This window comes from Melospiza melodia, chromosome 19 (genome assembly GCF_035770615.1).
Source record: "Melospiza melodia melodia isolate bMelMel2 chromosome 19, bMelMel2.pri, whole genome shotgun sequence".
Lineage (NCBI taxonomy): Eukaryota > Metazoa > Chordata > Aves > Passeriformes > Passerellidae > Melospiza > Melospiza melodia.
In genome coordinates this window covers 10,013,076-10,152,348 of record NC_086212.1, presented here as the reverse complement: position 1 = coordinate 10,152,348, position 139,273 = coordinate 10,013,076, and the positions used below count along the sequence as shown (strand labels likewise).

At 46.7% G+C, this 139,273-nt stretch overlaps 2 protein-coding genes across 11 annotated transcripts; both read right to left on the bottom strand.

Moving 5' to 3' along the window:
* Nucleotides 1-2,972: 2,972 nt before the first annotated feature.
* Nucleotides 2,973-23,934, bottom strand: CHRNA4 (cholinergic receptor nicotinic alpha 4 subunit). Its single transcript, XM_063172487.1, has 6 exons — nt 23,424-23,934; nt 22,140-22,291; nt 18,687-18,731; nt 18,487-18,596; nt 8,706-10,086; nt 2,973-3,557 (listed from the first exon to the last, which is right to left on the bottom strand). The coding sequence occupies exons 1-6, from the start codon at nt 23,482-23,484 to the stop codon at nt 3,432-3,434; spliced, it is 1,875 nt and encodes a 624-aa protein (XP_063028557.1). The 5' UTR covers nt 23,485-23,934; the 3' UTR covers nt 2,973-3,431.
* A 47,634-nt stretch (nt 23,935-71,568) lies between these two features.
* KCNQ2 (potassium voltage-gated channel subfamily Q member 2) lies at nt 71,569-136,629 on the bottom strand. Of its 10 annotated transcripts, none has more exons than XM_063172476.1 (18): nt 136,328-136,629; nt 113,730-113,820; nt 112,765-112,891; nt 110,847-111,022; nt 109,862-109,987; nt 107,596-107,706; nt 106,624-106,719; nt 105,845-105,939; nt 102,516-102,545; nt 98,620-98,688; nt 96,764-96,793; nt 91,291-91,344; nt 83,987-84,210; nt 82,924-83,032; nt 82,265-82,396; nt 79,384-79,491; nt 73,684-73,807; nt 71,569-72,985 (listed from the first exon to the last, which is right to left on the bottom strand). In XM_063172476.1, the coding sequence occupies exons 1-18, from the start codon at nt 136,621-136,623 to the stop codon at nt 72,278-72,280; spliced, it is 2,706 nt and encodes a 901-aa protein (XP_063028546.1). In that variant the 5' UTR covers nt 136,624-136,629; the 3' UTR covers nt 71,569-72,277. The 10 variants fall into 10 exon arrangements, with proteins under 10 accessions (XP_063028546.1, XP_063028547.1, XP_063028553.1 ...); XM_063172477.1 differs by having other exon boundaries at nt 82,924-83,029; XM_063172483.1 differs by lacking the exon at nt 79,384-79,491.
* Between the last annotated feature and the right edge of the window lie 2,644 nt (nt 136,630-139,273).

The window sequence follows — 139,273 nt, the reverse complement described above, 5'->3', positions numbered from 1 at the left end:
CAGAAGAAGATCAACATCCATATCTGCTGTCTTTGATGCCTTTGGGGTCTCTGAGCTTAGTTTTGCCCTCCTGGAAGCTGAAAACCATTTACTTAGCTCTGAATCTCTTCCAAGACATTTTAGAGCTCTTGTTGTGTCCCACCCTTGCTTCCTCACTCTTTTTCTGATGTCAGCTTGTTCACTCAAGTCCTGGGAATCAATTCTGAGCTGGGAGCATTACAAATGCCAACAGTCTGGCTGCATGCATTTTCCTGGAGTCTTTCATATGCTAAAACCTTTCTTTGTGTTCCATGGGTTTGAAATAGCACAATTATTCATTATTCTACAGTTATAGTCTGGTTCGTGTCCCAGTTTTATTCCAGTTTCTGATCACTGAATCCTATGGAGGGAGATCATCCTCCTAAACAACCTCTAAGATGGAATAACCTGCCTGAGAAAGAACAGTAAATGTTGTTTCCTAATTTCTCCCCTTAGACTTTAAAAGGAGGCACGTCAGAGGCAAAACCAAAAATTTATTTGAACTTTTACCTGGGAAACTACTTATGCAACATGTGAAGAAAGGTAGTTATCAGTGTATGAAAACTGCTGTGACATTAAAGTAGAGGATGCAGGGACCTGCCCTATGCCAGCTTCTCCCCAGACACCAGGAACACCTCTGGAAATGGTTTCAGCTGTCACTCCTCATCTTGTCCCTCCAAACCTGGTGATCCTGCAGTGGCACTGACTCCTCAAGGACACAACCACACCCTGAGCCCTCCTGATCAAACCTGGTACCTCTGATGTGCTAATGCAGCTCTTTCCTGCTCCCCCTCCTGCATGGCAGGGCCATTCTGCCCTGGGTTTCACGTTCTGCTCTGCTGCAGTTGAAGTGCCACACTCCCCTTGAGACACTGCCCCACACACAATGTGCACTGGCCACGACTTTGGGCAGAAAAGGTGAAAATTGGAGATGAGCCCTTTGCTGTGAGCAAAGCACAGCCTGTGCCTGTCCCTGCTGAACTCCCCTGTATGTCACCTTGAACATTTGGCTCTTATTCAGTCCTTAAACCTTTATCAGCTCTCCTGGTGCCTCCAAGCCATTCCCTCCTGCCCCTAGGGCCCAGCACAGCCCTGGCAGCCCGGACACCCTGGCTTGGCTTTGGCTCCTGTGTGTGCTGGGAGATGTGAGCAGACATGTGAGCAGAGACTGGAGCTGCTGCTGCCTCCATCCCAGCTGGAAACTGCTGCTTTTACTGCTGAAAATGTGCATGCCCAGCCAAGCCTCCCACCTGCCCTGCTGCTAGTGATTCCCATGTGTTCAGGAGGAGGAGGAGGAGGCAGAGAGCTCTGAGCAGCTGCTCTGGGCATTGCTGTGATACCATGCCCCTAACCCAGCAGTGCCCAGGGTCAGAAATCTTCCACCTTCACGATCCTTTTGTCAGAAGGTGCAGAGGTGCTGGAGAGGGCCCAGCCTGTGCCCCCGTGGGGCTGTGACAGCAATAGGCAGCCCTGCTGTGTCACAGCCCTGCACACACACCGCAGCTGTGCTGGTACATTTATGCACTAGACCTTGAAGATGTTCGACTGTTTGTTTTCCTTTCATTGCCATAAGCAAACTCACTGACTGTGAAAAGGGATAAATTAGCATCTCCAAAGGCTGGGTCTCTCTTCATTCTGAAAACAAGCAGCAGCTCGGCTCCCTCATCTCCCTCCCTGCCTCCCACCCCGTGCTGTGCCAGCACAGCTCTTTGTGGAGCTGGCCCAAACCACGGCTGCTCTGCTTTCTTGGTGAGCCAAACAGATTTTAAGCACTTGGCTGAATCTGTGAACACAGAGGTCACTTGTAGTTTCTTAGATGAGGCCTCACAGGCCGATCACTGCATTGATTTTTAACCTGTGCTGTTCTGGCTGAGTGCAGTAACTTGTATTTCGAAGAAGTCTCTAAAGCCCATTGTTTGTGTTCCAGCATTGCTGTCACAGTTCTGAGCAGCTCTGTGCTGCTCACTGAGCCGTGTGGCAGCAACGAGCCTCATGTGCCAGGCCACCACACACAGGGGTGACATACATCCCACCTGGGCCCTCACCTGGGCTCTGGCTTCTGCAGGACCCTCTGTGCTGCTCCCCAGGCAGCTCCCTGCCTCTCCTGGTGTGTATTGCCCTGAATTCAGGGCAGGGTAAACTTCCCAGTGCCCAGAGAGTCTCATGGGTGCTGATCCCAGCTGTGGGTGTGAAGGAGGTGCTGGGCAAAGCTCAGATCCCAGAGCTGCCAGCCTGGTCTTTGAGTTGTGCTCTCACAGCAGGTCCTGAGGCAGCTTTTAGAGGGTTTTTAGACCACGTCTGCCTCTGCCTGCACACGCTGGTAAAATGTTCATGAGCCCTTCTGCCTCTGAGAGCTCTGGGCTGTGGGCTGTTCCCAGCATTGAGGCTGGGGACGGTAAGCCAGGCCAAACGGAGCTGGACAGACTGAAACACAATAAGTTTCACCTCAACATGAGGAAAAACTGCTTTACATTGAGGGTGGCAGAGCACTGAGGCTGCCCTGGGAGGTCATGGAGCATCTCTCTCTGGCACCTAAATAATCTGCCCTAGGTGACCCTGGCACATTTCTTTATTATCCTGACATCATCCTGGATTTGTGTTCTGGTTTCCCTATGCCTTAGGTATCTCCCCCAACTACACCAAGGGTTTTACAGCTCAGGGTGACCCTCTGCTGTTTTGCAGAAGCCATAACTTGGATCCAGGAGATTTCCTCTGAAAGTATCCTAAAGAGTTACCAATGTGGTCCCAATCTTAACCCCAAATCCTCCCTCCATTTGCCTGATTCTCATTCAGCCCAAGTCTCCACAGTTCCTGGAGGACTCTGGTCAAAGTAAAATCTGTATAAAATCTGCATCTTCTGTGCTAATGATCACTGTTGGTCCCAAGCAGCCATTTCAGCCTTTGCAGACTCTCTGCCTTTACCAGCTGAACACAGACCACATCCTGCACAGGTATCCCAAATTTGGAACTTTATTTATAAAATGACTCATACAGGGACACAGTCCTGAAAGACTTGAGCCTGACAGGGCAAAATCACTGGTCAGGGCACAGTGAGGCTGCTGAGGGTGACTGGAACTATTGCCAGGGGCTGCTTTGTGGATGCAGAGCCCCTTTCTGTGCTGCTTTAGGGACAAGCTCGTGTTCTTACACTGCTGAGTATATGCCAATGAATGCCACCATGCTATGTACAGACTTTGATAAGAACTTTTCCCTTAAATTAGATGGAGGAGATGAAAATGGCTTGGCAAAACAATGTGACCTCAGAAAGGATTCCCCTCAGGAGCAGCTCAGGTGAGGACACGCAGTGAATTATTCAAAGGGCTGCCTCCATTTCTCTGTTCTCTCCTTCCAGGTGAACTAAAATCCATACAGTGGGATAGTGGGACAATAATTTCTTCCCTTTGGTGCTATATTTAGATCATTCCTGCCAGCCAGGGTGGGAGAAAGAGCCCAACAGTTCCCAGCAAGCACACAATGATGAACATCCAGAGGAAGATCCTGTCGATGACCATTGCAACGTACTTCCAGTCTTCCTTCACCTGGAACACAGAGGGGACAGGCCAATTATTAACAGTTACTGGAGGCTAAAATTTGTGAAAACTCTTAGAGTTTTACTCCAAACAGGATATTTTGATATAATTCCAGAGATAGGAGGGGGAGGTCTTACTCACGCTTAGTGGAACTATAAAATGGCAAAGCTTTATTCATCAATCACCTGAGGGATGCCCAGACTGCAGGGGAGTGCATGTGAAGCCACAAATCCCATGGATAACACACCCCTGTGCATAATGAAGGCCATCTGCACACTCACTCTCCCGTTTTCCATCATCAGCAGCTGTAACTGGGTGTGTAAATGAGGCTGTGATTCAGGCTGGGGTGGTGGGGGGTAAGAAATGACTCGTTTCCCCGTGCTCATAAAAAGATTTGCTTACAGATTAACAAAGCCAAACTCTTCCTGTGAAGGGATTTACAGCTTTGGGTGAATAAGCAGTGAAAACTAGCCAGCAAATAAAAGTACCCTCACCCTCCTTTTCCCCCATTTTTGCCTTGCTGTGGGAAGATTTTCCAGCAATTCCTCTCTGGGAAGTTCTAGTACCATGAGGCAGAAATGGTAAATCTCTGCTTCATTAAGAAACGATATATTTATGAAAACCTCTTTTATTACATTGCTGTTAGTAATTCTTTCCCAGGAAGAGGCCTGATGAGATGGTAAAGTTCTATTTTGTATGACTGTACCCATTGTGATTTCCTACAATTTCCCACTTGGTGATTAACAGACCCGAGGGCAGAAATTTGGCACGCTGCCTTGTTCTTTGGGGAAAACATCTCAGCAGGAGCCCACTCAAACCTCCCCAGGGGCTGTGAGTGGTGAAAGGAGAAAGGGACAGCAAAGCTGAAAAATGCATTTTGGTAAAGGAAGCAATCCAACTATCAGTGCAGTGCCATTTGCAGCAGAGGACGTTTCCACAGGTACAGTATTGCTGAGCTCCTTGGCTCAGTGAGCAGCTTTGTGAGCTGGGAAATAAGACACGCACTGGAGACCATATTATATTTTCTCTGAACAAAGCATTTTCAATTTCAGGAATACCTGAATGTTGTCAAAAGCGTAAGAATGGGTTCAGTGTTTTCATTCAATGGATAGATTTATTCCTTTTAAAAGCAGCATTCAGTTAAGCCAGTGTTTACTACTGAATAGGCAGAGAAAACAACCAGGTCTATCCTGCATTTTGTCACCTTCTTGGGAAAAATCATGGTATCTTATGATTGTACAGCCCTCTGCACAACCATCTGAATTAAGGTAAGTAAAATAAAAATATTGACCCTTGAAACCAAAAGGAATTCTCTTATCCCAAGATTCTATAATTTCCTTGGTTTGTGAACCATAATTTATTCGAATTTATAAAATCATGTAGTGACAGGACAGAGGGGACTGACTTCAAAGTGAAATGTAGTGAAATGTAGTATTTTAGATCAGAAATTAGGAAGAAATCCTTTACAGTGGGGGTGCTGAGGCCCTGGCACAGCTGCCCAGAGAAGCAAAGTTCCAGGGCAGGTTGGATGGGGCTCTGCTCATGGCAGGTGGAATGAGATGAGCTTTAAGATCCCTTCCAACCCAAACCATTCTGTTACTCTACAATTCTGCGATAAGAGCTCAGTGGATAACTCCCTTTTGCTGCGCTTATTTTCTGACCTATTCATCGCTTGCTGAGAGTTGGAGCCTCTGATGCTTAAAATTCCCCATGAGAAAGGCATCTAAGCAAGCCCTGGATGATTGTTTTTATGGGATTAATGTCTTATGATGTAACCAATGTGTAAAGCAAATCTGAAATTTCCCATCTGATGTTCAGCTGGAAAGCTGGATTGAGTAAATAATGCCTCATTCTGGTGTAATAACTTCCTTTGAATATTTATGCTAGTAAAAATAAGTGCTAGATCACAGAAAGAAAAGAAACTTGATGAGTTTTTCTCTGAGTAAAGAAAAGGAAAGTGAGGGAAGAACAACTTGGACAGGAATTTGCTTCCTAATGTAATGGTGTATGCAGAAATACTGAGCCCATTTTGAAAATGATGGCTGGGACTGCATCAGATGTTTGTAAAATCAATATCCACCTTCAGACTGGGAGCACAGAGGGTGAAATTGGAAATTATGGGGAGATAATAATAATTAAAAAAAAAAAAAGAGGATGAGGGAGAGAAAATTATTTGGAGTTTTTATGATTTGGATTTTTTATTTTGTATTCTGCCACCATTGTAGCATTTCCTTGTGGTCCAGCAGCCCACGTGGAGTCTGATCCACAGACATCCCTCTGACATCCATGCAGCTGCCAACATCTGCCACCACAACTCCTGACCTCTATTCTGATTAGTTTTTAAGAAGCTCACTCAAAATTATTTTAGGGAAACGATCAGGGCAAGAACCAGCTGAATCCCCCACTCTAAAGTTCCCAAAAAATGTGGAATCTGCAGCTCTGCCCTGGTGCAGCTCCTTGTGGGTCTGAGCCTCAGGATTTGAGTGGAGGATTGAGGGGCCTTGGTGACATCTGATCCCCAGGACCCAGAGTCTGCAACACAGATTAGAGCAGTCCCAGGCGGTTTTATTGTACTTTGTTAAAAATAACCCAGTGAGATTATCCTGTTTCCTCCCCCTCAGCTTTATTCCTTCCCATTTTATTTTTAAATATCTTCATATCAGAGCATTCTGGAGATGCACACAGCCACGGACAGAACGATTCCCAGATGGTGCTGGTGCTGTCTGGTTGTTTTGGCTGATGTGTGACATGGAACTTGTTTTGCCTTTCAGTCTGTAATTAATTTCTAATGGCATTTCCATCTTCTGCTGGGACAATTCCACCATGTGTTTTCCCCAGTGCCCCATTGTGCCTGTATTGTTTGCAGATATCTTTCTGTAACAAACAACTGCCTCTTGCATTTCCCATTTTCTCTTCGCTGGAGCACTTAATTAAATGAGCTATTTACTTTTAATTTAGAAGCACTGCCCCTGTGGCAATGGAGCTTTAGAGAAAAAAAAATAATAAAAAAAAAAAGACAGGAACTTAAAAGAAGCTCTGGGAAGGTGAATGTCTCTGGAAATATTGCCCACAAGACAGCAAGATGTGTCTCAGCAGCTGCAGCAGAGGTGCCTGGTGATAGATTTATTGAAGACTTCCATGAAGAAATGCCACAATTTGATTTTAAGATGAAAGCAAATTCCTGAGCACTGATTTTTTTCCCCAATAAATTCTCATTTTATTAGATCCGTTCTGCTCCTCACAGTATATTTCAGTTCCAGAAGATCGTTTTCCTTCTTCTTTTTCATTTCCACTGGGAGAAAAAAACTGTGCTTTCCTACTTTATGTTACTTGGGTCCAGAGAGGGAAAATAGTACAGGCCCACAATGGAGTCAGCATTATCCCCTCAATCTGAAAACTCAAACTCTGCCTTCTGTGCCAACCACAGCTGCTGTGGAGCAGTGGAGAAAGGTCACCCCAATACCCAGGGGAGCCCAAAACGCTGCCCACAGCTCATTGCTGGATATTTTCCTGGTGCCTTTCCTCACAGCCTGGGCTGGCAAGAGCTTGGGTCAGAAACCAAAGGCTCAGAGCTGCTCCTTTTCTTCTGCTTTTGATGTTTAGCACTGTAAATAGCTTCCTCCTCAGGATGATCACTTAATTTCAAGCAGTAGAAGATATCAGAAGAAAATGTGTGGCTTTTGAACACTGCTTCATTAAAAAAAAATTAAGAGGAAGGAACCCGAAATATTAATTGAGTCCATTCTTGTTAACACCAACCAGCTCAGCAGGGAGAATCATTTGAAATGGGAAGTATTATTGGTGTAATATTTTTTCATTTGCACCATGGGGAAAAAATTGAGCTAAACTCAACTGACATCCAAGGGTTTACTTGTGATTATTGCCAGAGGGAGAGAGCAGGCTTTAATTCCTGCACTCCTAATGTGCTTCTGAAGTGCTTTACCCTGGCAAGGAGTTTTGGACTAGCAACTAATGAAGATGAGGATTCACAGCCCATCTCTGCCACAGATTTGTTCTGTGACCTTGAACAGAAAGTTTGTGTTTTGGCTGTAACTCCTCAATATAAGGAATTAACGGGTCCTTCCTCAAAGGGATGCTGTGGAGCGAAATCCATTGAAGAACAGAGGCCCTTAACTATGATACCAAAGAGTATAGAAATGGACAGTAGTATTTAAGCTTTTCTTGCTGCTGCTCACTGCTGTGAAAAATGCAAATAAAAGACACTCTCCATGCTCAGGAAGTCTTGTATAAACACACTATGACTTGCACTGATTCTAAATCTTAAGAAATTTAAATTGTAGACAAAGCGAAAAAGCAGCTTATAGATATGGATCTGCCCAGGAAAAGGTAGATATGGCTTTTCTTTAATAAGGTGACTAACTTCAGGTTATCTTGTGCCACCTTTCATTATGGCCATAATTACTGGCACACAATATCCATAGTCCTGCAGCAAAGAGCTACAAGAGCTGTGAAAGGATGTGGTATTTGTTATGTGCATCAGTGTCTCCATGAAAAAACATCCTTTCAGCCTCTACTCCCTTTATTTGTAGCCATGTTTACCCCCACAGAATAAACAGGAAATTTGTTGTCCCACATCCCTGCACAGAGCCAACTGCTCCAGTGGAAGCCCACTAATAAATAATCACATCATGATGCATGAGCAGAGCTGAACAGACCCTGCAGAATCCCCAGTCTACTACAGCTTCCCACAGCCTGCTTAGACAATTTGCTTTCCTGGGCTCTACAGTCACAGTCAGTGATTAATAAAAAGCAGAGAGTGTGAATTCCCCATTTGTCAGAGGTTTAAATAAGGAATAAGTCTCTGCCCCTGTGAGATGGCTGCACTTTGGGTGTCTCACAAACCTAATTGCTTCTTTGCTGCCTAACAACAACTTATTCCTATTTTCTGCTGGAGAGCAACCCTGAGCATGACCTGGCTGTGCTGCCCCCTTGGCAGCACATTCCAAGGCCCCAAGGACATCTTTACCCTCATTCCAAGACCCCAAGGGCACCTACAGTGGCCAAAACCCACACTAGAGATAAGGCTGAGCTTGCCTCAGCACGTACACACTCTGCACAGCTCAAGGCTTGCTGTGGCTCCCTTAGCAGCTCATTTCTGACTCTCTGAAGGAGAGCAGGCTCCGTTGGGATACTCACCGAGAAATCCGCGTCCTCCGCGCGCAGGTGATCCGCGATGTAGTGAACCCCTTCCACTGCCAGCTTCAGGGCTGGGGACATCAGCACCAGGTGCTGCTCCTTGGAGCCGTGGCTCTTGCTCCCCTGGGCTGCCGTGCTGGCCACCTCACCCTTTTTGCACCTGCACTTGCACTGAGGGGGCCTGTGCTGGGGCTGCTCCCCGTTGAGGTGGCAGCGCTGGGATGCTGGAGAGCCACTGGAGTGGCCGTTGGTCTGGGAGGAGTCCTCCTGCAGGTAGCAGTACTGGATGCTCCTGGACCTGCAGCGGATTGTCCCCTCCTCTCCCTTGCTGGGGCTGTACATCTGCTGCACGCTCAGTGACCTGCCTTTCAAGGCAGAGGTGGCCTGGCTGTTGCTCAGGTGGCGGCAGGAGGGCTGTGGAGAGGAGCAGCTCACCTGTACGGGCTCGGGGTGCAGCACAGAGTACTGCCCAGAGGGGGACTTGCACATGGGCTGAGGCTTGGCTGGCTCCTCGAGGTGGGCACAGAAGGAGGAGGTGGGGGATGGCTCGTTGCTCTGGGGGCTGGGGGAGGATGAGGTAGTGAAGTTGGGTTCCACGTCCATCTCGGACCAAAGCCTCGGCGCGTTGGTGATTTTGTGCATGGACTCGATGAGCTTCTTGCAGTTGTCCTTCACTGTGGAGGGACGTTTCATGAAAAGGATCCGTGGGACCACGTCGAGGAAGACCCTCCTCACCCAGTCTGGCATGGTGTGGGTGCGGGGGGAGCGGTGGTGCACGTTGAGCACGAAGACAGTGATGATGATGGACAAGGTGACGAAAATCATGGTGAAGAGCAGGTACTCCCCAATGAGAGGGATGACCAAGGAGGTGGAGGGGATGATCTCCGTGATGAGCAGCAGGAACACAGTGAGGGACAGCAGCACGGAGATGCACAGGGTGATCTTCTCCCCACACTCAGAGGGCAGGTAAAAGACCAGGACGGTCAGGCAGGAGATCAGCAGGCAGGGGATGATCAGGTTGATGGTGTAGAAGAGCGGCAGCCTCCGGATAATGAAGGAATAGGTTATATCAGGGTAGATCTCTGTGCAGCACTCATATTTCTTACTGTTGTAATTGCCCACAGCATTGATGATGACCCACTCCCCACTCTCCCAGTAGTCCAGCTGGTCCACATGGCTGTGCATGCTCACCAAGTCTATCTTGGCTTTGTCGTAGGTCCAGGAGCCAAACTTCATCGTGCAGTTCTGCTGGTCAAAGGGGAAGAAAGTGACATCGATGCTGCAGGAGCTTTTATAGATAGCAGGGGGCATCCATTTAATTCTCCCGTCGTAGAAGAGGTGAGCCTTGGTCAGGTGGGTGACTGCAAAGTCACCATCAGCACTGGGGACAGATGGAAGACAAAAAAGGGCTCAGACTTCTCTAGTACATGTCAGCTCTGGTAAGAAAATAGGATATTTAGTGCCTGGTTTCCAAATGACCTGAGAGGTGCAAGAGGCACATCATGTCCAAACACTGGATCCATCTACTCTGTCCAGTGGATTTTGAGCTCTTGGCTTACACAAGCCCTGGAATTCATGCACATGTCAGCCTTTCCCTGGCATAAGTCAGTTCCTTGATGTGACTGTACACAGGTTTTCCCCAAAGATGTCCCAGATGTGCTCTGGAATGGATTTGGTTTGTTTTAGAAGTGGGAGGAAGTACCATTAGATAGCTCTGGGCTGGGCAGAATTATTTGTGACAGCTGCTAAAAATGAGAATGTTGGGTAATCACCCAGTCTCTTATGTGAAAAACAGCAAGAACATCCTATTAGTAGGAATAATGTACGTTAATCTTTTGATTTCCCAGTCAGGAAGAGAACTGGCTTTTGTGGTGTCTTCTCACAGGAACACTCGATTGGGGGTTATTAGATAAACAGATAACAGCTCAGGAGTTTGTATTGGAATTGTAAGAATAAATTGTGTTTTCCAGACTTTTGGAGGAAGAACCTGAGTTACAAACAGCAGCACTGCCAGACAAAGGAAGGGCTGTGCAGGGTAAGAGAGCTTCTGCTAAAAACTTGAGATGAATTATTCAGGCTGATACAGATAGAAAGCTCTCTGCTCCTGCTTCTGGCTGGAGCCAGCCCAGCCTGCAATTGCCAAAATCCCTGGGCCCTGCTCTGCTGCTTCAGTGCCCAGATGTGCCCTGACAGCAGCCAGGCAGTGACAGGGGACACACCTCTCCTCCTCCCTTCAGCAGCAAGATCATCAGCACACGGGTGATGCAGCAGGGCTCCTCGAGCTGCAGAAGGCACAGGAACTTCCTAAATTCATTTCTTTAGGAGACCATTCATTTACAAGCATTTTTTTTTTTAAAGGACTTTTTATAATTTCATAGGATCATGGAATGGTTTGGGTCGAAAAGGACCTTAAAGACAATCCGATTTCAACTCCCTGCCATGGAATTTTCTTTTTTTCCCCCCTTCCATTAGACCAGATTGCACCAATCTCCATCCAGTCTGGCCAGGAGCAATTCCAGGGATGAGACAGCCACAGCTTCTCTGGGCAGCCTGTGCCAGGGCCTCACAACTCACATCACATATTTCCACTTGCCCTGGGAAACATCCTAAAAATGAGACTGGTGTAGTATAAGGAAATAGTGGCAGGATCTGGCACTTGCTGAGAACCAGGTTTCACTAAACTCTTCTTTGTTCTTTGTGTTCTTTGTGGGGCAGATTTTAGGAAAACCAAAAGAACACAAAAGGACATAGTGTCTTTTGACTTCTAAACTGGATTTTTTTCTAAAGATTTAAAACACTTTGAAATAAAAAAAAAGTGGAAACTACATACAAAACTCTCACAAAGGTATTAAGACAAAATCAGCATGGTGATCTACTCTGAAGCAAACAAACCTGGGCCATTGTACAATCCATCCAGCTCCTGTCTTACCTCTTCTTTCTTAAATCTAATTTACACTTCAGAATATGTGATTTGGATAAAAAATCACTTTTTTTTTTTTTCTCCTGGGTTTTGCCAGGAGCACAGTAAAGCCAGACTGAGACATGAAACATGCACAGCAAGTGGCAGTCCAGTGCTTGCTGTTCTTGGTGGTTTTCTTTTTAAATCTCAATAGGAATAGAGAATCCAATTCTGCATTTAATGATATCTCTGAGGCATGATTAAATAGCTCATTAATGGAGCAATATTTCTAATTGAATCTTATTAAAGAAAAGGGATTATGAGCATCCACTATGAGTGTTTCCCTCCTTAGGTAGAGCAGAGTGTAAGTGGCTGAATAAACAACACAGGTGTCCATTTTTCCTTTGAAAACTCTTGGAAAAAAAAGGCTAAGGTCTTGCTAAAATGGCATCCAGGAATGATAATAATTCATGTAACTGGGTTTCATTCCCAGAAATGCCTTTCCTGGCAGTTTTTCAGTTTCTGTGTGATCACCACACTCCTCTTCTGCAAGCATAGATGGAACCATTATGATGCTGCAGACCTTGTGTGTCACCTGTTTCTGTAAATTATCTGCTTTTTAATCAGGAACATATTTTTTTTATTTTTTAATTGCTCACCTAACAAACCCAGCTTCATCCTGGGTCCTCTTTGGCTCACATTTTTACAAATAACACTGGCACTGCCTTCCAGGCTGGATTTTGCCTGCAGGGCCATGGCAGGAGTGAAACCAGCTGCAGAACATCTCCTTGGATTCAGTCAGTTATTGACTCTGAGGAGCCACAAAACACCCTGGGATGCTCCTGCCTCACCAGCCCATCAGGACTATGAAAGAATTCCTGACTTTACTGAGTGTGTTTGGATTTCTCATTGCAGTTCAATGCAGAGGAATTTGTAAGCAGGGTAAATCAGCCATGCTGTGTACACAGACTATACCCCAGCCAGCCACATCGTGCAAAGGCAGTATTCCCACTTGTCTCACCCTTCATGCATCCATGTATTTCTGCCTCCTTCCCCAAGATTTCCACCCACAAGCATATGTGGACCTTCAAGCATATGTTTAGCGGATTGGGAGCTGTGCCTGCTGGCACCCTGCCCATGCAGGGCAGCCTGCAGAGATTCTCCCTCCCCTCCTGTGTGAGGCTTTGATTCTGCTCCTCTCCACATGAGAGAGGGAGAAAACAGGGTCACCTGGCTGTGGAGTGCCTTCCAAAGTCCTTCCCCACTCTCCAAGGGATGAAGGTGAGACAGCCAACTGCAAACACATCCTGCAGTTGGGAGACTGGGGAAACCCTGTGTTCTTTTGGACAGCTTTGCTGTGGGGAAACCCATTGCTGTTCCTGCAGCCCCGAGTGCACCACGTGAATGTTGCCTTAGACAGGAAGGTGGGAGGCCTGATGGAGTGGGGCAGAGAAAATGTGCAGACATTCCTCTGGAGCAGAGGCACGTTCCCATCCCACCCAGTGGAGATCACTCTGTTGTGACAGTTGTCATGAAAATCCAGCTGGAAGAAGGCGTGAGTGCAAGGTAAACATCACAAGAACTGCAGAATTCAGATAGTCAGGCTCTTATGGTTACTCTCACCTGGCAGCTTTAGAAATATGTCCATAATAAAGAACAGGAGCTCTTATATTTTTATGTCAAACACAGCAGTGTACACCAAGAAAGAGAGAAGACAACTACTTATTTTTCCCCCTCTCAAAAGCTGCTGTGTGCTGCAGCCTTTGATTTCTCATTTTGAGAAGAAAGGCTGCTCTACTAAATCTCCTAACTTTATAAGGGTTTAAGGATGCCATTGCATTACTGACATCTACCAGCTATATTCAACTAAAAAGCTCTGCTGACAGAGAATTTCTATTTTCTTTTGACACTTTCTATTTTCCTGCAGTTGCGAGATACACCATCTCACAAAATTAAGTGTTTTCAGAGTGCATCTAAATGAGGCACACATTTATTTTAATTTCTGATGACGCAATTTAAATCCAAACAGACCTTTAAAAGCCTGAAAATTATCTATACACACATGTGGATACAGTAGAGTGTCCTCACTTAAAGCACTTTTCATCAAAGAGCAGTAATAAAGAAAAATTGTGGTATTAGGAGCCTGCACCCTTTTGGTACACATAACAGAGATGCTTCTGGAATGTTCAGATTAAAATTCTCTTCAAAGGAAAACCAGAAAATATTTACTGGAAAATGTATACTGATTTGTGCTACCAAATAACTCGGATGCACTGCTTGGAGGGCACCTCTGAAACTGTCTCCTGCCCAAAACTCCCTGCACAAAGCAGGTCAGCTACAAGAGGATCAGGATCTTACGTAGCTGGGTTTTAAATAGCTCCAGGATCTTGGCAACTTGGGTACAAAAGTTCCCAGGTGCCCAGGGGGGAGATGTTTGTGCATTGATGGGGCTTCCTTCAGTCACCTCCCAGCTTTTGCTTGGTTTGGTGTTTAGGAGCCAGCAGTACCTAATGATGTTTTGGCTGTTGCTCAGCAAAGCAGGCACCGTTCTCAGCAAAGGCTGTGGAATGGCAATTCCACAGCAAAGGCTGTGCCACACCAGTGGAATGAGCACGGCTGTCTCAGGAGGCTCTGACTCTGCTGGGTTGGTGCATTTTGCTCCAATTCTCCCCCTTGCCAAGGATCCTTGCCAGCACTTTGAAGGCAAAGCTTCAGTTCTGTCCTTAGAAGGGCAGGAGCATCCCTTGGGTGTGAACAGAGCAGCAGCCCAGGGGAGGGATCCCTCCTGAATATTTCCTTCTATCAGCTCCTGCATCATTTGATTTTTCCTGCATTGCTGGGTAGAGCTTGGCAGCAAACCTCAAAGCATCTGAAGATGTCCCTCTCCAGAAAAACAACCACTGAACCTGCCAGAAGAATCAGGAGAACTGAAGGGTGAATTAGTGATTTCTTTTTTTTTTTTTTTTTTTGGCCTATTATAAATATAGCTGGTGCAGAATGATGAGATGTGTGCCAATGCACATAAAGAAAAATGTCAAGTATGTTTCCAATTTTAAAGGTTACACAGGGGCATCTTTTGGTATTTCTCCTCCAAAGAGCTTTGGGATGAGTCATAAAACCAGTGTTACTCCATAAATCTAACTGGTTGCAAACATCACAGTAAAGCTCATGAGAACAAGCTGCTACAGTACTTTTCAAAAAAACTCTTTGCTTTTCCATGATTTTCAAAAGCTGCCTGACAGATGATCTTCTTACCCCATCCAGTAATCCCTTTGTGTCCATTTTATCTCTGGATGAATTCCTCGAGATATTTCCTACCCCTAATTACAGAAATTTGTATTTGATTTTCCTTCACATCTGATCTTGTCTTTTTTCTTTCTTTTTTTTTTTGTAACTGTGGAGTCTAAGGCAGGGATTTCTTTCTGGAACAGTTAATCCCAGAAAATACCAAGAAAAGAGAAACTTCTGAATTCTCAATATTCCCAGTAGCTTTTTCCCAGGTTTTACAACCACCAAGCTGGAGAGGATAAATTCTGTGATAATACCATGACTATCCAGCTGAAAACCAGCATTAGGCTCAAGGACATGGGCTTGGATTGCCCTGGGCAGCCTTTAGCAGCTGGACTTTCAGGGGTTTCTCTGTGCTTTCAGGGGTTTGTCCTCTAGAGGTCCTATGTTAAACAAGGGACTCAACACAGTGGTGGAGAAACAAAAAAAAAAAAAAAAAAAATCCAAAAACAAAAAATGCAACCCCCAAGAGCTTATTCCCTCATTAGAGAAAAAAATACAATTCATGTTTTGTACTTCAAATATACAAAGAAAAACTAAAATGCGCTTCAAAGCCATTAATGAATGGAGAAACAAATCAATGCAGAGGATTAGATAATTCATTTAGAAATTATTTGGTGGTGCCTGAAGAGACTTTACAACCTCAGATAAGGAACAACATGGTTTTTTGGCAAAGAGGAGGCTTTGTCACTTCACTATGAGGAACTCATATTCCTCTGTTGTACATGTGTTATGTCACATCCAGTAGAAACTGTTTGCAGAGTCTTGGAACTTATCATGCCTGAAAATTCAACAGCATATTAATTTCCCTGTAGGATATTAATTTCTTTTCAGATTCCTTATGAATGTTGACAACTACATTTAGTCTCTAGGCCAAACCAGCTGAATTTACTGATTTAATTTGGGTCTCTAGAGTGGGTAAATGGAATGTTTTTTACAATAATGCGCCAAGATATGAGAGTAACCTCACAACAAAGGGTTAGGTTTCCTTAAAGATGTAAATCTGAAATCAATTGAAATTTTACCATTTCTGCAATATATAGCCCAAGATGAAAACAGGAGGGGTATTTGTATAATCTTTCCTAAAGGAGTCCATCACAAACAGAAATACCATATTTCAATAATATTACAAGCAATAATTAGCTCATACTAAACAGCCTGAAGACAGCAAAAGGTCAGTGTGGCCTCTTGCTCTCTTCCACCAAGGTTTCTTTGCACATTCTCTTCCTCTCAGAGACCCAGAATCATTTGCAGCTATGTTATACTCCCTCTAAACTATGCATATAATGTGTAAAATATGAGATGGACTCCTTGTTAGCATCACCACGGCTAATCACTGCCATTTTCAGCTGAGATGCCCAGCAGGAGAAGCCCTAGCTGGGAATGCAGTTGGTGAAATGCTGTGCAGAAAAGTCTCACCTGGGTGTCCCCTCACTCTGCAGGTTTTGCTTTGCATTTGCCCTGCAATCCCTAAAATATGTGAAACCTGATGAAGATGTTGACTGCAGCTCCAGATTTATTTGGTAGGAAGAGAGAAATACATCTCAGGGCAGAAAACATTCTGCATAAGAACAAAGGGAAATACAGTAGTGAAGACACATGGAATTACTGGAAACCCACTGATGTCTGGTGCCTAACCCACATCCATGTTTAATTCATGGATAAAGTAACCAATTAAAAATGCATGATAGACTCATGACAACCAACAGACAAATGCATGATTATTAATGCTGAGTGTGGATCAAGGGAGGGAAGCAGCCTGGATGTGAGGAGCTGGGGCACGAGGTCTCCCTGTGCCAGCAGGTCCCAGGAAAATCAGATTTGTTACTGCAAGTCAGAGCAGTAAGGTGGGCAGGACTGAAAGACATGAATTGTCTTCTCACTGGCCAGAAGAGGTTGAGAAGGACATTCTGGAGCAGCTGCTGTGGCCAGGAGATCAGACCTGGAGTCTCTGTAGAGACTCCAGTGACAGCAGCAGTGAACTACAACAACAGGGCAGAGGGGCAGAGGGTGTGAGGGGCAGGGTGCCCTGGACATCTGGGGGATGTCTTCAGCATGAAACCCCAAAATACTCAGAGACCTAAAGGATACCAAGATCTCCTGGAGTGTTCCTCATCTCTGGAAATGTTCAAAGCAAGGTTGAGCAGGGCTTTGAGCATCCTGGTCTAGTGGAAAGTGTCCCTGCCACTGGGATGAGATCATGTTTAAGATCTTTTTCATCCCAAACCATTCTGTCATTCTGTGGTTCCTTATTTCCATCCTCATCAGCCCTATTGAGCCAAGGGAGAGGAAGCAGAGGTGAGATGTCAGGTTGTTCTGTGCCAGTAGCTCCAGCACAAAGGTGGCACGGGGATTTGTGCCACGTCATTTCCTTTGGCACCACAGCTCACCACAACAACCACCAGAAGCTCCAAAAATAATAATCCTTGCCATTGTCATTAATTAAACAAGAATGACAAGGACATTATTTTTTCTTTGCAGTGGAAGCTGTGAACACCTTTCTTGGCTGTGAGGCACTTTTGATGCACTATTCATGTTCAGAGTGTGTCCCTGGAGGGCAGGAAGGTCCAAGTGCCTCTGAATGAATCATTTCCACTGGGCTAATCTCTGAAAGGTGCTTAGTGAGGATGCGGTGATTTCCGAGAGGTTTGCAATCACTCCACACCACCGAGGATCCAGAATGAGCTAATGGGAAAGATAACAGCCCCTGTAGTCTCCAAAGCTCACAGTCCCCTGGGCAGATTCCAGCTTCAGCCATTTATTTTGGTTTTTAAACAGAAGCAAAATCATATCAAGCTAGAACCAGGCAACTGTTTATTAAAACAGAGCCTGGCTGCTGCTGTGAGGGTTTTCTCTGAGTGCCAGCCACATGCAAAGATGCTTTTCTTTGATGCCTGCAGCAAGTGTTGTCTCTGGGGCCTGTGCTGGGCTGGGGACTGGGATATCTGACATCCTGGGAGAGACTGGAGAGCTGTGGTGGAAGCCCCAGGGAGAAAACAGCCTTGGCACTTGGGCAGAATTTCTATGAATATCAACAGGCTCCAAAGGAAAGAAAGAAAACCACAAGCTGCTCCCTAGGAAGTGTCCTTACTAAGAGCAGATTCCAAGTATCTGCAAAGAGGAACAAATATCTACTTAGAAATCATTTCAGAATGGTATTTAGCTGACCTGAAACCCCTGTTTGTAGATGCACAAGCCTGACATGTTTCAGCATATTTTCCTTATTTAAGCCCATCATCAGTAATTGGCTTTTCCAGCTGATGGTGATGAATTAGGGGAGAGCTCCTGGGTGAAATGAAATTGAAGAGGACTGAAAGCTCATATCCAGCTTAATTGTGCATCTGACATGTGAAGAGAAAACAATACCTGGCATCCCCCAACAAAACTGGCTGCCCAGAGGAAGGATCACCAGGAGAGCAAAGCCCCTGTGATGGATGTCAGTCATGTCATTTAAGGCATGTTATAGAATCCACATGAACTCCAACCACATAAAATAAAATAAAGTGGAATTATTGCAGGAAACATTTTTAACCTCATGAACAGAGAAAACTTGCAAGGATGGGTTTGCTCTCTGGTCGCAGTGCTCACACTCACTTGTTGTAAAGGACAATGTCTGGCCTCCAGATGAGCTCCGAGGGGATTCGGATGGAAGTGACATTTTCATACTCCTGGGGGTCCCAGCGCAGCTTGTAGTCGTGCCACTCCTGCCAAAAATGAGGTGGTTACAAAGCTGGGAGAGTTCAGCAGAAAAACTGAAAAGAAACATGGAAAAACAGATATTTGGGGGCACCCACCTGCTTCACCCACACATTCGTGGTCATCATTTGATTTTTCTCATCCTGAAATGCAAGATCAGATGTTGGTTACAGGAGCAGATTAAGAGGCCCAAAGAACCCTCTTAATTTCCCTTAATTGTATTTCATTTACGTAATTGCAGATCACCTCTGCAATAAATGTAAGTTCTGTCTTGGAAATAAAAAGCAGATGTTTCTGTCATTTGACATGGGACAGGGCACAGCTGTCTGATGCCACTGAGCAGCTGAGCCTGCACCTAAGCAATCCTGTGAGCAGATGGACTGGAATTTATTGGGATTTTACTCAGTGTTGATGGATTCAGCCTGGGATGATGATACCAGGTAGAGGAAAAGCTCCCCAGCCTGCCTTTGACCTGAGCACTGCAGGAGGGGAGTGATGGGTATATAAACCCTGACTCACACACATGTGCTGGATTCCAGTGCTCAGCTTCACCTGCAAGGCTGTTCTCCAGTCAAACATTACCCATGGACACAGTTCTGGAAACAAGAAACTCAGCAGCATTTCTCCTTCTACCAAATACATGAGCTTGTGGCACTGTGGGTTGGGTTTTCTGAACAAACCCCAGCTGCTCTGCTGACATGGAATTCTTGGGCAGCCTGGTGTATTTCCATCAATGGGATACTTTCTATGCACAAATAGCATGGGAAAGTAGGACTGTATATACATATTTAAATAATGTCCGGCATTTATAATGCTGGTATCACTGCAGTAGAGTTAATTACTGTTTGCTGCTTGCCTTTTGTGCCCTCTCTAAGAGACTCAGATGAATTACGTGGGGCAGAGCCTAGTGCTGGTCTGACTGAGGTGTCCCACCAGAGCTCAGGGTTTATTTGCTTTTTATTTCTTGCTTTGGTTGGCACCAAACCCAGCTGAGCTGGCAGAGCTCAGCTGACAGCAAACTGCTCATCATTAACCTTGCTCTTGTGGCAGTTCAGGATTGATTGTGAGCATTAAAACCCAGGAGCTTTGGGGGGAGCTCTGCCTCCTCCTCCTCCCTGAGCCTCCTCATTGCTGTTGTGGCACCAGGTGTGACACCTGAGCAGAGACGCTCTGCCCTGGGGTTAGGGACCAGGAGCACATGTAAGAAGGAGGAATACAAAAACAGAGGGAGAGAAAACATCCAGCTGCTTCTTTGGGTGCTGATGGGAGATGAAGAATGCCATCACCTGGACCAGTCCTTGAGAACCTGCTTCTCCTACCACTTTGCAATTCAAAGAGAGTCTCCACCACAACCCCGGCATGGAGCATCCTGGCATAGCAGGTGCTGCCTTTTCCTGGAATTCTCCTCCCTGGAACCACCCACCCTTGGTGGAAGTTGCTGCCCATCACCACACCATCCTCCTGACCTGAGTGAAGCACAGCTCCAGTCCCAGGGGATCATCTGAGAGGGGTTTGCAATGTGATAATGGCCCAGAGGGCAGCAGTGACTGCACAGCCACGGGCACTGCCTGGCCCCTTCTCTCAAGGTGAGCACAGCATGTGAGCTCCTGCAGACACACAGCCACAGGAATCCAAGAGGGTCTCTTGGTGGCTGCTCCTGGGCACGTGTTTGACTTCTCCTCCCTTATTCCCGGTCTAAGAAAACCCTCAGCAATCCAGGGGGAGGTAAGGACATGCAGGAATGCAGAGTACCCCATTGATTTCTGCTCCCCTGCCCCCAGCTTTTGTCAGCAGGAGCTGGGGTTTGAATACAGCTCTGATTTCCCTTTCAGACTCCTTGTCGTTGGGAGCTGAGCCTTGTGTCTAACAACTGCAGCAGGGTCTGCACCAAAACTGTCACTGTGGGGAAGGGGGAGAGGAGCTGAAGAGCCACAGTGGTGGCAGGGGTGTCCCCAGCCACAGACTGGGGCAGCAGGGGTGACAGCTCTCGTCCAGCCATGCCCACAGGTCCCAGCACAGCTCTGCCTGCAAGCTGCACTCCTGACCACTGACATGGTTTTAAGAAGATTAATTTTTCTTAAGTAGACTGGGGAAGCTCTGTGGAGCAGGTGTATCGATCCCCCCTCTCCCACGATTCAGCAGCTGCATAATGGAAATGTCTCTCATGCCTCCACAGTCACTAATGTCTTATCTTTAGTCTTATCAATTATTCAGATGAGAACCATGCAACTTCAACATTAGCAACTGCCAACAGCCCTGGAAGCCTCAGCTGATGTAAGAGTGAGGAGGGGAATGGGAGACCATTGCTGTGCTGCAAAGCTGGAAGTGGATGCCTTCTCCAGCAACTGGTGTCTTTGATTCCCCACCCCTGAACTATCTCAGCTGTTTGCTTTTCATCTCAAAAATCTGATTTCAAAATATATAACTGTGGAGAGTCATCTGTTAGGATTGTCCCACACCAGTAATGTCTTTGGGTTGGCATTATTATTTCCATTGTCACAAGAATCACTGAATGGTTTGTATAGGAAGAGGCTTCAAAGCTCATCCAGTTCCAACCCTCTCCAACACCTTCCTCTAGACCAGGCTGATCCAGCCTGGCCTTGAACACTTCCAGGGCTGGGGCATTGTCATCTCTTTCATTCTGCCTCATGACTACAGTAAAAAATGACAGGGAGTCCCCTCTTCTGAAAAGTAAGGTGTTTGGACAAGGTGGCCTTTAAAGGTCCCTTCCAACCCCATCCATTCCATGACAGCCAGTCCAATACCTGCTCAAATAATGTGCAACTGCACAGACATTGTCCTGGTAAGTGCCACATGCAAATAGGGACAGGAAGGAGAAAAACGCAGGAGGAAGATCTGCACAAGCTGTAAAGCCTGTGAGTGTATCTGGCATCTGCAGCCCTGCAGGGACCTCCTTTGTCCAGCACTTGACCCCAACACACTGTGCCAGATAATCCCATAAATATTATTTCAGTGCACATCAGTCTGCGTGCAGATCACTCTGTTTTGTACAGGGCATGTACAGTTTGCACGTGTGACTTCTACCTGAGCAAACACTCAGAATTTTCTTGTTAATATCTGCTAGATTAGCTAAAAACCCTCAAAGCTTTCATTTGCAGAAAATTCCTCAGGCAATTTCTCTTCCCAAGGCGTGCAAAGCACTGTCCCTATTAGCTTGTGTAAATTAGTATTAATGATTATGGCTCAAATTCCAAATTAGGTATTTGATTTATCATTTTGCCAGAATTCTCTGTCATTTATGCCAGCAGCTCCAGTGCGCTGCTGTGATCAGCCCCATGGGTTTTGATAAGGAATTTGGGATTTTGCCTGTAGTAAATGAAGAGTAAAGGATCTACTTTGATGCCCAGCTACTCACATGAGTCCCCCCGTGTTCCACCAGCTCTGTCTGCATGATTGTTGCTCTCTGCTGAGGGCAGAGCCTTCCCAACCCACCCCTGGGTCAGCCAGTAAAGCCCCCACACACCAGGAGCCTCTCCCTGTGCCCAGCCTGGCTAATTTTGGCCTTTGTTGCTCAAAGAGGCTGCACTTACGACATCGATGAGCTGCGCGATGGAGAGGCCGAAGCGCACCAGGACTACGTCCGAGATGTTGGCCACGGGACGGGACCACTTGTTATAGCCAGAGAAAAGTTTCTTCAGGAGCCTCTCCTCTGCATGGGCTCGCGTCTCCACCTGGCCAAAGGCTGTGGGGAAGGAATGGAACACCTACAGGTCCATGGGCTGGCACAGCTGGAGCCTGCTCCAGAGGGAAACTCCAGCAAGCCACAGCTTGGGGATGCACAGGAGGGTGATGCTGCCCAGGTGATTTGTCTCCCCTCACTCTATTCACTCACTATTACACAGCAGGGTTGGTCTGAAGAAAGTGGGAGCACCAGTAATACCATCTAGAAAACACTTTGTGAGCCATTCTTCCCTGAATCTGGTCTAATTTTTACGGTCACTTTGTGGCAAGTTTCTAGCACTGGAGTCTGCAAGCAGGGAAGAGGGATGCTAGAAGGGCAAGCCAAAAAGGAAAAAGCAGCCTCCTGCTGGGAAATAGGGATTTTGGATCAGATTTACACATAAAAAACTGGCATTACATCTAGTGCAAAAAAAAGGCAGACTGAAATTCAGCTCTTTAACCTACCTAGTGGATATTTCACAAAAACAATGGGAGAAAGAAGAGGATGACGGACAGCACAAGTTGGATAACAAGATCCCGGTTTTGCTCAGGCATAACTTTAAAAGTTGGAGGCTGCAAGGAGCAACTCTGACCCTGCACGTAGGCTACAGGAGCTGTCAGAGGTGCCTGGCGGTTGTTAAAAATTAAAGCCACGTTTCACCCAGGGGCTGCTGGAGGAGCTGTACCAGACAGAGGGGAGAGGGAGCCGGGGGCTGTCCCCACGTCCCTCCTGGAATATGGCTTCTACTTAGGCTGCAGCTGCCCTGGATTATACAAAGGGAAGCAAGCATTAGCTGAGCGCTGGCTGTGCTCTCCCCAGCCGCAGCTGTAGCCCCGAGACACATTAACACACTTCACCCAGGGAAGAAAAGCCCGGGCAAGAAGCAGGATGCTGAGCCCCCGACTGTCCCCTTCCCACCGTGGCTTTAACCCTTTCTCCATCACATCAGACAAAAGGAGAACAGAATAAAGGCAAAGCGTTGCCCAGCAGAGGCTGGTGCCCAGGGGACCAGAAATGGTGGGGCAGAAGGGTGGAGGACTCGGGGAAATTCCCTGTTGAACAGGGGCTGGTCCCTGCAGCGTGTCTTTGAGAGGGATAAGGGAGGAGAGAGCTAAAGAGCAGAGCAAGGGGAGAAGAGCTTTCTCAAACTTACCGGGGAAAATGCTGGCACACAGCAGCAGGAGGAGGTTTCTCTTCGGCACGAGAAATCCCATGGTGGAGCAGAGCTTCAGTGTGCAGAGCCTCCCGTCAGGGCAACTTTTCCGCTCTGAGTCTCTGGGTCCTCCAGGTTCATTCCCTTAAACTCCTATCGCTCTCTCTCCCTCTGGGAAGGGATAGCAGCTGGTGCTTTGTTTTTGTTGGTTTTTTTCTTCTCTCTTCTGTGTGATCTCCAGCTCTTGCTCCTCGAAGGATGCTCTTTGCTGGGACGCTGCTCTCGTTTACTCACAGCGATGTGCCAGGGCTGCAGAGAGCATGGGGTGCCCAACCTCGCTGGGCTCTCCTCTGCACCACTCCGCTTTCATTCAGGGCTCTTGGTGCTGGTTTGTTTGCTGCTGCTGCTGCTTCCAGCCTTCCCCAGCCCTTGGGGCAGCCTTAGCTCGGGCTCTGCTGCTGACGGGCCACGGATGATGCCTCTGGAGCGGAGAGTGAGCACAGCGTGTTTGTATATTTAATGTAGTCAGTCCTGCCCGCCTCCTGCTTAGCAGGAGCAGGAGGAGGAGGAGGAGGAGGAGGAGGAGAGAATGCCTGCGCTCCAGCAAACAGGCTGCAGGGAGGAAAACTTTTGCAGGAGAAATAAAGGGGGAGATGCAGAGCCCAGCTGCGGCCAGAGGTGCATATGGGGCCAGCTGGGATCTCCATAGCACCGGAAGCCCAAACAGATCTTAATTAACGAAAGCTGTCTCTTTAATCTCGTCCAACTGCTTTTCAAAATCACTCCATGTAATTAGACTGAGATATTTCTGGCTTGGGCACGTATCTTTGCTGTCAATAATTGCTGGGATGATGAACCTGCCCAGGAGAACAGGGCTCTGCTGTCCTTGGTGCTGTACAAACATGTAGTACAAATACAAATATTAGTGTCTGCCCACAGGCAATATTGCAAATCAGGGGTGAGACTGAGACAAGGGCACTCGGATTTATCTATATGTTTTAATGTACATTAGATACATCACAAAAACTCTATTAAGTCTTGCAAATTTGGTGGAGGAAAGGATAACTCCTTGTGTTGGCAAGGAATTATTACTCCAGCCCTTCATCTCACATCCCTGATTCCTTTCATGGGAGACATGGAGTGGAACTCTCCCTGTTTCATTTCCAAACTAGCTTTGATATTAACACAATTACTTCCACACGGATAGCAAATGGATTTAATTTTCAGGCAGGGGTAATGTTGCCAGCTGCAAAATTAATCAGAGTCTCTTCTAATAATATTAGCTACATATTTTATGTATAATACTTTCCCTACTCCCAAAGCATCTCAAATATCTTCCCATATAATAGATTGCTCACTGCAAATGGGGAGGATTAAAGTCACAAGAGAAAATAGGTCTGTAGTGAGATTATAAATAACATTCCTGTAGTACGAAACTCAACTTGTCTTGTTTTTCTTATCTCATCTCTTCCTCAACAATTGTCAGCCTTTCCAGTGACAAATCACACCCTATTTTCCCATTTTATGGATTCCTGTACTGCTTTGCTTTCGGAGTCCTGACCCTCACTGCAGCGCCTGAGCACCTGTGATAAGCTATAAAAATCTATAGTGCTCATTCCAGGGAACCATGAAGCATTAATTTAATAAGCAGCAGATGTGAGATCAAATTAACTCGGAGCTGAAGCGTGGGATGCATCCTGAGAGTCGGGTCCTGTGCAGCTATGGGCACCTCCAGCAAGAAGGGGCAGAGGGGCAATCACTCCTCACCAGGGTTAGAACAGCATCACTCTGTCTCCTACTGCAGCCACACATTCCCAAAAAAACAATACTAAAAAACTCCTAGAATTTGTTAAACACCTTTCCTCTGCGGAATCTGAATTCTGCAGGTTCTTGTACCCCTTGTCATGTCCAGCCCTGCTCAGTTCTGACCCAGCAGCATTCAGTGAGGGAATCCTGGGTTTCTGTCCACCTCCATCCAGCCACGAGCACCAAACAAAGGAAATAGTGGGGAATAGGATTTCCAAAGGCCATTTTTCAGTGAGGCTGGTGCTCTGCACAGGTCCCACACTGAGCAGCCAAACCCAAGGGATGCAAGATCAACTATTCCCTTCTGAAAACCCTGGCCATAAATAATACAGGTATCCTTGACTACAGCCCCTCCTGTGCAGAGCTGATTCAAATCCCATGGACAAACCCCATCCATCTTCACCTTGCCTGGCTTTCCATGCTGGCGAACAAACCCTGCCTTTAGATTAACCCTATAAATTATTTTGATTAAAAAAGGATTTCCTTCTTTCGGAAATTAATCATAAATCACCATTTCCTGTGAATGAAATGTTTATCCCTCACCTCGCTGGCCATGTGTGGAATGAGCATATTTTACAGTGGTTTCTGTGCCTTGGAGTGACCTTGTTAAATCTCACTGCCAGTTTCTTTCTGCATCGTTGGGCCATAACAAAATTTCCATCAGCTCCTGTGTGAATTTGGAAGGCGATGACTTCCACTGGTACATGTGCTAGAGACTCTGACTGGAACAAAAGATGCCATTTAAAGGTCTTAATTATTTTTTTTATTGTGGCAGAAAGCTGCAACTCCAGCCTGATTTCCAGGGACCCAGCTCTGAGTCTCTTCATTATTATTATCTTCCTTTGTCTGAAAAAGACGTGGATAATTTGGGTGATCCAGATGTTCACAAAAGCTGATTCAAACATTCTAGTTATTGAAGATTCTAGACTGAACAAAACAGAAACAAGGCAGTGTTTCCCCAAGGTTTCCAGTGAAATCTCAGACTTGTCCTTGGAAAAAGTGCAAGCCAGTAACAAGCTCAGTTTTGAGCCATTTAGTAGAATACCATGATTTTGCAAGGATCTGGTAAGTCTTGGCTGTGCCTTCTTGCATTCTGCACTCCTGTAAATCTCTTGTCTACTTTAAACCTTTCTCAAATAATTTTTATTCTATAAAAGACACTGGCAGAAGCAGATTGAAGGTCCTAGAGAGGTGGGTGCCTGCACATGAACTGTGCCTAAGCCCCCTCTCCTGCCTCATTCAATATTGAAAATACTCAGCTGCTCAAGGAGGCAGAAGCTGCTGCACTGCCAGGGAATCCTAGGACTGCACATTTCCTTTGAATTTGCTCTCTCTCCCTGATCTTGTCTTGGATGTCACAGCCAGCTCTCCAGGGCAAGCCCTTGACCTCTGTTTATTTTGTAAAACGTCACTGGGATGTTTAAATCTGCAAGAGTGAGACATTATAATGATAATATCTCCTTACTAGTGTCCCATTTGGGCTTGGCACGGGGAACAGCTCAGGTTAATGGAATGCTTGAGAAACACCAGCTTTGCATTCAAAAGGGATTTTTTTTCCCTTGTCTCTTCATTACTGTGAAGAAGATTTCCCTCTCCTGTTCCTAACTGCTTTGTCATCAACAGGGGCTTCAGGTGGGGCAAAAGCAAAAGGAGAAAAACCAACAGTGAAAGGGGAGAGGTCTCCTTTCAGTGAAAAGTGCACTGGAACGAGCAGAGCAGAGCAGAGGGACGTGCAGGGCTGATTCTGAGCAGAGCAGGCTCCATCTGCCCCTGGGGAAACCTGCGAGCTACTGCTGGCCTCTCAAGAGTGACTCTGATTTATTCATCATTTCAGCTTGTTTCTGAAGTGAAAGAATGCTTCAAAAGACATTTTTAACTAAATCAAAGAGTTTTTACTGTGTGAGAGGCTTCTGGCCATGCAGGGGAGCTGAGACACCTGCATGGGAGTGAGAACAGCAGTAAAACAACACTGCAGGAATGTAAAAGGATTCAAATCCTAATGAGCACACAGGGAGGAGGGAGAGATGCTGCCTGTAAATGTAGGAATGATTATTTCCAAAGCAGTGGATATAATTATGGAGCCCAGGCTTTTCCAAGGCTTCTCCTCTTCTTGGAAGTTGGCTATGGAGTGGATTTGTTTCAGCCAAGAGCCCTCTGCATTAACCTTTTGGGTAGCCTTGGAATTCTCACACATTGCCAGGCTGGGAGCTACAGGAGCTCAGAACCTTGCAGGATTAGCTCCATAATGAAGCTCTAGGTAGAATCTAGTTGTACTTATTTTGAACAGCCTGTGCTGATTGAGAGCAGGGGGTATTCTCTCATTCCTTCTGTCTCCAGACTTGTTCCCACCTCTGTCCTCCACAGCAAGACACTGATTCTCTTTTTGTCTGACCAATGACTCACCATGCCAACAAAACACAATAATCCACACATTTCTTCCTCTCTGGATTTCTCCTCTTCCTGTAGCTCACTCAGGCATATCCTGGGAATTTCTGAATAAAGCTCTTTATTAATGAAGCAACAGGAGGATTTGTGGTTCTGGCTGTACTTAAACAAAGCAACAAACAAAGTGAGCCAAGCATTGAAAGAGGAAATGAAGCAAAGCAGAAAGTCATGGCCTCATTAAGACTTCCAGCTCTACAACTATTAAAGGGCTCATGTTACAGATCAGATGAACCTCTACATCTTATTTGTAAATGCCAGACTCCATTGTAAAGAGCCCATAAAGAGCAAGGAGGCAGCTTTCACTTCTCTTAAGATCCACAAAGATGGATTTTTAAATTAGAGAACTGAAGCATGTTTCTCCAGACAAGTTTGTTCTCCAAGGATAGCTTTGGTTTCACTGCTCAGCTTTGCGGATCTAAATTAGGCTCTTGTCCTTCCTCACCAGAGGGCAAACACTGCCCAATTTACTCACTGTGGAAACCTGGAGCTGAGTGACTGACAAATCCTTTCCTCTCCCCAGTCAGCTCCAGCAACACATCACAACTTCCCAGCCAGTGCGAACCTGTCTGGGGGTGCTGCAGGCTACAGGCAAAGCCAGGGCTCCTGAGAGCAGGCTGTAATTAGCTAGATGAGGTGACCGAGCAGGTCACAAGCTCCCCTGAGCTCCTGGCCTGCTGATGGGAAGTGTCACAAACCTGCTGAGCAGCCCAGGCTGCGAGGGTCAGGTGCAGGACCTGCCCATCCAGCTGGAGAGCAGGAGCTGGGAGCTTCTCCAGCCACCCCTGCTGGCATCAGAGGAGCTCAGGAGGTCCCTGATTTAAATCTCTTGATGCCACTGCACAGACATGGCCTGGAACAGCTCCCATGCCAGGCCTCAGCTCCCTGCACAGAGGATATTTTAGCCAGGCATGGAGAGAAGAATGATGTGAGCCTGAAATACCTCAAGTGCCCTCACCAAGGCTGCTGTGAAGACAGAGATGAGCTTTGCCAGAGGTAAACTCTACTCCAGGCTCTGTCTGGATGACTTCAGCCTTCATTTTCATGCCCACACCAGTGTGAATGTGATCTGTGTCCTCTGTGCAAAAATCAGCATTTAAAAAATGCAGCCAGTGGTAGAAACTTGGTCATAAATATTGTGCTTGGCACAAAGTTTTGGCCATAAATATTTCCTTGGTTAACCAATAGGAAATGATAGCTCTTAAATCTCAATTATAGTTGAGTAGTAACTGGCTCACACTCATTGGCACCAGGGTCCTGCCTTGCTTGTGTGGCAAATAAGGGCAGCTTTCCCATAGCTTTGGAAGCAACCCTGGAACTCTGATTTCTGATTTCCAGAGTTCAACAGCATTTGTTTTCTTTCTTAATTTAGAAAGAGCTGGGATGGAAAAAACTCTCATGTTTAGACTTCCTTAAGCACTGTCCAAAAGCTTCCTGTTATAGTGGCAGTTCTTTTCCAGCTTTTTCATTTTTCCATCAATTCCTTATTTACTGGATTCATTCATATGTAGCTCACAGACATTCTTAGGATGTGAATCGTCAGAAGTGCTGCGCTTTCTGCAGGAAAGGAAAGGTGGTGTTTCTTAGAGAATTTTTGGAACTGGAAGTTGCTGAGGTGCTACCAGCCATCCTGTCTGGTAGTTTAGCTATGAGCAAGCCAGCTGAGATACTTTTCATACCTACTATAAAGTCTATGTTCAAAGTTAAAAAAAAAAAATTAATGAAGAGGATTCAAAGCATCATCTTTTATGGCTGCAGACAAGCTGTGGCCACACTCACCATATATTGGTACATGCTGGCAGTGTTGCCTCTCCCTAGTGTGCACCTGGGAAGGTGGAGAGGGGACAATCCAACTCCAGCTCCAGAAAAAGGTCCTTAGTCTGGATTAGGGCCAAAGATCTTTTTCCCCTTCACATCTCTTTTTGTGCAACAGATGAGGAAGGTTTTGGGTAACCAGGAAGGCAGAGCCTGATTTGTCTGCACCCTCCTCCCATGTTTCTGGTACCTTCAGGCTCCCATCTTCTCTCTGCTCATTAAGACACGGGCTTCTATTATTTTCCTGCTGACTGGCCCACACAAAAAGAAACATCAGCCATCTGTTACTCCCACAGTTTCTGGATCACAAGAGTGTTGTTGATTAAGGAGGATGTTTTTTCCAAAAGGCACCCATTTCCCACTGATTTCCCCAAAAACATAGTGTCTTCATCTAAAATTACAGCTTTTTTGTACTGCATGCTAACAACACACTGGTCTTTCCTTCAGATCCATGTACAACTCTTGTATTTGCACAGCAGTTATTTACAGCACTACTCACTGCTCAGTCAGGGTAGAGGAACACAAACACTTGATTTCAAGTGCCTGGATATCTTTGGAAATCTGGACCGTGCCCACCACAGTATTGTCAGACAACCACAGCAGTCTCATGCTATTCAGGAACTCAGTTATTTTTTGCACTTTTCTACTAAAACAATTTATCATTATGTCTTTAGGCCTCATCCTGCCCCTCCAAACATCCAAAAGTTCAGGGATATTTATACCTGGACTGCTTCTAATTTTGCCAAGCAAGATGATTGGGCTGGCATGGCTACAGCAACTCCCCTCATGATGACTGTAGAGCTTGGAATTAGCATGAAGATACTTTGACATATTTTATTCCAGATTCTATTCTTCTTCTTTTGGCACAGGCTGGTGTCCCATATGGCCCATTGTTGGACCCTGCACCAGCTGAAGGAAAAGCATCTTTGATTGACACTTGAAAATACCAAGTTGTGCCTTTGGGCTGGCTCAGGCTGAAAATGCTCTTGGCAAATGGAAACAGTCGTGTCATTTTTATTTCACTGTTCAACAGGAAGAAGATATTTTATACACTGAGCAATATACGTAAAAGTTTATTCTCTAAGGGGAAGAAATATTCCTCTTTTGATCTCCTGTAGGATGTTTCAAACTGGAAATGGGTTTCGGATCACACATTCGGCTCTGAGTGGAACTTGGAGGAATAAAAACCCATTCCCTGGCCTCTGGGTTTAGAAATCAAATGGCTCCTTCCCTTGGGGAACACAGCAATTGGCCTGAGCAATCTCCTGCTCCACAGGTTTGAAACTCTCACCTGGGATTGCCCACACCCAAGGTACACCCAAAGAACAAGATCAACCAGCTCCTTTCATCTGTGAGGAAGGAAATGCAACAAAACCACACAGAATGACCTGGGGGTAGAAATCTGGAAACATGGACTCTGGGATATTTAATTTTGTGACCCATCTCCCAAACCACAGCGTGTCTTGACTGACTTTCCTTGAAGTCTTCTGGACTATCCACACCATCAGGAGTAAAAGCTATTTGTTCTTTCAAATTTTACCATTATGGAATAGGAGAGAAATTAAAAACTTAATAGTTTTAAATTAAATTTGTTAATTAATTACATTTTTTAAAATTAATTTTAGTTTTGAAATAGCCTGGATTCCCAAGACTATTTTACACAAAAAACAAGTGTGGATAAATGAGCAGGAATAACAAAACCCCCTGTTAGTAGCAAGGCTGGTAGTAACATTATTTTCTAACAAACTGAAAAATTTTATTGCAGTCAGAGGAGCTGACTAATTTGTGGGTTGCAGCAAGAAATTAAATTTGTGTAAAGAAAGAAAGGATGGGCATGGAAAAATTATTCCCTCTGCCTATCCAGAAAGTGCTTATAATAGAATATTTGCAACCTTCAAATATTCTTAGTCATGATCCTGTTACTGGCAGGGGAATCAATCCAGGTTCTTGGAACAGGACAACACTGAAATCATTGATTATTTCCATTTTGTGGGGTGAAAATTTTGGTGGATAAAGGGCTCTTCCTATGTGGCGGCAGTTGAGTTTGATCCTGTGGCTTTGGATATATATCATATAGCATACAGCATATGTCCTGTAACCCATAAATTCCTTGAGCAGTGGAGATTGTAAATGGAAATCAGACAGACAGCTCCACGCAGCACAGAGTGAAAAATCAATCAACTATAATAGCAAATACAAAGGCTGTGCTGCGGGGCTGAAGAGCCATTTTGCTCCATGTATTCAAACACCTGCAGCAGAAGAGGCTCCTGTGAGGCATCTCTTTTCTGATGGAGAGAGATTTTTCATCCCAGCCCTTAATGAACACTCAAATCACTGAGCTGAGCCTTGCTTTGTTCAAGGAAGAAAGTGCTGACCACTTAACATAAAAAAGCGCCCACAAACATGAGTCATAGTCCAAACAGAAGGAGCTTTTCTTCAAAATCACAAGATTAAACATGTGTATGAGGTTTTTTGCAACCCTTACTACCCCAATACTACAGACACCATACACTTCACTTCCTGACTAATATTTTTTTATGGCTATAAGAGAAAAAAACAGAGGTTGTCAGACATTTATTTCCCTTCAGCATATGAGGCTGTTGGTGAGACATCACAAGCCCTGTGGTGTAACCCCAAGACCTGGCAGCCCTGAACATCAACCATTCCCCCAGCATCAGCTTCCAGCCTCTGCTGCAGAATTCCAGTGGGAAACAAGCTGAGAAAGCCCAAACTCTGGCCCCATCTCATCATGGCCTGTTCTCCTCTGGAATATGCTGTTTTCTGGAAGTGTGAAAAATTTTCTAGTTTTGGCAACCCACACAAGAATAAGTATATTTTTATTGTTGGGGTTTGCTGTTTTTCCTCCCGCAAGTGAAGGTGCTTTGGAAGTCATGAAAGTGTTTCATTGAGGGATATTTGCTTCGATGCACTGCCATTGCTTGGTCCTCTATTCACAGAAGGAAAATGCAAATGTATAAATTATGCAGGCAGAAATCAATGAGGCTTTTGAGGGGGAATTCACTGGCAGTGGTTTGGAGTTGTGGCCGGTAAGCTCCGATCACAACACAATTATTAAAAATCCAGTCAGGTCCCACACAGAAGTGATGTTATTCTAATGCCCCAGTCACTTCAGCAAGGTGTAAATTGCTGTGTTGCAAGGAATGACGTTGCCTGAGGCAAGGTACCAGATTTGTGGAGCGGGGCAGGAGGTCAGGCATGAAAGAGATGGCACAAGGGAAGGCAGGGAGCTGAGAGTCAGAATATTTCCATCAGGATCCCAAAGGTAGCAGCCAAAGCTTCGGTGAGAGACAATCATTGCTAGGATACAGGGAAACGTGTCCAGAGTCATAGCAACAACTGATTACAAGCAATTCCCCAAACGTTTGAGGAGATGGTTCACTCTAGTCAGCACTTCAATTTCTTGGTGATTATCCAAGATGTAAACATCTTTACCCAAATAATCCAGCTGTCAGCTGTGAAAATCGATTAAATGGGAAAGTGGATGTCTGCAAAATGGTCCCTGCAAGGATTTCTGTGCAGGTGGAATTCAAGGGGGGGTCAGCAGTTCTGGTCCCAAAGTGGGAGCTCAGAGCCATGCACATCCTTTTCCTTATCCACATCACCTTGTCCAGCCCTGCCAAGGCTCGCCTTGCCCCTCACATGCCACAGTTAGGAAAACACAGCACCAAAAATTTAAATTTAATTTTATACCCCCATCTCCCATGAAGATGCAGAGCATTTAAGGCTAGAGATGGCCCTTGACTGGCTACAGGCATTCCTTGCAGGGTGGATGAGGAAAAGTTGGGAAGAATTGGGCTGGCAGCTCCTCCTGGAGAGCTGGGCTGCTGCTGCCACCAAATCACCAATAAATCAAAGAGTGGCCACCATCACTCCTGGGACATTTAATTTCTGGGAAAACATGATTTTATCCCAAGCAGGGCAACGATTTCCACAAGGATTCATGTTTTCATGCTGTGCTCTGCACCCAGAAGGTGTGCCAGCCACGCTCTCCCTACTGCTTGAAGAAGCTGGATTTCCCTGCATTTCCCAGGTTTGGCAGATTTGGAAGAAGCTGGATTTCCCTGCATTTCCCAGGTTTGGCAGATTTGGAAGAAGCTGGATTTCCCTGCATTTCCCATGTTTGGCACCTCCAGCAGGACAGCCCCTTTTTGAAGTCTCCTATTTTAATTTCCCACCTCCTTTCCCTGGATCCCTCCTCCTAGCTGTGTGTGACAATGCCAGGTGTGAGCAGAGCCCAGAGCTGCCCTTCAGGGGAGGAAAGAACTGAAAACAAGAAAAGTCTGAACTAAAGTGTGCACAAGGGAGGCTTTGTAAGCCCAATTAGAGGTAATTAGAAGTTCTCCAAAGCCATCCACCAAAGCCCTGATGAATATTTATTGCACTATTATGGACTGCTCCCAGGTATTCTCCAAGAGCATTGGAATTTTTCAGGGAAGACAGTGATGTAAGTACTTTTAAAGCAATTCTTTTCCAGAATTGCAGTGGTCTGTGCAACTTACATGACTTTTAATACTTTTTTTAATACTTTTAAAAATATTAAAATGGGGAGCACAATGACTTTTCTCAGGATATGTATGAAAGGTGACCTGACCTTAATGGACATGCACCAGCAATTCAAGCACTGGGAGTGACTGACACACCTCATGGTGCAACTCAGTTTAAAATTATGGCATTTGTGTCTCTGAAAACACTCAGGGACCTTGAATATTCAGGCTCCATGTAAAAAAAAAAAAAAAGAATTAACCATTGATCCTCCACCACCCCACACCCAGCATTGCAGGAAGATGAACTGAAGAGCTTATGCACACTGGTGGTTACACAACCCACAAATCAACCTCCCTCTCAACACACATCTCTGCAAGACACACAAGATAAATATAGAGAAGGCATTATCTCAGCTAATTAAGCTCTCACAAAGGTGAACTGCTGCAAGTTTAATTAGCTTGCCGATGTTCCTCCTGCAAGGGTGTTTAAATCAAAGTCAGCTTCATCTGGATCTAATTTGTGGCGCACAGGGATGCGGAGGGGTGAGCAGACTTTCACCTTTTGCTGGAGGCAGCACATCATCTCAGGCACAGGGGAAATGAGGTAAATGACATCACCACGCTCCCCTGGGCAATGTGTTACATTCTTCTGTTGAAATTATTCATCTGTTATTTAGCTTTGCATTGCCCCTGTTTCTACTGAAGATGCTCGGCTCAAAAATCCAATTGCACAATTCACCACAGTGCTCCTGGTTTAATGGGAAAATGCTCACGGAAGGGCTGTGAGGGGCACAGGGCCTTGGGTGACCCTTTCCTACTGAATCCCACCATGGCCATCCAACTGGAGCTTACCAGAGCTTCCCCAGGGACTGAGCTTCTCTTTACAGCATTTATACAGGAGATAAATCAGTGTTTTCCAAGCAAGGTCGAAATGTGAGGGAGGGGAGGGGGGCTGTAAATAATCACTCCTGAGTGTCCATTTCACCCTGTAGCCACAACCAGAGCTGCTGATCCAAGCCAGGCCTCTTCCCAAAGCTGGAGCAGCACCATTTCCCCTACAGCAGTGGTTTGGTGTGAGTACCTCCCTGTGCAATGGAGGCCACTTCTTAAATCATTACAAGTGCTACTTTTAATTAAATCTTGAAATCACCAGCTTTTCTAAACTAAAGTGAAAATCCTACCCATTAGCTGAAGACTCTCCAGAGCTAGAGAGAAGTTATCAAAAGCAGATGGAGAAGAAATAAACACATGGCAACCATTACAATTTTCAAATTGTGTTCTTTACCAGCTGTGTCCAAAACTTCATTGTCTCAGAAGCACAAATCTTCCTTTGAGTGCAGTATAAACTGGGAGCAAAATTTCTGGCAGCTTCCAAACCCTGCCTTATATCTCTGAAAGGGAAAAGTCCACCACAGGCCACCACCAGCCTGGCTTTCCATCTCCATGGTCGCTGCAGTGGGGCGGCTTTGCTGGAAAAGCATCACCTGCATCTGAGATTCCTCCAGCACTCACACAATTCCAGGGCAGTAAAAGCATGGAGAGTGTCAGAGAGGTTTCCAAACCTTCCCCTGAGTCTGGCCTCTCTCTGCCTCTCCAGTAGAATCCCCTGTGGTTCTTCCCTCTGGCACCAGGTGCCTTTTCCTCTGTCACTGCTTGTCCCACAGGGCTCCGAGCCAGACAAGGGGAAGCTCATCAGGAGCATCCAAGGAGAAGGGAAGGTCAAACACCGTCACCACACTTTTTGTTTGAGCCAAAAACTGATGAACAGGTCCTCCGGTTCAAAATTAACAACGGTTTGCCATGTGTAGAAAATCGGCATTTTTCTACTTACTCTTATACAGAGTGGACAGACAGCGGATTTAAATGGATGTAAATGGTTTAATTTAAATATACAGCAGTAAAACCATCTCTTCTCTTCCTTCCTTCTTAGATTTAAAATCAAAAGGGAATCTTAATTCTGTCTCTGTCTGAACACATCAGCTGTTCTGGTCTGCCCATGTGCCATCTCTTATCCCAGAGTGTGTGAGAGCTGATTGGAAATGGTTTGCCACGGGTGATTTAAAATATTTTTCCCAAAAGCAAATCTTGTGAGTCTGAGGCTATCCCAGACATGAGAAATTATACGAATGTTTGTCTCCTCTAATTTAGAATAATCCACAGACCTTTGATTCCACATCTTTCCAGCAGTATCAACAAACAATTAGTACTTTTGCTGAAACTTGTTTATGCTTTCCTCACTTTCAAGTGAACAGAAGGTATGGCTTCCTAAAATAAAATTATAAAAAAGGGAGAAAACCAGAATATGTCAGTAGGAAGGAATTACATAGTGCCTGGAAGAGAACAATTAATGGCCTCTGAGAAGTTGAGTAAGAGCTACAAAATTTATTTGTATCCTAACAGGATTTTCTTTTGTAAAGGAAAACATGAAATATAAATCAGCGATTGACATTTCTCCTTGGGGAAAAAGAGAGAAAAAGTGATGGATGACAGATGGCAGAGAAGTGACAGTACACTCTGCAGAGATGCTCAAATCATTTGTTGACAAGGAGAGCTTAAAAGCTTGAACAAAATGATATTTCTGCTCACGCATTTAGTCAGATAGTGCTTAACTGGTTTTGTGATGAAGGCAGAAAATGCTATTTAAAGTTTCTGAAGATCTGAAAAAAAATAGCTCAGGGATGATCATTTTCTTTAAAGTCCAAGTTGTGAAAATATGATAAAGCACTGGCAAAGCATTTTCTTCAGGATAAGACTTGAAAGCCAGCACAGGAAATAGGTTAAATAAACATAACTTTACTGTCACAAGAAATTATAATTTTGCATTTTTCCTAAACATCTTTTGATTTTCAGGCAGGCAGTAGGAACTCTTTAAAGCCTTACTTAAAATACCCATATATTTATATATAAATACATATTTTATATACAAATATATAGATAAATACACATATAAGTTAATATAAACCCCTCATGTATAATTTTATATTTTTACATATTGTTTTTTTATTGTCAGCTGCTGATCAATGAGGAATAATGAGAGGAAACTTCAAAAGGAACCAAATGGGATTGGGGACAAACAAAGTGGAGCCAAACTTCAAAGCCAAGTCTGATTCTTCCAGAGTTTTCTCAGGAGCTCAAGAAGCGAATGCAATCCCTTGTTTTGTTTGTGTGGAGCAGCTTTGCAAAGCCCAGCCTGTCAATAACAGATTTGGATCATCCCAGACCAGAAGAAATCAATGCCATGAGGTCTTCCAGGACTGTGTTAAATTTGGTTCTTGTACATCAGAAGAATGATTCCTATCTGGTGCTGGTTACACATTGTGGCAAATGATGGATGGAAACTGCTTCATCTGCTCCCTTCCTCATGACATTTAAAATTGCAAATGACCCGGAAAAGACTCCAAAAAGAGCATTTTTCAGCTTTCAACAGAGACCATCAGCTCTTTCCACATAGTAGAGGAAAAAAATCTTTTATCTTGGTACTTTTAAATACAATACAATGTGCTGGGAGGCAGAAGTGCTCAGACAGGGCAGGGATGGCAGGATGTGCACAAGGCCCCAGCCATGGGTTGTTTCTCACTTCACAGCCCTGTGACCAGCCCACCTGAATTTTGCAGCATGATACAAATTCAAAACCAACACTTCATAAATAATGGAAACAATTAGCAGGGCTACTTGACAGCCTCTGCCTGGATAAACCCACATCCACGCTTAGTCTGGAGTGGATTTAAAGTCTTGAGAAATGTGGGACCTTCTTCCTAAGAGGATCACCTCTGCACAGGATGTGCTGCAGAACAGTCTGAGGGTAACTCTCCGCCTCTTAAAAGACAAGAAAGGTTTTAACGAGAGGGAATTCACTGAGTCTATGCAAATTGTGATGATTAGGGTTAACAAAGCTTTGTTAGCACAGAGACATGCACATGGAGAGGAGTTTTTTAGGGTTATTAACTCTCATACCCTGTTGGTTGGAGTTGTCATGAAGCAGAGCAATGTGAATTCTGTATGTTGCATTTGTTTGCAAAGCCTGGGGCGTTTCAGAGAGAGGACCACCCTAGGATTTGAGCTGTTTGCTCGGGCTGAGCAGAAGAGGATTCCTAATTCCTCCTCCTGCTCAGTGGAGCAGTTGGTTGTCTTCAGCAGGGGAATTCACTGAGGGTCGAGCAGCAGGGAGATAACCTTGCCCTGCAGGGATGGGCCATTTTATGTATTCATCAGCCATTCCTTGGCATGCAACAACAGCATAGCAATGAGCTGCTCCCACCCTTTCCTCCCCTCTCAACACGTTAGGAGTCAGGCAGGAGATCAAGCTAAGCTTCCTGATAAATCCAGCTCTATTCTCTTCCTCTTCACTCCTCAGTTGAAAGACAAAACAAAACAAAAAACAAGAGAGAAAGGAAGAGACTGGAAAATGGAAATTTCATGGGGAACAACAGCTTAAAGGTCATGAAGTGAAGACAGGAAAAAGCTGCAAAGACAAAACCTAACACTGTGGATCTTCCAAGTTCCTCATTGATAGTACTTAGATGATTCTCTCTTTTCTTTTCTTTTTTTCCCCCTTAGAACCTGTGTTTCCAATTTGTTGTTTGCTCCAAATGAAACAAGAGGAAGCTGATTCACAGAGATGCAGGTGCCTCTGTTCTGGTGGGTCAGGACAACCTGAAGCCTCAGAGGTGAGGCAGAAGAAAGCACCGAGGTTTCCAGGAATGCATGAAAGAAAGATAGGTGAACCAAGATGATAAATAATTATCCTTTTGGTGTGTACTTCAAAGAAATGGGTGAATACCATCCTGTCTGTGGCAGGAAAGAGCAGTCTGGACCTCTGTCCTTGTGGCTCAGCAGGAATTGAGTACTGGGGGGTTGTTAACACATACGGAAAATTTCATGGAAGTGCCAAACATCAGCTTCAGCAGCACCAGCAGAGGAATAAAGCTGGGAGCAGCCTGCTGCACTCCCTGCCTGTGTTTACTGCAGGGAGAATGACTCCTTGTCAGGACTAATTCCATAATGGGAGTGACAACCATTTAGGGGCTGAGTGGTGTCATTAGATGTGGCTCGCCTGCTCTGCAGCCACTTTTTCTGGCAATTTGTGCCGTGTTGTCTTTCAAGATGTGCAGGAGGGGACGAGGGGAGGAGGGAGTGCAAAGGGTTATCTATTTCCAAACCTTTCTAACAGGAAATAGCAGGATCCTGCAGGATGAAGGGGTCACTTGGGCGAGGCATGGAGAAGAGGAGGGAGTGCATGGGGAGTGGGGAAGCAACCCCAAATCTGCTCTTCATCACAATGTGTGGATCCCTGATGTTGCCCCTGTTCCCCTGAGCATTTTCAGGTGTCAGTGAACAGGCACCAGCTCCCAGTGGGATGAGAGCCCTTTTCCTGCACAGCAACACTTGGGATTTCTCACACACCCAGAGGACTGCTGGATCCTTATTTTCATATCACTCTCGTGTCACATTTTCAGACATAACAGTGCACATTCATCCAGGGTTTCCCTCTTGGAATTGCTGAGGAAGGAAGTGTTAAGCCCATTACAAATATGCTTTTTGACTGACAGCTTAAAAAATTTCAGATTGTGAAGCAAGTAGTCCCATGGTCAAATATTAATTACTTACCATTAGTCATTGTGGAAAATAAAAGTTGTGGTAGCTCTCAGACACTCTTGTCAGCTCTTAACAAAGGCTTGACTTTGATCAAGGGCAAACAAAATAGGGAAGGAGAGCAAGGTGCTGTTTGAGCTGGAAATGCGGTTGAGGTTTTCATTTTTTGGGATCTCACCCTGAACCACAAACCAGCATGGGCTTTGCTGGAACAACACTCTTCCCAAGGCACCTGGAAAGTAAATTCCGCTCTTCCTTTGGACAGAAAGAAACCAATATGATGAGAGATGTGGAGAGGATAAAACTCAACCAAACCCTGAAGGAGCCTGAACAGGACCACCTTGGCCTTGCTCCATCTGCTCGCCAGGCTGGCATTGCCCTCTCTAACTCTCCATGAGCAGAGGAATCCCCTTGGTCCCAGCAGCTGGAGAGATGGCTGTGTCCCTCTGCAGGTGCCCAGCTGAGCCCTGGCCGTGTGCTGGGCAGCAAATCTGTTCTGGCAGCAAATGAAGATGTTTCCCCTCTTCCCCTGGACAGCCATTCCTTGCAACAACTTGTTTTTCTTCAAGGCTCACACTGAAGAGCAGCAGAGATGCGTTGAAATGATTGAATTGACTCCGGGAAGATGGTTAATCACATTTAGCTAGAGCCTCACTGCAGTGATACAGTTTTATGAATCGTGTTCTATGGCATTCACATTCTCTGAAAAAAGTCCCTTCACCCAGGATTTTTCTCCTGGGAAGCTGAGAAGCCTCAGAGAAAAGAAAAACAATTCTTATCTCATTTGCTTCTCCTGTGTTGTGCTCATGTGTGGAATGTGTTTGGGGATTGTTTACCCACAGGTGATTGTTTCATTGGATTCTGCTGTGAGTTGTTTTCACTCATTGGCCATTCAGGGCCAAGCTGTGTTGAGACTCTGGAAAGAGTCACCAGTTTTCATTATGATCGTTTTAGCATTCCGTATCCTTTCTGTATTCTTTAGTTTAGTATAGTATTCTTTAATATAATAGAGTATTTTAAAATAATAAAGTATCTTAAATACTTTAAAAATAAAGTATCTTATAGTATCTTAAATAATAATTAGCCTTCTGAGACCATGGGGTCAGATGCATCATTCCTCCCTGCCAATACAATAGTGTTCCCATGGGGCATGAAGGAGTTGCACAGTTTTATGTAACTACATACACTTGGGTGATAAATCCCCCCATGTATTTTACCTGGATGGCTCCACAGATCCCCACAAACACTGTACCTGCTGATTTTTATATATTTGGGGGCGATTTTTGGGTCCATTTGCGCATACAATTAGCAGGGTTGACAGCAGCTATTCTTAGGAGAGAGCAGGCAGGTTGGGATTTAAAATAAATACAGATGTTAGACAGAATTCATATTGATAAAATACTTCAACTCTAATCCTGGTATAAACCAAAAGGCAGTGGTGGGTTATTATTTTTCCAGTTGTCAGGTGAAAGTTAGATTTACACAGTGCTGAAGGAAGAGGGTGGAAGAGAGAGCTGCTGGGCTCTCTCAGCAGCCCCAAGCTCTCACTTGGAAATAATAATTTATGGAGCTGACATTCTGTGGACAGAAACCTGAGGGCAAGTGAGCCCTGCGAGGGGAAGGACACATCTGAGGGATGTGAAGTGTGAGGTCCACATTGCCGTGCGTGCTGGCGTGTGTGATGGATGGGCAAGAAGTTCAAGCAAGTGCAATAATGGATTATGAAAGCTGTCCTCACTCTGGGAAGAAGAATTGCCCAGGTGCTGAAAGCAGCAGCAGCAGGAGTGGTGCCACAGGGGATGAAACCCTTTATTTCTGTCACTGGAGCCATGCCAGAAGGCTGTGCTTGGGATCTGCATGTCACAGAGATTCTGCATTGTCTGATTTCTCTCCTGTCCCCTGGATGGTGATTGATTTACTGACCTTGAGTCTGACACCTTGCCCTGAGAGCAGCCTGTCCCTGCTCTTCACCCAGGCTCTTCCCCTTTAGTTATCTCTCCATGCATAATCCAGGAATCTCATTTCAATTCAGTACAAAATAACAGTTTTATGCTGCTGCATAATGTAACATGGGCTGAGCCTATTGCAGGGACTGGAGAACATGCAGGTGAGGGAAAACACCTCTGTTATTTAGCCATGCCTCAGAGGCTGAAAGACAGGGAATGTGTCCTGGGAAATGTGGAAACTTGATGGGGAAAGGTTCCTTTGTAAAACGAGCCTCCTGACACTTCTGAGGGCAGAGGAGGCTCAACCACCCCAAGGGTTTCCTTCCATCCCCCTGTGTGCCTGGACAGGGAGGGTGTCCTGCTCTATCCCTGCTTTGGAAGGAGGTGGGACCTGTGCTCAGCCCTGGAGCAGCACCTCCCTGAACCCAGCACATCACTGAACCCTGGTTTTACCTGCGGACCAGCTGGGCTGAGCCTCCAGGGAGCTCGGACCTGTCCAGCTGAGCTCTGTGTCCTGCTGCCTCCCCGCACAGCCCTCCTCATAACCACTCCGCAATCTCTTTTTCTCCCGCCTTCCCTTCCCTCCCCTTTCTTTTATTTCCACCTTTCCCCACATTTGCCCTCCTCCTTCCCTCTCCCCACCTCGCATTGTCCTTCCTTTCATTCCCCATCACTCCAAACCCTTTCTGGCGCCTGAGCTTTTGTTCTGCTCCCTCTCGGCCCCTGCTGGGACCTGCTCTGCCTTTCTGTTTACACGCATGTCTGTACGAGTGCTGTGTGTGATACAGCATGGAAAAGTGCCCCTCTGAGACCCGTTTTGCTTTTGCAGAGCAGATCCTTTGTGCCAAAATAATGACTCAGCACCGCCGCGGGAGAGGGGCCGTGTCTGTGTCTGCTCCTCCACAAACAGGGATGCAGATGAGCTGCCCAGGCTTTGGGCTGAATCTCTGCCTCCAAGGTGGTGCCTTCAAGTGAAAACGCTGAGATGAGAAGGAGGAGGAATTATCCAACAACATAAAATTAACTTTTAGCTTTTTTTCCTTCTGTGTGATGAGCCAGAGGCCAGACAAAAAGCAGCTCCTCTCTTGCTCTTGCCTAGCACGTGCATGCAAAGATTTCCCAGGGGTTTGCCCATTCCCTTATAATCATATTATAAACAGAGATTGCAGCATTTTGAGCTTTCAGCTAAGTGTTCTTGAATGGGCACTTGTCAGTTCGACTCCAGCATCCTTTATCAGTCACTTTATGCCATGGCATTTCAGCTTGAAGACAGCCAGCTGCATCTTTCAGCATTGCCCACTTGATCTGGCTGCCAGTTTCTCTCTGACTCACAGCATTTTATTTTAAGCAAAAGGAGTAATGAAATATTTATTCTTTTTCTTGGGAAACTTGAAACTGGAGGCAAAATGTAGCTTTTTTGCTTTTTCTCTTCCACCTTCATGTCTCTGAACTGCGCCATTCTCTCTGGGATGAGAGAGCTCAGGAGTGACCAGAGCCTCACTTTACAGATATTGGGATTTCTTTGTGGGACAAGGCATGAGAGTCTCAGTAACACAAAACCCCTTTCACCTTCTGCCTGGCCCCACAAATTCACCCTGCACAGCTCTGTCTCCAAACCTGCTTTCCTGGTTCTGCTGGGGGTTTCCAGCATTACTTCTAGGGACAGGTAATTGCACACTTTCTCCATGGGTTTCTTATTTTATCCTAAAGGAAGCAGCAGAACCCAGTGTGATCATAAATTTGAAAATCACAAACCAACCTACTGATTATCCTTGTGTACTTTCTGCGCTCTTAGCATCCTTTAGAGATGGATTGCCCTCATCTATCACCAGTGGGAAAAGGGGAAAGGCTGGGATATAGTGGGACCAAGCTGACTTTACCCCACGAGATAATAATAATAATAATAAGCCCATGGGAGGAGGTGATTAGTGGAACAGATTCCACAGGCGCCCTGCTGGCTCTAATCTGTCTGTTGTCATTCTGCTGCTGCTGTTATGCCCAAACAGCCAGGCAGGGTGAAAGCCACGTATTTCTGAGGGGTTTATGTCAATCTTCTGACTTTTCATTTGACTGGGGTGGTATTTTTATTTATGGAAGGTACGGCGTTGGGCCTGCCTTGGGGTTGTGGATAATCTCCGCTTAGAGCTTTTTGATCCATTTTCCAAAAAGATTATTTTAATCTCTTCCTCCCTTCCCCCAGTGCATCTCGCTGCACCAAGGGATAATTATTTATCCTCTTGGCTCACCTCACTCCCACTGGCCACTGTTTGATGCTGGCCAGATGCCTGGAGCAGAGGAGACAGGGTGAGTTTTTGTGCAGGGGATGTGATGTGACACCGTGTCAGTGATTTCAGACAGCGGCACAAAAGGACTAAATCCATACTTAAGTAAACTATCACAAACAATGGTTTTGTTGCTTGTCTGTGCCCTGGGCCAGGCAGAGGGCAGGCTGACCCTAGTTTGAGCAGTCCCAGGGATGCTCTGCTCTGCTGGGGCAAGTTGTTCTGCTAAGCAAGAAGAGAGCAAACACAAAAACCCTTCAGGCAGAGCCAGGCAGGTCCCCAGCACCCAACACTGTCTCTATTTTGCCAGCAAAAAAAAAAAGGCAGCAGCTGAGACCTTCTGCCTGTCCAGCTGCTCAGTGTTAACAGCATTGAGGAAGAAATTATCATATTCATGTTCAGAGCCCCTAAACCCTCCCAAAATGAGTCTGTCATTTCCTTCAAAGTCTGCTCCAAAGCCACACTCTGGGAATGGCTGGGTTTGGTCTTCAGGATGATAATTTGGGAGAATGTCACCAGTCTCAGGCTGCATAGAGCTGGACTGCATGTACAGGCTGATAAAGGGAATTAGAAATTCACTCATAAATATTATTCAGAACGTGTATTTTCCCCTTTCTCTTCCTCCTGCTTTTGTCTTTAGCAAGCCCCTCTTCCTACTCACCCAGTCCTGGAGGGTAATTTGTCTCTTCATGGCTTGTGGAGCCTACTTGAAAAGGTTCAATTAGTGAATAAAGGTTCTGGCTCTGTATTTGCAGCATTTCCATTCCCTGGTTTTGCTGAACCTCTGTCTTCATGGAGATTACACACTCATCTTAATTAGGAAGTGGAAGAGGAAAAGAGAAGCTTTTTAGCCTGCGTTATTCAACTTTGATCTGACTTATTCCCTTTCATTCTGGAAGAAAAACATTTCAAAGACTTCCAGGAGCCTGAGTCTAATGGCATTGACCAGAGGCACTGTCAGTCTTGCTGGAGAAGAATGCCCTGATATCTCAGTTTCTCACAGAGTGTAATAATGCCCTCCTTAGAAACCAGCTTTCATTAGACAAATTTCTAAATTTAAGGTCATATTCTTTTCCTTGGGTGATTCTCATTTAATAGTCTATAATGCAGATGCATCTTATATCTTGGTTAGCTTTAGCCAGGGAGAGAAAATGATTCTTTGTCTTTACTTCAGGTTTCACAGGCAGTTATTAAACACATTTAAATAAACTGAATATTTTAAAGAAACTTCATGGGCTTTACCCTGAAAAAGGAGTATGAACTCTAAATTCAACTTTCCTCCCTCCTGGTGTAGAATTGAAACATCGAGAGAAATTATTTACAAACTGAGCTCACTAATATTTGTTTAACAAATATCACAAACACAATGAACATCTAAGGCTTTTTTGGAGAGGGTTGGAGGGTTTTGCCATCTTTTCAGGTGATATTTACTTTAAACATTTAAATGTAGACATGGAGTTGGCAATGTTTTGCTTGGTACCCCCAGAGATGTCAAATTCTGTAAGGGAAATTCACATAACAGAAGAGATGATGGCACCTCCACTAAATTGTAGCACAGATCTTCCCAGCCTGTGTCATTATTGTGGTTTGAAGAGCAAATGGCACAGTGGAAATGTCCTGGGAGATGTCTCTGGCTCTGGAGCTCACACTTGTGCCTCTCTGCTTTAGTTGTCGCCCTGCTGTCGTCCTGCCCAGGCTGTGCAGAACCTTCAGCAACAATGCATTATTAACATCCTCCTCCTGATCAGAAATCAAACATGAATAGACTCATACAAAGTGCTCCAGTTCAGATTACTCCTTTCTTCCTCCTTTCTTTTGCTAACAGGAGATGTCAATACGAATCTCCCTCTGAGCTGGGGGTTGGCTCAGGGTGGAATTTCACCACAAAGTTACTGTCAGAAAAAGAGGAGGTTTGGTGAAGCTTGGGTTCATTTAGTCACAGCTTAATACCTGCTGCAAGATGGAAAATCCAGGTTTTGCTAATGAGGAAAACATGGAGCTTCACTGAGGTTTAATAATTAAAGCAAGCAAGCAACCACTCCCCACAGAACACACCCACCCTTCCCCTGTCCTTTTTGTTCAGCAGCCCAGACAGTTTCTCACTGGGATCTCACACTACCTTTATTTAAAATAATAACAATAAATAATTTTTTTTAAAGTGTATGTGATTTTCAAGACCAGGCAATCTTTTCCCCCATTCAGTGCTAACAATTCCTCTTGATTTCAGCAGAGGAAGACCCAGGGTGACTCTAAACCTGTGTCTGAGCCTTCACGCTGTCTTCAGCAAGGAAAAACAGTGAGGCAAATTTCTCAGTCTCTCAGCTGCCTTTCACTTTTCACAGAACACAGACTTCTCCTCCTTTCAAATGCCAAAAGGCTCTTTTTGGGCTAAATAACCCAGGCCATAGTGGCAAGATTTGTCAGATTGTTCTTTGAAAAGACTATGGGAAGATGGGCAATGGAATGGAAGTCACTTTGCAACATTGATGCCCTATTTAAAATACAAATAATAGAGCATTAAAAATATAATCATGTCTGAAAAATAGATTAGAGCGAGGAGACCTGCTTCCCAGCTGTCCAAAATGTGGAAGATCTTATAACTTCAACCCTAAATTTTCTATCCTGGCAAAACTGACCTGACAACGTCCTTCAGGGACAGGGCATTACCAATTCCTGACCTAGAGATGTTCTGTCAGATACAGAGGCTGGGAAAGAGTCCAGGATCTGCCATGTAAGGGTTAGCCAAGGATCCTAATTATCAACTGTTCTGGTGACAGCTGAAATGTGAACCTGCCTGGCCAGGAGGGGCTGAGCAAAACCAAACTGAGCAAAACCAAATTGAGGAAAACCAAACTGAGCTGAGCAAAACCAAATTGAGCAAAACCAAACTGAGCTGAGCAAAACCAAACTGAGCAAAACCAAACTGAGCTGAGCAAAACCAAATTGAGCAAAACCAAACTGAGCTGTGCCCCCTCCCACCCTCCGAGCTTGCTGTGCTATCAGCTCTGCCTCAGCACAGCCAGGTATGAATAAAATATCACAGGAATACATCCATCCCACCTGGAGAGCTTGTCTGACACACAGAGAAACCAGACAGCTCTGTTTAATAAAGAGCTTCCTTGGGTGCTTCAAAGGACTTGGTTACACCAGTCAATTGTATCTTTCAAAAGCAGCTTGAACTGGACTTTTAATCCTATTTTTAATTATTATTTATTTATTTTAACAAGACCCAACAAGGGGACAGATAGAAGGAATCCTCAGGTGGTGTCAAATTTTAGATTAGTTCCTGTAATATGGGAAAATCAAATTAATTTCAAGCTATAGCAGGAGTGATTTTATATTTAGAAAAAGGCAGCAAGGAGTGATTCCAAATGCAGCCTGGCTGAAGATGGACAATTGGGCAATAAATGGATTTCCAAGCTGTAATGAGGAGGAAGTAACTGGTAAGGGGAAGTGTTTGCCCTTGCAGTGTTGCCCCCAGAAAGAACTTGCCTGGTCCCTCACACAGCACTGTCATGCTGGAACAACCAGTGGAGTAGCAGAGACTGGGAAAAATCCACAGGACCTGAGCACACATTCAGTGACCTCTGGAACATGAAGTAATCCAAAATAACAGTGGGGTGGAGAAGAAAAGACAAATCAATGAGGAAAAAAGGAGGAATATTTTTTTCTATTTCCCTTCCCAAAATGAATACAGCAGAAAGCCATTACCAGAGGGCTCACTCTGAGTTTAATTTCAATGGCACATTTGGGAGAACTCCTGCTCATCACAGAGGTGTCAGAGCCATGTGTCCAGTGGTACTCCAAACATTGAGCAAGTTTCTATAATTTATTTTAATGCAATGACTTTTCCCCTGTTGGCTGAATCACATCCAAACCAGGTTTATATCTGGCTCTGTAATTCAGCTCCTTTGCGGCCTTTCATGATGGAATTCTCTCCCTCTTCACTGCCTCCCTAAATGTGTCATTAGCTTCTCATTTTATTTTGGAGTTTTTACCTGCTTTCCAGCTTTCTTAAGGTATTGTTTTGATCACCTCAACTGTTCCAGCCCCTTTCTGTGTCATGCCTGGCATAGGTAGGGCCAGATCATCAGAGGGGATACAAATCCCCATAATTCCAGTGAAAATCTTGGAATTCAGCTGGTTTTTTTGCAACCTCTGGATGTGACTGACAGGTCTTGCAGGAGCCAAATGAGGTTTTGTTACACCCTGGATTGTGCATGTCAGAGTGACTCAGATCCTGTGGAGGTGGGCATAGTGCCTGGGCACAAATGACATTTTACTTTTTTTTCTTGATTTTGTTGTTTTCTCTGCTTAAGGTAAAATAATTAGCTCAATTAATTTTCAGCATATTTTCCCTTCACATTCTAACTCTCCTTCCCATAATAGTTTTTCCTCCAAGGTGTCAAAAGGAGCATCCTTCTCTACAAAATACCCAAACAAGAGGATTCAAGTTAATTGCTTCCTGCAAACCCTTATAAGCCAAACAAGCCAATCCACTGTTCTTTAATTCCCTCTTGCTTTCTGTTATTATGGCTTGGTCAGTGCTTAGGGATGCTGCTGATAAGCTAATGGTGATTAGGACTCTAATCACGTGCCATCTGGAGTGAAAAGATGACTCCAGGGAGAGGCAGAACACAGATTTAGTGTTTCTGAAGGAGAGAGCTGCTTGTAGTGTGGCCAAGGGAGAGCTGGCAGGGATGGGGACAGGGATGGGGACAGTGCCTGTGTGCCTTTGGCAGAGGCAAATCCCCTGTGCCCTCCCCTGGCTGGATGCTCAGGAAAGGCAGGGCTGGGTTTGCTGCATGGAGCTGTTGCCATTGCTCTTTGAAGTGCTCAGGGAATATAATCTTGTTTTTCCAGACTCTCATCTACCTCATATAAACTAAGGGCTGGCAATCACTTCAGTCCTGCTTGGGAAGGTGTGAGAAGAACATTCATATGTCTGTCCTTTACCCCAAAGATGGGTTCTGCCTCACTTTTCCCAGACAGGGTCTGGGTCTTTGTGCTACAAAACACTTCTCAGCTCAGTGAGGGCCTGTAACCTGTGAGTATCTGAAAGTCTGACCCCACCAGCTCAGGAGGGGCTTCCTTTGGGTCAGCTTGGGTGGTCAGGACCTGAGTGCCATGACTTGAATGCAAGGAGCACGCCCCATCTTCCCTCCCTGTGCCTGAGATGGTAACAGGAATCTGGGATGTGCAGCCCAAATCCACAAAGGAACATCTGCACAGCCAGGCTCTGCTGCCCAGAGCCTGGGGAAAACAGGAAACCTCTTTTATGGTGTGTAACCTCAGTTAGACAGAGAGCAGGCAAAGGAAACCAAAGGCATTGTCTGGACAGAGTCCTGTGAGCTCCTTTCTGAGGGCACAGACCAAATGACAGCTCATTATCCAGAGGAAAAGCTGTGTCCTCCATCACCCCAGCTAAACACTGTGAGCAGGCAGATCCTGCCCCTCAGAGGATGGAGCTGCTCTGGGCCAGGCCAGAGTGCAGCCAGGCTTTCACCTTGCCCTTGGACCGGTTTACAAGGTGATGGTGATCTTTACCTTTCCATGGTCTCTGGCACTGTAAAAATGGCTGTGAGTTAAAGAAAATCGTACTTAGTTTGGGTATTTTTTTTCAGTGTGTGTTTAAAGAAAATATTCGAGGTGCTGCCAGCACCCAGTGGGGCACTGTGGGATGGAGAAGCAGCAGCTCCAGCTGGAGCCAGAGATAGAGGAGCCCCACTTGGGACTGCTGCTGATGGGAGCTGTCAGTGACCAGGGGCTTGAGGAGGGAGATCAGCATTGCTCCTCCAAAGAGAGAGAGGGAGGGCACAAAGCCCTGGGGCCGTGCAGAGCTGCTGCCTGCCCCAGGTAAACTCTGCTGGGCTGGGCTGTGTGAGCAGACACAGGGCTCACAGCACAGGGGCTTTGTGTTCAGGGAACTCAGGGCACAGCCAGGAACAGAGCAGGGGCACCTCAGCCAGGGACTGTCCCCAAGCCCTCAGTGCAGGCAGGTTTTCTCTTCCATCAGTGTGCATTTTACTGGATGAAAGAGGGTGTCTGTGCTTTTTTTGGTGGGATTTTTTTACCACTCAAATAAACACTTGGTATTTGAACAGTTTATTCAAGCAACTCTGCTGCCTATTTCCTCCACCCCCTCCTGCTCAGAAGGTCTCAGCGTCTCACCTGAAGGGTGGATGGTGGAAACTGCCATTTTCATTTTACAGGCAACTCAGGGAATGGAGAAGCAAGGTGATTGATCAAGATTAATCTGTGGTAAAGCAGAGCCCCCCATCCCAAATCCTACCTCCTGTGTAATCCTTGCTCTGTATGCCTTTAGTAAGAACAGATTTGGTCCTAGAAATCAGCCTCCATTCATGCTCAATGCTGCGTGAAATCCTCCAGTCTTTACTACATCTCTGGGGACTTGGGTTGCTTGTATGTGAGATCTGGCTTTCAGCTCAGGCTCCTGATTTTAATTTCCATCATCTACAGGTGCTTGGCTCGAGAGCCTGCCCTGCTGCTGCTCCTGAGTGCTAATTCCAGCCACGCTGCACGGGAGAGCTGCTGGAAATGTGATAAGGAAGCACTGGGAGCTAGTGCCAGAGTCTCAGCTGATTGCAAACTGATACTGCTGCCTTGTTTAAGTGGAAAATTAGATGGAAAAAAAAAAATCATTAAAATATGGTAGACATTTTCTTCGGGCTCTTTTGAGGGCTGCTGTTTCTTGATGCATTCCAATAAGATCTCTATTCCCTGTGCCCTTGTAATACAGAGCAACTGCAACTGCCTGTCAGAAGGTACATGACTAAGTGCTGTCTTTTCTCTGTTCTATTGTCATTAAGGCACCAGGAATGTTTATGGGATTTGGGCCCTTGCTTTTAATGAGAGGTTGGACTCGTGCCCCCATTTTAATCAAGTATAGGACCAGTTATTATTAATGTAGGACTTTGGATGCACATGACTGCTTCCAGAGCTAATGAAGATGGATTCCTTTCCCAGAATAGATTACAGGCCCAGGTCCTGCAACCTCTGATTGTGAGGTGTTCTTGGGGAGTAAATCATGAGCTGCTGCAGGATGACAGAGCTCTGAAGATCAGCAAGAACTGACCCTCCTGAGGATGCTCTTGTGGTGGAAATTGATTAGGGATTTTCTTGCATTGGATAAAATTTGGGCTGGGGTCTATAAAATGAAAAACAGCAAGAAATGAGTCTTGGAATACCCCATCTCTGGAAGTGTTTGAGTCCAGGTTGCTTGGGGCTTGGAGCAATCTGGGACAGTGGAAGGTGTCCCTGCCCATGGCAAGGGGGTGGAATGACATGAGCTTTAAGATCCCTTCAAACCCAAGCCATTCTGTGATTTTGATCTCTGAAAAGCCAGTTTGTTCCAGGCATCAGGTCACTGAGTTCCTGACACTTTGCTGCTCTCACTCCCCCTCCATCAGACCCACCAGCCTGTCTGTGTCTGCACCCTGAGACACAAGCTCAGGCCTCCCTTGTCACAATATTCCTTCTTCTTGTGTCCCTCCTGCCCTTCACGTGCCCTAAGGCACATCTGCACCTCTGTGTGTCTCCAACTGCAGAATAAAGAAACTGCTGTTTCTTGCTTAGTTCAACAGTTTTCAGACAAATCACATCCATTTTGTATCTGTGCATCTTTGTGCACAGTGGTGCATGATGGCAGTTGGATGTTCTTGGAGACAGAATAATGGAAATACTGACTGAGTGAGAAAAATAGGGAAAAATAGGGCAGTGTGAAGGGCAGGGATAAAATCCACAAGGTCAGGAATTTCTGGCCATGTCTGGCCTGATCAAGTGCTGGCATTAGTCCTGCTCCAAGCTGGAGGTTGGATTAGAGGCTTCCAGGAGCACTGTCCAGCCAACACTGCTCTGATCTGGAGATTACTCATGAAGTCAGCACGTCAGTTCATGATGAATTTCACCAGTTTTAAAGCAGGGAAGTTGGGTAAATAAACTTATGTCCCCTGAGATTCATGTCTGAATCCCATTGGAAGAAACATCCTTGGTGTTTAATCTCCTGTGAGGCAACTTGATTGTGCAGAGAGGAAAAGGGAAGGACAGAGGGGAGGTCCCCAATTTGTTTCCATAATCCACATCAGCATGGACTGATGCCAGCTAATATGGCCAAGTTAGATTGATTTATGAGGAATTTTAAGCAAATACATTTCACCATCCAAAGGGATGAAAGCATGGACAAGGTTTTCTTGTCTCCTCTGCTGAGCTGACACTTGTCATGCCATGACTTGATTTCATTTGATTATGTGCTTACATGATTTGGCAGAGAAGCTGCACAAGTGTAGCACTTGTCTGTGTGTCTGTTGAGTTTAGATAACTGAGTGCTGTCTCTATTTTGATAAGGACTCTATTTTGATATGAGCAGCCCACCGCTGGGCCATCAGCAGAGTCAAAATTGTACCAACCCTTCTGCTGTTCAGCTTCAGGCTCCCTGGGCAGGTTTCTTGTGGAGGCTGTGAAGTGTCCATCCGTTCAAAAATGGATTGAAAATGGCCTGAGCAGACTGGTCTGGCTTCAAAGCTGGGTCTAACACCAATGTCTGCCCTGCCTGGGGATGGAGCAGGAGGCACCCAGGGGTTCACAGCCATTCATGGTGTCAGAGGGGGAAAATGAGCTGAGATTTCCTCAGGAAAAACACTCAGATCAGCACTTTTACACAGGCAGGGCCCATATGAATTACACCGTCAGGAAAAGTTACCAAAGCATGAAATTCCTTCCCCCTGAGTGTATTGGAATTGATTCACTCTCCTGAGAAATGTGCTCACGCTTGGCACTCAATCCTTTCACTTCTCTTTCAGTCTGCTCTGAACTCCCACATTGAAAACTTGGTGTTGATCCCAGCGTTTTTTACGTGAGGTTCTGTGCAGGTTTGTAGATCTGATGGCTGGAATGAGTGACTGCAGTGAACACCCCTTAAAAGGAGAGTGATGAAATACCCCTTTAACTTTCAGTCTTTCTAATCTGTCATCATATTAGAGCAAGCATGGTAGGCTCTGTGCAATCAGATCCTTCCACATTTAAGCAGAATTCTGCTTTCAAGCAATTGCTGGTGTACAAAATTCCAGAGATTTGCTGTCCCTTTTGAAAATTTCACAGCCCAGTATATTCCCACATTGAAGTCTGTGTGAGTCCATATTTTTCTAGCTAGATTTAACTAATCTTAACCTCAGCTGCCAAAAGCTATGAGAGTTTTCAGCATAAATACATTTTTACCTGGCAGTAGCACCCACCCTCCTTTACCTGTAAATAATTTGATTAGAATTTCAAATTTAAAAAAAAATTTAGGTAACACTTGATATGAAGAAGACCCAGTGTATCATCTTTCATTTCTGCTTTATATTCAGGGCGTTCTGCTTCTAGGAAAAGGAGATTTTAACTGTTTTATCATCCACACTACATCGTATTCTTCCTGTAGGATATAATGCTCCACAGAAGCTGATCCATGCTGAATGACTAGCTGTTCTAAAATGCCTTTGAGAAAACAAAATGGTTTGATTACATCTTTTAAGTCATGAAATCACGAAGAAAAAAAAGAGAGATTGGAATAGAGAATGTGCCAGAACTGGTTTGTGAGGACTGGGATTTTCCTGTTAGGGTGACTCCTGGCAGTGCCAAGGGCAGCAGCATCATTTCAGTGGGGTGTTTCCAGGTCTGCACATCTTGGGGACATGAGGAAAGGTGTCAGGGACAAGCTGGTGCCTCAGATGCTCCTGTAAAACCACAGAGGGGGTGGCACCAGAGTTAAGGAAATGCAAACCCATTTCAAATGCAAATACCAAGGCAACAGTTTACATTAAAAAATAGCAGCTCTGAATGTCAGGGAAAGAGTTCTAGAGGCTTCCTCTGCCTCATACCAGCCAAGGTGTCCAAATGTGGGGAGGCTGCTATTTCCAGAAGTCTGGGCTGGAAAGGGAGAAGTTGTGTGGACAGGTTCTGTAATCATTCCCATGGCAGCAGTGAGCTGGGAGAGCTCTGAGCTGCTGTGAGGGACCTTTGTGGGAAGCCGGGGAGGATGGGGGGTCCCCAGGTGGGATTGGAACAGCAGAATGGGGGAGAAGATGGTCCAAGCTTCAGTGAGAGGATGATTTGAGAACATGATGCCAACTTGCTGAACAGCAGCAGCAGAACTGGAGATGTCCGGCAATGCCAAAGGCTGGAGTCTGAAAAGCAGGAGGAGAAGCACCAGGGATGGGCCAGGATTGACATTGTTCTGGATTCAAAGGTCTTCTCTCAGCCTGTGACCTGATACTTCTCTCTCATGTGCTGTAAAATCTGTTTAGCTCACATTATTATTTTTTTTTTTCCAACAGGATTTCACGTTAAAAAAAATTTTCACTGAGCTTTCCAAGGAAACAGAAGCTGATGTTACCTCAACAGCTTCAGCCACCCCTTGCCAAGTTCTGCTCTGGCACAAACAGGTCTCCTCCATCTGCTGTGTATTTCTGTCTCTCCAAATTGGTGTTCTGTGCATGTGATCCATTCTCTGTAAGAGAAAGCTTTGTGGGCCATTTCTAGCAGCTCACTCTGTCTCTCTGTCCTGGCTCTGCAGGCTGTGAGGGTTTTGTGCCAGCACAGCTCAGGGGCAGGCAGCTGTACAGCTCCTGGGCTGGGACCCCCCAAAAATGTCTCTGAGTCACTTTAAAATGCACAACCCCAGGTGGAACAGCATCTCTAGCATCTGAAGAAACTGTGGTTTGCAAGATGGCTCCTCCAGGGCATTGTGCTCAGATCTAGAGGGTGGAAATTAATCCTTTTGAAAACACTACCCAGTTTCACTTTTTAAAAATTTTGTGCTCTGGCCACCATTACAGTTAAGGATAGCAGTAACTGCTGTTATTACAGACTGTTTTACCCACACACATTTCTTTACAGAGAGGCAAACTTTTACTGAACTCTTCTTTAAAAAGAAATTATTTTGTTGAAGGAAGACCAGAGGCACTGGATAGCATTTTCTTTAAATTGTCCAATTAAAACCAAAGTGTCCAAGAGCTAATAATCAAAGCAGATGTTAGCTCAAAATCTAAACCAATTATTTTTTTTTTAAATCTGTTCTTGATGGACTTATGCTAATGAACTATTTTATTATCATGAGAAATTGTAGCTTGTGCCGTGGTTTTAACAGTCTAATTACAGAGATAACACTTGTTTTGTGTGCCCGTGATAAGCACAGACTTTTAATTCACTCAGCAAATAGTGGCATGACAGGAATGGGCCAGGACTCTGCATCTGCTGCTCTACAGAAGGCAAAAACCAGGGGCTCTCAACTTCTGAAGAAGATTTCAGAGCTTCTGTGTGTCTTCTCTCCATGGGGGATTAATGAGCATTTCTTTATGTTCAGCAGAGCATTTCTTTCAGTGGCTGTCCCTGTGCAGACCCCAAGGAAAGCTGACTTGACTGTGCATAAAACTGATGACTGGAGGTTTTAGGAATATTGAAGATATTTATTTATTTTCTATGCCTGCCTTTGCTGCTCCCGAGAGGCAGAAAACACTGGAGATGTTGAAGAGCGGACTGTGGTGCTGCTATGTCAGCTTTTGATTTCCAAACAGGGAGCTGATCAAATGCTGTTTAAAATCCTTGAGAAGGGAGCAGATCCTGATAGCAACCCCCAGGCAAGGGGAGGTCTCTGCCCAGGAGGGAGAGGTGAGGGTCAGTTTGGAGCTTTCCTCACAAGCTCTCTGGCTCTCTGTCCATATGTCCATGAAAAACAAAACCTGGTTTTTCCTTTTATTTTGCCAACATTACTGCAGATACTTTAGCCAAAGGCAAGAGAACAGAACCTCTCTTTTCCTCTCTAGATTTGCTCTTTTTTTATTCTTCTTTTTTCTTAGCATAAATCATACCTTGCACAGAAATGAAAAGTGCAGTGCAAGGACCCACAAGAGCAAGGATTTCCAGAAATTTGGCATCAATCCCATCTGCCACCTCATCTATGAGAATCCTGGAAATTTCCCTGACCTCATACTAATGTAGCATCTGTAAACAGAAAAGTTTTAAGTCTTTTTCCAAAATTCTTAGAAAAAGAATTGAGCAAAGCTCAGTGTGCTGCCTTCAGTAGGGTCTGGCTTTATCAGATGCCTTCACTGTAGGAATCCCAAACTCTGTTTATGCTCAGTCATGGCCACTGAAGTTCCAGTCCCTGCCCTTGTGCTGTGATTCCCTGCAGGCCCCACTGCTCAAGAAGGATGTGTGTGATTTATTAGGGGGATGTGAGCAGTGCTTGGGAGCACCCACAAGTCCCATGTGACACTGGAGCCCAGGTGTGTGGCTCCTGGGAAGGGTGCTAGTGTGAAAAATGCATGTATTTTATGATTGGCTTTTCGCAAATATTAAAATGAATATTATATGTGTTGTGTTAGAAAGTAATGCTGTATTAATTCTCTTAAGTACTGTGTTAAATATAGTTTTAGGTTATAAAAATTGTTAAAATAGAAACTGTGCTATGTAGGATACATTTTTTAAAGAAAGGGCTTGCAGCGAGATAGCAGCCACAGGACACCTGAATCTTTCAGAGAAAAAGAATTTATCGCCCTCTTATCAGAAGAAATGAACTTCTTCCCACCTCGAAGGCGCTGTTAGGATTGGAGGAAGAAGTTGAGGATGACCAGACAGAATCCTGTGTTTGAATGGAATTTGTGCATCATGTATGAGGTGTATGAATATGCAACAGGCCATTGCTTTTAAGGGTTAATCCTTTGTTAACTGTGTCCTTTTTAGGGCTCGTGCTGCCCAGAAATGGTACCCGGACATCTGTAACTCTTTGTCTCTATTGTCTCATATTGTCCTAATTCAAATTGTCCAAATTATTATTACTCTAATTGTATTACTATTTTTATAACCATTTTATTACTATTAAACTTTAAAAATTTTAAAAACAACTGATTGGCGTTTGTTCACACAGGGAATCCCACGGGGTGTGGATGAGAGGAGCACATCTGGGTGGGGGTGTTGAGGCCCTCACCAGCTCTCTCATAAATGCAAACAGCTCTGGTGGAGCTGCACCCATTGACCAGCAGCAAAAGAGAAGAGTGTTCACAAAACCACTTACCTGGAGTCTGCTTCAAAAGGGCTGAATTGGACAAAATCCCCAGTGGAATAAATCTTTGTTCAGAGTAGAGAGGCAAATTCTGCTGCCTGTGGCACTCTCCTGCCTACATCAGCTGCCCAGCCTGAGAAAATTGCCAGGCTATAATCAAGAGATATTTTTCAAGTGACTCTGACTGCTGAAAGAATGTGGAGGTCATGGGGCTGTTTTCTCCCTCCTTCTTCTAAAATCCATTTTCATACAGATCAATATCTGTGAAGACTGAAGGAGAAAACAGGCTTTGGGAATCAAACCCTTTCTGCTTGGAAGCAGGGCAGGAACAAGAGGCTCTGCAGCAGTGCTGTATTAAGGAGCAGGATTTATCATTGCCAGCCAAGGTTGGCTTCTCTTTCATTCTTCAGCTGGATCCTTCCTTTCAGTGACTCTCATTTCTTCCTTGTACAGCAAGAGGGTGAATGCTGAATAAAGATCAGCACCTGGCACATCCATGCACTGACATTTTAAAGGAATTGTCTCTTTTCACAGCACAGGGCTGAGTTTTCATCCCATCCATAGGTACTGGTGGTTCCTGGGAACTGGAAATCTTGTAAATTAAAGGATTTGAACAGTTTCTTACTTGCTTTTTTGTTTTTCCGGGTCCTCATTCAACTGGGATGATTGTAGCTTTGAGATTCAATGACTTTGATCAAAATTCCTATTTTGCAGGCAATGTGGTGAAAAGCCTATTTAAGATTTACTCCTACACAACCCCACAGTGTGGCAGATAATATTCTCAAATGCTGCTCAACTTTGTGTTGGTGATATTGGTTTTTTGGTGCCTCCTCTGAGTTAATCCTCAGCCACTGGACAGCAGCAGGAGCCTTCACTCTGTCCCCGTGTGTCCCAAACCTCCATGTGAGTGCACAGGTTGCTCTGTCAAACATTTTGGGATGCTGTGGGGAAATGGGATTCCTGAAAGGCTCATATTTCTGCAGAACCAGTGGTGTTTATCCCACATTTGCTAAACTGCAGCCCATGAAAACAGCTTTTTCTGCACTTTGTGTAATGCCACCTCACCCACTTCATAGCTGCAGAAATTTGATTTTCAGACCTTTATTCTGCCTTCATTCCTCCCTCAGCCACCCCCTTTCTCTATTGAACACTCTCCCTATCAATATCCATCACAGAGCATCTCCTCCAAAGGCCAGCTTCAGCCTCCCAACCCTCTCCTCATTAGGAAAGGATGAAGTAAATCAGCTCTTCAGCTGGTCCCAAAGGCTGTGGTGGAAGACGAATTGCACCTTTGCCTTTTATGAGTAATGCAGAGCAATCACAGCAGGGCTTTACAAAGGGCCATACATCTTCCAAGAGCCCTGGGTGCATTAGCTAAATAGCTCTGCTGCACACAGGACAGCTGCAATTGTGCAGGATGGGGGGAAATAGTGCAGCTGGAACACACAACCCACGTGGGAGCTCCTTCCCTTCTCACAGGACAAACTGTGGATTTGGATGTGGATGAGATGAGCACAGTCTGTGTAATCTGCAGGACACAATGCAGGTGAAAGAACTCAGGGTCAGCTTACCAACACTGCATTAACAAATCAAACTGCAGCTCCAATTAAACGTGCGAGGATTAAACACCACTCTGGAAATAAAGCTCCTGCACCCTCTGCTGGGGAGAGACTCGTGGCTGCACAGCCTGGCACACCGACCATGCTGCTTTTTCACAGGACTTTAATCTAAAATTCCTTCCTTCACCATGGAAGTACTCGCAGGGATGTGGCTGAGATGGGGAAAACAAGACAGCATCTCCGCCCACCCCAGCCCTTCCTGCCATGCTGAACAAAAAGCCTGCAGACCTCAGATGAGAAGGAAGCCTTGAATAAATAATATATTCTATGCTATCAATAAATCATGTAATAAAACCTAAATAATGTCTCTTCTCCTCCCATCCTTAGCTTAAAGGGCAGGAGGCCAGGAAACATTAATATTCCTGTCCCTGGTTCCTCCCACACAGCAGCTTTTCCCACTTCACAGAGCACCCCATTCCTTACAAGCCATACACATTTTGCCCCATTTAAGAACCCAGTTTCACTGAATGCTTTTATTTCTGCCAACAGTGCTGTTTCCACTCTGCAAAAAACAAGGGTGAGACATCCTAAGGGAGACTTGTCAAATCAGGGAAGACCCCAACTTTGTCTGCTTTCTTCCCTTATTTAGGAGAAATGAAATCCAGATGTTTTGAGCTGCCGAGGTGGGCTGGGGCACTGCCTGTGTGTGTGTACAATTCTGGGAGCACTCTCCTGCTTCTCCCCAGAAAAGCAGCTCCAAGGTAGCTGGTTGTGATGCTTCCCTGGAAGCCCTCGGTGTGTTTGTGGAGTTGGTGCCTGGCTGTAATCAGCAGCAGGAATGAGGTTTCCTGGGCTCTGCAGGAGCCAGGAGCGCAGCTGGAGCAGGGAGGGAATGAGGATGCTCCACCGAGGGGATGCTGAGCAGCTGCAGGAGGTTTCCAGCTCAGCAGCGAACTCCTTCTGCCCTCTAGGGTCCAGCTCACCTCCCTCCCCTGGGGAACAGCTCCAGCTTTTCTGCAGGATGGGCCGGAGGGGAAATTTCAGCTTTGAGCCACTCCAGCACCTGCCCTAATGATGCTCCACTGAGGAGGAGCAGATGGGATGACACCAGTTCTCCCAGTTCATCTCTTGTGCCCTGCTGCTGTTTACCCACTCAGTTAAAAGTGTTCATTAGTTTATATCCATTGGCTTCTTCATACTCTGATTTCAGGAAAAGCTTCAGCTGAGTCAGGTTAACTATTAAAGAATATTTTAGCATTTACTCTTTAAAATGAAATCAGGACCTGAAAAGGCACAGCAACTGTGGCTTTTATTTAGTTTGTGATTTTCATTTAGTTTGGAGAAGCAGTCCCAGGCCCAGGCACTGCTTTTGTGGTCAAAAAGGAATGGAACAGAAAGCTACAAAAATGAAAGATGTGCCAGTATAACAAAAACCTCACATCAGTGCTGACCAGTGAGAGAGGGAGAAAAAGAAGCAGCAAGAATTTCTACTCATTTTTGATACTAGAAATTTGGAGAGATAAAGTTTGTCAGTGCCTCTTAGAACATTCGCTCAATAAATAATTAGGAAATGTGTAATTTATAGGTCTGGTGATGGGGGAATGTCTCGGACTGGCTCAACTGAAGCTGAGAAATCTCTGAAACCCAAAGTGGAAAGAGGAGCTCAGGGACATTTGTTTGTTTTATTTAACAGCCATGGTGTGAAGAGCAATCTTATCAGCTTTTTAGGTGTGTCCAAAATCTCCTCCTAACTTGTCTCATGCTAACAGTCCTTCAAGGGCAAGCAGATAAAATATTTGGTTATGAGTTTTGTATGAAAAGTCTCATGTTCCATTATTCACTGAATCCCTTATTCATGCCAAATTACATAATCTTTAAAGCGTGTCCCATTCCCTTTTCCTTCCACTTCAATTTCTGTCTGCCTTTCTCTTTAACTATGTATTATTAACTTCCTTATATAAAGAGTGACCACCTTGCTGAAAATGGTTTCTCTTTCCAGAAAGACACTTTATGCCCAAAACCACCATTAAATTACTATTGATGGAAACAGGGTTCCATCAGGAAACAGGAAACAGCTGCCAAGAAAGCAATAAGGGTAAATTATACCCCAGAGCAGAGCTGGAGTAGCATTTAATGGATCAGAGAGATTTCATTCACCATTCTGCCACTGAGTTATTGCACAGCTTCCTAAAGGAAAAAGGTTTCTGCCCACCTTGAGCTTGAAATCAAAATGCTGGAGTCAGGTTTTATCAGGATCAAAAGCTGGGGTTGGCTTTTTTTCACCTTGGACTGAGAAGTGTCAGCTTTGGGTGTCTTAAACTCAGTGCCCAAAAGTAGGACTGAGGTTTTACAAACTGCTTCTTAATCTTGCAACACCTGCTTACCCCTCCAGTGAATAAGGGAGAAACGTTCCTTTAATTTTCCAGGAGAGTAAATGGTTTAATTAATCAGCAAGCAAGGCAAAAAATAAAATACCCAGACTGGGATTCTGCTTAGGAGCAGAGCACAGCAGAATTTCTGGCAATGAGTTTATCCTGCAGAACTTCAGACCTCTCACTGCATATACAATTCCAAATAACTGTTAATTTGGAAAAAACACTTTTAGTCAAATTTTGAGATTTAGTTAGAGTCAGGGGGCTGTGAAGGTGCAGGGGAATCATTGCTGAGTTTACTGAAGGTTGCTGTCACAGGTCCCTGGGGCCCAGCTCCCAGCATCCCGATGGGCCAAGAGCTGAACAACACTGAGGGCAAATAGTTTTGAGTAAAAATCAGTTCACCTTGAGGAGCTCTATCTGTGAGGAGACAGGTAGATGTGTTCCTATGATAGCAACTGCTCTCCTAAGGGATATAAATAATTTCTATCATAATTTTTTTTTCTAGGACTCCAATATTTATTTCTGCTGCAGGGAAAGGGCCTTCCTGATTTTTCCAGAGGCCAATACTCGAGGAAAAGCAATGCCTCCTCCTGCTGGTCTCCTCTCTTGGCTTGGCAAATGTGAGAAAAGGCTGCAGGTCTGCTTGGCAGCTCTGCTCTGGCACAGCAGGTGCCACGTCTGGCTCCTCCAGCATCCCTGTGGGATGCAGCAGGACAGTGTTTGGATGCAGCTCATAATCCTGTGCAGACAACTGGGGAATGTGCCTCAGCAAGCTGAGAATTTTCCTGTTTATCTCGCTGGTGTGAAACCTAATGAGATAAAATATAATGATGCTGTTGAAGCCCGCTTAGAGTGCTGTATCCATTGGGAAATGCTCACACCTGGAATTCTCTAATAGCTCTGGGGAGGATGGAGCTGCTGGAGGCTTCCAGCCAAGGGCTCTGGCACGAGCAGGGGCTGCTGTGCCTGGGCACGCTGCTCATTCTGCCAAGCCTCTGTCACTGCCTTGCCCAGATGACTGGCAGGCTTCCTAAAACCCAGGCCCTGGATCATCCAGATTCTCATGCTGCATCATTCTGGAAAAAAATATCAGCATGGAGGAAGGGATTTTAATTTTTCCTTTTCACTTACAAAATGGAACTGCTGTTTCTTCAGCCAAGATCACTACAGGAAATGCTGTCAGTCAATTCACTTCACTCCTAGACAGTGCTCCAAAATCCAACTTTTTTGATTTAGAGCTGATGCCTGGTAAGCAAACTAACTCATGGGTACCTCCCTTGCCAGTGCCATTTCTTGGCTCTGAACCTCAATGACACCAACCTCCATTTTTAGCAGGGTGATAAGGAGCTGGCACAGGGGGTGAAAGGCGTCAGTAACCATCTTTTATCTGTCAGGATGTGGTGGATGTTCAACCTTAAGAGAGTCAATATTGGTAAAGGACTCTGAAGGGCAGTGTCCTATAACTAAGGGCACTTGAGATTTATGAGCGTGATTTTATACAAGACAAAGAAAAATATATTCTAACATTGGAAATGAAACTGTGTGGAGGTTTAATGTCAGGAAGTCAGGGCCCCATTTATCTTCTCTTCATCAGCCATTATATACATCCCCAAAGTACCAAGAAATCCCCACAAATAAAGAAACAAAGAGAGCAGAAGAAGTGCAAAGAAAAATAAATGTGTATTTCATCTCATGAAGGTTAAATCTCTGGTATTTTTACTGAATGCAAATTTTCCATTCTGATGCTTCGAGGCTTAAATTAATGATTGTGATTATTTAATTTTCCTCCATTTCTCTTCCAGTTGCAACCGTCGCTGTTGGTTTTCACACCACACATAAAGAGTTTTGCAGCTGCCACAGTCATTCCTGTGAAGGTACAAGCTGACCCACGCTCAGTGCTTCAGTGTAAAAGTCTGGGCTATGTTGCTTTTCCACGGTGCTCATGTAAAACCATGTATGACTGTCTGTCAGCTTCTAGCCAGTCCCTTAGAAAAACCACAGGTTCTTCCCTTGGCACCTGTCCCTATAAAATGTACATTGCACAAAGTCATGATTGAAATGTACAGAGGAAATTACACATTCACCAACAGAAAAAAAAAAAAAAAAAAGAAAAGAGAAAAAAAAATAAGAGAGAAAAGAAAATCCGATTGCTATTTTACAAGAGAAAAGTGTGTCTCATTCCATACATACAAAATGTTTTCAAATTGTACATAAGTACCAAAGGCATTATGAGAGATTCTTTGGAGATGAAACGAAAGTGCAAGAAAGCCAAGGCAACAGAGCAAATGAAAGGAAGCAAAGCAGCAGCTGTCTTTGCTTTCTAAAGGACAACCAAACTCGCCGGCTCAGCCCAGCCCCGGCGCTTTTCCCGCGTGGGATTCGCGGGCGTGCGGCCCCGCGCTCCTCCCGCTGGGAAATTCACCTCTCAGCTCTCACTGTCAGGACAAAAACGTGAACCATTTTTAGCCCAGGTAAGGCCAAATGAACCAGGTGCTGTTATAAACCAGGCGAGTGTCAAGGTATCTCAGGGAAGCGGCAACACACTCCAGAAATGGATGCACTCTTTGCTCAGTAACCTGTTCAGGGCTGAAGCAGCTCTTACAGCTGAGAACTTTGGACCCAGAGATGAATTTCAGGCCAATGCAAAAATTTGATTACTATTTATTCAAGGCATCCAGAAGTATTAAACCAGAAAAGTTTCCTCTTCGTGCCTTTGTTTATTTAGATTAAACACTGAAGGGTAAGCCCTACCCAATATGAATCTTGTATCTGTGAAAATATTGGCAAAGTTCAGTCCTAGAGGATGATTCATTTGGTGAGGCTGGTGAAATCTCTGTATAGGGGCTATTGAAGTCTCTGGGCTGACCTCCTCGGAAAATCAGATTTATTGGTTATAACATGGTCCTTTCTTCCATAACTCTAAGATCAAAGATGGGCTTTTAATGTTTCTTTTCTTAGTAATGTCTTACCTAAGGGCTTTTTAAATATAGGCAAAGGTAAGACCCATGGGGCGCTGGGATCCTCTGCCTGGGCAGTAGGTTTGTGGGAGACCCTGGCACTGCCCTCAGCCAGCACCGCTGCCGTGGGACACCCTGGCACAGCACATAAAGACTTTGCCCTTGGATCTCCAAAGGCACAGGACAACTGCTTGGCCACACTTCTTAGGAATGGGCTTTTTGGACTTGAAGTTGGCACTGGCCACTCTATTATATTTGTTTGTTTGGAAGGAAGCCAAAGAAATTATCACTCAAAGAACTGCATCGCTCTGCTGCATGGGCTGTGCTGCCTTCAGCAGTGGGGTTTCTCCTTGGGATGGCAGTCACACACCAATCCCCTCTGCAAATCTTCCTTTTTGACTGAGACAAATTATTGAAAAGGTAATTTGGTTTTATTTTACCCACTGCCTCACCTCCAAAACAGAACTTTTTTTCCCCCCTGTGCATCTCAGATGCAGCTTTGTCTGTTTTGATAAAGAACACGTGTGCACACGTGTTCATACCCACATGCACACACAGCCACACGTGGTGCATGTACTCAAACCACATGCACACGCTTCTGCAGCCAAAGTTGTGTTGTCTTTTTATCCTGCAGGTTATGACAAAGATAAACTGTGAGCTTCATTCAATCTGTACAGAATTTACAGTTCGGATGAATAGCAATGAAGAATACATAGGAATACAGTAGCTGTTAAGTATTTATGGGCTGTGTGTGTTTGTTTTGTTCAGGTATTTTTTAATTAACATCACAGAGGCAATCTCGTATTTTAGCTTCCTGATAAAATCTGTTTAAAGAAGCATTCAAATGCAGTGAATTTCTTAACAAAACAGGATGTTCATTTTTTTCCCTTTTCCCAGTTATGTTGAGTCACATCACAAACCAGGCAGGTGACACTTTGGTGTCTGTTCAATGCACATAGGTTGATTACATGTAGAGATACCTATCAGCACATGGCATGTAATGTGCAATCTGTGTGCAGTACATGTGGATAATGTGCCAAAGTGACACCAAGCAAGATAAATTTCATAAATACAGTGTCTATATTGGAGAAACGGGAATATAGTTTTAGTGTGTGGAGTGTTGTTGCTGTATAAGAACAGTGGCACTCACCTATATGAATTACTGATAAAAGAATAGAACATTTATAAGAATAATTTTGAATCTCCTAAAGCGTTTGATACACCACGCAGCAACTGCAGCTATGTTTAAAATCTGCTCTTAATTTAAAATAACAAAATCTCTCTCATTTATCAGCTATATCTTGTTTTGCCTTGGTGTTCCTGAAAGTCTCAGGTACTCTACACTGTGCGTGAATTTTTTGAGAAAATGTGAAGAAATGTCAAATTTTAGGGTTTTGGGAGGAGGGAAGAGCAACCAACAAAGAAAAGTCTCCATCCTGTCTGCTGACAGGAGCATGGGGAAACTCCAGCTCCAGGGAAGATGCTGGATAAGCAGGCAGGACAGAGGAGACCTGTCACCAGCCTTGACTTGTCCTCATGTTCTCAGCAAGGCTGAACGTGGTGTCTGTGGAGAGGATAAAGAACCACACCCACACCTGTGATCAATCCTCTTCATGAGCACCACTGCATATGGAAAACACTGGATCATGGCCACTGTGTTGGTCAAGTTTAAGCAATTAGTGTGAAATGCTGCTTCTGCTTTAAAGGGAGGTGCCCATGATAAAATAAAGAGGTATTTTCCCATTGTGGCTTGCAAGGCTTGTGCCGAGTTTTTCTTGTGTGGAGTGGGAAGAAAAGAGCATTTCTCCACGTCCACAGCCATCAGTTTCAAATGGAGCTGAAATTCCAGCAGAGGCTTTACTGGCAGTGTGACATTCAGCCTTGTTTTGGGGTCAGAACCATCCAAACTGGAGGCTCTGGCATGGCTTCTACCTGAAATCATTAACCCTGCCCTAAAATTATAGGCATGGCTGCAGGTGAAACCCAGGCCTGGGCTTGGCACTGAGCTTTGGAAAGCCTTGTGGTTTCTCAGAACCAGGCAAACAGATGCTGCTTGAACAATCCACCTGCAGCTGTATTTACAGGAATTAGGAGAGGGCAAAGTGCTTCCAGGTTCATTGGCAGCTTTGGAAACAGCACAGCTTGGACCAGCTGCTTTCCAGCTCTCCCCATTACCGAGATGGAGCCTGGCATGCACAGCCACAACTGCGGGTTGCCAAAGTGCACAAGGGTCTTGAAAACAGCTCTGGCTTCAGGGAGCAAAAACATCTCCACTGGTAGAGCCTGTGAGCTCAGAGATGTTCACCTGGACAAGAAAACCTGAGCCAGACCTCATCCCTGTTTCACTTTAATCAGCTAAAGCCACGAGGACAAACCCTCAGAGGGCACAGAGAGACAGCACAGACCCCATCCCTGTATGGAAAAGCTCCAGCAGAACAAATCAGGGATGTGTTGAGGCCATGGTGGCTCAATGAGGAAGCAAATAAATTGCCAAAAAAAGCAAAACTGTCATGCTAACAAAACACAAAGGCTCTCTGGTGTACCTGGTGATGCCAGGCCAAGTCTCAGAGCAGAGTTCTGGCATTACAGCTTCCCTGGTAAATAGTCTGGGCAGGGAAGGGGAGGATATGGGGTCAAACTCGGTCATGGCAGCAGTGCCAAGAGATACAAGAGACTGCAAACACCAGCAAGATGGGCAAACCCTGAGGGCCTCATGGCAGCCTGGTATTGCAGTGGGGAGAACACCAGCAAAATGTTCATGGAGATGAAAATGTAGCTCAGTGCCACTCTGTAAGGAGAGTGAGAGATGCTTCCATGAGGAATGGTTATGGCACAGTTCCAGGGTGTCTGAGACCACCAAGGCTGTAGGGAAGGGTGGGTGGAATTCCCAAAGAGTGGTTTCCAAGGTTTGGAAGTCACCTTCTCCCCTGCACCTTGGGCTGTGCTGCAGGCACAAAAGCACCCCAGGGCTGGATGCAGGTGAGAGGATCCTATGGGAATTAAATCAGACATATGGCAGGTCCCACACATGTGGGTTCAAATGGCATCTTTGAAATGAAGACCAGGCCTCCATCTTTGGCACTGCCTGCTCCACCAAACCCCCAGCAAGGGCTATCTGGGATGCTCCTTTTCAGAGGCATCCAGATGGAAAGGAGGTTGTGACACACAGCCAATACAACTCGCATTTTCTCCTCCCCATTTACACATTTGAAGGAACCACAGGTACAAACATGTTTGGTTTTTTTTATCCCGTAGTCACAAGCAGTAGAAATGGAGTCTGTGCATGCTGTATCAGAGGGATGGGGGGATGACCAGTTGCAGCATGAAAGACACTTGGTATATCAGTGTTACCTACAGAAGCACCGCAGCACCCTGCGAGGCGGCTCCCTGGGAGCACAGCCTCTCCCCAGGGTGATGCTTTTGGCAATGTTTACCTTGTCAGGTACTACAGCAATCTGGGAGTGCAGATACAGCTGGAGCATATTGCTGTCTACTCATCTCAGGCTGCATGCAGTAGCAGGCAAAAATTGAGAGTACAGTCAGTGAGATAGTCCAGAAAGCACATTCATAAGTTAAAAAGGTTCCCGCTGCTACCTAAATTCCAAGCGTGATTAATAGTGTATCAAAAGGTGTGGGTGACCCCTCTCCCTCTAGACACTAAGGTAAGGCAAGCAGTATTGTGTCACTGGGGCATCAAACACTAAGATATACTAAAGAAGATTCCTATGCAGTATTATTATCCTTATTATTAAAAACCCACCCTATTGTTATTGTTAAAAAAAACAGTGAACCCACACCCCTGCCTGGAGCAGGTTCTGCTCCGTGAGGCAGAAAAGCCGGGGTGTTTGTGTGCTAAAAGCAAGGGTTTGCTTTTACACCTCTGAGCAGCAGTGACCCTGCTCAGGGCTCGGAGGGGCTGCTGCCCTCAGCCCTCCCCACAGCCTTCTCCTCAATGCTACCTGCAGCTGAAGGAGCTTTTGTATCTGATTTCCTTGTCTGGGGCTCAGGAAAAGGAAGCTGATGAGAACAGAAGAGGCTGACCTGTGATGGAGAGAGGATGGAGAGGATGTGGACGTGAAGCTGTGGGTTGAGAAGAAAATGTTGGAGGCTCAGGGTTCACTCAGCCTGAGCGTTCACATGATGGAGAAACAGAAATCCTTATCCTGCTCCTGGGCTTTTTAACATTCCCAATAAAATACTCACTGCTAAGGGTCTTTGTATGGGACAACTTTGGGTAGATTCCTTAGGAATTTCAGTTTCTCTTTTAAAACTTACATTTTAGTCTTAGCAATAATGTTGCTGTGACCATGGTGGTCTGAGGATATCAGGAAAATGAGGTTTCCAATGGCTCCCTCTTGGGAAAAGTATGAGTGAAGGTGTTTTTCTTTTCTCTTGGGCAATTATCTGTAAGGGGAGCACTTGTATCTGAGGTGATGATCTGGCTTCTCAGGTAGATTATACAAACTTTTTCTAAAAATTCACATAATTTAAAATCTTAAAAATCAATAAAAATGTAAAAATATACCTATTTATCCGTAAATAGCAATGACCCTGCAAAATTTATTTGGACCTATTAAGCAGCATTTGAAACAAAATGCATTTTTAGAAAATCTGATCTGTCACATAGTCTGTCTAAAGAAATAGAATGGCTTGTTTGAGCTGGGTGAGAGGTTTGGTTTTGGTAAGCTCCTTGACATTTTTTGCTCGAAAAATTGTTGTTAAGAAAATGGGTCAACAAGGAAATTCACATACAAAATCTGCACTTGAGTAACATTAAAGTCTCTTCCCAAATATTGGGAAATTTGACTTATGGCTGTTCCTCTGTCTCGGGGTCACATTATGAAAGGCCACCTTGCAACATCTCCAGCCACATCTCCTGTTCAGAGAACTCCTCAGACCACCTCAACTCACACTTGGACCTGAAGGACCAAAAAACTCCATGTCCCAGCCCCAGGCATTGCTCCATCCTGTGGGTGGGCCAATTGCAGGATTTCTTTCCAGACCTAGACCCAGATTATGGAAAAAAAAAAAAAAAAAAAAAAAAACCCAGAAATTTTTTGGAGACCAGAGCTCAGGCTGTGGTCCAAGGTCATGGCTTCACATTCAGCACAGACACACCTGGAACCAGGCTTGGGCACAGAGCCCAGTGTGGCCATGGGCAGCCATGGAGCAGTTCAGGACGGTCTGCTGGAAATTTGGCTTTCACATCTTCAGCTCTCTTTGGACTCCTCTGTCCACTCTTGGCACTGCCTAGAACTTGTTTCTGTCCTCCAAAAAATAGGGAGTAAGATCTGGGAGGAAGAGGGAAGCAAAGAGTAGCCTAAGAGAGGCTCAGCAGAGGGACAAAGTTTGCCTGCCCAGCCTTTTAAAGGTCTTTGTCATCAGGACTGCCTTATCAGCAACCCAAAACTGATTTATTTTCTTGCAGTCTGGTGGTTCTTGCAGGAGACTGCCCCCAGGAATGTGTGGTACAGACATGGGGGAGCTGAGTGATTAAAGGGAAGACTTTTCACAAAGTATTGGACTGTGATTTAGGGGAACAATGAAATTATTTATGTCAATAAGCAATAAGCAGGACCTGTCAGTGTTTATGCAGTCTTAAACAATTTCATGGAAATTATGAGTGTTATTTGTAGCTAATTCTAGTGTAAATTAACCCCAAAATCCACAGGGTTTTGCCTGGATAAATGAGAGATGATGATTTATGGCATGGTTGTGCATGGAGGTGTGCAAGAATTTCTTTGATAGCACGCTACAGAAAAATACTTCTCATACCTTCAAAGAAAAATTCTATGTGAAAGTGTATAAAACTAGTTTTTTGCAATCACTGATTACAGGACAAATCCAACAACTTTTCAAGATACGAGTCAAAAGATCTTCATAGATTCCAGTGCAGGAAGTTGAAGAGGAAAAACTCAATTTTTCCCATGCAACCCCTGAAGATGAGTTTTAAGGTCCCTTTCCACCCAAACTATTGTGATTCTGTGAATGAATGATTCTCTGATTCTCTCACTAAAGACCAGTCATGTACCTGTGCTGCAATAGGACTGCATGGCATCATCCTCATCCTCATCTGGCATTCCTGCCTCTATATCATAGCCTCTGTTCCAAATTTCCAGCAGGCCTTGAAAAGTAATTGCAAACAAATAAGAGAATAAATCTTTTTTATCTCTGACTTGGACAAAATCTGCAGTGAGCAGCTGGCTGGAGCAATGTCGATTTTTGCCTCACCAAATGCAATTTCCATTCTTGTGGTGGGTAGAAAGGCCACACATTTGATTTAGGACCTGCTGACACTTCTTGTTCTAGCAGAAAGGATCTCATTTTGGAATACACCAGAGGCAAATCTGCACAATTTACAGCCATTTGGCATTTAAAGTTGTCACTGTGTGGAAGTCAAGGGCATCGCTGCGTTAACTCTGCACAAAGGAATCTGGAGGAGGAGTTTTGGAGCACAAACAGAGAGGGGAAAACTGCAGAAGTTAACAAAAACATGGTTCAAGAGGGGAAAGAAAGGAACTAGCATGGCTGGAAGCCCAGTTTCTCCCTAGAACAAGGTTTTCCCCTCCTGAATGGTGAAAAATGGTAGGAAAAGTTGTGAAGATACTTCCCCCTTCCTCATTCCATGATAAGACCTGTGTGCTGGCCCTGGGCACTAGCAAAATAATGGTTTTATTTCCTGTCTGCAAATTGTCAGACTTCACCCACACCTTCCCTAAGGCCAAAATTATCCTGGGTCTCCCCCGGTTGCTGTGTTTGGCCAAGCAAACAGGAGGAGAGAAAAAGGCTGTGAGTCTCCCTTCACCCCAAGCAAATCAATGTCCAACCTCTCAAAGGCCACACAGAAATGAAGTTGTCACCTAAATAGCCTTAACAGGCTCTTGATATGACACAGGGAAAATGTGGAAAGACAGGGCTTGAAATCACAGCAGAAAACACGCATGGGATTTGGGCTATGGATGCACAGCAAGGCTCAGAGGCACAATGCCAGCCATGGTGTCCCAGCCCTGGAAACACATCCCAAACCAAACTTCTCCTGATCCATGCCCTTGCAAATAAAACCCCTACCAACTTATCCATGTAAAGGATCACTTTGTGGCTTTGTTTTGGTCCCAAAAGAAACTTGGCGCATCACTTTTCCCCTTGCCTTCCCCCAGCTGAAGGAGCTGCTGAGGTTCCTGGTAATGACACAATGACCTTTCCAAGAGGAAGTGCTTCCACAACGAAATGGAGCAGACTGGGATTGGCACAACTTGCAGGCAAGCACGGGCAAGAGGCTTCTGAAAGACCATGAAGAAAGAAAGAAAGCAGAGCCTCTTAACTCAGCTTGAGGGATCCAAACAAACCAAAGGATGTCCCAAAAATGGGGGGGGGTGAGATTCTTGGCAGGGCAGAAGAAGAAAGGAAAGATTTTCACGAGCATAGTGTGTGCAATAAAGTGTTCAGGCACAATGCAAACCATAAGAAAAGTGCCCACTCTGACCAACAGGGCTTCCAGAGGATGGAGCTCAGCACTTCACTCACAGCAAGGCAGGGACCACAGCATCCTGCATGTCCACCCTCTCCCTCTGCCTGGTGGCTGTGCCTCCCCAATTGCTGGCCATGAGAACGGCTTGGGATCATGGCAGCCTTTCAGAGGGGTTGCCTTTCGTTCATCTTTGCTTTCAAAGCACCCCCAAGTCCCTTGTCAGCAGAAGGAGAGATAATTAAATATAATACATGGTTAAAAATAAAAAATTCCATCCCCATAGTGTCTTGTCCTCCTTCTCTGTCTCATTTCTCTGCCCTCTGGATTGTCCCTCTTCAAGCTCATATTTTCTGAGTTTTTCCCAAGATGGGATCATTTCCAAATTGCTATGGTTCAGAGCAGTACCCCAGCAAGTCCCACTTAAGGCCACGTCCGCTGCTCATGGAAATATCCCAGCCATCATCCCTCTCCTCCAGGGATTTTCCATGTATTATATTGGAATTATGTCACCTTCCTGACAGCTAATGAGGAACCACAGAGTAACAACCCCTCACTATTACACATGCCCTGAAACCTAAGCCAGAAACAGACACATATTCTGTCTTTGACTCCAAAATACCTAAAGGTGTGATCAGCTCCTGCCGTTACATATCAATTCCCACCTAACACTTGTCAGCCACCAGTTAATGTGATCTACAAAAGCCTTGGCTGGGTGATTTATTCCTGCCCTGCGCTTCTGAAGATTCCCAAGAAATGCAAATTGCCTACTCTGCGCCATGGAAGTTTCACCTAATGATCTTAGAAAGAGAGTATGAAAGAAATCTGGACTTCACGGCTCCAGTTTGCTCATCACCGTGACCTCTTCCACAAGTGCAGGCTTGGACCTGCTTGTCCCCCCCAGAGTAAGCTGCAAGAAAGTATCTGCCAGCTAAGGGTGTCCTAGAAAGAGGAAAACCTTAGCTGTCAATCTCCTTGAGAAGTTCAACACGTGGGCAGCTGGAGCGGGCAGCTGCCAGCGCTGGGAGGCGGCGCAGCGGCTGCAGGGAGGCTTCACTGCCGGGGGGTTGACCAGCCCATGTCACTGAAGGGTCCCTCGCCCGTGGCCGACCTCGGCGGGGGACCACAGGGCGTGCACAGGTCAGAGTCGGTGTCTGACTCCCCTTCTGCAATGTAGGGTCTGATTTTGGCCACGGCTGCATAGCAACCGTTGTTAAGGATGTCCAAATTCTCTTTGGACTGGGAGATGCTAAAGCCGCTGAAAGAGCGCTCCAGTTCCTCGTGGTCCACCGAGGGGATGGAGATGGACGTGTCGCTGTCTCTCATGGCACTCTCGTGGTGTTTGGTTGTAATGTCTTCGTTCCTCAGGTACTCCGCGCTGCTCGCCCGGTGCCCGCCGCTGTAGGCGGACAGGGAGCGCTCGTGGGAGGGCGGAGGCGGGATCCGGACCAGCGAGCCGGGGTCCCCGATGGGAGAGGAGCCGTGGCTCTGCCGCTGGCACGACGTGGAGGGCGGGCAGGCGTTGCTCGGGGCTGGTGGCGCGGAGAAGTTCTTCTGACCCATGGAGCTGGTGGACCTGATGATCTTGATGATGCAGCCGTTCTTGTCGATGTGCTCCCGGCTGTCTTCGGGGCTGTGGTAGGGAGGAGCCGGGTCTGGTTCTTTGGACCCAAAGTAAGCCTCTGTCTCCGTTGGTGGGATGCCCATCCGCTGCATGTAGATGTTCACCAGGAAGTCCAGCTTCTTCTCCATGGACTGAACCTGCAAAAACACCACAGTTCCAGCACTATGTGCAAGCTGAGGCACATCAACATCCTGAGTACAAGCAACTTCCATCCAGGCACAAGTGTGGGACTGGGCTTCATAGATCACCTCTGCCTACAGTGACCCACAGCATCTCAAACTTTTAGAGTATTTAATTGTCCTGTTCTGAAGGGTTTAATTCTCCACCTTGTTACAGGATTTTCCTTATGCTCCTCTAATCTTTATGACTGGCACCAAGTTCTAGAAAAGCAGGAGAACACTTGCTCCTTCCAGCTCCTTCCTGCACTTTGCACTCGTCTGAGCTCAGAAGGCCATTGGGATTTCTGGGCCTTATGCTCTAGGAAGATTTTAAATCTTCAGCAAGGCCAGCGGCTCCAGCAGCCAGGCTCAGGGATTCATTTGAAACTTGTCCAGTGTGGTGGCAAAGAAACCAATGTGCTGTTTTCAAAAAGAATACAGGCTTTTTACAAACTCACTAAACTATAATTAAGATGCCTGGTTTGAAAGTAGCACTTAGGCTTCCAAGGCATTTAGTGCCTTTTCATAACATCCACCTTGCTTCTTTTTCAAAGTATTCAGGGGTCTCATTTTTTTTAACTAAAAGGTAACATTCCACTGAAAGGAAAAAGCCAAGGAAAAACCAACACAATGCATGCAACACTCTCTGACAAGAACCCTCTCCTGACCCAAGATACCTGTTTTTCAACTTTTCCAAGCCTGCCCATCATGCTGGGGTCTTCGGGCAGCTCCCCTTCTGCCGGCCCTTTGGTCCGATCCTTGTCGGTCATGGAGGATCCTCTCCCAACAATCTGGTCAACTCTAGCGGGATCAGAAAATCCCCCCACCCCCGGAAAAGGACCTGGAGTCAGTTGGAGGCAGCAGGTGAGGAGGGCACTGCTTGTTGTGCCTCCACGGGACAAAGCAACAGCCTCTCTCCCAGCTAACACTCCAAATTACTCACAGACACGCAGTGGCACTGAAGTGTTAATTCAGATGCAAAATTCAGAGCGGTATTAGCGGAGTTTGAAATTATCCATTTCTGTTTATACAGATAAAACCTGGCACATTATGCACAGTAAATTTACCCACTGCAAAGAATTTCTTTAGCTGGCTTTCTCCCAAATCGATTAACTTCTTATTTGCGCTGAGAAATTATTGTTTTGGGGGAAGATCAAGTTTTCTGTCTAGCAAATATCAATGGGATCTTTTTCAGTCTTTGCAGCAGTTACCTCTCCTCCATGCAAATGTCCATGTGTAATTCTCATGTCCATGAAAATAAGCTGCTTGTCCTAAGATCCAGACAAACAGGTGCAGTGATTACTGTTTTAGTGGAATTACATCAAGGCTGAATTTGGCCAGAACTCACCAAACATTACCAAACTGTTTTCATCTCAATGCAGTTCACACTTGTACTGCTAGATTTACTGGTTTTTATTAGCAGGGCTCCCAGCTGGAAGCAGCAGAGAAGGCTCCTGCCAAATCAGCTGGGAAAGGTTACCAGGCACATAATTTGGTACTGAATTCTTTACACACGTCACATTTGCACTTCCTTATTCCCAGTATGGAAACACCTGGCTTGATTAACAGCTCCATAGGCAGGGAAAGGAGGAGAGTAGAACCAGCCTGGAAGTTGGAATTCAATTTTATTAGAGGCATCGAATATAAATTTCTGCAGAGTAAACAGTGGAGCTTTTTGATCCCTCCAAAGTCTGGGGAGCAACTCATTTTTGGAATAACTTCTTAATGGCAGCCAGGTTTATGGACTAATTCTGTGCTGGGCAAACTTTACTCTTGCATAATGCACCAAACGTAAGGGTGGCAGGGGGAAAGAAGGGTTAATTAATCTGACTGAAACCAAGTTGAGGAATCTTGAGCAAAAACTCAAAATGCTTCTTACACAGTTCTGCCGTGTGGGCCATGGGTCCATGCACCAGGAGGAGGAAAAGGAAGGAGCTGAACACAGACAGACAGGGGAAAATGAACAAACAAAAACCAAGGAAAGGAATGAGATGTGAGGCTATTTCCAACACAAGAGCCATCTGTTTGCTTCACATTGGACAGGGACTTCATACTGATGTTGGCTGTTGACACTGAGGGACAGGTACCAGTGGGAATGGACCAGCGTGGCTCCCTTAGCTTATATTAGAGCAACAGCACTTTACAGCACCAGATCTGGCTCAAAGAGATGAAGTGGATGAGCACATCATACCAAAGACAGAAAATATAAGCCAACAATTGTTTCAGAGTTTAGCTTTAATCCCAGAAGCTACTTGATTTGGGCAGGGATGTGACAGAATTCTGTTCTGCTTAAAAAGCCATGTTTGATCCTTTGCTTAGCAATATAAGCACAGGAGTACAAGGAGCACCAAGTGCTGGAATTACAAGTGTGAGGAATATGCATGCCTTATTTCTCTCTTGTAATGGGAGAAGGAAGTCACTGACATTTACAGGAACTCCCCACGAGGGATGCAGTTACTGACAGGACATACAGCACAAGAAATCCTGGGACAAAGTCGTTACCATGTAAGCAAAGAGCTGTTAAATTGGGTACCTCGGGCTACCTTGGTGGGGAATCACAAGCCAAGGCGTGGTACAGCCACTGTATGACCTCCTCTCCTGTATGCACAAGCAAGTAGACTGGTAAAAGAATGAACATGAGTTTAAAGAGGCCCAAAGTCTAAATGTTATTGAGTATTGCAGAAGGCCGAGAACAGTCGGGGTGCTCTGTCCTCCTGTCGCATCCAGCAGCACAGTGACACTGAAATATGTCCACTCATGGAAATGAGACGTCCCTCAGGAGCTGTGGAGTGGAGCAGGGAGGCAGGACAGACTGTGACACAGAGAGGAAAACCCAACATTGCATCCTAACCCTAATTTTGACCTTGCAGAAATCAAGGCAGGACTTCTGCTGTCTTTCATATCTGTAGAGAAGAGCTATCCAGTGAGTGACCCTCACATGGCCCATTTCAGGGGCCAGCTGGCACTTCACTGCTGGAGTGATCACTAAGAAGAGCATTCAGTTGTTGCTCACTTTCAAATTGCCTTTAGACCTGCTGGGATTTAGGAGCAGGGCTGAAGCCCTTCCCAGAGCTCACCCATGAAGCATTCAGAAGCCCTTTCCCATTATAGAACTGACACCAGAGCCCAGAATTCCTGCTTGATTCATTCCCTTTGTGTCTGTACCTGAACACAGCCCTGACTCCTGGGGTGGTTGTCTCCCACAGCTCTGAGGAAGCAGAGCCAGATCCCTCCCTGGAGGCAGAGCAGCACCAAGGGTGGTGCAGGGGGCAGCTCTGGGCCTCTGGCTTCAGTGCAGGGAGGGGAGAAGGTGAACCAAGTCCTCCTTACTTTATGGGAGAAACCAGTGTCAAGGTCTCCTACCCCTTTGCTGCCCATGGCACAAGCTGGAGCACAGGAGAGTGCTCCTACCCTCAGCAAAGCCCAGATTTCATTTGTGACTTATCTGATATAAGAGAAAAGAGGAAATTCCTTGTGAGCTCCCCAACCCACCTGTACCTAGCTCAGAACCACCAAGAGCAGGAGGTCCTTTTAGCCATTACAAGATTTTGAGATTTTGTCCCAGCTGGGCAACAAAGCTCAAAAGATGAAGAAGAAAGAAGATATTCCACTATAGGAAGCAGAAGGGGATAATTTATGTTCTTACTGCATGACAAAGGACCAAGAATCTTCTGGGGTGCCCACCCCACTTCTACACTACAGGCCACGGGGAGATTTGTGTCTTCTCAATACTTATTTTTGCTGTGCCAAATACACTTGTGCAGAGGGAATAATTCAGCTGAAGCTTTGGAAGAGCCAGCCCCATGTTCTTCCTTTCCTGGCAGAAGAGGATTCAGAGATTTCTAAGGATGCACAACCAACTGTGCCATCTGCTGTCCCTGGTTGGCTCTGCTGGGCCTCACTTTGGGAGGGAGAAAGAAGAGGGGATTGCTCTTTAAAGTGGACTTTACTGTCTTTCCTTCTTTCTAATGATACAAAAAAAATGTAAATTCTTGCATCAGCCACAGTGCAGGTTTTCTCATGCTTCATTATGCTTCATGCTAACAGTGCATGCAAAGAGGTGTAATTTGTCACCCTCGGGCCAGAAGCAGACATCAAAAGGTCAAACGGCTCAAATGATATAAAAATGAAGTGTTTGGGAATAGATAGTCAAATATTTTCCTTTTTTGTCCTTTATCTCTTATAAATTTTTGTAAACAATCCAGGCATTGAAGCCAAACCCCCTTCATCCATGTCACAGGACTGGCTACTTACCCCTTCATTTGGCAATGAAACTTGCTCTGGACAAATTTAGATCAACAACTGTTTTCTAAAAATTACAGCTGAGATTGCACCTATTCTAGGCTAAATATTATCCAAATTGTCTCTGTGCAGAGCATGGAGCAAACACCACCAGCCAAACCACAGCTGCGGGCACCTACCAGGATCCCCCTGACTCTGCTGGGAGCTTCTTGCAGAAAGATTTTGGCTGAACTGAGCAATCCATAGGGTGAAGACAGCTCATGGGACATCCCTCCCATGGCCTTTCTCTGGGCAGAATTTGGCTAAAACAGGGGGTGCAGACTGAAAAGGAGAGGCTGGAGCCATCCATGGGGGTCTCACAGGACAAAGACCATGGCAGCAGCCGAGCCTGACCCAGGGTTTTTGGATCAGAGCTCTGATTCCCACCCATCAGCCCCCTGAGCACCTCACAAGTGCTGCTGGTGTCTGTGGGAGGATGAAACTGCCAAAAATTAAGTGTAGCACATGCCTTTTCATGGGTGGGAACAGAGATTTCAGCAGCCTTCTGCATCCTGCTGCTTTCTGCAGGCACGGCTTGATAAGGGGGAAATGGAAAAAAAAACCACTGGAAAAAGGAGAAATTACATTAAAAAGTCTAAACATCCCAGGAGCCTTGTGGGCATGGGCAAAGATTTTTAAATCAGTATTAGAAACTGTATAAATGGTGGGGGGAGAGTCATTAGCATGAAGCTGATACAGCAACAGTCTTGGACTGAATAAAATAAATATTCCATTTTGAGGCCTCCTCCCCTCAGATCCATTAATCACCTTTGCTATGTGTGAGGCACAAGTTTTCACATGAAAATCTTGCTTTTAGTGAAGGCTTGTCGGACGTGTCATCTTAAAGGTTAAATACAACAAAATCCATTTGAATATGTATTTTTAAATTTAAATATAAATGTTTCTGCAGATAGCAGGGTTATTTTGTTTTCAAAAACTTCTTTTGCCAGGGAGGAAGAATGGGAAAAAATACTTTTCTGAAAGCATTTTTTTTTCCAAGCATAAAGCTTTGGGCTTCTAGAAAATTCAATTTTTTTTAATGTTTGAGCTAGCTGAGTGGGAAAAGGTAAGCTTTCAATATTCTTTTTACTTACATTTCTCTAGTGAAGATTACTCAGAGCAGCTTAAATAAAAATCAAGAGATTTGTCACATATTAGCTCTTAGGGAGGCAAATATATTTAGGGAAAGAAAATATTTGAGGCTAAGCTTATTGCATTTGAAAATCACCTACTATTTCTGCATGGAAAATTACTTTCTGGCAAATATTTATACCTGCTTTGGGCTCTATTGGTCTCAGTACAAGGAGAAAATACAGTCCAGCTCATGGCCTTGCTGCCCAGACCTCAGAATGCCCTAAATTGGGGATTTTTGGGAGAATATATTCCTCATTGCATGAGCTTCAGATATGATTTTACTTAGAGAGATCTTAATGACAACTATCTCGCTGTGTGACTGAGGGCTGGGTTTGACTCCTGCTCCTTTTGCTTGGAAAATCAAGACTGATTTCTTATTTTTCAGAATATGAGTCCCATGGTTGTAGTACTTCAACACAATTTTTTCCTCCATGGTCAGTAAAATGGCACCAGGAGGAAATAGAGATCACTGTGTTCATCAGCTACAAAACACTTCATTCTTACTCTGCTCACTGAAATAAATTCATTTAATTGTCCCAAGAGCTGCAGAGGCTCCTTTGCTTGTGTGTGGATGGTGTCATCCTTTAGGAAGTGGATTGTTCACTTTATATTGGCTTTGTGGGTAAATATTCCACCTTCTACGTTTGAAGACAGCCTGATAAAATATGAGATCGTTTAAAAAGACACAATTTAGCTTTCTAACACCTCTAAGAAGACTGAAAATAGGAAATAGGCTTGCTGAAGGAACTGATGGTTATTGATGACTGAACGAACATCCCCTTTTTTGTTCCCCTCTGGCTTGAAGGCAAATCAGAGCACACCCAGAGCAGCAAGTGAGTGTTGATTTAGCAGGCTGCACTGCTAAGTGAGAAATGCCGTCATATAACTGGCATGAAGGGGGTTTGACATTAAGCAAATGAAAAAAAAATTCCGGAGAAAGCGGCATTTTGGTGAATCCTAACCTAGGCGAGTATTGGGGAGACTCTTTGGAAGAATACATGGGTCCTTTGGTTGGATACTTCTTATGCCGGGGAGTTGAAGGGGGTGGGGGACCCACAATCATATCTATCCTGGCAAAGTAAATAAGAGAAAAGACACCAGCAAAATGCATAATGAAGCAACACGTAGAGAAAAGTTGGTCAGAGAAAAGTCGCGGAAAGAAACAACTGACAAACAGAAGGACAGGGATAGAAAGAGAGAGAAATTGAAAATATAATCCACTGGAAACAGAAGGCTCTCGCCTACCACCTGGTTGTTGGTGAAAAACCAGAGTCTTACCCACCTCAGGGTAAGATTTGGGGATTTAGGCACCACTGCATCACCATTAGGAGCTCCCCCCGCCCCAGATATAACAGGCACCATGCTTTACCCTCTGGAATATATTTGCATATGTGTGGCAATATCCCATTGAGGTGGCTGGACATGAAACAACATATATTCATCCTCCTTTCAGTTCCAGTGCTAGAGAGCACATCCTCAGCTAGTTCAGGGAAGTATGAGCTGCTGGGAGTCGGCGAGGAACGCTGCAGGGCTGGATAACTCAATGAATGGGAGACATCCATGGTTGGCAAGGTGTCGGGATGGAACACGAGACAATGTGAACACAACACTGAAAAGAGCACATTGCAGACACAGTGACAGAGGTTTTACTGATTAAAGAGGAAAGTACATGTAAACACCCCAGAAATGTGCCTGGATGCAGCTTTAATCCACCACAGCCCTGCCTAGGGGAGGTCAGAGCTGAGCTGGGCTGGCAGGCAGAGCGCAGGGCTCTGGTGAAGGAAAGGGACACTAAAATATCTGTTCTCCAAGGTGCCCCATGACTTCCTCTCTGGGATCCACCATATGGATTCAGAGTCCAACACTGGCCATGGCCTTGTCTACAGGGGGCCCTTCCAGTTGTACTGGGCAGGTGCCCAGCCGTGGGACATGTTGGTGCCCAAAGGGTGGCCCCAAAGGGGTCTGCTCCCATCACCACCACTGATCTCCTGCTCAGTGGGGACAGTGAAACCAATGAAGCTGCCTGGCAGTCTTGGATCCCAAACCCAGGTGCTTCGTGCATTTGAAGCAGCTCCTGGTCCTCCTGGCTTCCCTGTGAGAGGATGGGTGGTGGCCTTCTCCAGCCCCAGAGCCTCATCCTCACAGTCCTCCTACAGCTAAGAGAAGAATCCAGTTTGGTCTTCGAAAGCTGCAATTCCTTACCCCAACCTCCCCAAAAAAGCAGACAACCAAACTGCTTTGTCTCTGCAGCACGTGTCCCTGAAGGACTGGGGAGATCTGGATGGGTGGTGAGGCTATCTGCCACAGCCCTCAGGGTGCTGGAGACTCGGGCATCCCACCTGGAGCCAGCAGAGGTGACAATCCAAATGCCCAGGACCCACTGCAGAGGTGGCCTCAAGGCCTCTTGGTTCAGGTTACTAAAGTTAGGAAATCTCAATCCCTTCCTCCTCTCTTCTCCCTCTATATTCAGCTACATATCTTGGATCTATGATCACTGAATTTGTTCAGAACGGGAGTGAGAGGCTCACACAGAGGAAATTCTCCAGGATATTTTGGTCTCCATTGCAAGGGAGAATGTTCCTTCTGGGAAAAGCACAGTGTGCAGCAGGGCTGAGAAAGTTACCTCTGCGTCTTGAACATCAAAAATAGCAGAGTTAAAATGGTCTCTGAGAGATTCATGGCAGAACAGAGACTCCTCTTTTTCCCAAGACAATTTTCCTCTTTCATTCCTGAGGTTCATGTCAGCTGTTTGCATATACAAACATTTCTTTTTCCTTCATATTTGCTGACTCTACCGGGGACTTAAATGGGTCTGAAATTAAAGGAAAACTTCCTCAATGGCTTCTAGGGGAAACTGGGCTGCCACAGCCATCAAGGGAAGCAATTTCATTCTCCAAGTGTAAAAGCAAATGGTGTATTTTTTTGACTGGAGATTGCCCATGGCCAAGCCCTGCCATAGTTCTGGGTGTCCTTCAAACTCTGCAGAATTGGAGCCACTTCTGCTGAGCCAACACAACCAGGGCTGTTGGAGGCTTGGGGTCTGCTTTTCCCATCAGGGCTGAGGGAAAAGTGGTCAGACTGAAAGATTAAACTTTGATCCTCTGTTCAAGGGATCAAATGTTTGAGGAGTTTTTTTCTTCCAGGAGAAACATGAAAAACATGGAACCTTCTCGGTTCCATTTGTCGCTTTTCCACATTCATTCTCCTCTTAAAATGAGCACATCTTGCCCTAAAATCTGAGCACAGAAGCTGAAATGCAGCTCAGCTAAACCCCACCTACGTTGGTGGGCCTGGATGAGACACTCCCATCTGCACGGATTTTCAGCAGACTGTGCCATCTGAGGAAGGATTCCTCCTGAAGCAGCTCAGCATCCCAACGGTGGGAGGGAGCTGCTGCCTCCTCCTCACTGCTCTCTGTGTCTGCGGCAGCAGGGCCACAGCCAGGACATCAAATTTCATCTTATTTCACTCCCAGAAAGGTACCAAGTGACCCACATCAGCCTTAAACCTGGGGCACCAAACCTTTGCACCCTGCCAGGAGGACCATGGAGATATACATATTGGGATAAACCATATTGCCAAAAGCTCCCCAAATAAAGCAGGAGGATGAGCCATGATTTCTGTATGTCCTGAGATGGGCAGTAAGGGAGTTTCAGGGCAGTCCCTGCCCTAAAGACCTGCTTATCCCTGTGGGTTCCAGCCATTAGCACTGATGTTCCATGGGGATTTGTCTTAAAAAGGAAAAGAATAAGCTGTAGCTGCAAAGAGAAGTGTCTCTCCTGAAAACACCTCCACAGTGAACAAAATGCAGTAGAAAATGAAGCAAAGAGAGGGGTCTCTTGCCTGGCCTGAAGGTTTTTGATCCGGGAGAGCATGTCCAGGTGCCCAGCTGAGTACTGCTCGATGACGTCCATCACGTCGTAGGGCCGGAGGCTCTCCTTAAACTTGCGCTTGGAGACCAGAAACCTCATAATGCTGCAGGAGACAGACAGCAAAATCATCACACGTCCCTGGGTGCAGCCTGACCCGCTTCATGGCGGGTAAAAAACACTGCAGGGAGCTGCTCTGGAGGGAAAATGGAATAAATCCCAACCCTGTGGGTTTGGGGGAGGATGCAGCAAGAGGAGAGAGGAAGGGGATTGCGGGGGCCGGTGGCTGAAGCCCTGTCTGCACCAGGGGGTCCCTGATGCCCCTTGGACTGTCATCTGTGCATGTGCTCTCTGCACCACTTTTAGAAATGTCAGCATTACGTTCAGAGCTGGTGAGAACTGTCATTTGGATGCATCCCTGCGGGGGATTTTCCTGTTTCTCCATTTATTCCTTCCCTAAGCAAAAATTGCCCTTCCTGGCAAAATTGTCTGTAAAGCAGGGCAGGCCACCCAGGGGAAAAGCAGCCTGCAGCACACACATGTCAGCATTTGCCAGCACTTCTCAGGCTTTACACTTCTCATTTTTCTCTATAATTTATTTTTCTGAACCGCTTACCCCTCTCCCTCTCTTACCACACAGCCCTGATGCTGACTTTCAGCCCTGGTGTCAAATCTTCTGTCACAAACTCGCAGTTGCAGCTTTTGTTCTCATCAGGAATGTCTTCTCCAGGGAGGCTTGCTTCTGGGTTTGGGACAGGGAAGGAGAAACACAACACGTTACTGTTCCCTGTGCCAGTGCTGCACAAGGAAAGATGAGGCAGATCACAAACAGCAACCCCAGGGGATGCAGCAGAGAAGCCTTTGCTGAGCATCCAGATGAGAGCATTTCCCAGGATGTGCTTAGGTGACATTCAGCAGTGCCAAGTGCAGCTCTCACATATCCCCGTATCAGTGAATCCCAGTGAATACCATTTGGGTTGGAAAAGCCCGCTAAGATCAAGTCCAACCATTCCCCCAGCACAGCCAAGCCCAGCCACAAAACCATGTCCCCAGGTGCCACATCTAGATGTGTTTTAAATCCCTCCAAAAGGTGACTCCACCACTGCCCTGTGCAGCCTATTCCAGGGCTTGACCACCCTCTTAGTCAAGAAATTTTTCCTGATATCCAACCTAATCCTCCCTAGTGCACCTTGAGGTCATTTCCTCTTGTCCCAATACCTGACTCTTCCTTCTTTCCCCATCCTTATATACAGAAATACAAAGATTATCATGGGTATTAGAAGGGGTTTCCTTGCCTCTTGTAATCATTATTGACAAGTTTGGGTTGGAAGGGACATTTTAAAGGCCCTCTAGCCCAATCCCCTGCAATGGGCAGGGACATCTTCAACTTGATCAGGTTGCTCAGCCTACTCCAAGCTAAAAGACTGGGAGGAGAAGGAGAAGGAGAAGGAGAAGGAGAAGGAGAAGGAGAAGGAGAAGGAGAAGGAGAAGGAGAAGGAGAAGGAGAAGGAGAAGGAGAAGGAGAAGGAGAAGGAGAAGGAGAAGGAGAAGGAGAAGGAGAAGGAGAAGGAGAAGGAGAAGAAGGAGAAGGAGGAGAACACCTTGGCTGGCAGCTCTGCCCTTCTTAGGTGGGGAGGGACAGGATGTTGGGGCCAGCTGGGGATTTAGGGTCCAGCATGGCATCCCAAGCCCTCACCTTCCGAGTTCTGCCGCGACGCCGCTCCCTTGATGCGGAACGCTTGCCGGGCTCGGCTGCGGTCTCCGAAGCTCCAGCTCTTGGGCACTTTGCTCGGGCTGTCCTCGATGCTCTGGTCAGCACTGGGGGACCTCCTGATGCCCTGAGCCTGTGGAGAGCCTTTCCCTTTGGTGCCAGCACCGCGGGGACTGGAGAAGACACGATCTTTCAAACTGACCTTCTGACTGTTCAGAGAAACACGTTGAAACAAAGACAAAAAGGAGACAGCAGGAGGAGTCATTCTGGAAACCACGCAGTCCTTCCCCACCAGCCATTAGAAACCAAGAGCACTTCCAAGCAGCAGTGACATGTAGCTTTGCTGTTGGCTTTTCTTTTTTTTTTTTTTTTTTCTCCAATATGTATTTTTTATTTTTATTTTTGTTTTAAAGAAAGCATTGTAGAAATGTTTCCGTCATCATGAGTGAAATGGGAATGGTTCGTAAGAGAGAGAAAATAATGAGGACTTAAACAGCAGCCCCTCATGGGATGCCAGGGCTGGCGGGACAGAATGACATTAACAATGAGGTTATGATTCCTTAAATCACTGATCGGCTCCGATCACCAGTTAGGAAGCTTTTCTTTCACAACTGCCTTCCAAAACACTATGGCTAATAAGAAAATACCAAGTAAAAAAACCCCAAACCACCACCTTAAAACTTTTGTGCAAACTTCACTTCTGGTGCTCAGATCTGTCCCTTCCCTTTCTTCAGCTCCTGTATTTCCTCCCTCTTAAAACATGATCTGACCCCTTTATATATTCCAAAGAATTCTTCTTTATCCAGTAACATGTTGAAATATAAATACAAACACTGTGCCACTCCTTTGCATCCTACAAAAATCCCATCTAAAAGCTATCTGCCATCTCCTTCGAGGTCTGCTATGGCTGTCGTAAATATGGAAAGCAAAATTTTAAAACTCCAGAATATGGCACTTTCATGCCTTTTTTCCTACATGAGTCTTTGCAATTATGGTTGGAAAAGGAGGTCTCTCCAGAAACAGAGATCTCACTGGGAAATAGTGACCACCCAGCTCTACTTAGTTTCCAAATTCTGAAATTTGCATTTAAAGCCTTTCACCCAAATGGAGATGTTGAATTTTTACTCAAAAATTTAAGAACAAAGAGATTTTGTGAATCTTTATGAAACCACAAACTTTATAGAGACAGCACTGAAGAAAGCAGACTGCAAATACTTTTGGATCATTTCATATTTTCTTAAAAGCAATCAATGATTAAACTCCACTGATTAGAGGTTGGACAACCAGTGCAAGATAGCTGCACGAATAGCCAATATTTTATATATAGGCATATCAAAACTGAGTGAAGACAGGGATTGAATTCCCAGCATTCTGTACCATTGCAGCAGCCACTTATCGTTCTGCTGCCAACTCTCTGCCGCAATTTGCGGGAAGAACATTTCAGAAATTTCAATTTCCACATCACCAACCAAAGACCTGCTTTTTTTTTTTTTTTTTTTTTTTTTTTTTTGGTGCGTCTTTCAGCAACACCAACTTAAAAGTCAGAGCCCCACGGCCCCTTCTTTGCCTTCAAAACTGGCACGCGAGGTTCTTCAGTGAGAACTTGGCTGCTGGTTTTGAAGCAAAGCAAAGCGCGGCTCCCTTTTCCCAGCCGCCGGCTGTTCCCTGCTGACAGGAGCAGACACCAGCTCTGGCCAGCCAAGGAAGAAGATGTGACTCGAGGACACTCAGGGAGCAGATTTGTCGACTAAGAAGGTGCTATTTTTACAAAAAGTCACTTTACATTGCGAGACAACAAACATTTACAGGGAGAAGAGAAAGGTGCTTAGGCAGCATTTTGCGGAGTTGTGTGGGGAGGGCATCCCCTGGGCTGCAGGGAAGGGTTGGCTGCGGCCACAAGCTCAGCAGCAATTTCACATTGAAAGATGGGTTGGAGAGAAAATAAAATTTGCTCATGACCGAATTAAAAAGGTGGAATTATTCTAATTAAAGATGAATTTTAATTTAGGTAAGTGCTGGGGATTGAATTTCCAGTGTGGTGCCCATCTGCAGGGTCTGTCTGAAGGCCATGGGATCAACAGAGCTGAAATCCAGGTGAGATGTACAAATCCACACAGGAAGCTAGGAACAAGCACGTGCCTAAACACCTTTCTGGATGTAAGCCTTCATTACTACTGCCACCAAAGCCATTGCACATAATGTGCCAAAGGTTTAAAGGAAATTCTCACTCTGAGTTTCTTGGATTAGAAACCAAATTGAAATTTCATCATTTGATTCTAAATAGGCCAACTGGATCTTCTTTCTTTATTTTATTGATTTTAAAGAATAATATTTTTGAATCCACTGTGTTTCAGTAGTATTATTACTTTGAATTACCTTTTTAAAAAGTAAGTTTTATAAAAATGCTTTAGCAACACAGCAATATTCAGGAATCAAAGTGATCTTTTGTGCCCTATCCTCTGCTGAGTTTCTCCCATCACCAATCCCAGCACAAAACCAGTTGCCTTTCACTGAGTATGGCAGCGCCTTTTTCTTGGAGCCTCTTTTCCATTCCCACAACAAATGTGCTACAAATGTTTGCAGGAATCACAAAAAGCAAAAAATAAAGGGTTGAACTTGGTGAGGGATAAAAGCAAAGAGTTTTAATCCTGACAGCATGAGGAGCAACACATTAAAAAATCTCATAGAAATCTGATGAACAATTAGGATCTGGGTGGGTTTTGTTCCCAAGTACTCACTAAGGAAGAAAACCCAACACTTGATGTAACTTCTTTGTTTTAACATAGATGACACGAGACACCATGAACAACTTAGAGAATCTTTCCTTCTGTCATGCAATTCCTCATTGGAAATGACACCTGGAATCACATGCAAGTACAATCCCTGCAGAGGAGGATGCTGTTGGGGTCTGCAGGGGCTGGTAGGAAAAAAAATCCCAAAGAAATACAGACATACATAGGGATATATGTTGTCAGCTAACCCAAGATCATGTTCTCACTCAACCAGAAAGTCATGCAGAGGGACAGGGATGCAGAGTGCCCCAGAGAGGTGGTGTTGGGATGTCACTCCAGGCTGGTAATGAGCCTCGGCTGGGTGGGAGGTGTTGGCAACACGAAGGTGGGGACAGCAGGGACAGACGGACACTCACAGTGGCACAGGGGCAGGAGCTCTGCTCGTGCCAGGGGGAGGAAGGGAAAGGGATCTGTGGCTGTGCAACCAGAGGCACAGGTTAGGGGAAGCCACAACAGCCTATCAGGTTTAAATCACAGGTTTAAATCAGATTGTGATTTAATTCTAGGTCCACTCCAAGTGGCATCTGTGAAATCAGATTTGATATCAAAAAATTACCTTTCCAGGCTGACTGTGAGGAAGGTCTATAAATATTCAGGCTTTGACTTCAATTTAACAAAGGATAGAAAATGAGTTGATTTTTCTCTGTTGCCAGTCAAAAAATGAGAGTCCATGCTGGAGAAACTGGATGATGTTCACTGCTTTCGTGGGCTTTGCATTTTGGTTAAGTCCCAGCACTCAGCAGAGGAAGGCACAAGTACTGACCTTCAAAATGAGCTGCCATCAGCCTCCTTAGGATGCCAGGGGTTTAAGCTCCTGTTTGAAATGCTCTGGTTTGGGGTTTATTCCAGTTCCCTATAGTACTAAATCAGCACTTTAAAAAAATGTGGACTCATTACATTAGAAGTAATTCTAGATCAATAAAAAGTATCAGTTGTAAGGTCTTGCCATTGATTTTAAACTATGTCTGAGCCACTACTTCATTTTCTTCTCAGCTAGCCAGAATGAGTCGGACTAGCACAGACCCAGATCCATCTCTGCACCCAAACTCAACCAGTATCTGTGCTCATTCTTCTGAGAAGCCGTGGCCAGGAGAAAAAGACTGTCTCCTGTTGGTAAATGAGGGGATTTTTTAAATCAAGAGTTTGTGTTGAGCTTGTGGCATATGAGAACAACTGATTAAAACCAGGCAGGAGTGCCAGGAGTGAATGATGGCCTTTGTGACTATCACAGGGCTCCAGTCTGCTTGCTGCTGTGAGTAAGAGGCAGACAACAATTACTGGAGACATGAAGGAAAGGAAAATAAAATTGTGTATACAAAATTTACCATGACTAAAACAAAAACCAAGAGAGGGCCCGGCTCAAGCCTGGTTTGACTCCAGTGATTCCAGAAAAAAACATTGCTAAAAGGTGAATTCAGCCTAGAGAACGCAGTTTCTAAAAGCAGAGAAACCTGGGTATAAGGGAAACAAAACATCAGCCAGTGATCCTGTCATGGTGAGTAATCCCTCTCCTTTTCCTCATCCACAACCACAGTGCTAGACTTGGATGGGAGCCACTGCTGCTGTGATGGTGAGGATTGGAGTTGCAGCATCCCTGCAGCCACCACAGGAGCACAGGAAAGCACAGGGATGAGTGAAGGGACAGTGGAGCACATCTCTAACCTTGGCTGTCCTGCAGCATTCTTTTATAATCACCCATCTCTTCCTAATTCCCAGCCCTCTTCTCCCAGACTGGTGTTGAGTGCTGTCAGACACCACAGCAGCCCCATCCTGCATCTTCTCCCAGCCCTTTGCTGTTTGCCAGCTCGGCGGTGCTGCATTTTGGGAGGAAAGCAAAGCAGTCAGGCTGCACTCTGAGCTGGCTGATCATTCCCAAAGCAGCCTTTAAGGAACCTGCCCCACCCAGAGAGCCACAGGCCAGTCAGGGCTCTGCAAACACCTTTCCTTCACTGCTCTGCGTGCTCTTCCCACTGTGAGGTGCCCTCCTCTCTGAGTGTGCTGGGAAAGTCTCTTACAAAGCAGAATATGATAGAGGTGATAATCTGGCTTGGTGTAGTTACATTACCGTCTAAAAATGAATGTGTTATTGCATTTATTGACTAAAGATCATTGGTTTAGTACATTAAGAAACCACAGCTTCTAAGGAGTTTCCTATTAATTTACCTACATTGAGTTTTCCATGATTGCCTCATCGTGGGCTGTTATTTCGTTATGTGCATCCTAGATGAAGGCTTTTAGCACTCAGCCTGAGCTGCATCAAAGTGCTGGCATCTGCCCCAAGAGTTTGTGCAGTGGGGATTGGTGGCAGACACCCAAGGGTCCACAGAAACAAGACATCTGAATTATTTTTACATCCCTTAAAAATTAACCCACAGTTCTACTAAAGCACAGGGTGTATAACACTACATTCAGGATGGATGCAGGTAACAAAGATGCCCTTGTAGCTATTCCAAAGTCCAAGGCTCCTTTTTGACTGGAAGAACCACAGTCTGTCATCCTTCTTTTCAGACTCTCCAACAGATTAAGAAGATATTGAGGTAACACTTTGTTTCATCCTCCCTTTCCCTTGCAGAACTCAAGACATGGGAGATGAAATGAGGACCACAGTGGGAAGGAATTCAGTAGAAAACAGAAAAAAAATCACACTGGCTCTAGCAATCAAAAATCCATGCCTAGGAAGACATGCAAGGAAGACATTGAGATCAGAGTGGCTGATTTTCCAGAAAACAGAACTAGACACGAACAGATGAGAGGACAGATTATGAATAGCACTGCTCATTTTCATCTCTGCCAAAAAACAACCTCAGTGTTAAGCAACTGAGAGGAGGCTTTCTCTGGGGAGAACTCCCTGCTCCACACTACACCTCCACACATAAAACAACCTCACCTGGCAAATGGGAACACCACAGAAGTCAGGTTCATTTTTTCCAGCTAGACTGTTGACCAAATCTTTGCCATTTGTCTTGAAATGCTGCCTGTGCAACTGATGATCACCCAATATTTACCCCCACTTTTCAAGGCTAACCTTCAAGGAAGACCATAGCACCACCAAATATGTAGCAGGAGGCTGACTCAGAGGTTCAGGCTATTTATCCAGATGTAAGGGATTTCCTGCCATAGAGAAACTACTTTTTATGAACCCTAGATCATGACCCATCCCTCTTTGTTACCCATTCAGAGATGGGATTTACCACTCTACTTCTGAGCACCTGGTACACGCAAACCTCAGCCATGAGTCCTACCCTCTAGACTGACAGAGAATAAAAAGAGCCAGCAGGTCAAAAAATAGCAAGAAAAGAAAAGATACAGGTTGAAACAATTAATGAAGAAAATCAGAGATACATATACTGTTAGAGCTGCAGTTTTACAACTTTCAAAGCTGTAGTTTGTTGGCTTTCTGAGGGATACAGAGACTGGTGATTTTGAGAATTAAAACGGACTCCAAAAAAAGAGCATGCAAAAATCCGAGTTCACAAACATGCGGCATCACTCAGTGCCCTGCCACTCCTGGGCTGTCCACCTGCCTGGCTGTGGGGCAAGGAGCTGGGGGTCCCCTGCCAGCATTCACAGCATGCAAACTCTGGGCACAGGGAGATCAAGAAGGTGCATGTTTGCTGCTGAGGAGCAGGGGTGGGGGCAGAGACTCTTCTAGTGCAGGTGTGGAAAGTATTTACGCACAAGTAAGAGAAGATCTATGTGTCTGTGTATATGGCCGTGGGTGCACTAAGGGATGCTGGTTGGGAAGCCCCTGAAAACACCTAGCGGTTGTCAGCTGGATGAAAAAGATGCAAACCCTGCTCGTAGAAAGCCCTGAGCTAAAGCTGTCTGTCCCCCTGGGGGTCTAGAAACAGAACCATTCACAAGGCCAATGTCAACGCTCAGGGGAGCCCTGTCCCCTACGTCTGGCGGGACAGGCTGAGATTAGTCCTTCTCTAGCTGCGTAGTAGAGGTGCTAGATAGGCAAGCTGTGGCTTCCAAAGGCCACCAGGCTAGGAAAGGTCAATTTGTCACGGTCAGAGAGCCAAAGGAATGGTGACTGAGCAGAGGCAGGAAGCTGGTATTTCTCAGGCTACTAACTGGACATTGCTGTACAGTGTAAGTCAATTTGCAAGGATTCCCTGGACCTTGAGGAGGGATGGGGTGATAGGGAGGAAGGGATCTTTAAAAAAAAAAATTAAAATTTTTCATTTTGGCTTTTTTTGAAAATTTTCCATGATTTGTTTAACTTCATTTCCTGGCCTCCTCCCTTGCTGAGCAGACACTGGCTTGGCTGGCCCAGCCCAAATTCCCCATCCTCATCCGTTCGCTTTGTGCGCTCTGCACAACAGGCAAGGCTCTAATTTCGGGGCGGGCAGCGGGGAGGCTCTTCCACCTTTTTTTTACTCATCTAGTACCTCTATTAAGCAGAGAAGTGATCAGAACGGGTGGTAGCAGGGTAGAGGGAGAATGAGCCGTGCAGCTTTTGATTAGTTTCGTGCGACGCATTTCCCGTGGTACCTAGAGTTTCCTGAGCAGCATCCGCATAGTGACTCTCTGCACGGTTTGCTTTTACTGGAAATGAGGGGAGAGTAAAAATTAGACCTGGAAGCAAATGCCAGACAGGAAACTTTTGATTATGGACTCTGGGTTTAAAAGACAGGTGTTTTGAGGGCCGGGTTCATGACAGGATTGTTCTGTTTGAGTGTTCAGTGAGGAAAAAATAAGTAAATCAAAAATCATGAGGGTTTCTGAAATTTGTTTCACTGTGGTCAGTAATTTTAATTATTAGACATGAGGCATTCTGCTCATTGAGTTGGTGGTGTTAGTTTATCTAAAATTAACTACAGAAAGATTCTTCATCTTTGTATCAGAAACAAAAAAATACTCTGTTCTTCCTCTAAAGATATTTTTTAAAAGTAAGATTTTTCAAATTGTGTAAACTATGGAAAGCCAAAACTTTAACATGTTTTGTCAAATAATATCCAAAAATCTCAAATTTCTTCTTTTTTTTTTCCCCAACAATAAACCCACTCACAAAAAGAGCTAGTTATTCTGTGAATTATTTGATATGGAAAATACCATTACATTAAGCCTGGCATTGAAAAAAACAAAAATAGATAAAAAACGGTGTGGTGCAGTCCCTTATGGGAAGGGAGTTGAACACCTGTGTTCACACATTTGGTTTTTGTAATGATTTTCAGACAGGGCCTACCACTTCTGGGGAGTTGCTGACTTTGAGGAGGCACCACCACAGCTCCATCCCAAATGGCTGCTCAGGCGCTGCCCTGCCAGGAGATCCCCACCAGGACCAGGGTCCTCCACGCCATGGAGCAGCCCTCTACCTGTGGAAGGGGAATGACGTGGCCCCATCACCCCACCAGGCCACCAACCACCAGCAGGCAGCTCTTGCTGAATTCAGGGCCAGACTGCAAAGGCTGAAGGGCATCAAATCCCAGTCGTATTTTACATGGAGGTGGGTAATCAGAGGAGCTGACGGGCACAGCATCCCATGCAAGCTCAGCTGACGCCACCCTCGGCATCCTGGGGACTCCTCAGGTGTCCACAATGGGATCCTGCATCCCCAGGTAGCCCCAGGGGCTGGTGGTGCTACCAGGGCTGTCCTGGAGCTGGCGTGGGAGTGGGACATTGAGCATGCAGAGCCTCAGGGAGACACATGGGTTTCTGTCCTCTCAGTCTCCTCTGCAGTCCCTCCAGAAAGATGCAGTTCCTTCCGTGCAAATAATCCGCTCCCCTAAAGGCAACTGATTATTTCCAGATTACTGTCAGTCCCAGCATGAGTCTCTGACACCAGATAAATTGGTTAGAAGGCCAAACACCAGCCCAGGCTCATGTGACCCATGGGGTTCCCATGATTGACCCTGGTTTCCATGGGCAGTAGAGGTTTGGGACACCTTGGACATCCTTGGCTGGATGAGCAGGGGCCCACTGAGTCAACCAAAGGCATCCTCCAGTGCGTACAGAAGCCATAATCACACCCCTGAAGAGAGATCTTGGGGTAGTGTGTATCTCAGACAGACATATACACACACTGAGAGAGAGATATACACACAGATAAACACACACGGTACAAGGACCCAGCCCAGCATTCACCCAGAACACAGCCAAGGTCCTGCTGAGCTCACTGGGGTCAAGGACAAGCCACAGCTGAGAACAACCTTCCAAAGAGGTTCCTCTCATCACCTACAGCACTGAACTCATGCTGGACAAAGTAATCTGAGTTTTAGCTTCCCACTTCCCTGGAATCCTTCTGTTTCTTTTTCTCTGATATGAATGTGTTATTATGATCATTTGGTTCATTAATTTTAAGCTTCTCACCCAATTGTATTTTGGAAAATGCAAGAGGAAGAAATGTGGTCGTGGATGCCTTCAGATGTTTCTCAAACCATCTGTTAAAGAGCATCTGAAGCCCACATTTCATACAGAAGCCTCCATAGCCCTGGTGAACCATGTGTCTGTCTTTTTGACATTACAATCAAAGCAAAACAAATAGAAATGAGATGCCACAGCTAATTTTCAGCCTGATTAACAGAAGAATAATCACCCCCCATTACCACTCTGATCCGCTGGCTCTCTGCAGCAGGAGGGGTGAGAAAAGCCCTTGTACAGAGCAGGCCCCCTTCCCTGGGGATAGGAGGGACAGTGGATTTGTGTTTGGACCCTGGGCAGTGGTGGGGTCTCAGAGGTGGGATGGGCAGCACAGCCAGCCTGGGGAGGGGCAGGGGGCAGTGCTTGGCTGGGGCAGGGTGGACACAACACCCAAAGTGATGGGCAACAGGAGGCTCTGAAAGCTTTTGTTTTTTTAAGGGAGGAAAATAAAAAGGGGGAAAGGGGTACATGGCATGTAGGAAAAGGCCAGCATCTCTTCTGCTCATCACAGCCCAGGTTCCACCTCTGGGGGAGGTGAGCTCCCCAAGCGAGGCAGCACAGAGCGTTCCCAGCACTCGGATGGGGATGCAGACAAGCTCATGGTGGGAAAACAAAGCAGAAACCACAGAGAAAGGACATAACCTGTCTCTCAGATCAGCTGTCCCATTTTGTGCCAAGACTAAATCAAAATCCACCCAAGAGAAATTGCAGGTGACCCCGAGCCTCTGCCACACTGACCCCATCACCTCCTCCTGTACTCCCAGCAGCTCTGCCAGTGCTGTGTGGGCAGAAATCAGCACGGCCACAGCAGCACTGGGGGCAGAGGGCAGGACCCCAACAGCCACCCCTCTGCTCTGGCAGAATGCTTGGGATGCTCCCTGACCTTGCAAGACAATGTTTATCCTGCACAGCATAACCCCATGTGCCATGCCAGCATCCCTTCTCTAAATTGAAATATAATAAGGTGAAAAAACAGTGAAAAAGCTCTTTCTGTTCCATTTGCTGCAGGGGTTTTGGGTGCATCAGTTACGGAAAGAAGGATGTAGGAAATCAGCCACTCCCTACAAATCACTCAAACAGGAGGAAGATCCAGCTCCCTCCAGGTGTAAGACTGTTTCCTTACAGCAATGGAAACGCACAGGGGAAAATCCTTTCCCAAGCTGAAGCAGTAAAAGTGTAGAGCTGGGGTCTGCTAAGAGAGACAATTCAACCCCAGGAGCTTCCTGAGTGAAGCATCAGCAGCAAGTGGGTGATTAACTGTCAGGTGGGCAGAGAAACAGGATGAGTTCTCTTTTCTAAGGGCAGGATGACACACTGAGCATCACCGAGAGGCTGCTGGAAATTCGAGTGGGTGGAAGATTTGGGATGTGAATGTAAAAGACCCAGAAAATTTTATTGGGGGAAAATAGGCAATTTGGGCCCCCTTGAACAGAAAAATCTTTCCTGAAGGCTGCAGTATTATCCGATGGAAGGAAAAGGACAGTGGGGACAGGTAGAATTGGTATTGCCCTAACAAATCAGAAGGAAGGAGCTTTGGTGCTGCCATGGCAGCAGAACTGAAGGATATGGAATAAACTTTAAAGCTCTGCAGAGCAGCTGCAGACCCTCAGCTCCAGCCCTCCTTGGGCTGGGGTTTTGCAACAAAACCCTTCAGTGTCACAAGAGACAGATGCACCACAGGAGCAGGAAACAGCACTTGGAAATGGCACTGATGAAGGACCTATAAATAGTAAAAACTACTCTGAAAAAGCACAGGGAAGGACTATTTTTACTTCTTTCTGTGACATAAGGTTGAGAAAGTAGAAAATGATCAGGGAAAAACCTGCAACCTCTACGAAGAAATATTGTACTCAGCTTCAGGTGTCAAGTAAATAAATATGAACCCTGAAAGATGGGACCAAAATTCAAAAACTAGAAATAAGGCTAGTGACTCAGAAATAAGATTGTTTACTTTGATTAGATTGCAGGGATGCTGGCTCAGGAAAGGGACTGTCAGACCTCAGATTTCCTTGGCTATGGAGCAGAATAGGGATTTTGTCTCACTGCACTGTAAGAAATGTGGATTTACCCTTTGATGCATCCAAAGTTTACTACTGGCTGAGGCAGGGCAGCAGAGCAGCCAGACTGTGGGATTAAATTCTGACCCTCCTGATGCCACAGGCAGGTGGCCAAGATTTCAGCCTTGGTCTGGTCCCAGAGAGCTGTTCCCAAGTAATGCTCCCTGCTTTAATAATGCTGGATGGAGGCTGCCTTCACTCAAGCTGCACTTAACAAAAAAAAAAAAAAAAAAAAAATCTGGATAGTTGAAACATGATCTTGGAGATTTGGGTTATTTGGCAGGAAAATAGATGGAGTGCTACAAAGGTTCTGCTTGCAAAGAAAAGCTCAAATGAATGACGGGGGGAAAAAAAAGGGGGTGGGGAGAGGGTGAAGGAAGGAAGGAAAGATAAAATTTTCCACCCTTTAGTCAGCAGTATATCTACCCAGATATCTTTGGTTGGCTTTTATGCCAAGGAAAAATTAGCTTCTGGCCTCTTATAAGCTAAGAGGCATGGCAGAGGGGTACATCTGCAGAATGCCAGGCTCTAGCTGTACTTCTGAAAAAGGTATTCATTGTTTACAAAATTCAGGCAGTAAGCTGTGTTTTGAGGAATGAGATGGAAGATCAGAAAGCCAAGCAGATGATCTCCACTGATCATCAGTTTGTGTCTCATCAGCCGAAAAAAAAAAAAAAAAAAAGAGATTCAGTTCCAGAACTATTCTTTAAAAGAACTGGAAAATACAGGATGAAAAAAAATCCCAGAATTAAATACTTCTAAGTGGATGAAGAGTGTCCTAAAAGTATCCCAAACACCAGCCCTGCTGCTTTCCCTGGGGAGTTGTGAACGGAGAAAAGCTCTACCACAAGTGAGATTTGCAGCCGCCCTTGGAAGGTGCTCGCCACGACCCAGAGCTCGCTCTGCACCGTGGGCTGGAGGCGTGGAGGGAAGATGGAGCAGGGAATGTGCCTCCTCCCCAGCAGCGGGGAGGACCAAGGGTGTCTCTGCCATGCCACCCTGTGCCGTGCCACAGAGCCCTCCTGTGTCCCACGGAGAGCAGCAGGTCCAGGCCGTGCCCTGCAGCGAGAGGAGCTCAGCAGGAGTTGCCAAGGCGGTGACGCGGCGATGGCTTCGTGTCCCCCCCGTCACCCCTGCCCAGCACGGGTGACAGAGACACAGGCAAAGCCTCACCTGCCCTGGGCACACGTTGAGCCTGTGTTACACCGAGTTACTCAGCTATAACCCCAGCACCAAAATAAAATAAAGAAGCGTAAACCAAAGCCCTGCTGTCACCCCCGTGAGTGTCTGCCAGCTCTGCCTGTGCTGCCACCACTCTCCATTCCCCCCCAGCCTTGCTACCCTGCTCCAGCCTGAGGCAGACTGGAGGGAAGACATGATTTAAGGTCCAGCATACACGTAGATAACATCGGACTGCACAGCACAGGAAAAGCACGGTAATACCTAGGAATGCTTCCCTCGATGGTGCCACGACATGGTACACACACTCACACACACAGAAATCTACAGGGAATGCATGGGGATGGCGTGTTGGCAGTGATACAGACCTTGGCGATGGTTCAGGCTGCTGCTCTTTCCTTTAAACAGAAGCAATAGTACATTAGCATGGTGTCAGGTGGCAAAAGATGTTGCTGCTTCACTGTTAAAACATAACGAAACGACAATACCAACAGTACAACTAAGTGGAAGTTGTGGACAGAAGAAAGGGAAAGGAGCACTTAATTCCTGGAGTTTCTGGCCCGGACAGAAGATCACTGGAGACTCACACAACCTCAGAGAAGACACATACAACGCACAGGGTTGAAGATTTCATCCCAACCCATCCTTGTGCCTACGCACCACTGAGACACCTGAGGGCTGTGTGATTTGTGTGAGCACAGGAGGACTTCTGTGGGCTCAGAGAGCGGCCCCCTTCCTTTGGAAATGCACTGCACTCATGTTTTGCACAGGGGGAAGGGTTTGAATGGCTCCCATGACCTCGGTGCATTCACTTTTCCTCCCTGGCCATGGGGACAGAGCTCATGTCAGATCTCTGAATGCACGGATTCACACCAGGTGCTGGAATTGGACATGTGTGGGAAGGAGCATGGACCCCTTCCCTGGCATCCTGACACCTCAGGTGGGGTTTGTGCCTCCAGACTCTTTGGCAGCTACTTTACCAAAGCAGTTGGCAAAGGCAGCATGGAGGGAGTGGGACACCACAGTCCGTGTTTGCAGTTTCGTATTGAGATCCGAAACTGGATTGCCCTGAGAAATCATTGAGGACAAAGTGAGCTGAATGCCTACAAAAGAGCAGCCAGGACACTGCAAGCCATGCTAAGGCCACACTGAAAAACACCCCTCACCTCCACTGAGCAGGCATTATGGTGGTATTTCCCTCCAGCAATGAGGAAAAGCTGCTCTGATTCACAACCCCTACACTGGGGAATGGTGTTTGGTGGGGGCCCGACCAGTCCTGCCCCTGCAGCCCCCCAGAGAGGGAGCAGACAGTGTTTTCTCAGCAGATACAGCTCTGCCTCTCCTAACACAGGTGTCCTCTGAGTGTGATGCTGCACCAGCCCTGGCCCTGCTGCTGCTCAGCAGTGACCACTGAGACCTGCACAGAGCCCGACCCCTCTCCCTCAGCTAAAGGCAGCAGCCTGGAGACACTAACAAAAATCTCCTTCCCCCCACCTCTGCTTCTTGCTCAGAAAAGCCTGGAAGCCCAGCCTCAGTCACTAGCTCAAATACTCACATTTAACCTGCTCAGGCTGACCCAGGGGTGGATTCTTTGTGGAGGGCAGGCTCCATCCCACACCCCCCCAGCTGGCCCCGATGCCCACTGGCACCTCTCCATCCCTCCCAGGGTCTGCACACTCCCCATTCACCAACAGGGCAGCCTGGAGTGCTCAAAAACCCCAGGAATTTCCCCTCCCAAGCAGAGGGTGAAGGTGCAGGACTCCTGCCCTTCTGGGGGGTTCATGTAAACCCTTCCACAGCCAATTTAGCAAAAATGTCCCACTGCTGCACCCTTGCCTGCTGTCACTGGGGGGAACAGAGAATGAATTAACACGTCATGGGCCTGAGGGTCCTCTGAGTGTGGTGAGGAGCAGAAAGGTCAGAGGAAGACTGGGATCACTACCTCCATCAGCCCCTTTGAGAATATGGCTTTGAGTTGTCAGTCAAGCACTGTGACATTGCTCCAGAGCCAAGTTAGGCTGAAGGAATTCATGTAGAGCACGGGAGAGGGGCAGGGAGGAGGTCACTGAGTGACCCATGTGGGACCAGCTGTCAAACCTCTTTCATCTTCAAGGATGTCCATATGCAAAAGGCAGGAAGGAAAAAAAAGAAAAAAGGAAAAAAATAAAAAGAAAAAATACTGCAAAGTGTGTGCGTTCCAAACTCTCTTAACTCTGCTGCTAACCTGAATGTCAGTCCCGACTTGCTCTTCAGGTTCCTCAGGAGCTCCAGCTGGTTCAGAGGAGGGATGAGTCTAGAGGGAGAAAACAACAGGCATTAATATCCACTCAGAGCTGACTGCAGAACCTCCTGTCTTGGCAACTTCCCCTGCTGCCCCATCCTTTCAACCAGAACCAGCTCTGTGCCACCAACTGCAGCTGGGGGACAGCTCGGGAAGGATGGAGAGGGGTTTGGTGCCACTTCCAACAGTGTCCTGAGGCAGAGCAGTGGGGTAAGAGAGAGAAAGTGACAGCGAGAGAGAGAGAGAAACTTGTCTGCACCACTGGATTTTGAACCTCCCCAAAACCAAGCAGCTGCCAGGGTTCCTGGGCAGCCCGGTGGTGTTTTGGCAGAGCTGTAGTCTGGCAGGTTGGCATTGCTAAATGGAGAGAAACTCCAGCTTTGGGGGGAAATAGGAAAACTCAACCCTGCTGCTCTTGGGAATGTGGGAAGGCATGGGGCGGAGAAGCAAAGAAAACAAGGACCTGAAGAGCATACCAGGAGAAAGAGCAGTGGGCTGCAATGCCCTACTCTCCATGTCAGTTTTGCCCTAAAATGAGACAAAATCTTGTGTCACTGCCTTCCACAAACCATAGGGCTTCCTTCCCTTATCAGTTAAAAAAAAGAAAAAAAGAATCTGACAATGGGAATCCTGGTAAGAATTAAAAATCCAGAGAACATCCTTTAGCCTATCCTGCTTAAAAGCCATGGAATTAGTTCCACATCCATTTTGGAGTTCTTCCCTGAGAACCTGGGAATAAATGTTGCTTGGTCCATAAATATTTCATATTGATATTCCCGGCCACGTTTTCAACCAAGAGAAACATAGGATGGAGGTGTCAGGGAGGAGATTATAAGAAATGAGCTTCTAATAAATAAAGGGAGAGATATTCATGTTCACATTTTTTCAGTCATGATGAGACCAGTAGTTTCACACTTTAACTAAAAAAAAAATCCAGCTCAACTGGAAAAGCCTCTTCTCTGCAGGCACAAAACTCTTCCTCAAAACCACAGTGGTTCAGCAGAGATTTTGTGTTCACAAGATTGAGGCAATCAGAAAATTTTCCAATTCTAAGTATGGAGAAAAGAATAAAAATAGGCCTGAAAAATTTTGGCTCAGCTCCTCAGTCGCTTCCATCCACAGAAAAGCACATCCTGATCTGCTGAATTAATGATCCTCTTCATTCCAGACATCAGGAAGAAGCTGACCTTGATGCAGTGGAGCTGTGCATGAGTGCTGGGCTGTCACCTCCCTTCAGCTGGGTTTGGAGATGCATTCCAGGTTGGCAGAGGTGGTGCATAAATCCAGCACAGGGTGTACTCAGCAGCTAATGAAGGGTGCACGGCTCTTCTTTGGTGAATTAATTCCTCAGGGAGGTCCATAGCCCAGCAGAACACAGGAAAATCACCCCATTTTCTCCAGCTGGGATTGCAAATCCCAGGCTCTCACTGGTGGAAGTCTCAGCTGAGGAGCTCAATAGCTCAAAAGATTGGAGGATTCAGGATTCCAAAAGGAATGACTTCTTTTGCATCAGCCCATGGTCTGCAGTGGCACCCACCTCTTGGGCCACCACAGATGCTTCCATGAGGAAGTACAGACACACAACAAACACAGAAATTCACCATTTCTGTGGCTGGCTCATGGGCCTGGCACACATGAGGTGGAAACAATGAGTGTTTTAATGAAATAATTATTACTAAAAATGAGTGAAAACATACACTTGACCTGAAATTTAATCTCAACTAAGTGCTCAGCCTAACCTGTCACTGCAAGAGCAGCTTGAGGAACAGCTACTGCACCACACCATTTCTCCAGAACCTTAAAAAAAACACCAAAAAAAGGCAAAACTCTGCACAGCTCTTGAACTGAGCTTTGCTGTGGAATGCTGGGTGCACAGGGCACACAGGTGCCAGGTGCAGGAGGAACCTCTGGCTGGGGCTCCTCACGTTTTCTCTCTCTCCTCCCGCTCCGTGCGTCACTGGTTAGCGAGGGAAGCACGTTTGGTTAGGGGGGAGCTGGCTGAGGAATGTGCACACCACGGGACACACACAGCTCATGCCACCCACCACAGCAACACTTGTGAGCTGCTGCAGGTCCCCCCAGCTGCCTCCACCACCCCTCCCAGTACAGCACAGAGGCCACGCTAACTCCAGCTGCCGGCTCCCGCGTCCGCAGGAGGGAAAGGAGGATCCGCTGTTCCTGGGAGCACAGAGAACTGTTCAAGCATCAGGGGACGGGAGGGAGGCCATGCCTCGGGCCAGGACACCACCAGAACCCCACGACACGAGGAGGGCAGCAGCACACGACACGGTGGGAGCCACAGGGACACACCACGACACGCTCGCGGACGCCACGATGATTTTTTGGAACAGTCCCAGGATGAACAGTTAAGGAGATGGTGACAAGGAGAATGGTGCTGGAATGGGGTGGGAACCTAAATGAGCCTCCATGCAGTGCTGGAGTTTCTATGAGCAGCCAATTTTTGCCCTAACCAGGACTTTATGTCTCCAACTGAAGCTATTTTTCATGACTGAGAACATTTGTGGAGCTTATAAAATACTTCATTACGACAAATGGAATAGAAGTGGCACATTCTTATTCCTCTGTCAGTAGTAGAAAAATGTCTGATTCTCAAAACTGGCTGTTGTTCAGCACAACAGGAAAATATATTCTTAATATTATACTTGCAGTTCATTGATGCAATTTGCTATAAATTAAGCACACAGAGCAGTAAGTGTGATTTACTAAGGCTGTAAAACTTGCATCTGTGAAAAGTGGAACTGGGTTTCGAAATCAGGCACTAAATCACATCAGCTCTAGTGGCATTACAGCATCTAGGGAGGATTTAAACTGCTCTAAGAACAGAGCTTGTCCTGCAGTCTTGAAATGAAAGTCATTTATTCCCCATCTTAAAATATTAACTTGACTACACCTTCAGATACCCATCTCATATAAAATACTCCTGTGATTTGCAAATCTACTCCTTTCTGCAGAACCTGAGATAATATTATTTATCATAAATCTTACACAGCCATATCCAGGACTTTGCATTTGGATTGATCCCAAAAGGTTAAGTCCCAGATTGAATAACTGTGGCTAATAACTGCTTAGCTCTAGGTGGGTCTTGGAACTAAAAACTGAAATGGAAAAGTCCTACTGAGATGAAGCATTCTTTCACCAAAAAATCAGATTGGATTACTCGAAGAAATGAATGATCATATCAGTTTAGCATTCCAGATCTTTCTCTTCTCCAGGTTTTACCCTTAAAAGCAGGCACAGCTGCTCTGGAGGTTTTATTCTGTGCTACCACTCATGTGCCCTGTGGTGCCACCACACCAGCAAACTCAAAGCCAGCATCACCAGGTGGGCACAACTCCTGCAGCTCAGAGCCAGATAAATGACAGAATGAAGGATGGGAGAAGAGGGCTGAGAGAGGGAACACAGGGGAGTGAGGGCAGAGGGCAATGGAAGATGAATGGGGATGTTTTCTTGTTAAGCGTTGCATGGATCGGGGAAGGTTGGAAAGACCATCAAGAAATCATCCTTAACAAAGCAAGCTTATCAAGCACGCTCCCCTTCTCCTTCCTGACATCATCATTTTGGCAGTTTCCCAACACTTGTGTGTACCAATAGCTAAGATGTACATGGAGGTGCAGGGTTAGTCTGTAGCAGCAGCAGGGCGTGTCTGCTTTGGGCTTTCACTCATTCCTTGGGGAAAAAACTCATCCTCAAAGGTTTCTGTCTCTTTTTGTTTGTTTGTTTTGTTGTTTTGGCTTTTTTTTTTAAATTCACGTTACAGTCCCAAATGAAGAACAAGGAGTGACATGACACACACTTTCAGAGTCACATGCACTTCATACCTGGAGGCACCATACGTTTGCGTTTGCGTGCTTTTCAAGTGTTTTCACCAAAGAAAACCAAAGGGGTGAGAGAAAGAAAAACAGGGGGGGAGGTTGGGGTGGAGGAGAGGGGGAAAGAAACAGAATAAAGAAAATTAGCATATGAACCAAGTGTGTCCCCAGGAGCAGATGCTGTGGCCAGGCTCACAGGTGGGCACAGGAGCAGGGGCTGAGCTGGCTCCTGCTGGGGCTGGCTCAGGAGCCATGGCACGCCCGTGTCACCCTCGGGGACAGGCAGCTGGCACCTTGCTCTGAGAGCAAATGGGCACCACGGGGCAGGGAAAGTGTGGGGGCCTCCCAGAGACCTTCCATGGGACATCCTCAGCTCCACCAGTTGGGGACACCCTGGGCTGGGCTGCTGATGGGCAGGATGTTCCCATGGGTTTGATTTTTTTGGTGAAGGCCAATATATGATAGCAGTTCAGAGCAAGGCTCTGCTCTCATGAGTGACAATAAGAGCAGGGGTTTTTTTTTCCCAATAAATCCAGTGGCTGATGCAGAACAGGTTATTTATGATGTCTGGGTGCACCAACCCAAACCACACCTGCACACACAGAAGCCTTGTGCATGTTTCAGAATTTGGTCCTGCCACATTTTGGATTTAAAGATGAAATCTGGGATTCTCTCAGAGGCCACCATATTTTCCCCCAAACAAATCAGAGTAGCTCTACTGCAGCAATTGGAGTGATGCTCTGGAGCCACATGAGCTCCTCCAAGGCACTTGTCACAATTTTCTCACATCAAGCAGCCAAGCCTTTCCAGAGATGCCTTGGGAAGAGAGATGAGCTAAAGGCACAGCCTCCTGCTATGAGGGATGAGCAGCTCAGTGCTGAGCAGAAAGGATGCCAAGGTAGTGGTGACTGCAGACCATCCCCAGGCACCTGAGAGGGGATTTTGTGTTCCTCTAGCCCACTTCCACACCACACTGTGCATTGCAGCCACATGTCAGCAGCCACAGCCTTAAGGGGCTGCTGGGCTTGATGTGCTGCTGTGGCTGCAGCAGGACCAGCAGCATCACGGGGCTGCCAGTGCCTGCCCATGGCCTGGGGAAGTGGGGAGGCAAGGAGAGATGGTCAGTGTGAGTGATGCAAGCTGCAGCCAGAACATACAGTTACTCCCTTTTTGAAAAGAAAAAGTCTACTTAATTTGACAGGATTCAAAATATAGTCAGGAGTTCACTGGTTTTTGGTAAAACAATTTCATTGAGGGCTGAATCCATTGGTGCACCCACAGCTCACTCACCCAGGTGATGTTCACTTGATCTGAGCACAAACAGGAGCTGGGGTTTAAGGGAGAAGCTGAGAGCTCAGAGAAATCCATTTCTAAGGAAGCCCAGGGTGTGGGGCTGAGCAGCACCCACTGCAGCAGCCAGCAAAACTGCTACAACCCTGCTAAAAACCTCTCCTGGCTTTTTACTCAAGATAAGCAGGCTCTCCAAACTACATTTTTTTTCCTCTTTCTCCTCCCCAGAGTTTCTCTTTAGCCTTTTCTGGAGATCTTTAGCTCAGATTTCTTCCTGCATATTAGCTCTGTGGAAATACAGGTTTTAACAAGGGGGTTGTGTAACAGGTAATCAAAAGGGTGTCACTGCATGTCTGGCTGCATGGTAAGTTCAGTATTTCAAAGAGCAGTAAAATCTGGCAAAGTCCACTGAAAACAAGCCCTGAGCGCCTGCATTTTGCAGTGGATTTTGGGCCAAGCTCCATCCTCATCCTCTCCAGTAGCTGATCCCAGGCAGTGCTGCAAAGGTACAGCCAGGAGGTCAGGTACTGGGAGGGAGAGCTTCAATGGGTGGGTTTAATGCTATTGGAAAACAGCTTTGTTCTGTTCTGTTGGGTTGTTGTTGTTGTTGTTTTGGGTTTTTTAGATAAAACCTTCATGTTGGTTCATAAATTTCTAGGGGAAAAGCAACCAATCAGACACACACTGGGAATGAATCCAATGAGAACTTACTGACCACAACAATGGGACTTCCAACAGGTTTTTATGATGGGTTAAGAGGCTGGCTGCTGTGTATGAATTACAGGCTAAAGCTTACCCCAGGAAATACATCCAGGCTGTCTGCCTGAGGGCTAGAAGGCACCAGTAATATGGGAAATCAGGAAGGGATTATTCCTGCAGTGGCACAGCCCAGTGCTGGGCCACAGCCCTGCGTGGGAGCAGGGAGATGGGGCACAGGGAGCCCCATCACACCCAACAAAACCCCACAGAGCTACAGGAACATCTAACAAACATATCCAACCATTCTACAAACACAGAGAGTCATGGATAGGCTCCAAAAATACACCAGGAAGGGGCACATGGCCCTGCCCAGGATACAGGGAGGTGTGGGGTGAAAATGAGTAGAACATTTTGTATTTTAGCTTCTGATGAAGCCACCAGGCCCAAAGGGAACATGAAGGATGCAGTGCTTCCCCATGTCCTGGAGGGCTGGGAGGCATGGCAGGGGACTCTGTCCCCAGCTCCATGGAGCTCCAAATCCCAGGAGGCTGTGAATTTCCACAGCACTGCTCTAACCTGAATGCTTTCACCATAAAAACCTGCCTGGTTTTACTGCAGGTAGAGCAAGGCAGGTGGGAACTGCTAGAACACTCTGGTGCTCAGCAGCCTCATCCATCATGGCTCCAATGTCATTCGCTGCTTGTGTCACCTCCCTGGGACGGATAAATGAGATACAAGAAATGGGAAAACGCTCCCTGAATCCCAAGTTAGTTTTCCTCCTCTTAGAGGTAAAAAAGGAAAAGAAAGGAAAGGAGGACCCAGGGAAAATGCACCTGGGAGAGGGCCAGGCTGGTCAAGGGTGGGAGAGAAGTTTGCTGAAAGGCAGAAGGACCATTAGAGACCAGTTAGACCAGCAAAGAGAGCCTGAGAGGGCACAAGGAGCTGCAGGTAGGGTGAGGGTGGTGTTTACCTATGATCCAGGGCAGCTTGGAGGGAAGTCTTCACACCTGGGCACGGCAACTGTCACAACACAATGCAACTACCAGCAGGCGTGGAGAAATAAAGGTGAAAAGAAGAGCATGTACACACACAAAGACATGGGAAGAAAAAAAAGAAAACACAAAGCAACACGGAAATTAAAATCAAGTCAAAAAAGGAAAACAATGAAAAAATACAAAGCAAATAAAACCACCAAAAGCAAAAGCATATACCAGCCCTTAGGAGCTCAAAATCAACTTAAAAAAAATTAAATAAATAAGCAAAATTATATATTCAGATAACAAAAATAACTATGGAGACAGTGGCATCACGAGGAAGGCAGTGGAGGAGGAAGCTGGAGGAGGAGGTACCTGTACATGGGGACGGTGACGGTGCGTTCGTAGTACTGCCAGGTGGAGTGCAGGTCTGTCCGGGACAGGTTGGTGGCATAAAATCTCCAAGCCGCCTGTGCAGGAGAAAACCCAGTGGGATTGTGCACCCAGGCAGGGCCAGAACCACCCGTGGGCTTATAAACCTCAACCAACACCCAGTCCTATGGGATGGATCCAGCATTCTGCCTTCCCCTTGATTTGGTGACAAACGTGGGGTGGTGCCAGGACACTCCTGACCATGTGTGCCCAGTTCAAAATGCTGCAGGTCCCAGGCATTCACTGCCAGGCTGAGGTAAGGATGGGTGTTGTTGGCCATTAAGAAGTGAAAAATATGGAGAGAGAGGAGCAGGGGAATGTAAAATGACTAATTTCAATTCTCCAAGACATACAACAAGGCAAGCCTTCTGCACGGACATCTGTTCTTGTGAAGAAAATGCTCCCAACTGTACCTTTATATCAGGATAAATATTCTCTTTGGGGAGAAAAAAGGGTGAAAACAGACTGTCCTAATGCATTTGTCCTGCTGAGCTGGCTGCTTGCTGAATTCCATCTCTTTTCTCTCTAGATTCCCTACCACATATGCTGTTTCCCCATAGCTGATTTCCTGGCATTTATTCCCAGACAAAACCAGTCACCGCCTGCTGTCTCACACCTTACACACACGGCCCCATTTGTCTCCTTCCCAACTTCTAAAAGTCTATGAAGCCCCCTAAAACCAGGATGGTGCCACCACAAGGCTCCTTGGACGTGACCCTCACCTGGATCAGGCCCGCTGCTGGGTTTCGCCTCTTCTCAAAGTGTTTTTGTCGATGCTGCTCTTGAACCTTCAGAGCAAATCCCGAACCCAAGATGCCCTGGGGAAGAGAACAACAATTTGCCACTAGCAAGGGTTTAGTTAAGCTTCCACTTAAAAATTAGCTTTCTCTCTAAAGGTTTGTTCCTGGCTCATTTTTTGATTCAAACTAGAGGAAGGAAAGAGCCTCCATCCTGGTAATCAATGGCATGCACTCTCCAAGGGGCAGCTGACTTTGCTGGCACTCACTGGAATTGCAAGTTTTCCCAAACTATCTCCAGTCAACTGATAAAATACAAAAGAACCCCAGTGTGCTGGCATTCAACAGATCATCTTCACAGGAATCCTGATCCCACAACACATTGAAATGCACTGCCAAAGGGACAGGGGGAATTTGCTGAAATGGTGTAATCACAGAATAGCAGACTGGTTTGGGTTGGAAGGGACCTTAAAGCTCAATTCATTCCAACCCCCTGCCATGGGCAGGGACACCTTCCACTAGGTCAGGTTGCTCCAAGCCCAGTCCAGCCTGGCCTCGATGGGCAGCCATATCTGCTCTAGGCAACCTGTGCCAGTGTCTCTCCACTCTCATAGGAAAGTATTTCTTCATAACATCCAATCTAAACCTACCCTCTCTCATCTTAAAGCCATTAATTACCCCAAGGAACAGCCTTCTGGGGAAAAAAATTACTTTTTATTGCTTCCATAAATATTTGTGCAAAGCCAAATCTAGAGTTCCCATCCCATTTGCTCATGCACACAATTCCAAGTTGGGGATATTCAAATAGGCTTCCTATTTTTCTCCCCCGTTTTCTGACTCAAAAGCCATAGAGCATTACAGTCAGAAGGTCTCTGAGTGCATGACACTGTAGCTGTTAGAGTGTCCCCAGCACCAGGGGCTGGGGACAATGCCCAGGTGAGCTCAGCACCCACTTACAGCAGGAAGGGCGAAGAAGGAGACGCCGATGAGTGTGAAGGTCGCCGCCAGCAGCCGCCCGTTCCAGGTCTGTGGATACTTGTCCCCGTAGCCAATGGTGGTGAGAGTGATCTGCAGGGAGGAGATCAGTGCCCAGCCCTTGGTCAGACAGCCTTAAAACTGAAACAACTCAGCCAAAACTCCCACAACAGCTGAGTGGCACACGGAGGAGCCGGGTCACAGTGCAGCCTGGGGAGCTGGGGCACCAGCAGGGATGGGCAGCTCCACGGGGTGCAGAGACACCCCAACACTCGCCCTGCTCACGTGCTGGTTTCACACCAGTTGGGAGCGTTTTGGTGCCTTTTGCTGTCACAGAGAGAGCTGCCATCTGGTGCAGAGGCTGGCGGCAGCTCGGAACCTCCCCCAGGAGGGGTTGTGCCTTCGGCAGGGGAAGCAAACCAGCTCCGTTCCCCCAAACTCCCTCTCAGCAGCTCAGGAAAGCTATTGGCATGCACAAAAATCTGCTGCTGTTTATTCCCAACCTTCCCAGCAGTGCCCATCAGCTGGTCTCCACTCCCCTATTTAACAACAGCCTGTTAGGCTGAGAGGATGAATTACAGCTCCTTCACATCACCTCATTTAGAGATGGGTTTTGTGTTATTGCAGTGCACCAGGAGAGAGCTGGCAAGATGCTGTCTGCATTTTAGGGAAGGACTTGAGAGATTTGTTGGAGACAGAGGCTCCTGAATTCCACAATTCCAAATTCCAGAATTCCAAACTGCAAGGGAAGACACTTTTTCCCCCTTCAGTCCATTGACACCACAAGTAGGAAATGCTGGCTAATCCCCCAAGGCTTCCAAGGGGATTTGGAGAGCCTGGGACTGGCAGGACAAAGCAGAGAGGAATGGTCTGATAAAAAATATCTTTGAGACTTCTGATCCCAAAGGCTGTCCCTGTCACACATGGACAGCACTGGCCCCAGAGATGGGAGATGACACCATGCTGATGTGGCATTGGAAACATGCATTCCATTTAGAACAAAAAATCACTTTTACACAAATGGAAGTAGGATCCCAAAGCGCCTTTTAATTTGGCTCACTAAAAGCCTTATCAATTAGATGCTATTTTGACCAAGTGGTTAAAAAATGCATCAATGTGGCTAATCCTTACTGAAACGCAGAGTCGGAGCAAGGCTCTCTCCATAATCACCGCAAAGCTGGTTTGCAATATTTTCGTAATTTCTATAGACAACAAGAAGTGTTGGATACACTAAGATCAACGAAGGGATGAGCTTCTGAACCTGAAATTCGGTTTGTCTCATCTCTCAACATCTGCCCATATTGGATCCATGAGCTGGACTCTGACAAAAACTGTTTATATTAATGAAGCTCAATTTTTTTTGCCACTGAACTTCTCAGTGGCAAAACAGTCTCAGAAGCAGAAGGGATAAATCTGCCCATGGTTCTCCCCAGACTGAGCTCTAATCTGGGCTGTCACTTTTCCTTCATTGTTTATTTTCTCGTTATGTCAAATTGGGCTTTGTTTTTATTTTTCTGTCCTAACTAAGGGGCTTGAAAAGCAATTTGCTGCCTCTTTCCCTTTGTTGGAATGGAGGAGCTGCTTGATCAGCTGATTCCTCCCCAAGCCTGTTATTGGGATATGATCAGATCGGGGATTTTCATTACATGCTTTGTAATCAAGGCCAAACTACTGATGGAGCAGAAGAACAATAACGCAAGAAGATTAGAATGTCATTAATTCTCTCTTTGTTAATCGGGTAATCCAATAATTCACATGCACACACACAGGCACAGCAAACCACAAATACTGCCCTTTCAGCAGAAATGTGATGGGGAGTGCTCACCCCACTGGAGCCTTTCAGCTACTTAGGCCCTATTAATTTTATGAAATTTATTCCAGCATATTCAACAGCGCCTTGCTCAAGTGCAATTTAAATAATTAAAGGGCAGAAATAGTTGTCAAAACAATGATCAAAGCACCCTGTGGTGTGGGATCTCTCTCTGACCTGCCTCTGTCACGACAGAGCTCAATCCCACGACTGAGAGCACACCAGTTCTCAGCTCTAGCCAGTTCAGAAATGTGATCCTGCAACAATTTCTATGAGGTTTGTGTAAGAAAAAGAGCTAAATGGAACAGCCTGAGGCCATTTAATAAAAATGTTAACTAAGCACTGCCTAAGTCGATACCTCACGTAAGTGATAGAAGATGGAGGGTTAATGGACATTTTATTTTAATAACCAGCAGCTGCTCTATGGAAATTACTTACCAGACCCCACCAGAGTGCATCTGCGTATGTATCAAAGTGCTCATTTTCTCCCTTCTCGGCCAAGTACACCAGGAAAGAGGCCAGGATGAGGCACAGGAAGCCAATATACCAGGCAGTAATCAGCTCCTGTGAGATCATTAAAAGAAAGAAGAGAATAATTGCAGTCCTGGTGCGCATCTCCAAATGCTGAGTTTCTTCCTTGCTGCTGGGTCTGAACTTTCCCTGCAGTTGTTTAGGGTTTGGGGCTTTAGCTGGAGATCAGTGATGGCACTTTCTGTGATGGGACCATGGCTCTGCCAGTTCTGAAGATCAAATCATCCAAACATACACAGCAAATGGAGAATTGAGTGTTAAGAGCTCCATTATTGCAAGACCTGGAACTGAGACTTTAAAAACTCTGATAATTCCCCAGTTCACACAGGGAAGTGGAGCTGAAACTTAAATATGAACCTCAAGATCTCTGGAGATTCTACTTAGGGCAGGTCCAATCCATTAAGGGAGGAACTGTGAAGTTGGGGTCTGGATGGACTATCCCCCAAATTTTAATTCAGAATTCACAGGAGTGATTATTTTTGGATTAGATTAGTGCAAGGGTGGAAAAGGAGACACACAAATTTCCTGTGATTTGCACACAGTGCTGGAGAAGCTGGCTAAGCTTCTCTGGGGAAAAGAAAGTGAATGAAGCAGGAGAAATGTTAAAATCATAAATATAGCATCAGGAAGCAAAAAAACTACCAACAACCTCTTCCCAAACTGATGCCCTTACACCGAGGATTGGTTCCATGACTGGATTCTCTCTCTCCCTTTCCTCCTTGTCTGGCGGAGCACTCCATCAGACTTTGTGTCTCTCCCCTGTGTCCCTACAGTGTTCTTCCAATCTCCCCAGGCCTGGAAGAGCTTTGTGATGGAGAGCTGAACCAAAGCAGTGTCCGTGGTTGGGAGAACACAAAGAGCAGCCCCACATCCCTGCCTGGGCCTTGCTCACCTTGCTGTGTGCGTAGACCACGGAGCCCAGGAGCTTCCAGGTGCCACCGCGCCGGTCCATGCGGATCATGCGCAGGATCTGCAGGAACCTCAGACTCCTGAGGGCCGAGGTGGCAAAGACATTCCCCTGGGAGCCCGCTGCCAGCACGGCGATGGATGCAATCAGCACCATGATGTCTGTGGGAACACAAGCCAGGGAAAGGTGAGGAAGCGCTGCCAGGTTGGAAAACTGGCAACCCCGCGATGGAGGGAGGAATGATGAGGAGGACTCCATGGTATCAGAAGGCTCATTAATTACTTTTTTATACTATAATATTCTATTCTGTATTACACTACATCTAAACTGCACAAACACTCAACTGAACAAAATCTCATGACTGTCTGCTGCCCAACAGTCTGGACACTGATAGGCCAAAGAAACAAAACACCATCACTTTGGGTAAACAGTCTCCATATTGCATTCTGCTTTGGCACAACACAGGAGCAGGGAACAATGATGAGGAGGACTCCATGACATCAGAAGGCTAATTATTACTTTATTATATTGTATTATTCTATACTACATTACACTACATCTAAACTGAAACTGCAGAAACATCCAACTGAACAAAATCTTGTGATTGTCTGCTGACCAACAGTCTGCACACACACTTTGCCCTGATAGGCCAAGAAGACAAAATACTATTACTTTAGGCAAACAATCTCCACATTGCATTCTACTTTGGCACAACACAGGAGCAGCAAATGAGATAAGAATTGTTTTGATCATTCCCTTCTCTGCTTCTCTCACTGCTTCTCTCAGGTTCAGAGAATGTGAATCCCACACTGCCAGATCAATACTAAAGGGAATGGTGTTGCCACTGCCTTGGGCTGTGCGTGACAGGGGTCCCCTACACTTGTGTCCCCTGCTGGAAGGACACAGCACTAATCTGGAACTGGAGGAAAGCAGCCACTGCACACCTTGTGGGAACATCCTGGTTTCCTTCTCCATGGTCATCATTCCCATAGAAAATGGGTCAAATGCTGCAAATGGATTTTGATCTGACTCAGTGTTACCACTGGATTAAATCCTTGCCAAAGGCTCCTTCTTTTATTAGCCATAGCTGCCTGTTACACAGAGCATGGAATTCCCCCATCTAAATTGGGAATGAAAATCCATACATCCTCCATAGTAATCCTAAGGTGCTTAAGGACAAAGAAAGTCCAACAAATTTTCCAAGAAAAAAAGTCTTGCTCAATACATATCGAAGATCCCATAACCTTCCCTATTCTCTGATTTGCTACACAAATTTTATAGGAGTGTTTTTCTGTGGAATAAACTGAAATCCTGCATATGACCATTGCCAGCTCCCAAAGGCAGCCTCCATAGTGAAGGGCACGGCCATTCTGTCCATTTCTAATCCCAGAAAATATCACTGCTGTGCCCAGATGGCCCCTCTCACAGGAGACTCGCTGAGTGCTTTACAAACAATAATTAATTAAGTCTCACAGCTCCCTTGTGAGGCAGCTCATCAGCACCAGGGAAGGCAGAGTGAGACACGGAGTCTCAATGACTTGGGAACAATTTGGTGTGGAGGTTGGACGCAGGATTGCACGATTCCAGTTCCTGTGCTCAGCTTCTCCTGGCTAAACTCAGTTTCTGTGGCTGTGGACATCTGTCAGTGGCACCTGAGGTATGCAGGGCACTGGGATGGCTCCCAGGTTAGCAGAAAACAGGGAGAGCCCTGTGACAAATAACAAAAAGCATTGCCATCGATTATGACTTCTGCCTTTGGGGCTTTTTCCCTTTCTCAAGGTGACCATGAAGCAGCTGAAATTTAACCCCCAAAACACGTGCAAGACACTGGAGCACCATGCAAGCCAGTGCTTGGAATGGCCACCCTGGGCTGGGGAATCTCAAGCAGGGGCTCAGCTCTTACCAATGACACAGAAAGGCTTGCGGGCAAATTTCAAGCGTCCCCTCCAGCCCCGGTAGCGGCAGCAGCAGCCGGCGGCCCAGATCCGCACAAAGTACTCCACCCCAAACACCACGATGGTGACAATTTCCTGCAAGGAGGACAGTGACATTAGTGGGGGGAAAACTAGCATGGAGAGCATGCTCTAGAATCCAGGATAAACCCATGGCCTCGGAAAAATGCACCTCAGAAAATGCAGCACTGAGCAGTGTGCGCCGCTCGACAGAGAGCCCAGGCTGGAGAGATCATCAGATCTCTGCTTCTGTGTCTTCCCTCCCCCTCCCCAGCGTGGTGAGAGGTGCTGCACGTTGTAGTCATGAACTGGAGCTTTACACCTCCTCATATTGTGCTTGTTCCCCCATCACAGGACTGATGAACACCTCGAGGTCTCCCTGCCACCAGTCTCCAGGACTCAACTCAGTTAATGCAGAGGGAAGAGCAGAGATGGGAATCACTGAACCTGATCCTACAGGATGACAAAAGGGATTTCAGCTTTTCTCCTATAAAACTGGCTGGTTGCCTGTGTGTGCTGGGAGATCTGGGGCAGGCATGCTGTAGATCCTCCATCCCTTGATGCCACACGAGCTCTTTCCATCTCTTTCCATCTCCACCTGAATATCCTGTGCATGCTCCCTTCCCTCAGATCTTGTCTCACCTTTCTCATGTGTCAAACCCAGTGAAGCCCTAATTAGTCCGGAGCACCTTTTGATTTGATGTAGGGCAGGAATGGGGAAGAGGAAAACAGATGAAAGGAGAGGAGACAGGTGAATCCAGCAACCTCTGGATATTTTCCCTATTTCTGATCCACAGGCCTGAGTGGTCCCCTTCTCACAAGGGACAGCTTAAATTCTTGCTTCAAACACCTCCAGTCTCAGGGGTTTTTGTGGTTTTGACTTTATTTTAATACCTCACTGTCAGCCCCCACTTACCAGGATGTAAAGGGCCCCTTCTGAGCTGTTCTGGTACTCATCAATGGTGGAAAAGACAGACAGCACCAGGCAGGAGAACACTAGTAGAAAACTAAAGCAGACAAAAAGGGAGAGAGAGAGAGGAAGTCAGTCTTAATGGCAGTAAATTTTCATACTCATCCAACAAACTCAGAGAGCAATTTTGGATGTATTTCTCTCTGAGTATTTACTGCACAGCTGCTACACCACCATGTAAAAAGGGTAAGTCAAGTTTTGCTAACTGGAAGGGTTATTTGTGGATGGACCCACTGGACTATCCCCAGTTTGGCCAGTGCCCATCCACCTCCCCTTCCAGCTGGCTGCTCTGATCACTTCTGACGTTTTTTTCCCCAAGAAAGTGTCAGCTTTTTCATCAACACACATCCAAAAAAGAGCAGGGGGCATTTCTAACAGGGATAAGAGGGGAGCAGACTGGCTGAGGAGCAGGAGCATGGCCGGAGAGCATGGACTCTACTTATGCATTTACCGCCACAAACACTCACACAGAAGTGGTGCTGCAATTCTTGCCAGAATAGGACATTTTTGGGTGGATTTAATGTTCCTTTCTCAGCCAGGTACTCCACATTAACTCCCCACTGCCTGGAAAGACTGGTGATTTTTTGGGTTTGCTGGAGCATCACCAGGAGGTGGGCGGTTGTTACTCTGCTCTTCTGTGGCCAGACATGGGTTTGATCCAGCCCAAGGGAAAGTGATCTTGGGGAGGGAGCTGGGCTGGTCTCTGTCCCAGCTCTCCAGGGACAAAAGAAGCCTCATCCTGCCATAAGCTGCAGGGATACAACCTTGATATCATCTCTCTCAGTCTAATTTACCACAGAATCGGGGAGATGCTCAAAGCCCAGCTCTGTCACTCACTGCCTGCCCCCACCAAGGCTGCCCAGTGCTGGATGTGCTGATGCAAATCAAAGGGCACAGGATGAGTGACGGGAGCTCGGCTCTCTCCTGACACTCAGCGCCTGAATCCGCAGCTGCTGAGGTGTCCTGGCATCTGCTCAAGGATGGAGGCTGCCACCCCTGCCCACTGCTGGCTCCAACAAAAGCAGGGAAATTAATTTACTCAGGATCGATTTACTAATACAATAAAGTAGGCCAGTGCAAGGAGAAACTAAAAGCTGCATTCTTTAAGAGCATTAAATAATTCATCTGTCTGACTTTGTCTCACATTCCTACCAACTGCATTGTGAATATTTATAAGGGTTGGTTCTGCTGGTGGGGGCTGCTGCATTTTGGTGAATAAAGAAAAGGAGTTTCACACCACCAGGTCGTGCTTGTGGCTTTGCAGTGACCATTAATGTCACAGTAACAAGTAAAAATAGGGAGATTTGCAGTATTTATTTGAACCACAGGCTGAAACGTGGTGGTGAGGAAGAGCCTGCTGGAGGTGAGGGACCTTCAGAGCCATCTCAGCCAAGGCTGAGCTTTATCAGCCGCAAGATGAATCCAGCACCAAGCAGGTAATTGCCTGATTTCTCACTGCAAATTTCCCTTTTTTACATCAGATTTGGTGTGCAGACACTTGAAACCGCCTCAGGAGAGTAAGAAAACCTCACTTGCAATCCCACTCATGATGTCACTCAATGTCTTGTCTAGGTTCCACTTCAATATGTTTTCTCCCCAGGCTGGTCTCTTAAAACCCTCGCCATAAACAATCTCTGCAGTCAGATGGGCTCCATCCATCCATCCATCCATCCATCCATCCATCCATCCATCCATCCATCCATCCATCCATCCATCCATCCATCCATCCATCCATCCATCCATCCACCATGCCCTGGGAGCTGGAGAAGGTCCCCACTGCTGCCCACACCATGGCAGGGGGATCACAATGCCACACTCCAGGAGGAGAGGAGCTGCAACTAGGCTGCTGCACTCCTGGAATGGCCCAGATTTTGCTGCAAACTCCTATGCTGAAGTGAGAAACAAATGAATAATCCATGAGAGAAGAAAGAGGGAAACAAACAAATAAATAAACAAAAAAACTGTAACGGAAAGGTATCAAGGGAAAAAAGAATTCTACAGTTTCTGATTAAAGAAGTAGAATGTGAGCTGCATTTATTTTTGTGACCAAACATCACTGTAAAGTGCCTGAGGAAGGGCTGAAAGCAAAATGTCAATATCAGGGCAGGCTTGCACACTGTGCTTACTCAGTTGATCACCTTGGATTGATCCAGAATAAAGCCAGTATCAATTCATGATTCCTGGCAGGGACACACACCACAAAAAAACAAACAAAAAAAAAAAAAACAAAAAAAAAAAAGGAGGATTTCTGTATGTTAAGCTGACAGATATTGATGGGAGAGGGGGGAAAAAAAAGAATAGAAATTGCTTTATCACTTCAAATCCGAAGGATGGATTGTGCGAGCCGCGGTTCTGGGGAGAGCTGGGGCAGCTCCAGGTGCTACTGGAGCACTTGGACACCTGGGTGCTGCTTCTCCCCCTTCCAGCACATCCCTGCAGCCTCCTCCCCAGCCTCTCTGTGCTCCCCAGCTCCCCAGGGCCAGCTCAGAGCTGCTGCAATTTCCACTCTGGGCTCCCCAGGGCTTCCATTGCCAGGGAGACCTGATGCAGATCAGGCCGGCAGGGCCAGCATTAATTACAGCTCTGCCGAGCGCAGGAGGCAGCAGGGAATGCACCAGCTCCTCCAGCAGAGCGTGGGGGATCCACGGCCAAACCCCACAGGGACAAAACCTGCCCTGGCTCAGCCCCAACAGGTAAGGGATCTCCCTGTCCCAGCAAGGGATGCAGGCTCTGGATCAGCACGGGATCCCAAAATAGCTGCATGGTGATGCAGCTCCTCTGCCTGAGCGTGTGGGTATCCTGTGCATGCTCCCTTCCCTCTGAGATCTTGCCTCACCTTTCTCATGTGTCAAACCCAGTGAAGCCCTAATTAGCCTGGATCACCTTTTGACTTGATGTAGGGCAGAATTAGGGAAGAGGAAAACAGACAACAGGAGAGGAGACAGGTGAATCAGCAACCCCGGATTTTTAAAAATTTTTTTCCTATTTCTGACCCACAGGCCTAAGTGGTCCTCTTCTCACAAGGGAGAGCTTGCCTCAGACACCTCCAGTCTCAGGAGTTTTTTTGGTTTTGACCTTATTTCAATACCTCACTGTCAGCCCCCACTTACCAGGATGTAAAGGGCCCCTTCTGAGCTGTTCTGGTGCTCAATCTCCCCACCAGCCTCTCTGGGTCTGCAAAAGGAGACTCAGAGAATGGCATCTTTCTGCAAGGAAGCTGTATTTGGGGGGCTGAGGTCTGTCTGGCTCCTGGGAGGCCTTGAGGGTCTGCTTTGAGGGAAGCTCAGAGGTACGTGCACATCGGGGCATGCATCCTCTGAGCTGTCACAGAGGCAGGGCACTGGGGAACAGGAAGCTGCACTCTGCTTTAATTCCACCTAATCTACCCAGACAGATCAGGAAAGGGCTTCAGATAATAATGGATAGCTAAGGAAAGGGAAATAAGCCAATAAATAGTGTAGCAATTGGGATGAATCTAATTTTTAAAGCTACATATCTAATGAAAGTAAATTACGTCTGCAGCCTGACTCTGGGAAATGTTAGTTTGCAATAGGGAACACTAATTAGGTCCCATCTAATGATTTTTACATTAAAGATGCCAATTCTGCTTGGAACATTGGAGGAGACACTGTCCTTCTCCTGAGCAGACAGACCCAATGCATGGATGGAGTCAGCAAGCACCAGCATCCCCAAAACTCAGGGCAGCTTCAGGGTGGCTTGGCACCACTGTCTCCTCCCCAGAGTGACAGGAAGGAGAAATCTGGACACCTCATGGCATTTTCTCACCCACCTCTCATTCCTGCAGGCCCCAGCACCTTCTGCTGCTCTGACATCCCCCACACCTGTTGCTGAGACCTTTAAGCTCAGCCAAGACTCAGCTGTGCAAATCTGACTGCTGCTAATGCCAGTAAATCCAAAGACCTCCAAAGTCTGACTTTACATCCAAAGGTTATGTTGACTTAAAACTCCCGTGCAAGCTTCTTATTACAATTTTTAAATCCCAGCACAAAATCTGCATATCCACATTTCATATCCACTGTGCTTCAGGTTAGCAACAGAAAAAGGAATGACTGAAGTCCCCCTTGGAAATGAAAACACTTAAAATGCATGAAACATGAAAGATTGTCCTTCTCTTTTTTCTTTTTTTTTTGTTCTTCCTCAGTGAAAGCACATGATGGAATCATCATAAACCTTCTCAGGTTAATCATCTAATTTGCCTTCCAAAAGAAACCCCCTTGGAATCTACATGCCCATTTGCATAAGAATTTTAAAAAGGCCTCTAAATCTATTCCTGAAATACTCCTATTCAAATAATATTCACTGACATTCAGAAATGTTGGGGTTCCTCTGATGGAGCACCACTAATTACAACTGGGTTCCTGGATGTGATGGAGATGGATACAACACAAGGAGGTGACAGAAGCTTGCAAAAAGCCACTGTGCTTGTTGCCCACTTTAATGGCTTTCCCTGGAATTGGGAAAGGCCATTAATGATTTGTTTAATTAGAAAGGGCAAAGCTGGAAAGGAAGGAGTATTTCACTGCAGGCATTCAAGAGCTGCACGATGAAAAGCAACTTAAAACATTTAAAACACTTGAAAATTACTTTGGGGATGTAAACAAGGCATTGATAACTGTGCTGAAATAAAACTGATGTGCTTATGTGCAATCCCAGGAAATCCATTTGCTGTGGGCTCTGTAAAAAACCCTGCAGTTCAAGTACCTAAAACTTTGATGTAAATCAAAGGCCAGGAAAACACAGAAATGACAATAAGTGAAGGTGAAAGGGCATCCACAGCAAAGAGGAACAGAAGTTGGCAAATGCCTTTTAGGGCTCAGAGAGCCTCAAAATCAGAATGGGAGTATTTGCAGCTCAATTTAAACCTCCATTGAGTCAGAAACAAAATGCTGAGAAAGCTGTGACTTTTCCAGGGATAAAAACTTTGTTGTATGGCACCTACCCCTAGCCAGGAGCATCCATCATCTTTATTAATGTAAGCAATCCTGCTGTGACTTGCAACCTGACTGCTCATTTCCAAGGCTGAATAGAAGCCTGAATACCTCACTCTGGGTTCCCACATCACTTGGTCTCAGCCAAAATCATCTCCCAAGGCAAATTCTGTCGCTAGAAGAGCTGGAAATAGAAGCGGAGACTCCTGCCTTTTGGTGCTGTGCCTTAATAAATGCTCTCCTTCTGCCCCAAAATAACTCCTGATGGCATCTCAATCCCCTCAGGTTTGGCCATGCCCAGCCCCATCCTCTGTCCTGGAATTTTGCTCCTTGGATGAGCCTGGGGGATCCCTGAGCATCCATGTGGGTAGGAAACGTCGTTTGTGACGAGCACAGTGGCTGGCTCCAAGGCAGGGACTGTCATGGTTTATAAACTTTTTAATAAATCATTATCAAAGGCCTGTCTGGGATAACATTTACAGCTCCTGTGCATTCTGAGTGCACTCAGGTGATGCCTGAGCTGCCTTGATAAGAACCCCCTTGCTTTCCAAAGCCACAAAGAGCACTGAGGACTGTGGGGTGAGCTGTGGAATGGTCTGGGTTGAAAAGGACCTTAAAGATCATCTAATTCCAAGCCCCTGCCTTGGGGATGCCACCTTCCACTGGAGCAGGTGGTCTAAAAGGAGCACTGGAGCTCTCCAAGGCAGTGTTCCAGGGCAGGCTGTGGTGTGCACAGAGAGGCTTTAGGTGGTGTGCTGGGAGGTGAGAATTCATCAGGCCACAGAGAAACAGCTCTCAGGGATCCATGTTAAAGGGCTGGCCCTGGGATGGGAAGGAAAATCATGGAATGATTTAGGCTGAAAAAACCCTCCAGGATGTTTGAGTCCAACCCTTCCCCAGCACTGCCAAGGCCACCACTAAACAATGTCCCCAAATGCCAAATCTACAGATCACTGCAATCTTCCTGTAAGAGCATGGCAAAGTGGCACAACCCAGTCACAAGAAAACCTCTTGCCCTGCCTTCCTTCTATAGGAAGCACATTTCTCAGAAATAAAAGCAGGATTTAGGAAATTTTTCCTTCAATATCCACTACTTCTGAAATCACTTGTCACTCCAAAGGCTCCTCCAGCCTTTTGCCCTTGCTTGTAACAGAAGTGCCAGAGTCCTGACCCAAACTCATGAGCTGCAGGAATTTGAGCTGAAATTTGGTTTCCATGAAATAATTTGTTCCAAGTCCAGCAAAGGATTGTGTATCCTCACACTTAGGAGCAAGAGTGAGCTTAAGAGCTTTTCTGGATTGAAGCCTCAAAGAACAAAAGCTGTCTGGAAATGCCAGGGAATGGAGATCAAGCTCTGAACCCTTACAGTGGGAAAAGGAGTTAAACGTAAGGAATTGCTTGGGATTTTTACAGGCTGGCTCCAATCATTTAACTCAGGCTGAATAAAAGCCTTATTAATAACAATGACTGCATGCAAAGTTCTAGCTCCAATGTTCTGCTTTGTCCTCACCCAGAATGAATCACTTGGAAATGCTTGTCTGCGTATTCTCCTCTCCCTGCACACGCAGCCTCAGAGGAGCCAGATGTCTGGGGGAAAACCCAAAGTATTAATCAAGCCTGTGCACCTGCCAGAAGAGTCTGTTCCTGCTGGGATCCAGCTCTGCTGGGCTGAGGCTTTCTTTCAAAAAATTTGGTGGGGGGAAATATATTCATGCAGCTGCAGAAATGGTTCATGGGAGAGAATCTTAAAGCCCACAGTGCAATTACAGTGCATTGGGAGGTAAATTAAGAGTATAAAATATTGGACATTTAAGTAATTCTTAAAATGTCTGTGCAGGCATTTATTCAGATCATGTTCATTGATTTTAATGTGAGGGAAAGTTGCTGTCTCATGCAATACCCACATTATTCAGATTGAAATCTGAGCACTGTCTCTCTTTCATCCCACAGGGTATTCCCCCAAAAGTGCCTCTGCTTCCTCCCCACCCTGGAAAAATCATTGCTAGTGAGCACAGGAATACAAACCTTCCTGACCCAACCTTTATTTGAAGATCAAGATATTTCTGTTTCTTAAGCCTTGTTTTTCCACAACACCTCAAGGAAAATAAATCTCAGAAGCCAAGGAAATGCTGCATGGTGGGAGCACGCAGGAATTAAAATTTTTCTTGCTGAGGTCAAACTCCTCTGACTGACCTGGGCAAGTCACTCGATCTGAGGTGAGCTCTAGAACTGGGTTAAAAGAAAGCTGTCCCTATAAAAGGTAATGCTGCATCTCATCTAAACATTCCTCGAGGGAATGTGATATACAAAAATAGGCTCTGGTCTAATTGCAGATAGGAAGATTGTCTCCAATCGGGCTGGTTCCTGCAGCAGACAGGAATAGTAGCTGGTTTTTCAAGGGTCTGTCCCAGAAGCAGCAATTCAGCTGGAGCCTGAGGTTTCCTGCCCACAGAGGATGAGCTCCATCCCCCTGAGCTCCTGCAGGTTCCCTTCCCCATCTCTGACTCTGCACTGCTTCCACAGCACCACCAATTCCAGCCCCTCAAATCCAAAACTCCTTGCTGAGAGCATCCTTGGGGAGCTGCTGCCACAGGGGCTCAGCAGCTCTCAGCACTCACCTGAACTGCCCCAGACCCACAGAAGGCAATTAAATGGCTCAAAATCCTTGTGCTGCCTTTAAAAACCTCCATTTCCCCATGGCTGAGGCCCTTGGCTTGTGCTGCTGTAAAAGCAGGACCCCAGAACTGCTGCTCTTGGGCTCTGTCCCAGCTAAGAGAGAAGGAGAATGGCTGAGATATTGGCAATTTTTAAGGCACTCAGATGCCCCAGTCACTTCCCAGGGCCCATCCCCAGCTTCATTCCTTGATAATTAGAAGACAAGGATGTGGTTTCTGAGAACCAGAGGCTAATGGATAACACCAAAGTGTAAAATGCAAGAATTACCAACCAAAGCCCCGCTCATTTCACTTGTTCATTTGTTTATTTAATTAACAGTGTCTTGGGGAAAATATGGAAATATTTGCAAACTGACCATATAAAATCTAAGAGTTGGTAATTTCAACATCTGTATAATTTTACCTCTTGTCCCAGGTAGTGAGCAGGCGCTCACAGCCAAGGTGCAAAAGAATTTGATTTCAGAATTTTGATTTCAGTCCCCAAAAGACTGTGACCCCCAAACTGGATGAAAAAAATGTAACCTGAGGAATAACAGGAATGCCAAAATAATCAGGATTGATGTTCTCTTTTATCCATTCCAGCACAAATCAGGAATAATCCTTGAAATCCAAGGGGGCTGCACTGCCACAGGAGAGGCTCCAGCTCGGCTGGGTCCGAACCCTGCAATGCCTGAGTTTGGCAAAGAGAATGCAGGACTAGGTCCAACAGACAGAACTAAAGGGCCAGTGCTGGTTTTGGAGCTCTGCATCCCCTCCCCACATTGCCAGCACATCATGGTGCTCCACAGCAGGGGCGGCAGAGCACAGCCCTGGTGCTCCCATGCCTGGGAAGCTGCTCCTGTCAGCATGGGGATGTTTTTTCCAAGAGAAGCATCTGGGCCATGCAGACAGGCAGCCCAGAGGAACTGCCCAGGGTGAAGGCGCACAAAACAAACTTGGATCTTTGAAGAGATCAGCATTTAGAAGACAGAGCTCTTTAGCCCTAAAAAATTGCTGATCCATCCCAGTTATGCCGCAGGGAGAGGAGAACATCACACCAGCTGCCAGTCAAGCCCTGCTCAACTTCAGCACTAACAGAACTATTTTGAGTCTCCCAAAACTGCAAGTCTGAATTTAAAAGTCCTTTTCCACCTTTTCCTCTCCATCAGCAAAGTTTCCCTGAGCAGTTGGCAGATTTGTGCTCCCCATGGGGGAGCCATGAGGACATCACCATCCTGCCACCACCCACATGGGCACCTCCTTGGCACAGACAGTGCCAGCTCTGCCAGGGCACAGCCTCTCTCTGCACCTGACACAGGAATCCCCAGCACCAAAGGACAATTAAACACTTCTGTCACCTCTCACTTCTTCCCTGGTACAACCCAGGTACTGCAGGTGGATGGCCAGGTGTGGCTGGGAGCAGGAGAGCACAGCTCACACACTGAGAACCTTCTGCAGAGGGAGAGGCTGCCCAGAGAGCTGAACCTGCAGAAAGGGGAGGGCAGGCATGGCCCTGCCACAGGAAATCAGGGTGACCTCAGATAATGAGGGAGCCTTGTTTGAACTGAGCAGCTCTGGGGGCTGCTGCAAGCAGGGCTGGGCTTGAGAGCCAGCACATTGAAGGCTTTTGTGCTCACCTGGATACTCACAAAAAAGGTGCCATTACCTCACCCAAAACCTCCATCAGTGGAAGAGGGGAGGAATGCATTTCCCCCCAGCTGTCCCTGCACTGCTGCAGTTCACAGGTCAGCACAATCCCTTCAGCTAAGGCCACATTACCCAGCCAGTTCCCAAACCCCACACCTGCCCCTCACCGCTGCTCATTGCTATGAACCACCCAGACATGGGCAGATGGCAATCAGGCTCAGACAGCACCAACCAGGTGGTGACCAAATAAATTTCTGACATCCCTGACAATGGATGAGCCTCACACAATCACCCTGTCTGGCTGCCTCCCTGTCTCTACCTAAAATTTGGACCTGCTGGCCGATTTTCATCAATTTTGCCACAGTGATGGGCAGCAGCGAGGGTAAGAACCTCTTCCCCCATTTCTGCCCCTCCAAGGAGGCTGCCACAGGAGCCCCATGGGGCTGGCACACCCCAGCCAGCCTGGGAAAGCCACGAGCTCCCAGAAAGCAGCTCCCCCATGTTCCCCCGCACAGCAAATGACAGGTTTGCTCCCTCTCCTTATTTCCCTGTGCCAGTAAACACAACAATAAATAGCAAGCTGCAGGAGGCAGATGATTGTGTGGTGAAAGGTGGAAAACATCTAAAAATGATTTAAAGCAGGGAGGAGAATAGGAAGAGAGGTCTGTGGATTATAATCTCGGAGGAGGAGGAGCTGCTTGGCTGGAGAAAAGCAGCAAAGGCAAGGAATTTTCCTTCCCACCCTCCAGCTCCTTGCTCTGGGTGATGCTCAGGTCTTTCTGTGCAGGTCCCTCTTTGCAAAGGTCCCCAGACCCAGCCCTGGCACCCCAGCAGCCCCAGCCCTGGGACAGGAGCAGGGGCAGCACTGCAGGGGCTGGAGCCTTTAAAAACTCCTAAGGACAAGGGACACATGGCATGGACAGAGAAAAGCTGAAGAGAGATTATCTAGCTGCCATTTCAACACGCTGGTAAATCAAAGTCGATGGAAGCCATATGCTCTGCTGGGAAGCATCCATCTCGTTGCCAGGGAAACATCCTTCCCGTTTAAAATGGCAGGCAAAGGCTTGCAAAAAACCTGCTTTTAACCCCCTTTTCTCAGGAATGATCATCCAAGTGCCCCAGCAGCTCCCCCAGCCCTGCGGCATCGCTGTGCTGCTGCTGCTGCCTGGAGAGCTGCTGCAGCCCAGCCTGGGAACAGGAGAGGAGATGCTGCTGCTCCCCTGGGCTCCAGAGGAAATCAGAGCCAGCCTGGCAGCAGCGAGATCCCACATCCAATTCCCAGTTTACTCCCAAGGCAGCTTTCACAGCCCATTCTCTGGGAAAGCAGGGAATCTCCCACCTGGGTCACATCCAGCAGCTCCGCTCGGGGATGCTGCAGGTGCCTGGTGCAGGCACACACAGATGTGCCCAGATGTGCGGCAAGGGAATGACCAACAGCAGGACCACAGCTGGGTTTGTGCTGCTCAAACCATCTCCTGCAGAGCTGCAGGTACCACCCATCCCTTCCAGGCAGCGAGCGTGGTCTGACCTTGGGAATTACAGCAATCTGCAGCCAGGACTGCAGGCTCCAGGAGCCACAGGAAAGCAGCACTGAGCTCAGCAGCTGCAGCTGGCTCTGGGCCTCCTGCTCTGCATCTGCACCTTCTCCTTGCTCCCTCTAAGCCAGAGCTACAGCCCTGGGTCTAACACGGCCAGGCTGGCTTGCCAGGGCCACCGTCAGCTGCAGGAGGAGCTGATGGGGATGTGGGAACAGCACAATTTATAACCTGGCACCGTGGAAGTCACAGCATTTGGAGTCACAGCATCCTCAGCCTGCTGCTAAAGCAGCAGCTCCACGCTGGTTGTGTAACCCAGCCTCACAGGACCTTCCCCATAATGAGAGGGCCTTTCCCTGCAGTCCCATGGGGGCCATATGCTGCACTCCTGAAAGGATGCTCAGAGCTCAGCTTCCTCTCCAGCACCTATTTTCAGTCTTCCCTAGAAACAGCAAAGAGCAAGAGGAAGCAGGAAGGAGGGGGAAAGAAAAAAAGTTTAATTAATCTTCATTTCATTTCAGCTGTCTTTTAGCAAATGGAAAATAAGTGAGCAAGGCCTGTGCTTGATGCTGCAGCCCTGGGCTCGTCCAGAAGGGATGCACATCCCACTGCAGCCATCACAGGGTCAGGCTTCACTCCAGCCACTCTTCCCAACACATCCCACGGGGATGTGGCTGCAGGGCCTTCCCCAGAAACAGATGGGGAGGCAATTCATTACCTTCATGAATTTCTCTATGATTTCCACCTCCCAAGGGGAGAAGAGCAAGGCCAGAGAGGACTGAACTCCTCCTGGAGGTTCAGCCTGTTTACCTACAGCAGGCTGGGCTGTGGGTAGGTGCTCTCTGCCAAACACACACCCACAAAAGGCTGTCTGCAAAGAAGGGAACCAAAAATGGCAGGTCTGATGGAGATACTCCCCAGGTACCCAAGTTCTTGCATATGGATGAGCCAAGTCCAGGCAAAACCAAGCCCTGAATTATTAGTAGGTCTCCTAGGTTTGGCTATCCCAAATCTTGGGTGGAGACCCAAGGTTGGGATATGCCCCACATACTCATAGATGTTTACATCCCCACCACCTGCTAAAAACAGCAGGAGAGAAACAACTTTAGAGTCCCATTCATCTGTCTCATTCAGACACTTCTATTACCTTTTCCCAAACTTACAACCCCAAATCATTCTCCCAATACTAAGATTGTTTAGAATCACTGCCAAATTAAAACCAAATTTCGTACCTGCATGGTACTATCTAAACTGACAGAGGACAGGATTAGATTAGATATTAGGAAGAAATTCTTCCCTATGAGGGTGCTGAGGCCCTGGCACAGGGTGCCCAAAGAAGCTGTGGCTGCCCCATCCCTGGAAGTGTCCAAGGCCAGGTTGGATGGGGCTGGGAGCATCCTGGGACAGTGGAAGGTGTCCCTGCCCATGGCAGGGGTGGAAAGAGATGAGATTTAAGATCCCTTCTAATGCAATTCTATGATTCTATTTATCCCTGTAATCTGCTGATCCTCACACCAAGCCTCAGCAGCTCTCTCTGTGTCATTTAATATGGCTTGAGGCGCTCCCACCACCCACAACTGCACCAGGAAGGGAGGGTGCAGCCTCTGGGTCTGGAGGGGCAGCTCAGAGAAAGTTTTAAATTACATCTGTTTTCTGTTGCAGAAAAGAAAAACGTCATCAGCTACAAAAGGTCAGTGCAGAAATTCTTCCTATCCCTCATTAGCCAGCACGATAAGCAAGAAGCTGCTAATTAAGAATAGTATTAAAAACATCACGATGTTAAAAGAAGAAAAGGTGAAGAAGAAAAATTCAATGCAAAATTCTGGTAAATTACAGAGAAAGAGCTCAGGAAATTTTCCTTCTGTCTAAGATTTTTCCCTTCCTTACAGGAATAGCCATAACTAAGAAAAAGACCATGCCAGAGATGTGCATCCCCTACCCACAAGAACCCAACCAGAGATCACATTAACCAAGTTTCTTTAGAGCTGATACGGATTAAATGCTCCATTCCCTCAGGCTGTGGAGACACAGCCCTCATGAAGTGCCAGCAATTGAGTTCAAGACATAATGACATGAGGACTTGTCCCTCTGGCTCAGGGTGATGCTTAATTGGGTGTGAAGTCAGCTTTTGGATGAGCACGGCCATGAGCAGGCTGGCTGCTGTGCAGGTCCCAGAGAGGTGCTACTCCTTCCCCCCCAAACCCATTGCAGGGCAGCTTCCTGCAGGCGTGGGGAGTGTCTGGAAAGGCCCATCCTGGGGAAAAGGACACAACAAAATCCCTGCACTGGATTGTCTCAGAGGAGCCCACCCAGGTTTGCCCATGGCACCTCCAGTCCCTGCTGTGATACCAACAGAGACTCACAGCCCCTCAACACCTCATCTCTGCTAAATAATGAAAACCCCACTAATCAAAAACCCAGCAGGACCAGCAGAGAAACCTCCGGGGAAAAAGAAAATGGTACAAATCCCACCTCCCCCTCAGCCAGGAGCCAATGGACAGCAAGAGCTGCTCCTGGACAAGCACATGCAGCACACTCAAGTCCCCAGGAGCTGTCCCAGCATCTCCACACCCCGAGATGGACAAACATCCCATGCAAGCTCCTACCCATGCTCCAAACAGCCATGCCCCTGCAGCCAGGAGAGATGGGATCAGCAGCACGGATCTCCCAAAGGATGGAGCCAGTTTGAGGGTTGGCTTTGTTGCTCATTCAAGCCTGGAGTCTTTATATAGTGTCAGGGCAGGATCCAAAAGCGGAAGAGAGACACCCACTCCCAAGGAGTGTAACACACACACTGAAATAAATAGCTCCCTGCCTAAGGGGATGACTCAGGAATCTCACCAGTCCTTAAAGCACAAATCATCGCTAATAAACCCCAGAGAGCTTGGAGGAAGGCCTAGCAAGAGGTCAACTGGGCAAGACTTGGCGTTTCCATCCTTGCCAGGCATAAAGGAAGAGGAAGGATGAATAACCACTGAAAAATAACAGTGTCCAACGTTGAGGCAATGGTCATACCAGCCCCAGCTCTTCCTGCAGTACACCTGCCTCAAGAGCACTGAGTAGTCCTTGTTATTGGGGAGAGGTTTTGTTTTTTGCTGCCCTTCCTGGAAGCACTCAGGCTTAACCACCATATGGCTTGAAGAGGCAGGAGGAAACAGAGCCTCACTCCCTGTTTGTCCAGCTAAATATACAGATATTTATATTTACCTATTTTGCTCTCCTCTTGAGTGAAAGATGGAGTGCTCTTCTATCCCTTATTACATTCTTCAGATCAGGTAACGAACCTCCCAGCAAGCATAAACCCAATTAATGGCCACTCTGAGACTGTGACTTGAGCACAAGCCCATAAAGATGCAGGAGAACGTCTCCCAGAGCTGTCATTCCACTGCCACACACAACACCCCAACAGGAGAAAGTCAACAAGAGCCACTCGCAGCCCTCCCCGCGCTGCATCTGTAATGAACAGTGAGATCACAGCAAACTGTGCCTCTGAGGGTGACCCATGGCACTGGGAAGGTGCCACCTCCATCCTCCCAGCCCAGTGCCAGCCCTGCTGAGGCTCTCAGGCTGGCCAAAGCCACCCCCGCCTTCCTTTGCAAGGAGCACAGACAGAAAGCAAACCACCAATCCCAAAGCAAATCAGGTGACAGGAAATGCTGTTAAAAAGCAAAGTGGAGCAAAGATAACACTTACCAGCACTGCCCCAACAACTGTTTTATGCCTTTTCTGCGTCTTGGATGCTCAGTACACCAAGTCTTCCAGCAGGGATTGGCTCTCTTTGACTTGATAGGCAGAACAGATGCTAGTAGAATTCTCCTCCCCTTAGGGGTGCTTACACACTGCTGTAATACTAACAGAATAATATTTTTTCCCTTTCTATTCAATTTAATTATTCCTTGACTGATTTTTTTTACTTTTTCCCTGCACCCCATATTAGTTTTTTCCACCACACCAAACCTGCAAGAAACAGGCACAGCAGGTACCCAGACACAACCTACTGCCCTCACACAGGAGACACACAAGGTGTCCACCAGTCACCCTTCAGCCAGGACTCCTGATAGCTTATTTTTATATTTTTTTCCTGGGCATCATGATAACTTCATGGGGAGTGACAGGCTGGCTGTGGAAGCTCTGCCAGGAGTGCCTGCCCTGCTGTGCTCATCCCTTGCAGTGCGTGACAGCAGCTCTGCTGCCACCCCAGCCCTAATTTGCTCCCACACTGTCACCTCCCCAGGGCTGCCAGAGCTCTAAACGAGAGAGCAGAACTGCCAGGCAGATCAGCGTTTGTTTACAAATGAGGAATTTGTGAATGCTTGGGAAAGACCCTCCGCGAGGCAAAATCTGTCCTGAAGAGACCAAGCACCAGCCACGATGGAGCTGCCAGGACGTGCAGACAGAGAGCAGCCGCCTCCTAACTCAGAGATTCCTTCTGCTTTTGCCTGTCCTCTTGTTTCTTTCCCCTGTCCCACCCTCCTGGGGGTGGCAGTAAGAAAAGGAGGATTTCTGAATGGAGATGGCAACTGGGCACTTGGGCTTGGTGGCTTCTGATTTTTCCCAGTCTTGCTTGCAGATCACAAGAGCTGCTCAGGGCTTGCCACACAGATTCCTTTCTCAAAACCACTTCTCAAAGATCTCAGAACCAGGTCATTCCATCTCAATGTGGATCAGCCTCATCTCTCCCCTTCACCTTACCTGCTGGGGTGTCCACAGTGCAGCTCTGCCTTTGAGCACCCCAGTTCCCACAGGCTGTGGCAGGAGGTGGGAGATGCCTCCTCTCACTCCTGTTTTTCAGTTGAAAATCATGCAAAATCTCTCTTCCTGGCCTGCACTGGTGCTACCCAGCTCTCACTAAGGTCTGCAAGGTGAGTTAGGCTCCCTGTGCCACCAACAGAGGGAAATGGGCACCTGCAGAAGGCAAACCTGCCCACCTAACCCTGCACTGGGGCTGCTGTGGGATTTCCATGCAGAATCCAGGACATATCTGAGCATCACCAAATTCACAATGAAAGCTCACTGCATCTTAAACATCTGGAAATTATAGATCTCAAGAGAAATCAAGTGACTACTCAGTCCCCCAGCAACCCCACTGACTCTGATGTGGCTCTAAATCACCTCCCTACATCAGCAAGAGAGAGAGGTGAGAAGATTCCAGAGGTTTTCTTGCTTCCTCTCTTGGAAAAGGCAGCTCTTTGACATCCGATCCACTCCAAAAAAAAAACACCTTATGGATGCTTACCAACACCAAAACTTTTCCGCACATCTAAAAAGCACATTAAAAGGCTGGAGTGATGCCAAAGAGAGACCAGAGAGTTCTGCAGGAGCTCTCTGCTTTCCCTCATTGATTGGCAGCTGTAGAGCCAAGAAGCCCCGAGGCTGTAAGGAGGCAGCTCCTGCCACCCCAGCCAGTGCTTGGTGTGACACTCCCCATCCAACAGCACTAGTAATTATTTCAGTGCCTCACAGTGAATGCACAGGACGCCCCCAAGACACCTCTGCTGTCAGTGTCACAGGAGGCTGAGGTTGCAGCTCTGCCAGGAGAAGGCCACAGGAGCCACAAGAGGAGCCCAGGTCACCAAAGCTTCAGCGAGCTGAGCAAGCTCACACAGCCTGCTCACCACACAGTGATGATCTCAGTGCAAAACATTTTACATTGAAATATCTACTCCTGCAGTCCTGGGGGAGTCATCTTTCATCACAGGTGGCTGCCAGAAGAGCCCAAATCTTTTTGTCTTGCAGCCTGATTAGGAGCATTTAAATGTGCGGTGTGGAGGATCCTGCACCCCCTGTCCTTCTGCACCACCTGGTTGTGCCATCATGTGCTCACTAGTCAAGTACATCTAAATACACTCTAAATGCACTCTAAATACATTCATGAAACTCTGTCCAGGCCACCACAACAATCTGGTTTTGCAATGTAGTTCCTTTTGGACCATCAGGGATGAAAAATTATTGCATTATTCTAAAGAAATGTGTGTCCCAGTGCTAGAGACTCCTCTCTTTGATGTGCAGGGACATCACACCAACAGGGACATTAATCCTCTGTAGGAACCACTCCCCACCTTCCTCAGCTCTACCATATCTGTTCCACAGGAGATTACATGGCAGGAAAAAGGACTGGCACAGCTCCCTGTCACCACAATTTAAAGAACAATCTGTTCCTCAGGAACTCAGAAACCAGTGAGCATTTGGGCTACCTTAAAAAGGGTTATGCAGGGCTAAGTGTTTGCTACTTAACTCCCAGAAGCTGAACACTAAATTTACATGCTTTATATCCTTGTGAGAAGCAGTGATGCCTGGCAAACCCTGTGCTCTGCTCACCCTGGGCACAGTGTCTCACCCTGCCACCCCTTCCTTGTGCTGCAATGCAACCAAAAAACCAACAAACCTGATTTTTGTAACTATATCTCTTTGAGCTGTGCCCATCTTCCCTTTAGTAAAGAATTTGGAGCTTGCATTTTGGGTTATTCCTCCTTTAATACATCAAACCACAGCAAGACTCATCTGAGGTGTGTTGCAGCACAAGAAAAGGAGGTCACCCAGGGGATCAGCTTGTTTTTCATTTCCTTAATGTCAGTGTGGGGTGAATATGATGGCTGGAACGTGACACATTAAAGCAACTGCAATCAGGCTGCTCCCACCAAGCTCTGACTAAGCAGCTGGAGAGGAGCTCGTGAGGCGTCCCAGCAGGAAGGTGCCCGGGTCCCTGGCGTGGGCACGACCCCACAGCTCAGGGCAGAAGCCCCAGAGGGCAGAGCCCAGCAGGTTTATTAACCTGTGGGAGATCTGTGCTGGCCCCTTCACCCCCCTCAGCCTGGAGTGGGCAGGGAAACCCAAGAGAGGTCCCTGCACATCACTGATGGATGGGCTGGGTTGGGTGGCATCTTATCTGCCCACAACCACCCTGTGTGAGGGTGCTCACAGCGGTCTCAGGTTGAGGAAAGAGATGAGGATCTGACTCCATGTTTCAGAAGGCTTGATTTATTATTTTATGATATATATTACATTAAAACTATACTAAATGAATAGAAGAAAAGGTTTCATCTCAGAAGGTTAGCTAAGCTAAGAATAGAAAGAGAAAGAGTGATAACAAAGGCAGCTGTCCCAGACTCTCTGAGCCAGCTGACTGTGATTGGCCATTAATTACAAACAAGAACATGAGACTAATTACAGATGCACTTGTTGCATTCCACAGCAGCAGATAATCAATGTTTACATTTGTTCCTGAGGCCTCTCAGCTTCTCAGGAGGAAAAACCATAAGGAAGGGATTTTCATAAAAAGATGTCTGTGACACCCTGTCTGGGGGGCGAGGGCTCGCCATGAACTCCTCAGGGTTTGGGGATGGACAATTGACACTGCCATACCACATTCACCCTGAATTCTGGGTTAACAGATTACCTGGGAATGGATCTATGTGAAATAACCATCAGTTCCGAGGAGTGAAAGGAGTCACAAAAGAGGCCACATCTGCAAAGAGAAACCCTGGAACTCCAGGGAAACTCCTCACCCACCCTCTGTGCTCCCCCTGAGCCAGCCATGGCCATGGATGCAGGCAGGGCACTGGAGAGAGGGGCAGCTTGCCTGGGTGAAAAGGGAAGAACAAATGGGATGGGGATGGCACAAGGAAATTTGAATGGAATTAGACAGGGAGGAAATGTTCCTCCTTATTATAATTTAAGTCCATGCACTTGCTTAATTAACTAAATGTATGGTGCACAGTATGAAGACGAAAAATGCACCCAAACTATTTTTAACACAGTTAAAGAGATGCATCAGGGTTGTAAATTCTAAGTAGGAAATGCAAGAATTATGTTGGTTCCTGTGCACACAGCTTTAAAAGTGCCTGAATCCAGGCTGTTTCCTTGCCACTGTTCCAAATGCAGCCCCCCATTCAGCTCAGGGACCAAAGCTGAGCAGCTCACCCAGGGATCAGCAAATGTGTCCCCAAACACCTCAGACCAGGGGGGTGCCCAGGGTGAGCACCCTGCTTAGGCTGGCACAGAACAGTGATCCCTCCTGAAATAAGATGGAAGGTAGGGACAAAAAAAATCACATTCAAATATTACAGCCCTTTCTGTGCACATGACAAGTGACAGAAACCAAGCCAAAAGGACTAGAAGGAAAAAAAATTATTCAGAGTAATAAAAAGGAAAACTTTTAGGAGCCAAATGCCCACCTGCACAGAGAACTAAATTGAGGTCTAAGCGCTGCTGCAACCCTCAAAAAGCCAGACCTGCTATTTAGATACAGCTCAACTTTTCAAGTTTCAGTTCAGCCTTGAACAGAATGAAGCCATGTGCTGCAATGTAAAGGATCTGTCACAAAAAAAAAAAAAAAAAAAAAAAAAAGAAAAAAAAATAAAAAGGAAAAAAAAGGTGGGGGGAAATAGAAAAGAAAGGTATTGAGAGAAATATTGGGAGAAGGTGAGAAATAAAGCAGGCTCAGACTGCTGTAAGCCAGACAGCACCTCTAGCTACACTCAAAAATGGGACCCCCAATGCTCAGTTGTCCATGGGGTTATCCAAAATATACATTATATATCATATATATCATACCCACAGCTCCCAAGAGCAGGTCACCCAGTTGTGTCAGTGTAGGAAGAGCTATTAAGTACAAAAATGAATCATAACACAGAAATATAAAACTCTGCTTTTGCTCACAGAGGTAACAGCTCTGCTTTTGGAGAGGCAACATCTGAGATGAGACCAGGGCTGGGGGAGTGAGAGATTCCCTGGTTTGAATTTCCCTGATTTCTTATGCATGAAATGGTGAGAAAGGGAATGATCGACAGCAGGAAGAGGTGGGGAATGAAATCAGATGGATTGGATCTAGGATGCAGCACTGGAAATAAATGCAACCTGCACAGGCTTCTCAAGGCAGAGCATCAGAACCAGCCTGGGCCTCTGCAGGCAGGAATTTAGCAGAGGTATTACCCAGAGGCACCTCTCATATTTATTAAAACATCTCCGTGCTGGGAGAGCCCTAATAGTTTTGTCTTGGCTTTGGGTGCAGGGAGCTGCCCGAGCAGCCCTGGAGCAGCTCCGTGCCTGCAAAGGCAGCTGGGTCTGCAAGCATCTGTGAGATAAAACCCAGCCTTGCAGCATCACAAACTCACTCACACTGGAAATAAACCTGCATGCCAGGAAGCCCCTGTGAGCAGCAGAGCAGGGAAATAGGGGTGCTGGCAGTGGAGAGGGCTGGCTGGAGCCAGGACAGTGGCAGGACAGGGCACCCTCATGCACAGACTTCTTCAGGACTCCCATTCCTGCAGGATGAGGGCTAAAGGTGCTTTTGTGCCCCAGGATTTGGCACAAAATGAGGTTTGAGGCATGAGGAGACAGAGGGACCCCAATAGCACACACAGGGCACTGCACTGGCCTTTGGGACATGGGAATGGCTCCAGCCCTTCCATACAAACTTTGTGACCTTGAGGCAGGCTGGTCATCCTCCCACACCTTTGAACAAGCTTTTTATCTCTCCTGTCTGTCTGCATTACTGACTTCCAGTTACAGAACCCATTCCAACAGCCCCAGAGCTGGCACAGGCCATGCCAGGCTCACCCGGGCAGCAAGGGGGGAAAACAGCCATGAGCTTATCCTGGCAGCTTTGTGTGAAGGTTCCCATATCCTTCAGCTCTTCCAAAGCTGTAACTGCAACCTGCCAAGGCTAAACCTGTCCTGGGTATAGTACAGAAAACTGCAGTCCATAGAACTTCCCAATACACTGTAAAAAATTATGATATCACCAACTCTTCACAGACATTGGTGCGATTACCACCTCAGCCCAGAATTCAGCCTCCATTTCCCAGCAGGTGCGTGAGGGGAGGGGGCAGAGCTGGTTTTACAGGCTCCCCGTGGTGCCACAGCAGATACAAGTGGAGTCACAAGCCCAGAACAAACGCAGCTGCTCGGGCTGGGGGGATGCAGCTCTGGGGTGAGAGCCAAGGGGCACTGGGAGCAGGACAGTTTGGGGTGGCCCTGGGAGCACCCCTGGCTGCCCAAGCAAATGCAGAGAGCCAAACAGGTCAGAAGTTAAGACAGAGCAGCTGAAGAAGCCCAAGATGTTTGCAAAGCCCTCACAGCCAGAGCTACCCCTGCTGTTTGTCATTTGGCGTTCAGCCCCTTCCATCTCTGTCACTGTCACCCCAGTGTCCCCAGCTGGGGTCTCAGCTGTATTTAACAGCACACTGCAAACTGCATCCCCACCCTCAGTGCACACACAATAACCCAGCTCCCAGCATGGACACTTGGCCCCTCCACACCGTTCTGGAAGATTTTGTGACACAAACCACCCACAACTCCAGAGCATGGACGGGAGCGTGAAAGGCGCTCAGGATGCCCAGTGCTGGACTTCACACTCCTCCTCGTAGCTGCAGCTGAGCTCCACAGATGCTCTCTCTTCTCCTCTCCCGTTTCCCAGGGGAAATGAGCTTCCCCAAGGAGCCCAGCTCACTGCAGTGCTCAGCAAATCTCCCCCTTGCACCCAGCAAGGATCTCCCCTCTCCCGTGGTCCCACCAACACCTCCAAGGAAGGCCTCAATGTACAAAATGGCTGAGGAGCAGAAAGCACATCCCAACTCCTTATCTTACAGCAGCACAACAGCAAAAGGATGGAGGGGGAGGAAAAAAAAACGAAAAGGCCCCAAAAATCCTTTTGCCGTGGCTGACAGAGGCCCTGGCCATGAAGAAAAGCACAAAAACAAAACAAAAAAAGCATTGGCACCAAGGGTGGGAGCAGCTCAGCCCGAGCCCAGGCCTGCAGAAGAGCCCGGTGGGACTGTGGAAAGTCCCAGAGGGAAGGGAGTTGCAGTAACACCGAGATTTATCTTGACCCTCCCTTGGCGAGCCTGGGAACAACGGGAAGTCATCTGCACTCCTATGCAGCAATGCTTCAGGGATTCGGGGGATCCTGCTGCCAAACGCGGGTCAGCGGGGCCATTCCTGCCCAAAACCCGGGTACCCGGGGAGGGGATGAGCACCCAGGGATGCTCCTTTGTTTACCGCTCGGCCGTACCGGCTGCGAGCCCCAGACACTGATTAGCATTTCTTTCTAGACACATCTCCCATTCAGACGCTTCCCACCGGGGACAAGAATTACCTCCAGAAGCCTGAGCAGAGCCCCAGAACCAACCCCGGCGCCAAACCTTTACCTGCAGCCACCCAGCAGGCAAAGATGGGGCCGGGGAGGGAAGGATGCTGGGGGGGTGGGGGGGAGGAGAGACGGTGCCTGAGCGGAGCTTTTTGTTCCTCTGCTCACAGCATTGCTATGGTGATTTCAAGCAAGACGGAGGAACAGTCGCTACCCATCACTCCCGCTGCACCGACCGCATGAGCAGCCCCTTCCCCCGCAAGCGGCAGCGGGCAGGGGGAGACAGGGGCTCGGTGACTCTCCCGGGAGCCTCCCCCCAGCTCTGCAGGGGCAGCTCCTTCCCCGGATGGCCATCGCCGCCCCGATCTCGGGCACCGCCTGGGCTGGGGCGAGGGATGCGGGATGCGGGATGCGGGATGCGGGATGCAGCGGCGGCCCGGCCGGCCCGGCTGATCTCGGGGAGGATGAGGGGGAGCGGCTCAGCCTCCGCCCCCCGCAGCATCCCCCGGGGCTCCCCAGCCAGCCCTGGCACCCGGCATCCCTTCCCGCACCCGCTCTGCAGCTGGAGCATCCCCGCTCTCCGGCGCATTCGGGGGCTCAGGGGATGCAGGAGGGCACCTCGACCCAGGGAGGGGTCTCTGCCACCAGCTTTGCCCCCCACCCTTTTACTCACACGTATGCGTGGTAAATGAAAGCCCATCCCCGCGGTCTCTCCAGCACATTGTAGAGGAAATTCTGCAGCTTGCGGTAAAAAGCATTCCTTTTGGGGGGCTTCCCGCTGCCCGAGACCCCGGAGCGCGGCTTGCTGAGGATGCTGCCCCGCTTGGAGCTCTCGGAGCCGGCGATGAGCAGCGCTCCGTCCCGGCTGGAGTCCGGGGCGCCCGGGTCCAGCCCCACGAAGCCCACCTTGAGCTTCTTCTCGGCGGCGGGCCCCGGGTAGACGCCTCCGTTGCGGGATTTCTGCACCATGGTGGCGGCGGGGGGCGGCGGGGGGCTCCGGCGGGGGCTCCGCCCGCGCTCCCCGCCGCTGCTCCGCGCCCGGCGCAGCCGAAGCCGCAGGAGCCGCTGCAATCGGCTCCGCCAGCGCCGCCCCGCCGCCGCCCGCCCCCTTAACCCTTGGCATCCCCCGCCGGCAGCAGCCGCCCGCACCCCCACACACACACACTCCTAAAAATCCGGGCTTGGCGTTCCTCACCCCCTCGAAATTTAAAAAAAGCCGCTCCGACCAAGAAAAGCAGTGTTTGGTAGTGTTCCCCTAAATGTAGGTCCCCTCTAATGCAGGGGGGACATCTCACCTTCAAATCAAGATACAACATGTTCCTGCTGCCCACAGCTCCCCAAACCGGGCTCTGGCAACCCCTCAAAACCCCCATGGAGGGGGCTCGTCCTGTCCCCCAGGAAGGGTTGGGCAGTGCCCTGCCATGGGATGCCAGCCCTGTTCTTAACCCTTGGCATCCCCCGCCGGCAGCAGCATCCCGCATACCCCCCACTTCCACCCACTCCTAAAAATCCGGGCTTGCCGTTCCTCACCCGCTCCAAATCTAAAAAAAGCCACTCCGACCAAGAAAAGCAGTGTTTGGTACTGATCCCCCAAATGTAGGTGCCCCCTAATGCAAGGGGGACATCCCACCCTCAGATCAAGGTACAAGATCTTCCAGAGCGCAGTGTTTGCTCCCCAAACCGGGCTCTGGCACCCCCTCAAAAGCCCCATGGAGGGGGCTCCTCCTGCCCCTCGAAAAGGGCTGGGCAGTGCCCTGTGGTGGGATGCCAGCCCTGTTCTTAACCCTTGGCATCCCCCGCCGGCAGCAGCCGCCCGCACTCCCCCCACTCCTAAAAATTCGGGCTTGCTGTTTCTCACGCCCTCGAAATTTAAAAAAAATGTGGCGCCCACCAAGAAAAGCAGTGTCTGGCATTGTTCCCCCAAGTGTCGGTGCCCCCTAATGCAGCGGGGACATCCCACCCTAAAATCAAGGTACAGCATATTCCTGCTGCCCACAGCGCAGTGTCTGCTCCCCAAACCAGGCTCTGGCACCCCCCTCAAAACCCCCATGGAGGGGGGGCTCCTCCTGCCCCCGGGTAGGGCTGGGCAGTGCCCTGTGATGGGATGACATCCGTGTTCCTACTGGCAGAGGTTGCAGACACTGCCAGTGTCATAGGGGGACCCCATCTCCATGAGCCCACTCAGCAGCAGACCTGCTCAACCCCTCCACAAATCCCACTGTGCAAAGTCATTCCCTTCTCCATGCTTCCCAACCACCTCCCAACCTATCCTCTCAGAAGCCCAAATTCAGCTTCCATGCTGAAACTGCACCATGACATGGTCACCAAGCTGCTCAGAAAGTCCATCTCCAGATGTGCTGACACAAACCAGCTCTTTAATACCCCACTATTTATAGTCCAGCAGCAGCATTTTCCCCCCTTACACCGTTGCTGGATTCTGCCCCAGGGAATATTTCCTGCTGACACACCTTCACTGGACTCAGGAGAAGACAGGCAGACTGCAGAAAACAGGACAGAGGTGCCTGCCCCACATAATTATCCTCCATGGAAAGGGTTCTTTGAAGTGCAATGGGAAGACCTGCAACCAAATAAAATCAAGCCCAACATCATCATCTCCTTCCCAGTGACATTTCTATCCCTTACAACCCAAAAAATCACAGGTGATCTGCATGTTCTTTGTAAGTAAAACAAGGCTTCAGGACAAAACTTTTTGTTTGTAAATTAAATAGCAAGCTCAGGTAAGCTGCGCCTTTCATCATAAATGCCTCAACACAATGTTAGTAGAGAAGCAGCAAAATGGTGGCCCTGAATTCTATGCCTGCAGGAGCCACCCAGGGCTGGGTTTTGTTGGAAAACCAATCTTACCACTCTGTATTGTTGCCAGCTTTTCCTGAAATTCATATTTAGATGACAAAATCAACATAACCTTTCGGAGTTCTCAAGTCCTGGCTTTTTGGTCCTCTCCTAATTTCTCAGGAGGATCCCAGTGAGAACTAATGGATAAGAGGAGCCCTGAGATTAAAGCTGCTGCCTCTCACTCCCCAAACCCTGTCATGCACGTTGAGAGAAGAGTGAGCGTGGAGCAGCCCTACATTTTTTATGAACAGAACGTTTCCTGTGACCCATATTCTCTCCAACACATGGCTGAAAGAGAATCCATCTCTGCAAGGCAGGCAGAAAACTAAAGCTGGGTTAAATACTGGAAAACCAGATCTGCAAGTATGTCAGTGAATAAATTGCTCAATTCAATGAGGGGCCATTCTATTCATTATTTGTGAACACTTGTAAGATCATTAGTGTTCTTTAATAGGGTGGCCAATTACAAAAGTGCCTGGCACTGATGTACAAAGTGCATTATTATAGATCCAGTGACGCAGTCCCAAAGCAGGAAATATCCCCCTCCACAAAAAGGCCAACAACAAACAAAGGAAGCAATTTTCAATTAACAAATTCAAGATTACAAATAGTCTGTGAGCCCTAAAGAAGAATCTAAATTCAACACACTCCTCTTTGCCTAATTAGTTGGTCATTCTCAGTGTCACACTGCAGCACAGCTCTGGGTGCCCTGCATTTCTGAGACCACCAGAAATGGGGAGTGGGAAAGGCAAGGGGTGGGATC

Coding starts and splice junctions, on each gene's coding strand:
- CHRNA4 (XM_063172487.1), bottom strand. CDS start 23,484: ATGGGATTTCTCGTGCCGAAGAGAAACCTCCTCCTGCTGCTGTGTGCC. Junction 18,732..22,139: donor TCGCGCAGCTCATCGATGTC/GTAAGTGCAGCC, acceptor CTTGCATTTCAG/GATGAGAAAAATCAAATGAT. Junction 18,597..18,686: donor CGAATGTGTGGGTGAAGCAG/GTGGGTGCCCCC, acceptor CATTTTTGGCAG/GAGTGGCACGACTACAAGCT.
- KCNQ2 (XM_063172476.1), bottom strand. CDS start 136,623: ATGGTGCAGAAATCCCGCAACGGAGGCGTCTACCCGGGGCCCGCCGCC. Junction 112,892..113,729: donor AAGGGGCCCTTTACATCCTG/GTAAGTGGGGGC, acceptor TCCTCCTTGCAG/GAAATTGTCACCATCGTGGT. Junction 91,345..96,763: donor CAGCCTGAACCATCGCCAAG/GTCTGTATCACT, acceptor CCTCATTTCCAG/TAAAAGCAAACCGTGCAGAG.